Source organism: Citrus sinensis, chromosome 8 (genome assembly GCF_022201045.2).
Source record: "Citrus sinensis cultivar Valencia sweet orange chromosome 8, DVS_A1.0, whole genome shotgun sequence".
NCBI classification, from domain to species: domain Eukaryota; kingdom Viridiplantae; phylum Streptophyta; class Magnoliopsida; order Sapindales; family Rutaceae; genus Citrus; species Citrus sinensis.
Window position 1 is genome coordinate 1,828,871 of NC_068563.1, and position 123,320 is coordinate 1,952,190.

Sequence of the window (123,320 nt, forward strand, 5' to 3'; positions counted from 1 at the left end):
AATATTTCAAACTTCAAAGGAAGAACAGATGAAGAAAATATATTAAGTGGGTATTATAGTTGAATTGGTAATATCTCTTACATCGAAAATAAGAAGTATGCAGTTTGAAACCTGCTCACATGAATAGAAGAAGGGAATTGAGTTACCATTAGACTAAATAAGAAGTATAATTAAAATTGACTAATCTTACATATGACCTATCTTTTCAAATAGTTTAATTTCCAAGTACTTCGAGATACTATGATAATATTGATTCATATTCACTATTAATTAATTATATAGAATTCCTCTAAAGAAATTGGCTTCTTATTCTTGGATACAACAAATTAACCTTCAGAGCATCTTCCTGAAAGAACAAGGCTTGTTCTCCTCAATTCTCCCAATCTTTCCAACAGTAAAAATGTAATATGTAGCCATTCCATTCGGCTGTACTTCGCCCTCCATAATTTCCGTTGATGCTGCACATAAGAGCTGCCTCAGAACCTCATTATCACATCCTCTTATATAGTTGACACTACAACTCTTCAGGGAGCAGAAAGCTGGCGCAGCCAAATTCTCCATGCCCTTTAAGTAAAAATCTCTAGCTTTCCTTAGAACTTTAATGGGGGTTTTGAAAATTTTCCTCAACATGGTTTGCATTTTACCTTTGCATCTCATTTTGTATATATATATGTATATATGTCGCTGAAAGAGATTAATTGGATGATGAAATGAAGAAGGGAGTTAGATATAGATATATATATATATATATATAGGTGCTGTAAATTGATATTACTTAATTATTTTGATTAATTTATATCTAAGAATGTTTCTCCGAAGTTAGCTTCGGATGTGTTAATAAAAATCACAGCCTCTACTTCGTACATGCTGCATGCATATAATATGGATAATGACCGTTTGTTCTAAGAAATTACGTAATGAAATTTGTTTGTTATCCATATAGTTGAAAATTTACATCACCATAATTTAACAATTGTGTGACTTTTATACTTCTTTTTAATATAATCAATCATAATAAAACAATAATGCTAGACATTCCAAATTCTATCCTAATATTTTTTTCTCAAATAATGCAGCATGTGTTATGTGATGTGGCACTCATCTACTTTTGTTTATTTATTTTTTATTTAACTCACACATCCACTGAAACTCAAATTCAAGACCTAAGTTTTAGAAAGGCCTATTCCTTATTATTGGAATTAGATCCTGTTTTAATCATCATCCTTTTGATGACTGATCATATATCCCATCATTTAAGATAAAATTTTAAGTATTTTAAGTATTTGACATTACTGTAGAAGTAAGTGCTTGATAAGAATGCAATGGTGTTTGTTAAATGTATGAAAGAAGCTTTTGACACTAATAAAGTGGCAGTGAGCTAGAGTTACCAAACTGATATGGAGCATGAATCAGTATTGGCTCAAGAACAATCGAGAGTTAGTTAGAGGGGTCCGGCTATGGTGCAACGGTGGTACCGTGCCACCGTTGGATTCACTTGGATGGATGGATCCATTGGGATCCAACAGCTGGATGCAACAGTGGCACAATACCACCATTGCACCATAATTTTCTCCTAGTTAGAGATAAGATAAAAACAAAGAAAGAAGACAACGATCATGTGATATATGTATGGTACAATAGCACCCGCCATTAGATCAATTGATTTGCAACCATTAGATTAATGACAGCTGTAACTAGGGCAACATAGGCTTTCTATCAAGGTGTGCACTGATGTATAATTAGAAAAGAAAGTGAATGAAAACAACATGCTGTGTACCATCAATTATACCTCATGCATGTGCCATCTGTCATGACAACTTAAGATAGATAGAAATTTAACTATTGCTGGTGCTTCTGCTACTACTAATAATAATAATAAAGAAAATTTGAAACATGTGCTGCTACTAATAATAATAATAATAAAAATTTGAAATACGTGGTATGATTTTATTAGATGGTCTTATTGGGACCATTTTATTCAAACTTATTATTATTGGATGATCTTACGGGAACCATTCAATTGAAACATTTGTCATTTTGAAATTTTGAAAAATAAATAACACATTAGTTATTTATGACCAAAAGACCTTATGTGTTTTTAGAATAATTGACTTAAATTATAAAGATTAAATGAATATAGCCAAGTTGTTAATTTTGAAAGAAATTCAGATGGAACGGCAAGCAGCTTGGTTGCTAATTCTATGTAAAAAGGACACAGGTCAACACAATAGAACTCTTTAAACAAATGTTTTCTTTGAAAAAAAATATCTTTTAACAAATAAATTAGATTATTAAAATGAGAAAAAACTTCAAAATTGAGAGCATCGGTACTTACTTTCTCAGCCCTGGAGAGAAGATGCTTGTCATTTTGTATTGATCAATGTTAAGGAACTAAGAATCAAAACAAAATATTATTGTAAATTCATTTGAAACTTATGAATTTATTGTCAACTTGATGATTGAGACATTATTTGACATAAAATTTTAAGATACAATTTGAGATATTTAATATTATTCATAATAATAAAAATAAATTAAAAATTAAAACATCTAATATGATTTTATTATTAGATGTTTTAATTTTTCTTATTTTAGGAGAAGTTAGCCTGTGAAGCCAAGATTAGTTATAATCTGTTATGAACATGCTGAGGTGTCATATGTGCTGGCATAAGTGGGATTCAAGTCAAGAGTTGGTTAGTTAGTTAAATAACAGACTGACTCATTGCAAGTGAAAACACACGTGAGAAGCTTACTTATATAAGCTGTCTCTAAGCTAGAAAACATAGGGATTTTTACAGAGAGAAAAGATTCGATAGGTTTTAATCTGTAATCGGTGACTCATTTGTAAACGTTCTTCTTGTTGTTCAATAAAGCTTCTGCCCTTGCTGGTTTTACAGCCGTGGATGTAGGTTCCTTTGTGGAGCTGAACCACGTTAGATTCTTGGTGTGTTGAGTATCTTTGATTGCTTGTTACTTTGTTTGTTCATTTCTTAATCTTGTTTCTGTAAACTCTGGCTTAGTGGGTTGCTTAATTCTTGTCCAAGAAAGTGAATTAAACACGTTTGCCATAACAAACTGGTATCAGAGCCTGGTATCGATTGTGATCAGACTCAAAGATGGCAAGCACCAGAGTGGATCTTGAAAAATTCAATGGAGACAATGATTTCTATCTCTGAAGTTTGAAGATGAGAGCAATACTTATTCAACAAGGGCTTGACAGTGCCCTCGACGATGGAGAAGATCCGATGGCCAAGAAAGAGAAGGGAGAAGGCTCTTCAAGCTTTAGTGCAGATCAGAGGATCATAAACAATAAGGCCCATAGCACCATTATCTTGCACCTCTCTGATGAAGTCTTGAGAGAAGTATCAAAAGAAAGATCTGCAGCTGGTTTGTGGGCCAAGTTAGAAGAAATGTTTCTAAAGAAATCATTGGCAAAGAGACTGTATATGAAGAGGAGGTTATATGTTGAGTGTTAGAAAATGCATATTTATAAAGGAGAAAACCGTCATTTTACATTTCAAGTCTTACTAACAACCCTTACTTTTATGTATTTAACATTCTTATGATTTAATTACGTGTGTTTTATTTTAATTAAGTAATTTATGTATTTTAGGGGCATTATAGTCATTTCACAATAAAGGAGAGATCAGACGGCAAAACGGACATCACTTTTGAACTCAGGACAGTCGAAAACCTTAGGAGGAGCATAAAAGGAAAAATGGCACTATTCACATGTACGGTACTATTCACGTGTACGATACTGTATACGTTACTGTTCACGACACTGTTCACATAGACGGATGATGACGTGGCATTGACCGATGATGTGGCATTGACTGATGAGGTGTCACGATCCTGTTGGACTAAAATTCTTATGTACTGTTGATGGTGACGTGGCAGCATATCAGTGGACGAAAAATCTCGCGTACGGTGCATGCATCACACAGGATTATTTTCAACCAAACCGCGTTACTGTTCATCCGGGTCAAACCGCGTTACTGTTCAAAGTCGGGTCAAACCGTGTTACTGTTCATCCGCGTGGTCAAACCGTGGACTGTTGACTGATGACGTGGCGCAATCCTGAGCGTCCAAACTATTTTTAATCCGATGGCCATGATTTACTCCATGTATCTATAAAAAGGGGGCCTCCCCCCCTAATTTGGGATCTCTGAATCCATTTTTGGGATCCATTTTCTGTAATTCCTTCTCCATCTTGTATTTTCTTCGTATTTTAATAAATTCCCATTTTGCCCCTAGTTCAATTATGAGTGGCTAATTTTCTTTCAAGCTTGGGTTGAAGGTGAAGTCTCAACATGTGTCATGAGCTTAATTTGGTAAATTTACTTTCTCTTCCCCTCTAATTTTTGTGGATGTTTTGACTTCTCGTCGACAAATAATACTAATCTTGTCTAGTACCGCCTTGGTTACACCGGCTCTCTAGTATAAGGTTATTATTATTTGGCACGATAAGCCCTTAGCACCATATTGATTAGAGCGTGGTTCATGAGGTGTGGATTCCCCCCTCATGACTTAATTGGCATTAATACGGACTATTTAGCCCATGATGCATGTTGATACGGATCCAGATACCCAAGTACGTCATTTCAATAGAATTATCTTCAATTTATTCTCGCCATTTTAATTTAAGTTTTAGCATATACCAAATTATTTCCACCATAAATCCAACAACCCATTTACAACATTAATTCTACACAATTAAAATCCACCTCCTCGTGGGATCGACACTCGTCACCATAGATCTATACTACAATAGATTCGTGCGCTTGCGAGTACATTAAAATTTGCACAACATTATACACATTCTCGATGAAAGATGGAGTAACCATGAAAGATCATGTGGATGAGTTCAACAAACTCATTCTTGATCTCGAGAATGTCAACATAATTCTTGAAGATGAAGACAGGGCACTCATCCTCTTAAGTTCTCTTCCAGAATCTTATGAACATTTTGTAGATACCCTCCTCTATGGCAGACAAACCATCTCTTTGAAAGATGTCAAAGATGCTCTGGAATCCAAGGATTTGAAGAAAAGATCAGACATGAAAGATCAAAACAATGCAGAAGGTTTGGTTGTCAAAGGAAAGCCAGAAAAGAAACACAATAAGCAAACAAAGAACAACAGCAAGAAAGATAAAACTGAAAAGAAAAAGAAGAAGAGGAAGTGTTACTTCTGTTAGAAAGAGGGGCATTACATTAAAGATTGCTTCGAGAAAAGGAAATTAGAAGAACTGCAAAATAAATCAAATGGGAAGGCTGTTGTTGCCTCTGAAGATGAATGTGACTATGATGAAGCAGATGTCTTGGTGGCTGCAGAGAGGCACCCAACTGGTGAGTGGATTCTGGACTCTGGTTGCTCATTCCACATGTGTCCAAATAAAAAGTTCTTTAAGACCTTTGAAAGTATAAATGGTGGAAAGGTGTTGTTGGGAAATAACCTAGCTTGCAAGGTGGCTGGGATAGGAACCGTTAGCTTAAAATTGCATAATGGTATCACTAGAGACTTACACCAAGTGAGATTTGTCCCTGAACTGAAAAGAAACTTGATATCTCTAGGAATGGTTGACTAATCAGGGTGTACTATTAAAGCTGAAAAAGGAGAGATACAGGTCTTGGATCAGGGTAAAATTGTTATGAAAGGGGTTAGGAAAAATGGGCTGTACATACTAGTTGGATCCTCACCTGTGCAAGGGATCTCAGCAAGTGTGACCAGAGACAAAACCAAGCTCTGGCATATGAGACTAGCTCATATCAGTGAGAGAGGCCTCAAGGAGCTAAGCAATCAAGGTTTGCTTGGTGATGATAAAGTTACTTCCTTAGAATTCTGTGAGAAATGTGTGTTTGGGAAGGCCACAAGACTGAAATTCAGTTCAGGGAGAAAAGAAACCAAACAGACACTAGATTACATCCACTCAGACCTTTGGGGGCCATCACAAGTTCCATCTTTAGGTGGAGCTAGGTACTTTGTGTCCTTCATAGATGACTACTCTAGGAAGGTTTGGATCTATGTGTTGAAACACAAAAGTGAAGCACTAGGGAAGTTCAAAGAGTGGGATACTCTCATTGAAAACCAAACTGGTAAGAAAATAAAAAGGCTCAGAACAGACAATGGGCTAGAGTACTGCAGCAAAGAATTTGAAGATTTCTGCAAATATAAGGGCATTGCAAGGCATAGAACTGTCACCTACACTCCACAGCAAAATGGGCTGGCAGAAAGGATGAACAGAACCATAATAGAGAGGGTAAGATGCATGCTGCTGAATGCAAACCTATCCAAAGGTTTTTGGGCAGAAGTAGTCACCACAGCTGCTTACCTGATAAACAGAAGCCCATCCTCAGCTTTAGGTTTCAAGACACCTCAGGAGCTTTGGTCTGGAAAGCCACCAGACTTGAGAAATCTGAGGATCTTTGGGTGTCCAGCTTATACACACTTAAAGCAAGGTAAACTTGAACCAAGGGCTGTTAAAGGGTATTTCTTGGGCTATCCTGAGGGCATTAAGGGATACAAGATATGGACCCTTAATGGTAAACCATCTAGGATATTAATCAGCAGGGATGTCACCTTTGATGAAGAGCAAATGCTCCAGTCAAAGGTAGAAACTGAGATTGAAGCTGCTGAAACAAAGGAAGAAGAAAGTGCTGGACAGATGGTAAAGCATTCTGATAGTTATAAGCCTCCTGAACAACCATCAGACCAGACCAAGGAAAGAAAACAACCATCAGAACTGGAAACATATCAGCTTGCTAGGGACAGAGAGAGGAGAGCCATCAAAATGCCAAAGAAGTATGGCATAGCTGACCTCATTTTCTATGCAATGACAGTAGGTGATGAAGTAACTGGTGGAGAACCTTTGAGCTATAAAGAAGCTATGAGATGTGAGGATAAGCTGAAATGGTATGCTGCAATGCAGGATGAAATAGTCTCTTTAAAGAAAAATAATACTTGGATCTTAGTGGACAGACCATCTAACAAGAAACTAGTTGGTAGCAAGTGGATTTTCAAGTTGAAGGCTGGAGCTTCAGAAAATGAACCACCAAGACATAAAGCCAGACTTGTGGCAAAGGGATTCACACAGAGAGAGGGAGTTAACTTCAATGAAGTGTTCTCACCTGTAGTCAAATATAACTCAATTAGGTTGCTGTTGGCACTCTCAGCATATCATGATCTGGAGCTGGAACAGATGGATGTTAAAACTGCATTCCTACATGGCAGCCTTGATGAAGAAATTTTCATGGCACAGCCAGAAGGGTTCATTGAGAGAGGATCAGAAGACAAGGTGTGCTTATTGAAGAAGAGCTTGTATGGCCTCAAGCAATCTCCAAGGCAATGGTATTTAAAGTTTGATGAATTCATGCTAAGCCATGGATACTGTAGGAGCAGATTTGATAATTGTGTGTATTTTAAATTCCTGACAAATGGTAGTGGCATCTACTTACTTCTGTATGTGGATGACATGCTTATTGCATGTAAACAAAAGGAAGAAGTAAAGAAGCTTAAGGTGGAGCTCAGCACTGAATTTGAAATGAAGGATTTGGGTGCAGCTACAAAGATTCTGGGAATGCAAATAAAGAGAGATAGGGAGTCCAAAGTTTTGTATCTATCTCAGGAGGATTATGTGAAGATGGTGTTAACCAGGTTCAATATGGAAGATTCAAAGCCTGTTTCAACACCTCTGTCAGCTCACTTCCAGTTATCCAAGTCACTGGAATCTACCACTGATGATGATTTCAACTACATGAGGGAGATTCCTTACTTCAGTGCAGTTGGCAGCATCATGTATGCCATGGTGTGCACCAGACCTGACTTGGCTCATGGAGTTGGAGTCATCAGTAAGTTTATGGGGAATCCAGGGAAGGGTCACTGGAATGCAGTGAAATGGGTACTAAGGTATCTCAAAGGGTCTGCTGTCACTGCCATTATGTTTGGGAAATTAAGTGGAGCATCACCTGAAGTAGCTGGATTTGTGGACTCAAACTATGCAGCAGACAAAGATAGAAGAAGATCCATCACAGGTTTTGTGTTTACTATGTGTGGAGGTGCTATAAGTTGGAAGTCTTCCCTGCAATCAGTGGTTGCCCTCTCAACAACAGAAGCTGAATATATTGCACTTACAAAAGCTGTCAAAGAGGCAATATGGCTGAGAGGACTGGTCTCTGAGTTGGGGTTTAAACAAGAAGTTGTTGTAGTTGGCTGTGATAGCTTAAGTGCTATTCAACTAAGTAAAAATCCTAAGTATCATGAGAGAACTAAACATATTGATGTTAGAATGCACTTCATAAGGGATGAAATCAGCAAAGGAGTAGTAAATGTAGTTAAGGTGCCATCTGAGGTAAATCCAGCTAACATGTTAACCAAGCCTTTGCCATCAGTCAGGTTCAAGGGCTTACTGAGTCTGATTGGAAATGTTAGCTTGTGAAACAAGCTTTCTGATGCTGTGTTGCAGTGAAGGGAGAAGCATAATCAGATTAGAACTAAGGTGGAGATTTGTGAAGCCAAGATTAGTTATAATCTGTTATGAACATGCTGAGGTGTCATATGTGCTGGCATAAGTGGGATTCAAGTCAAGAGTTGGTTAGTTAGTTAAATAACAGACTGACTCATTGCAAGTGAAAACACACGTGAGAAGCTTACTTATATAAGCTGTCTCTAAGCTAGAAAACATAGGGATTTTTACAGAGAGAAAAGATTCGATAGGTTTTAATCTGTAATCGGTGACTCATTTGTAAACGTTCTTCTTGTTGTTCAATAAAGCTTCTGCCCTTGCTGGTTTTACAGCCGTGGATGTAGGTTCCTTTGTGGAGCTGAACCACGTTAGATTCTTGGTGTGTTGAGTATCTTTGATTGCTTGTTACTTTGTTTGTTCATTTCTTAATCTTGTTTCTGTAAACTCTGGCTTAGTGGGTTGCTTAATTCTTGTCCAAGAAAGTGAATTAAACACGTTTGCCATAACATAGCCAGTGATCATTAACTTTTTCAAGTCGAGGTTAAGTTAAGAAATTTAGTTCTCAAATAAAATTTCCTTAAATTAGTAAAAATTAGGCTACTTATCCTGTAGATGTGAACCCTCCTTATATTATAATATGGCTCTATAATTTTCAAATACAAGACAAGCATTTGGTCATCGGTCATCCCTGATCACGAAGAAACTCAACACACTATAAGCTCCAAAATTTCCTTTAGACTCCATTTTTTTTTTTTTTTTAGGTACAACTTTAGACTCCATTTTTAACACTTCATACTTCTTCTTTATATTAGTTATATATAAATACACCGTTCATCTCTCTTCAAATCAAAATTCAATTTGGAAGTTCTTGCATTCCCTATCTTTCCAACTAATTTGTGGTCTCTTTGGCAAAACAAAATAAATTTATAGGTGAAACCATGAGAAGCAAAGCAAACATGCAAAGCAAGTTCAAGCACTACATGGAAAAACCCGGAAAGATTTTACACAAGGCCAGAGACTTCTATGTGAAGAGCATGGAGGATTGTGCAAATATGATCAGTTACGGCGGCGTGATGGCCGGCCCCGGGATACAAGTATCGAATTTACAGAGGAGTTTTAGCGTCAATTACTCGAACTCAAGGAACAAGGAAACATTTAGAGAAGCTTCAGCTGCAGTGAATAATAAAATAAGAAATGATAAGGACTTGAATTATGTGAAGGAAAAAGAATTGGAACGGCAAAAGTTGGAGAATAGGTCAATGAAGAGAAGCTACACTAGTGCCGGATTGGGAAAAATTCGAACTATTGATGAGGACAAGCCTTGTTATTTTGAAGACGATATGATTTATGCTAGAAGCAGAAGTTGGGCTCTCAGGAGAAATTTTTAGTATTGCTGTCATACATTGGAAAATTGAGATTGATTGTGATTTTGAACAATATTTGAATGGATTCTCTAAATAAGAATTCATTAATTGGTTTAGTTACGTGTACAAGGTGTACGAGTGAATTTTAATTTTGAAGTCGAAGCCGAATTACGCAGTCCGATGAATTTTAATTCGCTTGTTATAGTGTAGCATTTGAGACCAAATTCTTAAGGCAAGGACCCAATAAGCCTCGACATATTTTGCCCCTGCTTCACATTTTGCTTTTGCTAACTACGAAAGGGAATATTGATAGCTACATTTCTAATGTATTAAAACATGGTTTTATTTGTCCCTATGATCAAACAAGTTAGCCCCCCTCTTCCCTATTAAATTGACCAACTTACCAATAGAGTATTGAATTTAAATTTTGATCATCACAATATATAGTAGAAAAATAGTATTTTGGTAATTTTTTTTTCAGTGTATTAAATAATTTGGTATCTGAAGACTACATTGGGTCTCAACTAATCCAGATTCGAGCCAAGTAGGACCACTAGGGCGGCAAAACTCTCCCAATAAATATTTAACGCAACTGCATTCCTAAGCCTCGAACCAAAGATCTTAATTAAGATAGAACAAACTCATGTCAGTTGATCTATGTGCTTGTTGGTAGTATTTCGGTAATTTAATATAGCAGTTGGAAGTCTATTTGATCAATCAAAAAATATATTCTTATATAATTACTTGAGAAATCATTATATATAAAAAAAAAACCCTCAATTAATTACAGTTCCAATGGACTAGTTGTTATGACAAAATATCCACCTCATTATCTATTATATCAAAAGCTCCTAAAAGTTAGTTAGATCGGTAGGAGTCGGGAACTGGCAATGAGACGGGATGAGGCAAACAGAGAATATCAAACAAAGATGAAAGATGAAGTCCAAAACACGAAGCTCCAAAGTTTCACTCATCGTAGCTTGAAAAAAATAAGTTAATAGTAATCCTCTCGTCGTCTCCTTGTTACCATCATAAGACCTGTTCAATGCTAACCATATGAAAACTAATAACTCTCATTTTCCTGGTGTCAGTTCTTTTGTTCTCGTGTTGTTTTTCATTTCTTAATTCAATTTTATAATGCTTTTAGACTTGTGTTCTTATAAGTTACTATAGCCTTCTTGCCGTCCAAAATTCCAGTCCAAATTTGCATTAGATGATACCGTTGCCCAAAATAAAATCAAAATAGAAGCCAGCGTATTATAAATTTACATAATCATTGATCTCGTAGGCCATGTATTGCTTCATACTTTTTAGAATCTAATTTCTTCAATCGTAAAATGTCCCAATTAATTAATTATTGACCATGAAAAGCAAGGAAGAAAAAAACCAAATTCATGCAAATCATGTCATCTCCTGTCATGCTTCTAAGCAATGCTAGGGATTCTTACGTCAACAGCTTCAATGGCGGTGCGGTGGTCTGTCCGCTTCGACATGTTACCCATGTGCCTAAGAATTTCAGTTATGGCAGCTCCAAGTCAAGGGATGATGAAAACTTAAAGAGATGTTAAAGTGTAAGCCTATTATTGGCCGAGAGGGGTGGCTGAATGTACGGCGCAGCCGGAGGTGATTGAGGCTGCTACTATGGGAAAGAGTTACAGTGTTGGCGCTGGGAAGATAAGGAGAATTGATGAAGATAAGCCTTGTTCCTTCGAGGAAAATTTGTTGTATCCAAGGAGCAAAAGCCATGCTGTTGGGAATATTTTGCGTCGTTATTAGTTAGTGAAACATCAGCTAGTACTACATTTAATATGCTAGTTAATACAATTGAGATTAAGGGTGAAATTGCTTCGTTGTTTGTGTATTAATAAATTATATATAAAAAGGTCACTCATTCGGTGATGCTCATAATGAATCTTTGACCTTTTCAATGTGAAAATAAGTTCCAAAATTCAGTGCGCTAACCTTATAAATCAACACAATTAGATCAATTGCCTCAATTGATTGTTGCAAATTTTATCAATCAATCGAGATTGGCAAATTTATGCTGATTGGACCATTTCTGTTTTATTTTCGATCACTTGATTAAATTAAGCCTTTCGATCATGGTGATCATCAACACTAGAAAACATAATATGTTATAGAATTCAAATATTTTCAACCCATAAGAACACTTGTGGAAGTTTATCAACTATTAATATTACTAACATTTAAATCAATTATTATTTAAAATTATTATCACTTATTATCGATGTTGATATATTATATAATAACTAATAGCACTCCCACAAATTAGTTTAGTCTCCCTTGTTATCATTTCTCGCAAACGTAGCATACTTTTCAATCATTTTAATGTACGTGGTAGATTTGGAGGCATGGATCACTCTTGTATGGCTCCATTCAAAAGGGTCCTGAAGTTAATTTTATTTCTTAAATTGTCACATACATACAATCTGAAATTTATTAGAAGCCTAAATATATATAATTTATAGTACAATTTAGAGGTTTGTCATAGTATTAGTTCAAAAATCTACTCCCGCAGATATAGTTGGAAATATGTACCCCAAATTTTAGAAAAATTAAGAGAAGTTCGAATCATATCCCTCAATAGTCAATATTGACTGATATGAGTTAACACCGGTCGCAAAAGCCTATTGGCCAAAAACAATTCGGGGGTTAATATATATTCTTTTTATCCAATCAATGTTATTAACGTGTGGGTTTTATTGTTGGAGAGAATCCTACTTAAGTGACTATTAAGCCTTCATGTAGTAGCATCTTTAAAAATGTTAAAATAAAATAAAAAAATCTCATTTAGGACTACTGCGTTGTACCTTGTTTGGCTGCCATAGCAGCAGTCCTAAACGGGCCAAAGAGGCTTGCATACAACTTGCCCATTTTGATCCTTGGATTCAGACAATCACGCTTTCATTATGAAATAGGTAAATTATCATTACACTACTTTTGTTTTACTTTATGTTCGTCAAATCACCACAAAATTCTAATATGTTCTCTACATTATATTTTTTTTTAAAATTTGTATCAATTAGTCACTTTTATACTAACACCGTTAAATAATTAAAACGAAATCATAATTTTACCACTAAATAAATTAAAAGCCTATTTTATTTTATAAAAACTTTAAAAAATAAAAAAAATAATTATAAAAATACCTCTAAATTTAATAAAAATAAATCCCAAAATTAGACTTTTTATTTTTTAATAAAAAATTATAATTATAAGAATAATTGCAAATTTTTGGGATTTATTTTTTTAATAAATAAATTCAGTTATTTTAATAAAATTTTGTAAAATTATAAATTTTTAATAAAAATAATTATTAAAATTTTGCAAAATCTAAATTTAATAAAAATCATCTAAGCACATCTATTTGTGATTTATTTTTTATTAAATTGAGGGGTATTTTTATAATTATAATTTTTTTAATTTTCAAAGCTTTTATAAGATAAAATAGTTTTTTAAATTTATTTATGGGTAAAATTGTCATTTTATTTAAATTATTTAACGATGTTAGTGCAAAAGTGGTTAATTGATACAAATTTAAAAAGAAATGTGTTGTAGAGAATATGTTAAAATTTTGTAGTGGTTGGATGAATATTATATAAAATAGAGATGGTGCAGTGATAATTTTCTTATGAAATATAATTACAAATCCAAACTTTCTTCGTTTATGGCTGTATACAGCCTATATTTAGCACTTTTTATTTTTATTTTCCTTCTTCAGCCTTCAACGACTACTTAATGGAGTGTACATATTAGCTCATCTCTAACTTTTTGAGATAATAAAATAATGGCTGATCGATGTTAACTCATCTCTTATCGTTCATGTTTCAAAACGCATCAAAATTTTTTACCTTAAAAGAAAATTATGTCGATTCCTGGCAACTACTTGCACAAGATCAGCAATAAATAATAAAAGAAAAAATGTTGAAAGTTAATAGTTTGGAACATTAGGGAAAATGATTAACACAAAGGGGTGAAATCATAGCCATTATAATAAATATAGCAAGAGATCAAGGTGTTAATTAATAACCCCCGAACATGTTACAAACAAACTCATATCATCGCTGATTAATCTTCGTTTGTAGAAAAGACATAGCAGATCTATCAATATTTCAAACTTCAAAGCAAGAATAAATGAAGAAAATTTATTAAGTGGACGTCATGGTTGGATTGGTAATATCTCTTATGTCAAAAATAAGAAGTATGCAGTTCGAAATCTACTCACATGAATGAGATAAGAGAATTGAGTTATTATTAGGCTAAACAAAAAATATATAACTGACTAATCTTACATATAACCTATCTTTTTAAATAGTTTAATTTTCACGTACTTCGAGATACGAAGATAATATGATTGCTATTTATTATTCATTAATTACATAGAATTCCTCTTAAGAAATCGGCTTCTTATTCCTGGATACAGGCAAATTAGCCTTCAGAGCAACTTCTGAAAGAACAAGGCTTGTCCTCCTCAATTCTCCCAATCTTTCCAACACTAAGACTGTAATTTGTAGCCATTCCATTCAGCTGCTCTTCGCCCTTCATAATTCTTGTTGATGCTGCACATAAGAGCTGCCTCAAATCCTCATTATCACATGCTCTGATAGAATTGACACTACAACTCTTCGGCAAGCAGAAAGCTGGTGCAGCCAAATTCTCCATGCCCTTTAAGTAAACCTCTCTAGCTTTCCTTAGAACTTTAATGGGGGCTTTGAAAATTTTCGTTAACATGGTTTGCATTTCAGATTTGCATCTCATTTTTGTATCTACATATGTATGTCGCTGAAAGAGAGATGTAGCGGTTTGGAAGAGAAACGGAACCAAACGATAAAAGACGTAATTGGATGATGAAATGAAGAAGGGAGTATACACACACATATACATATAAGAATGTTTCTCCAAAGTTAGCTTCGGATGTGTTTATAAAAATCACAGCCTCTACTTCTTACATGATGCATACATATAATATGGATAATGACGTCCGTTTGTTCTAAGAAATTATGTAATGAAATTTGTTTGTTATCTATATAGTTGAAAATTTACATCACCATAATTTAACAATTTTGCCGCTTATATACTTCTTTTTAAATTAATCAATGATAATAAAACAATAATGCTAGACATTCCAAATTCTATCCCAAAATTTCTTCTCAAATAATGTTGTATGCAACGTGTCATTCATCCAATTTCTTTTTTTATTAAATTTTTTTTTTTACTTACACATTCATTGAAACTCGAAGACGTGAGTCTTAGAAAGACGTATTTCTTACCACTAGAGCTAGACTTTCTTTTAGTCATTATCCTCTTGATGTTGATCACATATCATTTTGAGATATAGTTTTAGATATCTAACATTACTGTTGAAGTGCTCGATAAGGATGCAATGGTGTTTGTTAAAATGTCTAAGAGAACCTTATAACACTGATAAAGTGGCAGTGAACTAGAGTTACCAAACTGACATGGAGCATGAATCAGCATTGTCTCAAGAACAATCTAGAGTTAGCTAGAGATAAGGTAAAAGCAGAGGAAAAAGACCATAATCATGTGATATATGTACGGTACAATAGCACTAGCCGTTAGGTCAGTTGATTTACAACAATTAGATTAAGGTTCTATTTGTAATTGAGGTGCTTTACCTTTTAAATTATAATTATTATAGAAAAAAATCTATAACTATGAATTAAAAATTAATAATATATAGTAAATATAAATTTTAAATAATAATTTTGACAAAATTATTAAATATATAATAAATTTTCTATTATACAAATAAAAAATTATATTAACATATCTTTTAATGTACAACAGTTAGTGTTTACTAAACAATTTAAAATTGTAACTTTTAAACTATATCTGTTCAACCTCAATCTCAAATGCACTATAAATAACAGCTGTAACTAGGGCAACATAGGCTTGCTATCCAGGTATGCACTGACGTATAAATAAAAAAGAAAGTGAATGAAAACAACTTCTTGTGTTCAGTCAATTATTCTCCTTGCGTCTGCCATCTGTCATCACAACTTAAGCTAGTTAAAAATTTGACTATTACTCGTAGAAACAATAAAAATGATAAATTGATAATAATAGGGAAAATTTGAAACATGTGGTGTGATTTTATTGGATGATCTTGTTGGGACCATTCTATCGAAGCTTTTGACATTTTGAAAATTTTCATAATCAAGTTGTTGATTTTGAAAGAAATTCAAATGGAATGGCAAGCGGCTTGGGGATGGACACATGTCAACACAGTAGAACTTTTAATTAAAAAAAAAACGTTTTTTAACAAATAAATTAAAATGAGAAAAACTTCAAAATTGAGAGCATTGGTACTTAATTTCTTAGCCCAAGAGAGAAGATGCTTGTCATTTTGAGTTGGTCAAGGTTAGGGAACGGAGAATCAAAACAAAATACAATTGTAAATTCATCTGAAACTTGTGAATTTATTGTGAACTTGATGAGTTAGATATTAGTTTTAACTTTATTTGAGATAAAATTTAAAGATATTTAACATCACTCATAATGATAAAAATAAATTAATTAATTAAAACATCTAATATGATTTTATTGAATAATATAATTACAACCATTCTATCGAAAACTTTTCCATTTTGAAATTTTGAAAAAAAAAATAACACATTGAGTTAGCTACGAATCATTCGTAGCCAAAAGAATATTTGGTGCTTTTAGAAAGGTACCCCAAATAAATGGAGGTGTTGGCGTGTACCTCCAACCTAATAAAACATCAATTACTATATGGTAACGCCAAGAATGAGGTTTGACAAAATAGTACGGGTCAACCTAGCTGATCTAAGATCTAGCCCAGCCCCATGGACCTAGAATTTGAGTCTAAATTTTGTAGGTCAATCACAGACTGAGCGTAGGTTGGACTTAACCAATGAAGCCCAGGCTTAGGCCCAACCCACATATTATTATTTTTTAAATTTAAAATTAGATTAACATATTAAAACTTAAAAAATAAAAAATAAAAAAAATCTTAGCATTTGCGCATTGGTACTTGTGCATTGTGGTTTATCAGAACTTATGACGTTAGTATTTGCTAGTGTGTTATTGGAATATGATGTTAATTATATTGTTTCGGTAGCTTTTAGGAGCAGTGCTATGTTGAACATTAGAAATTGTATATTACACATGTAAGGTTTTCACATTTAATTTTTAAGGGAGGTTATATAATTTTTCTTCTAAAATAAATATTGAAATAATAAAACAATAAAAAATTTGAAAGCCCAACCCCTTCCAAGGTCTGACCCATTGGACAAGCCTATAGAGGATTAGACCTATACCATAAAACATGGGCTTGGCCGAGGCCCTTACCAAGCCTACCCATTTGCCAGTCTTACAAAGTAAAAAAACTGCATAGGACAAAATTTTTTTTTGGGTTGACGAAAAGGACCGCAGAGAAGATAGAAAATAGTATTATGAGCTCGTTTGGAATTATTTTTTAGAGGATTAAAAGTGATTTTAAAAAGATAAAAGTTAATTTTTGGTATTTGATAAATTTTTTTAGAAATTATTTTTTTGCAAAATCACCCCATCTTACAACAGATTTTAAAAGAATAAAAGGAGTAACTTTTCAAAATCCGTTTTTGAGAATTAATTTTATACTTAATACAATTTAATATATATCCTCTTACATATTATAAAATAAAAAATTATTCATATTAATTAGTAAATAAAATCATTAACTTTAAAGATAATATTTTTATTACCAATTATATTAAGATAACAAAATAAAAAATTAAATGAATAATATAAAAAATTATTTTTATTATCAATTATTATATATACACAATAAAAAAATATTTTATGTACATGTGTTATAAATGTGTAAATAAATTTTATTCAATTCTAATTAAGTCATTTATATTCATATAGCGGTTTAATAATAATATTTACCAAATACATGCTACTGCTTTTAAAACTTAACATTTTTAAGGACAAATTTTACCAAACATATAACTAAAGATGGCCAACTGGCCGTGCCGGCAAAACACGACCCATCAAGTTGGTGGGCCGTGCCGCGCCCAAATTTTTTTTATAAGGGTCTGGCACAACCAACGACACAAGCCCACTCGTGTGTGTGCTCGGGCCGTGTCCAAAAAAGGCCTATCAACATTTTCTTTTTTCCCCTCAAGCTCACATGCTCAACATGCTTAAAAAAGTCCACGTGCTTGTCTTGCGTTTTTAAGCTCGACTTTTTTAAGCTTATTAGCATAATAATAATAACAACAGCAACAATAATTTTTATTCAGAGAGCAATTAACATTTTATTATTAGTTTATCATAATTTCACAACTATATATTCAATTTCACTTTAATTTATCATAAAAATATATTTCGTTCATAAATTTATTTTTTTGTGTTCAAATATGAAAAATATTTTATTCACAAATGAAATATATCTTTATTAACTAAGTTATGATTTCACAAATGAAATATTAATGTCGTAAAATTTTTTTATTTATTATTTATAAAATCATGATATTTATAATTTTATTTATTAATATCATGATATTTATTTATTTAATAAATTATAAATATAAAACAATTAGAATATTTATTTAAACTAAGACTTAAATTAATTTTTAAAAGCTTGTGCTAAAAAAATTAAAAATTTTAATTTCAAGATATTTGTAAAATCAAAACATTTTATATTTATTTTTCACTAAAAAAAATTATTTTGATATATTTTGGCTCACATGCTATTGATGGCTCACGGGTCGCACTAGCCCACCAATGAAGTGTGTTTATTACGTGTGTGTTGTGCTTTGCCCCATCTTTAATCGTGTTGTGCTTTTAAGGCTCGCATGCCTAAAATTCTAAGCTCGGGCCACATGCGTGCCGCGTGCCCTACTGAAACGTGCTCGTGCCGTGCAGCATGCTGCCTGGCCCATTGGCTATTTTTATATCTAACTGGTTCTCTTCATAGTCAATTATCTCTATAGAACAGCTAACAATAATTGTTTTAAAAGGTACAACATTACTAAACTGGCCCTATACCTTAAGGTAAATATGTGATATTAATTAGAAGGAGCTCCTCATTAAATAATGTCAACTTTGTTTTTTGTTGTTTTTTTAATCTATATATGTTGCCAAAATTTGATAGGAAAAATATCTCACATAAGTTGAAATTAGTCAATGAACTAAGAATGTAAATGAGAGGTAGCCCTAATCAACTCTTGAGTTAGCTTTTAAATTAAGTAAACAAATAATAAAAATCTCTAAAAAGAATATTAAAAACTCTTTAAAAAAAGCAAAATAATAAAAGGAATTGGCAATTTGAATCATAATATTAATTATGTTTTGAGGATTTCTATTAGCTTTGCATCTAATGTTGTGTGTCTACACTCATATTAATAAAGAAAAACCTCTTTATTGCATTCTAATTTTATAATTTTTTTTAGTTTAATCTAGTTTAATATTTTTTTTTTCATTGGCTTGCTTAATAGTATTTTTCTTGTTTTAGGAGAAGCTGATCGGTGGTCATTAACTTTTGAACTCGAGATTAAGTTAAGCTACTTGTCCTCAAATAAAAATTCTCTAGAACAAGTAAAAATTAGGCTACTTATTCCTTAAATATAAATACTCCTTATATTAACCTTTATAATTTTGAAATATTTGCCAAGCAGCAGGTCACCGGCCATCTATGATCATCAAAAAAACTCAACACACTATCAGCTCCCAAATTTCCTTTAGACTCCATTTTTAACACTTCATACTTCTTCTTTCTATTTTTTTTTTTATTACATGAAACTATTGCTCAAGAGTACAATTCATATTACATGATATTACAACTGATATTTACTTCTTCTTTCTATTAGTTATATAAAAATACACCGTTCACCTCTCTTCTTCAACTCAAAATTCGAATTGCAAGTTCTTGCATTCCCTCTCTTCCGTTAATTTATAGTCTATTTGACAAAAAAAAATTAATTATAGGTGAAAATATGAGAAACAAAGCAAACATGCAAAGCAAGTTCAAGCACTACATGGAAAAACCCAGAAAGATTTTACACAAGGCCAGAGACTTCTTTGTGAAGAGCATGGAGGCTTCACATGGAGGATTGTGCAAATATAATCAGTTATAGTGGCGTGATGACCTGCCCCGGGGTACAAGTATCGAATTTACTGAGGAGTTTTATCGTCAATTAATCGAATTCAAGGAGCGAGGAAAAATTTAGAGAAGCTTCAGCCGCAGTCAATAATAAAATAAGAAATGAGGAGGACTTGAATTATGTGACGGAAAAAGAGTTGGAACGACAAAAGTTGGAGAATAGGTCAATGAAGAGAAGCTACAGCAGTGTTGAATTGGGAGAAATTGGAACTATTGATGAGGACAAGCCTTGTTATTTTGAAGACGATATGATTTATGCTGGAAGCAGAAGTTGTGCTCTCGGGAGAAATTTTTAGTATTGCTGTCATACATTGGTGAATTGAGATTGATTGTGATTTTGAGGAATATTTGAATTGATTCTCTAAATAAGAATCCATTAATTGGTTTAGTTACGTTTCTGATTGGAAATGAAATATAAGGTGTACGAATGAATTTTAATTTTGAATTGTAGAAGCCGAAATATGCAGTCCATGAATTTTAATTTGCTTTGTTAACGTGTAGCATTTGAGACCAAATTTTTTAGCAGAACTTTAATTCTTAGGGACCCAATAAGCCTCAACATATACTGCCCCCATGCTTCACTTGTTGCTTTTGGTAACTACGAAAGGGAATATTGATAGCTACATAATTTCTAATACATTAAGACATGGTTTTATTTGTCCTTGACCAAACAAGTTAGTCCCTGTCCCCTATTAAATTGACCAACCTACCAATAGAGTACTGAATCTAAATTTTGATCATCACAATATATAGTGAAAAAAGAATATTTCGGTAATTTACTATAGGAGTTGGGAGTCTATTTGATCAATCAAAAAACATTTTCTTAAATACTTGAGAAATCATTAGAAAAAAAAAGGCCCTAGTTATTTACAGTTTTCATGGACTAGTTGTTATGCCGAAATATCCACTCCATTATCTATTATATGAGAAGATTAACTTATAAAATGTATGTATTAGAAGCTCCCAAAACTTAATTAGCTCGGTCTCAGGAGTCGGGAACCGGCAATAAGACAGGCATGAGGCAAATAGCGAAGATCAAACAAAGATGAAGCCCAAAACACTAAGCTCCAAAGTTTCACTCATCGTAGCTTTAAAAAACAATGTTAATAATAATAATCCTCTCATCGTCTTCTTGTTACCATCATAAGACCTGTTCAATGCTAACCATATGAAAACTAATAACTCTCCTTTTCCTGGTGTCAGTTCTTTTATTCTCTTGTTCGTATTCATTTCTTAATTCAATTTTATAATGCTTTTAGACTTGTCTTCATGTAAGTTACCATAGCCTTCTTGCCGTCCAAAATTGCAGCCCAAATTTGCCTTAGATGCTACCGTTACCCAAAATGAAATCAAAATAGGAGCCAGCGCAGTATAAATTTACAGAATCATTGATTTCTTAAGCCATGTATTGCTTCACACTTTTTAGAATCCAATTTCTTCAATCTCAAATTGTCCCAGTTAATTAATTATTGACCATGAAAAGCAAGGAAAAAAAGAAAACCACATTCATGTAAATTATGTCATCACCTGTCTTGCTTCTAAGGAATGCTAGGGATTCTTACATCAACAGCTTCAATGGCTGTGCCAATGACGTTGGACGAGGCGGCGCGGTGGTCTGTCCGGTTCCACATGTTTCCCATGTGCCCAAGAATTTCAGTTATGGCAGCTCCAAGTCAAGGGATGACGAAAAGCTTAGAGAGATGTTAAGACAGGCGACGTGTAAGCGGATTATTGGCCGGGAGGTGGGGCTGAATCTACAGCGGCAAACGGAGGTGATTGAGGCTACTACTATGCGAAAGAGTTACAGTGTTGGCGTTGGAAAGATAGGGAGAATTGATGAAGATAAGCCTTGTTCCTTTGAGGAGAATTTGTTGTACCCAAGGAGCAAAAGCCATGCCATTGGAAATGTTCTGCATCGTTAATTAGTTAGTGAAATACTACTACATTTAATATGCTAGTTACAGTTGAGATTAAGGGTAAAATTGCTTCATTGTTTGTGTATTAATACATTAGATATAAAAATGTCACTCATTTGGTGATGTTCGTTATGAATCTTTGAACTTTTCAAAGTGAAACAAGTTCCAAAATTTAGGCCAATTCCCTTAATTGGTTATTGCAATTTTTACAATCAATCAAAATTATTAAATTTATGCTGATTGGATCATTTCTGTTTCATTTTCAATCACTTGTTTAAATTAAACCTTTCGATCGTGGTGGCCATCAAGGGTATAAAACGTAATATGTTGCAGAATCCAAATGTTTTCAATCCATAGAAACACTTGTGGAAGTTTATCAGACATTACTATTATTAACATTTAAATCACTTATTAGTTAAAACTATTAACAATTACGATCGATGTTGATATATTGTATAATAACTAATAGTAATCCCTCGAATTAGTTTAGTCTTCCTTGTTACCCTGCCTCTCAAACGTTGCATACTTGTTCAGTTATCTTAATGTACGTGGTAGATTTGGAGGCATGCATGGATCGCTTTTGGATGGCTCAATTCAAAAGAATCTTGAAGTTAATTTTATTTTTCAAAATTGTCACATACATACAATTTGAAACTTATTAAAAGCCTAAATACATATAATTTATGGTACAATTTAGAGGTTTGTCAAAGTATTAATTCAGTAATCTATACTCCCACAAAAATATAGTTGGAGATATATTTTGATAAAATCAATAGAAATTGGAATCCAAACTCTTATGGTGTGTTTACTTGAGGGTTTAGGGAATGAGAATGAAACTTATGTTTACTTGACAAAATGTAATTTGGGAATGAGAATAAAATATGTGGGTCCCACACAATTTGAGAATAATGAATGAGAATTTCATTCCTATGGGGGGTTGTGAATAAAAATGAGGGAATGAGAATGAAATTCATTTTTACTTTTGTATCTCTCTAATTTTTTCATATTTCCTGAATTATCCTCGTTCAAATCACAATTAATTTTATTATTTTAAATGTCATTATTATTATTAACTATATTATTTTAGTTATTATTATTATTTTTATTATTTTAGTTATTATTAATTATTGTTATTAAATTTATTAATATTATCATTATTAACATTTATTATTATTATTTTTATTAATATTATCATTATTAACATTTATTATTTTAATTAATATTATCATTATTAACATTTATTATTTTGATTAATATATTTTTTATAATAATATTTATACATGTATCTAGTTAATGAAAATTATATTATTTAATACTATAGATATTTTGGTAAATTAATTCTCATTTACATTCTTCATTCCCATTTATTTTGTAGGTAAATATATTAGTGACATTTCAGCATATTTCCATTCTCATTTATTTTTACCAAATAAATATTAAAATCTCATTTTCATTTTAATACATTTCCATTCTCGACTCATTCTATGAATTAAACGCCCCATTAATATTGAAGGACGTGTGTTACCGCCGGTCCAAAAGGCCTAATGGCCAATGATAGTTCGGGGGTATTTTGTGGTAAATAAAAACTAATAGAGGTCAAAATAAAAATTCGTTATCATTGAGTCTTGATGTGTGGTAAAAAAAAAGAAGTACAGCTTTGGGGCAGGGGGTAGGTAGCGTGTGTGATCCAAATCTTAGCAGGCACACTGGCACAGCCTTTCCATATTTTAAATGTATGTCTGAATAATGCCGTACCTTCCTGGTTCCTTTATCTATCGTCAAGACATTGTGTTATGGATCGCAATTCCATTAACACTGTTCTCCTCTCAATTATTGAGCGTAGCTAAACCTGAAAGTGGATCTTCAAATCATTGAGCATGGCAGCATTGCAATTATTTATTCTCTTTGTGGCCCTTAATGTGGTCCTCAGTTCATCACGGCAAATCATCACGACCCTGCCGGGCTTTGATGGTGATCTTCCCTTCAAACTCGAAACTGGGTATGTTCTATTTTGTTTTATTTTTCCTTTCTTGACATACTTATTAGCTGAATTAATTTCCCCAGAAAGAAAAAAAAACAAGTTATTAATTACTTTTAGGTATATTGGGGTGGGAGAGAATGATAATGTGCAGCTGTTTTACTACTTCATTGAATCCGAGCGGAGTCCTGAAGATGACCCTCTTGTGCTTTGGCTCTCCGGAGGCCCTGGTTGCTCTGGATTTTGGGCCCTTGCGTATCAACTTGGTATATTTTTTTATTCCTGAAATGAAATATATATATATATATATATATATATATATATATGCTTTTATTTTTTTGGTTTCCAATCTCCTTTTTTTCGTAGAGAGTGGGGTCCAAATCTTACGTTATATGCAACACCTCACGAGATTTAAGAGTAAAACCAAATAGCACCCACATCATATATATTTGTTGAAGTATGCATCGACGGCTCTTCCTCTAGACAACTTAGGCGATTGTTTAGAGCTCTACTATAGAGAATTGGCTGACGATTTAAAAAATATGGAGAGAGAGAGAGCCCAAATATGGTGATTAAAACGTCTACACAGTAGAGGCTAGTGGTAAAAATAGTGCATGAAAGTTATAACTAGATGTCATTCTTAGGTTAAAAAGAAGAAATATTTTTAAGGTTATGTATCATATTTAAGGAAAAAAGACAAAAATATTCCTTTTGTACTAGATTTATTATTTCTCATAAACACTTGATGTGTCCAACTTGACACTTGATTTCTAAACTCTTCTAATTTAGTAGATTATTCCAAATGGTGTCTTTATATTACATATGGCAAAAAAGCTCGGGCCGACCCTTCCCATTCCCATAAGCTTTGGCTTGGGCCTCTACATGAAGGGTCTAGACAAGGGCTTAAGGGAAAAATGCCTAAGCTAGGCCCAAACCCTCTATTTTTATAAAAAATAAATAAATAAGTTATATATTAGAATAATAAATTAAAAATTAAAAAATAATGAAAAAAAGCTTAAATCCCTAATTTATATATCAATAATGAATCAAAAAACCCAAATTATAAATTATACTATCTTTTGCGCTTAATTAATTAAAAGAGTGCTTAAATTAGAGAATCCAGTATTAAAAAAATTAAATCTCTAAATTTTTATTTGTTTTTTTCTTTATTTATTATTTTATTTTAAAATATTCATTTTCTATAATTCATTGTTGATTATAATAACTTGTTCATTATTAACTCATTTTCAAATTTACAACAGTTTAAAAAAAGTAAAAAAATAAGTGAAAGTCCAAGCCTAGCCCGAGCCTGGCCCTTAAACTTCCCCTCTAATAGGCTTAGGCCGGACTTTTTCGCCATCCATAGTTTATATTGCTCTTAAGTATTATACCAATTTTATTCTTTTAATTATCTACGTGTCCTTCATTTTTTGGTTCAAAAATATCGTATTAAATTTACCTTCAAACAGGAATCAATGGTTGTGGCACAAGGCATTAGTTATAGTAAATGATAGAGTTGGGCTACCGGAAGAAACAATGAATTAAAAAACAATAGCTATTGGTTGCAGATACTTAGTATAATAAGTTATAATAACACGTCAGTATTTTAATTTTTTTAATTAATAGAACAATATGTGAGTTGGTTGAAAACATTGATTATAAGTCTTACATCCAGGTTAAAATAGAAAAAAAGAAGTATTTAAGCACGTTGACATTTTTAATGAGACATTATTAGCGGGATATTAGGAACGTCATCGGGATTTTAATGGATTTTAAAATAGTAAATTACATGAGGAGTTTTATCATTATCCTTTCTTAATATTCTTGATGGTATGTCCTTTGTAGGTCCATTGTCATTTGACTACGAAAATTCTAGAGAAAATTCCCCAAAGTTGTTGTTGAATCCATACTCATGGACAAAGGTGAGACATTAATTAGAAAATTCTTTTACAAACTTTGTGTTTTAATAATAACAATAATAAATTTGGAATTGTATTAGAGATCTCATTGGGAGTTGCATGTAAATTATTATCCAGGTTGCCAGTATTATATTCATAGATGCACCAGCTGGCACCGGATTCTCATATGTCAAAAATTGGCAAGGATTCGTTATGAATGATACACTTTCAGCAGTGCAAACGTATTTTTTTCTAAGAAAGGTGAGTAAAAATTGAGGCAGTGTGCGTCTTACTGCATAATAAAATCACTAACAATTAATTTATTATAAGTTGATGACCATTTGTAAGAATATTAGCTTTAAACTAAAAGTTAATATTTTAGCTGTTGTGCTTTATTAATTAAGTGGAAGTCCAAGTAGTGCAAACATATATACCTTAAATCATGCATCAATTGAGTCTATTGGTTTTCAAAATTAATGCATTATGCATGCTAACCAATCTTTTTAATTTGTATATGAATGATGGATTAGTGGCTTATAGCTCATCCCAGTTTCCTCGCGAATCCACTCTATATTTTTGGCGAGTCCTATTCTGGCAAAGTCCTTCCAATCGTTGTTCAAAAAATTTCTGACGGTAATTTTTTTTTTCCCCTTCTTCCATCTTAGAATTTAGTTACTCTGCATGCAGTGAAACAGAATCAAACATTTGCCAAATTCACTTGCAGAATATAATGGCATTGATTATTACCATATTTATCACAATTATCATTATTTAGTGGCTGATACTTTGTTGCAGGTATTGATCTCGGAGATGAGCCTAGAATGAATCTCAAAGTAGGTCACCTAGAATCGGATATCACATAAATTTTGATTTATTTCATTCTCAGTTTTTTACATGACTATTGAATCTTAACAATTTTGATAATGGACACAGGGATATGTGCTTGGCAACCCAGTAACAGATGAGGCTTCAGACATGAATTTTAGACCACAATTCGCATATATGAAGGGACTCATCACCCATGAAATCTACGAGGTGACTTCTTTAATCGTATATATTTTTCAAATTAATATTTTGTGTCTAGATATAAAATCCTTTCTCTAATGTAGGTGTCTTCATTTTTTCCCATGCGGATATACTATTAAGTCATATACTTTAATAGAGTACTATTAATTTTTAAGTTAATAAGATAAATTTTTTTAAAGTTTATTATCTAATAAATTTATTAAATTATTAATTTTTCATTTGACCCAAGCCAAGACTAACAAAAACTATCTTTTAATTGAAATTATCAATTTATCAAGTATTAATTTAACCAGGTTCCATTGTATATGTAAAACATAGATTTAGCTAGTTACTAGTAACCAATTAGTGGCGAAGCCATGTTAGGACCTAGGGTTGGCAGAATTCCCTAAATCTATTTTGAGATTCGGGATCCAGGCCCATTTGAGACGAGATTCGAAATAAAATTTATCTTAGTTTACTATTCGGATCAGGATTGGGACTCAAATTTTTCCTAAATTATTGCTTGGTACGGGATTCAAGATGTTTGAAGATCCTGATCAGGATCTTAAACGTCTCGAAATCTCAGTTTCCACAGGTGCATGACAAATCAATTTGATGAATCACATATATATATAGAACATAACGGTCATATGTTTATAACAAATCATTTTAATAAATAAAATATATATGATATGTCGGTCATAATCGTATGACATGTCGTTTATGATAAAAACTGCAATGTGTGGTAGAAAACTCATGTTATTTGGAACAATTCAGGATTCCAATTGAGACGGATCAGGATCCATTTTTGTCCCAATTTACTACTTGATAAGGGATTTAGAACACATTTTTTGCCCGATTATCTATCAGGACAGGATCAGTATTGACAAATCCTAGCCCGTTCGGGATAAATTTTTAACCTTACCAGGGTTGAAGTTATGTAAAATCCTCAATATTTTAGGTTCAAATTATAAGGAGAAAAAAAATGGTGGGCCCTGTAGGTCTTATTCATCGATAAGTAGTTGACATCCACATTTATATAAAAATCAGACACCAAAATTAAAAGAAGGATATAAATATAACGTATGATATATGAATATGAACTGCCATGTATTAATTGCTTAAAATGTGTGAGATGCTTCTTTTATTTTCTGTTTACAGTCAGCCAAAAGAAATTGCAGGGGCGAGTACACGAATGCAGATCCAAGCAATGGCTTATGTAAAGCTGATCTTCAAAATATAACAGCGGTATATAGAACAAAACTCGTTGTCATTTTGTTCAATTAACTAGTATTATAAGTACAGGTAGCAAAATTAACTCACCCAATTGAATTTGTAGTGCATTGGAAAATTATCTATCCAGAACATATATGAACCTCAATGTAGTTTAGATATACTCAGAAGACCAGTGCAATTCATATGGGATCGCGCCATCATCGAAGAAGATTCTTTTGATTTTCTCTATTCGCCAGTTCAATCAGCTCCAAGCCATTGGTGTCGGGTAAAATTCTATACACACCTCCAAGGCATTGGTGTCGGGTAAAATTCTATACACACACACACAATAAATGTGCAATAACCCATCAATGTATATAGAATCAATCAATCAACTTTGATCAAGGTAACGTATTTCATATCCAATTTTGAACGTTAATGTCTCTTTCAGTCCTAGGGTCTGAGTTAATTACCCTATTAGTCCTTGAATCTATAAGTTATTTGTTTTTGTAAAATCAACTTAATTATACTTAACCTTTCATATGTTGCATGTCAAACCAAAAAAAAAAAAAAAAAAACCTTCGCTCGTAAAAAGTTAGATCTAACAGTTGTGGAAATAACACTAGAAACCAACTAATAACCAAAACTGAAAACTCAGTGGAATATATAAAGGGGAAATTACTCAATTTTAAACGTAAGCATATATAAGCAGCACTGCAGCGCACATCTGTTTCTAAGGTTTCTTTACTTTTATTATTATTGTTGTTATTATTGCTTTACTATGTACTCAACAATTATAGTATGAATTGCTGATGTTCCACTTTCATAGAAAGATAACTATTTCTACTCGTACAATTGGGCAAATAATAAAGCTGTGCAAAAGGCTCTGAGAGTTCGGGAGGTATGTTATGGTTGGTTAGAGCATAGTCGCAACCCAAATCATTAAATATTATTTTTACTAATACATTCCCATATGAGCAGGGGACAGTAGAATATTGGACGAGATGCAATAAAAGTTTGTCTTACACATCTGATGTCTCAAGTGGTGTTGATTATCACCGAAAGCTCACCAAGAAAGGCTATCAAGTTTTGGTTTACAGGTAATAATATATAGACAAGTTATTAGGAGCGTATGTTCCAATATTTTAGAATGCCAACATTTTGAAGGATGAATAAATTCATCAATGATCGGGAATGTTCAATGATCCGGAATATTTAACTAATGAAATGATAGTTTGGAATATGCCTGATTGCTTTTTATACATGAGACTTCTTCTCCTTCCTCGAATTTTTCCACAAACGTAATTCAAGCCTGTATCTAAAAAGACACTTTAATAACGCTCTGGTTAGCTCATATTTTATGACTTTTTGGTAAATCAAATTTAGTTTTGTCTTCTTCTAGTGCAGTCAATAGTCCCTTCTTGATTTTTTTGACCCATATTTGAGTCTTAAATTGAGTCTCAATATTATGTGTCACTCATTTACTAGATGATGGACGTGAAGGCTTTTAAAGTCACTTAACTAGCATCCAATAAATGAATGCTACAATAATTGAAACTTAAATTTTGAGATACCTAGTATTGCTCTTAAAAATTTATCACGGAGGTGCTATGATGGACTAAGTTTCTAGCTATCTCGTAGTCTACACATTGGACTAATTTTCTTTCACGAATACAGCGGAGATGTCGACATGGTAGTTCCATATATGGCTACTGAAGCATGGATAAAGTCATTAAATTTGACGATTGAAACTGGCTGGCAGCCGTGGTTGGTGGAAAGTCAAGTTGCAGGGTTGGTTTATTTTCATCTCAGCTTGTTTATCATATTTGGAATATTAACTTTAACATTATATGATATCTCACAGTTGTTTTAATTTCTACTATTGATTTCTGTAGATATTGGTACCGTTACAAGGGAAAGAACAATTATCATTTGACATTTGCCACAGTAAAGGCAAGAATAAATCATTTTCCCTGAAAACTATCTACCGTGATTAATTAGCTAATTAAGCAGCTAAATTATATAATTAATGACTACTAATTGTGTAATTAATATGGGTTGTGCAGGGAGCAGGTCATAATGGTCCAGAGTACAGGCCTAAGGAATGTCTTGCAATGATCGACAGGTGGTTCGCATCCTATCCTCTCTAGAGCCACGTTCATATAATTATTAAGTTTTGGAGATTGAAAAATAAATGTGGAGCTTAAGTGGCTGATGGCGTTGTAAACACCCATAAAATTATTTATGTTTGGCTTTACCAAACTTATGATCTGAAAAACTAGTATTGCAAGAGCCTTGATGCTCCTATTTGCTTTTTTAAAAACATCGCTCCAAACTCATTTGTGTACGGTTTTTTTTCATCTCAACTTGGTAATCATATTTGTCTTATGAAATAATTATAATTTATGAATCCTGTCACACGTCTGCCATATATAAAGCCTCGGGATCAAAAACTGTGACATGAGTAATCGTCAGAGCCGCTTTGCATTCAATAAAAGTGACACAAAAATTTAATGGGAATTCTATTGAAATTGATTGATTGGACAAAATGAGAGGAGGAAATACCTCCACGTCTACCCATTAATTATAATACAACACTGGTAGGTACTTTTTTTTTTTTTTTTTTTTTTTTTAGAATGGTAGGTACTAATTTCTGGTGTTCAATACCACCAAAAAAAAAATCGAAAAATTTACATCAATAGCCATAAAAATTTTGGCTTTTTTCATCTTAACTCCCCAAACAAACTTCTATCAACATTAGTCATAAAAGAGTCTTTGAGACCAAAATACCCTTCTCTCTCATCTCCATAATGTTGGTGAGCTTGCCTTGGCGCAACAACTCGCCGATTCTGTCAAGCCTTTAAATCAGCCATGTCGGCAGTAGAAACACGCTCCATTTCGGAAATGGCGTCGTCAGAGATTTTGGACTCGGTTTCACTGACCTCGTAATCTTCAAGACCAGAGAAGCTCGCTCTGTCTCGGACTTCCCTACGTGGGCTGCCGGAAGAGATGAAGGCGTTGGTGAATCTGAGATATTTGAATTTGGAGGAAACATCTAAAATGTCTAGGATTCCAAAGCAGTTGATATCCAGCATTTCGAAGTTACAGGTACTCAGGATGCTCAAATGCAGTGGAAGCGTTCTATCTGACGATGCAGAACCTTTGATGAAGGAACTGCTCTGTTTGGAACATTTGGATGTTATCAGCTTGACATTAGATTGTTCACGTGCCAATGTCATCCCAATTCTTTTCAAGTATCGAAAGCTGGTGAGCGTTACTCAATCTCTGGAGATTAGTTCCTTCTGGTTTAGTCCAAGGCTCAATGCCTCAGATCTAGCAAATCTGGCTAGCATGGAAAAGCTTGGGGAGTTGAATTTTATGTTGTGTAATTTTGAAGAGTTTAAGAGCACAGGAGATGTAGAGAAAGTTCTTCAAAGTCGTTTCCGCAGTCTTCGCAAAATTGTAATAAATGGGTGCGAAGTGAAGGACTTGACGTGGCTTGTTTTTGTTCCAAACCTCTAGCAGCTACATATAAGTTTGGTTTAGAAGAATTGAAGAGCATCTGTTGGAGCCCGTTGCCTGGAAGTGTTGGTGCGACAGGCGCCTGTCGCACCAAGGCCATTTGGTGACCACTTGGTGCGACATGCCGTTTCTTCTTCTTGCTTTCACCTTCTTGATTTCTCACCCTCGGAACAAAAGACACTAACGATATACTTTTAGTTAACACATTATTCTTGCGACTGCCAAACAACAAAGTTGACAAAGAATGCTTTCCCTGATGATCCGTAGTAGTAACGCGATACTTATTATACACTGGAGAAGAACAAGAAGAAGCCTCAGAAGAAAAATAGTAAGACGATAACGATGAGGAAGAAGAATAAGCAATTCTAAGAAAAAAAATTGGGGTGTAATCGTATGAGATATAAGCAGTGTGAAAACTATAATATGGACATTTAACGGCTTACATCACCTTTTACAATTTGTTAAAAAGATTGAATTCAGAACGCAAAAGCAACCCTGGTAAAAGCAATAATAATGACGATGATGGGAGTTTGTTCGATTTGGGAGAGATGTGAGAAAGAGAGTGTTGGGGGAGAGATGAGAAAGAGGGGTATTTTGGTCTCAAATGTTCTTTTATGGCTAATGTTGATAGAAATTTGTTTGGGGGGTTAAGATAGAAAAAGCTAAAATTTTTATGGCTATTGGTGTAAATTTCCCAAAAAAACCTCGGTTTCTAGGTGGAATAATTAATAACATAAGACTCTTTCACAAGATTATATAAGATATGAATTACCAAAAAGACAAATTCATATTTCACTTGTGATAAGTGTAATGAATGCCGTACCTTTCTCAGTCTTCATCAGTTCATTGAGCATTATGGCAGCATTGCAATTATTTTACCTTTTCGTTGTCTCTAGCGTTGTTGCATCACGCCAAATAATCAGAACCCTACCGGGCTTTGATGGTGATCTCGCATTCAAACTAGAAACTGGGTAAGAATTCCAGCTAGAGCATGTTGTTTAGCTCTAGCTAATTAATTTAACGCTGTATTAATTATTTGCAGGTATATTGGTGTGGGAGATAATGATGATGTGCAGCTGTTTTACTACTTTATTAAATCCGAGAGGAGTCCTGAAGATGACCCTCTTGTGCTTTGGCTCACCGGCGGCCCTGGCTGTTCTGGATTTTCTGGCCTTGTCTTTGACATTGGTATGAGAATAATATCCATTTATTCCGCTAATTATCGTTGTCTTTACTCTTTTAATAACATTTTTGAAGAGAATCTAATTTTATAAGTTTCCATTACCATTAAAAGATCATGGACGAAATGTTTCCTTTTTCATTTTTAAATCATACTATTCAATTAATGTAGGTCCATTGTCATTTGACTATGAAAATTCCAAGGTAAACTCACCCAAGTTTTTGTTGAACCCATACTCGTGGACAAAGGTACGACATAGTTTCTCTTTGTTCTTCTATTTTGTAAATGGTAAGTTTAATTAATAATTAGAACAGGGTTTGCATCAGAGATCTTTCTTAAAGCTGAAGTGAGCTTTGTTAGTGCCTCAGGGCTCCGGCTCGACATCATTCTATTCAAAGTATTTATATTTTGGCCCCTTACGATATATTATTTTATGTTTTGGCGATTTCAGTTTTACTTATTTGCAATGTGCCTCCCAATTTTAGATGTAAATTCTATTAGTTTGGCTACAATTATGTCTCTTTTTGTCACGGCTCCTCTCCCGACTGAGACTTGAGAGAGTTGTCAATTATTTTACAGGTTGCCAACGTTATATTCTTAGATGCACCTGTAGGTACAAGATTCTCATACGCCAATACTTAGGCAAGGATACATCATGAATGATGCACTTTCAGCAGCACAAAACTATTATTTTTTAAGAAAAGTGAGGACAAAAAATTGCTATTCGTACGGATTAACAAATATATATAATAACAAACGAACAAAGATTAAAAAATTAATAGATTTTAAATTTTTTTTTGAATTTTTATGATTTGTTGTGATTTTGTATTTGTGGTTTTGTTTGTTGCTTAAATGCTGTTGGAAACTTGGAATATTACCTAGTTCTAGATGACATTTTCAAAAAATTTAAGGCTTCATGAAACTCTTGGCACTCTATAATAAAACTTCTCTATAATTATACTCTATATAAAAATAATTCTCTATAGTTTGAAGAGGGATATTGCTAATTTTTTTTACTAAAATTAACTATACCATTTATCTCTTATTGCTTTCATAATAGCTAATAACCTTCCTAACAACATAATTTTATAGTATTATCATTATTTTCAAATACATTTTTAATTATATTTATTATAAGAAAGTGTTTATAAAATAACAAAAAGTACAAGAATCTTATTATTAATTTTTATTCACATCGAGACATATATTTGTTGTTTTTAGTACTTAAATAATTTTATTTTAATTTTTATTTATATGATTTATTTAATTTATAATAAATATAGATAAAAAGTGTATTTAAAAATAAGAGTTGGAAAATTGATAAGCCTTGTTATTTTGAAGGCCATATGATTTATGCCGGAAGCAGAAGAAGTGCTCTCGGGAGATATTTTTAGTATTGCTATCAGACATTGGAAAATTGATATTGATTGCGATTTTGAAGAATATTTGTATTGATTCTCTAAATAAGAATCCATTAATTGGTTTAGTTACGTTTCTGATTGGAAATGAAATATAAGGTGTACGAATGAATTTTAATTTTGAATTGTAGAAGCCGAAATATGCAGTCCATGAATTTTAATTTGCTTTGTTAAAGTGTAGCATTTGAGACCAAATTTTTTAGCAGAACTTTAATTCTTAGGGCCAAGGACCCAATAAGCCTCAACATATACTGCCCCCATGCTTCCCGTGTTGCTTTTGGTAACTACGAAAGGGAGTATTGATAGCTACATAATTTCTAATACATTAAGACATGGTTTTATTTGTCCTTGACCATACAAGTTAGTCCCTGTCCCCTATTAAATTGACCAACCTACCAATAGAGTACTGAATCTAAATTTTGATCATCACAATATATAGTGAAAAAAGAATATTTCGGTAATTTACTATAGGAGTTGGGAGTCTATTTGATCAATCAAAAAACATTTTCTTAAATACTTGATGCTACCGTCCAAAATTGCAGCCCAAATTTGCCTTAGATGCTACCGTTACCCAAAATAAAATCAAAATAGGAGCCAGCGCAGTATAAATTTACAGAATCATTGATTTCTTAAGCCATGTATTGCTTCACACTTTTTAGAATCCAATTTCTTCAATCTCAAATTGTCCCAGTTAATTAATTATTGACCATGAAAAGCAAGGAAAAAAAGAAAACCACATTCATGCAAATTATGTCATCACCTGTCTTGCTTCTAAGGAATGCTAGGGATTCTTACATCAACAGCTTCAATGGCTGTGCCAATGACGTTGGACGAGGCGGCGCGGTGGTCTGTCCGGTTCCACATGTGTTGAGTACATAAAAGCACCAGGTCGGCCATGCTACTATTTCCGCCCCGGCACGGATCGCTTCAGCCAAAGTGATATGAGCAGAACACGTGGGCTAACATGAGCCGACCAGAGATGAATACAACCAGGGAAAAATACCGACCAGAGGTATATACCGAGCGGGCACTCATCCCCAGAGAAGCGAGAACACGATCCCACAGAATCGTGGTAGTTGCGCTTTTCCCAAAACCGTTGAAGGACACGCGAGATCCACGTTTGCCCACAATGTAACAATTAGAGTCCCATGAGGGGCTGCCACTACCTGAAAAAGGTGGGATGAATGGCAAACGGAAACGTGGGGATAACGGCTATAAAAGAAGAAGAAATCGATGAAGAAAAGGAAGAAAAACTGAGAGAGGGAAAACGCTGCCAAATTGCAACCAGGCCATTTCCTTACAAATTTCTAACAAACTTCTTGAATCCAAATTACATTGTTTTCCCGTAAATACCTTGTGCTAACTTAGGCATCGGAGGGTTTACGCCGGCAAAACCACCGGCGTCTTTGACCCATTTTTGTGAACGCAGGTCTAGTGAGAGAAATGAGGGTGATACCAGCCTTAGTGGTTCGAACAAACAGTCGATAATACAAACGTTGGTGAAAGAATCTGGTCGGTCCAAGGGCGAGCAGATTTCAGCATCAACATTTTGGCGCCGTCTATGGGGAGCTGGATAAAAAGCTACCACCGAATCAGTAATTACCGGAGAAACAGCGAACGATTGTTATGGATGTGCCGAGAAAGGATGCTTTGAGGGAGGATAACGAAACTGTGGAGACAATTACTCTCCGGAAAATTACAAACGAAGCCCGGGAGAGGATGATGCAAGACCGATTGGAACGGATGGAGAAACAAATGGAGACTCTCGCGACCATACTGTATGAGCTGAGGGATGAGCGGAGAAAGGATTGTGAAACCCCCGTGGGGAGAGATGATGTTGGAGCAGAGCCCAGCTTCCGGAGGCGTAGAGTTGAGGAAATCCCTCCGCCGGTAGACCAACTTGATGGGGTGCATCCCCACAGAAGCACTAGTCGGGTTTTAGGAGAACGAGTAGATGAAAGAAGGGACCAACCTCGCCCCGGATGGGTACCGGAGATTGATGGCCGAGGGGCCAGTATTGATGAAGGAGAGCTCAGACAGCGGTTGCAAAACCCCGAGCAGGAACGAGCTCAGATAGCTGCGCGTGATCCTGACCGTGCTATAGAATTGGAGGAAGAAGTGTGCAAATTAGCGCAAGTGATAGAGGAGATACAGGGCAAGAAAAAGCCCCTGAGCTGGAGGATAATGCTAGATGAAGAATCTCCATTATCAGCTGTGATCATGGGTACCATAATCCCAAGAGATTTCCGCTTCCCCGACCTCAAATACTCCGGGCGAAGTGATCCACTGGTGCATATTGAACGTTTCAACGACGTGACGGGCGTGCAAGGGTTAACACCAGCCCAGAGATGTAGGGTGTTACCATTGACACTGGAAGGACGAGACCGAGAATGGTACCGCAAGCTGACACGAGGAAGTATCAGAGGGTACGAGTAGATGTGCCAAGAGTTGGCCGAACAGTTCCGAGGAGCAGTGGCCCCAGAGGATGATATGATGGAGCTAATAGGAATGAAGCAGGAGGAACAAGAATCCCTTCGGGATTTTGTAAAACGATATCACCGAGCCGTGCTTGATTTGGGAGCTTTCAATCACCCGCAGGCGTTGAGGGGATTAAAGGAGGGAGTGAGGATAGGCCGGCTATGGTATAACCTGAGAAGTCCCTTGGTACAGAATTACTCAGCGGGGTATGAGCAGGCAAAGAGAGACATTGAAATCGAAGAGGAAAAGTCGGCGATGATAAAAAGTGAACAGCTGAAGGAGCTGAGAAGAAAGGAAAGGAGAACCCCGAGTGGGAGCGGATCGGGAAAGCGAGTTGGGGAATCTTCAGCTAAGGGCGGAATATCAGCTCGGTCCCGCCCTTACCCTGTAGCTTTGAGACCGCAATAGTTCCAACACAGCCGAGCCCAACCTCCTCGTACTTCATTCCCGGAGCGGCAACGAGAATTCAGGCAAATGGCTGCCCGCCCTTATCACAACGCTCCCAGACCGTTACATACAAGTGGTTCCAGGGTAGGAAGACCAGACCAGCTAGCGACTATACCAGCCTGAGATGACATTCAGGATAGCCGAGCAGTTCAACTGATAGACCAGAGCTTGGCATATAGACAGTACACTCCATTGAAGATCTCCATGGAGGAATTGTATGAGAGGATCGAAGGACGAGGCCTGCTGTACCCTCCAGCCCCTATAACAAAACCGGCTCACCGACGGGATAATAACAGATTCTGCAAGTTCCACGACACTCATGGTCACACAATCGACCAATGTCGTGACCTGAAGATTCAGGTGGAGGACTTAGTACGGAACCGGTACTTGGATGAGTATGTAGAGGGGGTGTCCCTGATCATCGAATCACAGTATACACGGGATGAAGAAGTTCAGAGGGGTCTGGGAGGTGAACAGCCGACCATCCATGTGATAGCTGGGGGGCCAACATTGGCCGGGGATTCGAACAGGGCACGGAAGAACTATGAGAGATATGCCCTGACTAGCAAAGAAGTGCTTTTCAATTTGCCGGCAACCAAGAAGGCAAAAGTGCGGCAAGTTCCCATTATGTGGACAGATGACGATGAAGAGGGTATCTTATATCCGCATAAAGATGCACTGGTGATCAAGGCAATGGTGGCTGGTGCAGAATTGTGACGAGTACTAGTAGACACAGGCAGCTCGGTTGACATCCTGTTTAAGTCGGCTCTAGATGATATGGGGATTGCAGACTTGAAATTAGAGCGGACAAATACATCCTTAAAGGGATTTGGAGTGGGACGGTTAACTCCCATGGGGATCATCGAACTCCCAATTACTATGGGGACGAAGCCATTTGAAAGAACAATGATGTTGGATTTTGTCGTGGTAGAAGAAAGAAGCCCTTACCAGATGATACTGGGGAGACCATTCATGAGGATAAGTCAATGCGTTGTATCCACGCATTACTTGGCACTGAAATACAGAGTAAATAGGGTGGTTGGCGTTGTAAAAGGCGACCAGAGGATGACAATGAGTTGTTATGCTACAGCGGCCAAGGAGACACTGCAGGTTACTTCTCTAGATAATCGAGGAGAGTCCAAAAAGGGCCGCCAAGAGCCTGTTGAGAAACTGAAAGAAGTTGCGGTAAGCAAAAGCAACCCGAGCAGAATAGTGAAGATCGGGTCAGGATTGGTTGGGGCAGTAAAAAGCGAGCTGATAAATTGCCTACAGTCTCATGCGGATATATTCGCCTGGTCTCATGAAGATATGCCCGGAATTGATCGCGGGGTAGCTTGCCACAAGTTGGCAATCAAGAAGGGGGCAAGGCCGGTGAGACAGAAGATGAGATGCTTCAACTAGGAAAGGTACGAGGCCATAAATGCCGAGGTGGAAAAGCTGTTGAAAGTAGGGGTGGGCAAAAAAAGCTGATTAATTAAAAATCGAACCGAACCGATCGGTTCGGTTCAGTTTTTTTGCGGTTTTTTTATAACCAAAAAACCGAAATAGTAATATTAAAAAAATAGTAAAACCAATCGGTTCGGTTTTCGGTTTTAAAAGAAAAACCGCAAAACCGAACTGAAATCTCAAATAAACCGATTGTTTTGAAAGCTAAAGCTAAAACCCAAAAGCCTAAAATCTAAATCTAAACTTTTGACTTCTGTCTTCTTCGGTTCCCGACTTCCCGCTGGCCGCTGCTCGTCGTGACTTCTTCTGTTCCCGCTGGCCGTGCGGCATCCTTCGCTGTAATTTTTGTGATCGTGCGGCATCCCTCGCTGTAATTTTTGCTTCTGCTAACCTTGTTACTGTCTCAACTGCACTCTTTTCAACAGAGTTGAAATCATTCTGCTTTTTGGCCTCCGTTGTCTGCACCCAGACCTTTACAAATTGACCTTGTTGATTGATTGCTTTTGCTTGGGAAATCACAGAGAAGATGCAACACATCAGGTGGGATGCACTTTCCTTCTTGGGCATATTAAAAAATTAATTTTAACTTTTTTCTTTAAACCAAAAAAGAAAAAGAAAAATTATTATCCATATGTCATCATCATCAATTGGAATTGGTCATAATTTGGGACCACCATGTTTGTGCTGCCATGTCAAATTTTTCTGCAGTTCTCTTTTTCATTTTTTTATAATATATAATCTCGATTTTTGTAGATAGTTTATGTAATAATTAATATATATATTCTTGGTTGGCCAAAATGAATACAAATGCAATTAATGAATGAAGAAGTTATTCATAAAGCATCATTTATTTATTTGTTCATTGCGGTTAAGTTGTATGCGATCCATTTGGTTGTTGGTTACAACCAGTTAAATATTTATTTAAAAATAAAATATAACCTGTTAATTAAGATGAATGTTGTAATATGAAGTCTCTTAATTTTGTAAAATGTGCGTGGTTATTCAATAATTTTGTAAAATGGTAGATTTATTAATTTAAAGTTTTAAATTTAAAAAAGCCCAAAATAGGCCCAATAGGCCCATAATCGAAATAATCGAACCGAATCGAATCGAATTATTTCAATTAATCGAGTATTTGATTATTTCGGTAATTTGATTAATCGCGATTATGATTTTAAAATAATCGTAATCGAACGATTATGAAAAATTTAGTAAAAAACCGAACCGAACCGAACCGCGCCCACCTCTAGTTGAAAGCAGGATTTATAAGGGAAGCCAAGTACCCAGAATGGATTTCAAATGTAGTCCTGGTAAAAAAGGCCAACGGGAAGTGGAGAATGTGTGTGAACTTCACGGACCTCAATAAGGCATGCTCAAAGGACAACTTTCCCCTACCCAAAATAGATCAGCTGGTGGACTCAACAGCATGTCACAGTCTGCTCAGTTTCATGGATGCCTTTTCTGGATACAACCAGATACCCATGGACGAGCATGATGAGGAAAGCACTGCCTTTATAACTAACATGGGTTTGTTTTGCTACATGGTAATGCCTTTTGGCCTAAAAAATGCAGGAGCCACCTATCAAATGTTGGTAACCAATATCTTCAAACCGCTGATTGGACACACTATGGAGGTATATGTGGATGATATGATTACAAAGTCCAAAGAGCCGAGGGATCATGTGAAGCATCTAGAAGAGACCTTTGAATTACTGAGGAAGTATGAGATGAAACTAAACCCGGAGAAATGTGCATTTGGGGTTAGCTCGGGCAAATTTCTGGGATTCCTGGTAAGCCACCGAGGGATTGAGGCCAACCCCGAAAAAATACGAGCGGTTACAGATATGAGATCTCCACGGACAGTTAAAGAGGTGCAGAGCCTTACAGGGAAGTTGGCAGCATTGAACCGATTCATCTCGCGGGCCACAGATAAATGCCACACTTTCTTCCAAATCATAAAGAAAAGGAGAAAGATGGAATGGACATCAGAGTGCGAGGAAGCATTTGGGCAGCTGAAGGAATATCTGGCCCGTGCACCGTTACTATCAACTCCGAGAGAGGGTGACCAGCTGCTTTTGTACTTGGCAATCTCCAAGCGGGCTACCAGCTCGGTCTTAGTCAGGGAAGAAGAAGGGAAGCAACACCTGGTATACTACACGAGCAAGGCCCTGGTGAACGCAGAAATCAGATATCCACTAATGGAGAAGTGGGCGCTGGCTCTGATAACGGCAGCACGCAAACTCCGACCATATTTCCAAGCCCACCAGATCGTTGTGATGACTGACCAGCCCCTTCGGCAAGTGCTTCAAAAATCAGATGCGTCTGGTCGGTTAGTAAAATGGTCTGTGGAGCTGAGCGAATTTGACCTGTCCTACAGGCCCCAAGGAGCAATCAAGGCCCAAGCCCTAGTAGAATTTATGGTAGACCGAGCTGAACCAGTGGAAGGAGATCGGGAGGAGTAACAGTTAGAGCATGAGAAAACAAAGGGGATGTGGTTGGTAATGGTTGACGGATCATGTAGTGAGCAAGGATCCAGAGCAGGGGTTGTAATACGGAGCCCAGAAGGATCCGAAATAACGTATGCAGTGAAGTTCGAATTTCAGCTCACAAACAACCAAGCTGAATATGAAGCCTTTATCACCGGGCTCGGACTCGCACACGCCTTAAAAGCAGAGATGGTAGAAATCCGAACAGATTCCCAATTGGTATGTAATCAGCTCAATGATCAGTTCCAAGCAAGGGGAGAGAAGATGGGCCTTTATTTGAAGAAGGCGAAGTAGATGGTCGGACTTTTTCAAGAGGTGGAGGTAAAGTAGATATCCCGGAATGAGAATTACCGAGCGGATATGCTGGCTAGGATGGCTGCAATTGCAGACCCGAAATTACCTAAGTCGGTCCCACTAGAGGTAAGGAACTCGCCGAGCATAGGGGAGGAAGTGGAGGTGATGAGAGTAAGCACTGAAGAATCCTGAATGGACCCGATTCGCGCGTATGTCCGCGACGGAGTTTTGCCTGAGGACAAAAGGCAAGCGAGAAAGTTAAAATACCGAGCAACGAGGTACACGTTATTAGATGAAGTGCTGTATCGCCGAGGGTTCACCTTGCCCCTTTTGCGATGTGTGGATGATGAGGAGGCAGATTATATACTAAGGGAGATTCATGAAGGAATTTGCGGCAATCACTCGGGAGCAAGAACTTTAGCCTTTAAGGTACTCCGTCAAGGGTACTTCTGGCCAACCATGCACCAGGATGCAAAAAAGATGGCAAAAAACTGTAAAATGTGCCAAAGCTTCTCTGAGGTCCCCACACAACCCCCAGAAAAGCTAACCATTATGACATCCCCATGGCCTTTTGCACAATGGGGAATCGACCTGATTGGTCCGTTACCGAAAGGGCGAGGAGCGGCAACCCATGCAATTGTAGCAGTAGACTACTTCACCAAGTGGATAGAGATGGGGGTCCTTAGCCAAATCACAGAGAGAAAGACAACGGATTTTATCTGGAAGAATATCATCTGCAGATACAGAATTCCTTATACCATCATTACCGATAATGGGAAGCAGTTTGACAACAACAACTTCAGAGAGTTTTGCCGAAACCTAGGGGTGGATTTGAAGTTCTGCACCCCCGCACACCCCTAGGCAAACGGACAAGTGGAAGCAGCCAATAAAATGGTAAAGAAACTCCTGAAGACTAGACTGGGAGAGAAGAAAGGAGCTTGGGTTGACGAGCTACCAGGGGTATTGTGGGCTTACCGGACGACTCACAAAACCGCTACAGGGGAAACCCCGTTTGCCTTAGCTTTTGGTCATGAGGCGGTAGTCCCAGCAGAAATTGGAGTAGGAACACATCGGACGAAATACTTCAATGAGGAGCAAAATGGCGAGCAGATCTGCTTGAGCTTGGACCTGCTGGAGGAGAAAAGGGAAGGGGCTTCGCAGAAAATGGCCTAGTGTCAGCAAAGGGTCACGCGTTATTACAACAAGAACGTACGCGTGAGGCAGTTCCGAACAGAAGATTGGGTGCTCAGGAAGGTGAGCCAAAACACCAGGGATCCCAACCATGGAGCTCTTGGTCCGAAATGGGAAGGCCCGTACAGGGTGATACGAGCAACTGGACCAGGAGCCTACAAGCTGGCGTATCCAGACGGACGAAAGGTGAAGAGGTCGTGGAACGTGGAGCACTTGAAAAAGTACTTCCAGTAAGCAAAGTGCTCTACTAGTTTTCATTTTGATAAGTTATTTCTGTTATGAGCAATGTGATTTGTGACACACACATATATCCCATACTTCTGTAACGCATTCGAAATTCAATAAAGATGAATTCAGTATGGAACCCTTCTGCTAGTAAGCCCATTAAATGCTTACTAATGCAAGAAAGTGCATGTTTCTGCTCGGTCAACGAAAGACCAACAGCTAAAGCTTCGAAAAATCTATTAAGGCAACAAAGTGCCTGTTTCTGCTCGGTCAACGAAAGACCAGCAGCTAAGCTTTGAAAAATCTACTAAGGCAACAAAGTGCCTGTTTCTGCTCGGTCAACGAAAGACCAGCAGCTAAAGCTTCGAAAAGTCTACTAAGGCAACAAAGTGCCTGTTTCTGCTCGGTCAACGAAAGACCAGCAGCTAAAGCTTCGAAAAATCTACTAAGGCAACAAAGTGCCTACTTCTGCTCGGTCAACGAAAAACCAGCAGCTAAATTTACGAACTTTTACTAAGGCAAGTAAGTGTCTGCTCCTGCTCGGTCACCGAAGACCAGCAAGCGATTTTGCGAAAATTTTACTAAGGCAAACGGATGCCTATTCCTGTTCGATGCACTAAAGAACCAACAGGCAAAACCAGAAAAGAAAGCCAATAGAGAGCATTCAAATAATTTTTTATAAGCGTTCAAATGTTTACAAAGCAAGTGAAAAACTAGAGTCTTTACAAAAATAGACCTAAGGATTAGGAGGATCAACGACCTCAGCAGGTGAAGGGTCAGCTATTTCGGGAGGTGGAAGGTCAGCAATATCGGAGGGAGGAGGCACGGACCCCTGTCCCACTTCAAAAACACGCTGCCCAGCTTCTCCCTCATACACCCCATCCAAAGGAGCCTCTACCTGGTCCTGCTCACCCTGCTCCTTATCTGCTTGGTCGACATCTGCCATATACCGCTGCACTCCGGCCTCCAGCTTGCTCATGTCCAGCTCGGGATATTCTGTCTTAAGCACAGACATGATGCACTTGTAGGAGAAGGCAACCCCAGAATCATACTCGGCATCCAGCCGATCATCCACATCAGCAGATTTGCCTTTCTCCTCAGCCAGCTGCTCACCCAAGGATTTTATTTCCCCCTCAACGGCGGTCCTCAAAGTATCCCTTTCAGTTTGAGTAGCCTGAAGATCAGATCTCAGGTCACCCAACTCGCCCTCAAGTTTGGAGGAAGTGGATTCAGCAACCGCAACTTTCTCCTCTAGCTCCGTGATCTGCTTATTCAGCTCAGCCAGCTTCTCCTTGGAGCGATCAGCAGAGTCAGCTTTCTTCTTCAATTCCTGGTTGTCAGCCTGGAGCTTCCTCTCATGGCGCGCGGACCCAATCTTGTAGCACGAAACTATGGTTGCCAGCCTGAAGGACACTCTCTGAACAGAAGCAGCTAGCTCGGAGAGGTTCATACTCTCGATGTCCTTCACCATCTTGGGCCCCACCGATCTCTTGTAATCCTTTTGATACGAGCTCAGGTAGTCCGCTTGATCCCGAGATGGTAGAGGAGAAGATCGGTCCCCAGATGGGTAGCTGACCTCAGGACTTTTGTCAGAAGTTTTCTCCCCGCCACTCTTACGGGGTGGAGGAGGGGGCAGAGCAGGGACAGGAGCCTTGGAAGGGCCGACACTGGTTTTCTTTGGAGGAGGAGGGGGGTTGCTGGAGCTGCTTGGAGCCCGACCACGCTTCCTGCTCATCGCGCTGAGGATCGTGTTATCCATTCCAGCGGCTAGGTCTTCTAGGCCCGAACCGACCAGGCTTGTTGGTGACAGGAGGTCCTGGCAGGTAGACGCGTTCAACAGAGCAGTTTCCACCTGAAGCAAAGGTCGATCTTCAAGCCCCCCGATTAAACCCCACGACTCTGAAATAGCAAAAGAGGTTAAAGAACTCGATAAGTGACAATTTGAGTAAGAGCATAGGCAAAAATGAACGACCTGGGGTGACAAAATGTGTGGGAAGATAAATGTCCCCACCAAGCGATCGAACCGCTGGACACCAGTTCCCCCCGGCAAAGAAGAATTTGTTCTTCTAATTTTTACATGAAGAGGGAAACCCAGTGATCGGTTTCCTCTTTGCAGAACTGGACATAAAGTAGTACCAGCCCGCTTCCCTCGGGCTACTCCGTAGCTGGTACAGATGTTTCACTTCAACAAGGGAAGGCTCCTCCGACCCGCACCTCTCCCATAACACAAACATTGCCGAGAGAACCCTCCAGCCATTTGGGTGTAGTTGACTTGGGGCCAGGTGCATACCGCCCAGTATCTTGGCAAAATAACGTTGAAGGGGCAGCCGAACTCTTAGTCTGAAACTCTCCAAATGCATCGTCACATGCCCTTTCGGAGGCCGACTAGGGATATCACCTTTTCCAGGAACTACAAGAAGAACATCGTTGGGGATGTTGTAGAGGTTCCTAAGCTTAAATAGATCAGTGGGGGTGGTGGCACAAGCTATGAAATCAATAGGGTAGGAATCAGCCTCCACCCTATGGCCAAGATGCCTTTTCTTAGCAGGTCCGCTCGGTCCGGAACTGCTCCCCTCACCATCACCAGCTCCCTCAGGGATCCCAACCCCACTAAAGCTGTGGTTCTCACCAGAGCCCGACGCAGGTCCACCTCTATTCCCTACAAGCTCTAGTTCGGGGGAAGGAGAGACAACCAAGGGTCGTGGGTACTCGAGGGTACCCCTGCCATGGGAAGGACCTACGCTACTGGAGGGGCCTAAGAAATTTGTGGGTATTGACACGTTGAGGCCTGAATCCCCTGATTCTTCATCACTTTCATCAACAATTAACTTTCTTTTCCGGTTTGACATATCGGAATCCCAAAAGAAAACAAGGAAAACTCGAATATACGGATACAAAATGGGGCAACACGAAACCCAATCAACAACAACCAGAGAAGGGATTAAAAGCAGTACCTGAAATGAATTGGCCCTGATAGCGCTGCCGTGACAGAGAAAAAACCAGCAAGTAGAGACTCCGGACGCAGGGAATGTGAGTAAAGTTCAGAAAGGGGGGAGGTTAACGACGGAGAGACGAATAACACGGAGAGACGAATAACAAAACAATGACAATGTAAGTCTAGGGATTTGAAACGAAAAAGGGGAAATGAAAGCATTTAAGTGATGGGGATGCCAGCTCACTCACCAAATATCGAGGACAGATAGCCCGTCGTTTCAAATTTCAAATATAAAGAATCTGGAGGTGCCACATCACCAACCGTTACAAGGGGCCAAGATAGACGTAAGCCCAGATATGCAATAAACATGCTCATTTAGGCCCATACTCAGGTCGGAATCTCCCCAAAAGAAAAATGGTACCTCAGGTCCGCCCCAGCAAACAAAAGACCAGATTAGAAGCTCCCCGGGTTGGTGAGATTTGACCATTAGTTTCTACTCTTCACTCATTTCACTCGCCAGACCAGAAACTGGGGGACTGGTGTTGAGTACATAAAAGCACCAGGTCGGCCATGCTATTATTTCCGCCCCGGCACGGATCGCTTCAGCCAAAGTGATATGAGCAGAACACGTGGGCTAACATGAGCCGACCAGAGATGAATACAACCAGGGAAAAATACCGACCAGAGGTATATACCGAGCGGACACTCATCCCTAGAGAAGCGGGAACACGATCCCACAGAATTGCAGTAGTTGCGCTTTTCCCAGAACCGTTGAAGGACACGCGAGATCCACGTTTGCCCACAATGTAACAGTTAGAGTCCCATGAGAGGCTGCCACTACCCGAAAAAGGTGGGATGAATGGCAAACGGAAACGTGGGGACAGCGGCTATAAAAGAAGAAGAAATCGATGAAGAAAATGGGGAAAAACTTAGAGAGGGAAAACGCTGCCAAATTGCAACCAGGCCATTTCCTTACAAATTTCTAACAAACTTCTTGAATCCAAATTACATTGTTTTCCCGTAAATACCTTGTGCTAACTTAGGCATCGGAGGGTTTACGCCGGCAAAACCACCGGCGTCTTTGACCCATTTTTTTGAACGCAGGTCTAGTGAGAGAAAGGAGGGTGATACCAGCCTTAGTGGTTCGAACAAACAGTCGATAATACAAACGTTGGTGAAAGAATCTGGTCGGTCCAAGGGCGAGCAGATTTCAGCATCAACAATATGTTTCCCATGTGCCCAAGAATTTCAGTTATGGCAGCTCCAAGTCAAGGGATGACGAAAAGCTTAGAGATATGTTAAGACAGGCGACGTGTAAGCGGATTATTGGCCGGGAGGTGGGGCTGAATCTACAGCGCCAAACGGAGGTGATTGAGGCTACTACTATGCGAAAGAGTTACAGTGTTGGCGTTGGAAAGATAGGGAGAATTGATGAAGATAAGGCTTGTTCCTTTGAGGAGAATTTGTTGTACCCAAGGAGCAAAAGCCATGCCATTGGAAATGTTTGCATCGTTAATTAGTTAGTGAAATACTACTACATTTAATATGCTAGTTACAGTTGAGATTAAGGGTAAAATTGCTTCATTGTTTGTGTATTAATACATTATATATAAAATGGTCACTCATTTGGTGATGTTCGTTATGAATCTTTGAACTTTTCAAAGTGAAACAAGTTCCGAAATTTAGGCCAATTCCCTTAATTGGTTATTGCAATTTTTACAATCAATCAAAATTATTAAATTTATGCTGATTGGACCATTTCTGTTTCATTTTCAATCACTTGTTTAAATTAAATCTTTCGATCGTGGTGGCCATCAAGGGTATAAAACGTAATATGTTGCAGAATCCAAATGTTTTCAACCCATAGAAACACTTGTGGAAGTTTATCAGACATTACTATTATTAACATTTAAATCACTTATTAGTTAAAACTATTAACAATTACGATCGATGTTGATATATTGTATAATAACTAATAGTAATCCCTCGAATTAGTTTAGTCTTCCTTGTTACCCTGCCTCTCAAACATTGCATACTTGTTCAGTTATCTTAATGTACGTGGTAGATTTGGAGGCATGCATGGATCGCTTTTGGATGGCTCAATTCAAAAGAATCTTGAAGTTAATTTTATTTTTCAAAATTGTCACATACATACAATTTGAAACTTATTAAAAGCCTAAATACATATAATTTATGGTACAATTTAGAGGTTTGTCAAAGTATTAATTCAGTAATCTATACTCCCACAAAAATATAGTTGGAGATATATTTTGATAAAATCAATAGAAATTGGAATCCAAACTCTTATGGTGTGTTTACTTGAGGGTTTAGGGAATGAGAATGAAACCTATGTTTAATTGACAAAATGTAATTTGGGAATGAGAATAAAATATGTGGGTCCCACACAATTTGGGAATAATGAATGAGAATTTCATTCCTATGGGGGGTTGTGAATAAAAATGAGGGAATGAGAATGAAATTCATTTTTACTTTTGTATCCCTCTAATTTTTTCATATTTTCCGAATTATCCTCGTTCAAATCACAATTAATTTTATTATTTTAAATGTCATTATTATTATTTTTATTAAATTTTATTAACTTTATTATTTTAGTTATTATTAATTATTGTTATTAAATTTTATTAACTTTATTAATATTATCATTATTAACATTTCTTATGATTTTTATTAATATTAGCATTATTAACATTTATTATTTTAATTAATATTATCATTATTAACATTTATTATTTTAATTAATATATTTTTTATAATAATATTTATACATGTATCTAGTTAATGAAAATTATATTATTTAATACTATAGATATTTTGATAAATTAATTCTCATTTACATTCCTCATTCTCATTTGTTTTGTAGATAAATATATCAATGACATTTCAGCATATTTTCATTCTCATTTATTTTTACCAAATAAATATTGAAATCTCATTCTCATTTTAATACATTTTTATTCTCAACTCATTTTATGAATTAAACGCACCATTAATATTGAAGGACGTGTGTTACCGCCGGTCCAAAAGGCCAAATGGCCAATGATAGTTTGGGGGTATTTTGTGGTAAATAAAAACTAATAGAGGTCAAAATAAAAATTCGTTATCATTGAGTCTTGATGTGTGGTAAAAAAAAAGAAGTACAGCTTTGGGGCAGGGGGTTGGTAGCGTGTGTGATCCAAATCTTAGCAGGCACACTGGCACAACTTTTCCATATTTTAAAGGTCCGCCTAGTCTAATTTCATATAGTCCCCCTATATTCTATATTATTTATATTTTATTTATAAATATTATAAATTTTTTGAAATATAAAATTTCGTTTAAACCCCTTATACTCAATTTTATTTTATTAAAATCATAGAGTATGAATTCGCCCCCATAATTTTAAATTCTCAAAATAACCTCCATTTAATTAAAAATATAATTATTGTTAAATGAATTATAATTATAATTATAATTTTATTATAATCATAAATATTTTTTAATAGATTATTGTTATTATTAATAACGATAATAAAAAATATTATAATTAATTAATCTATTAACAATAATTAATAATATTTTTATTAAATTGTTAGTAATAATAATAATAATTAATGATAATCAACATATTTATGATTATAATAAAATGGAATAAACACTGAGTCTATATTTCTATAAGAGACTCTTTTATATTTCTATACATTTTAATTTCAAGTACTTTTAGGATTTTTTTGTTACCTTCATAAATAATGATTTTGTAGGCATCTCATTATTAAACGGTCATTTTTAAGTGCTTTTTGCTAAGTTGTTACACATTCGAGGATGTAAACACATTTTTCTTGCTTCTATTTTTTAAATATAAAATTATTTTTATTGGGTCAAGCTTAAAATTCTGACAGAAATTATCATTTATTGGTCTCTTGAAACCCGATAATGAGTATTTAAAGTCGAAGGTAGCATTAGCAATATATTTACTATTAGTTAGATAATCATTAATTATTATTATTATTATTAACAATTTATAATGCTTTTTATTCTTGTTATTAATAATAACAATAATCTATTAAAAAATATTTATGATTATAATAAAATTATAATTATAATTATAATTCATTTAAAAATAATTATATTTTTAATTAAATGGAGGTTATTTTGATAATTTAAAATTATGGGGGCGAATTTATACTCTATGGTTTTAATAAAATAAAATTGAGTAGAGGGTGCTAAACAAAATTTTATTTTAATAACAATAATCTATTAAAAAAATATTTATGATTATAATAAAATTATAATTATAATTATAATTCATTTAATAATAATTATATTTTTAATTAAATGGAGGTTATTTTGAGAATTTAAAATTATGGGGGCGAATTCATACTCTATGGTTTTAATAAAATAAAATTGAGTATAAGGGAGTTAAACAAAATTTTATATTTAAAAAATTTATAATATTTATAAATAAAATATAAATATTATAGAGTATAGGGAGACTATATAAAATTGGACGGGCTGAGCGTAACTTACGTTGAAAAGTAAGTTAGGCGGACCCTATTTTATTTTTTAAATGTATGTCTGAATAATGCCGTACCTTCCTGGTTCCTTTATCTATCGTCAAGACATTGTGTTATGGATCGCAATTCCATTAACACTGTTCTCCTCTCAATTATTCAGCGTAGCTAAACCTGAAAGTGGATCTTCAAATCATTGAGCATGGCAGCATTGCAATTATTTTTTCTCTTTGTGGCCCTTAATGTGGTCCTTGGTTCATCACGGCAAATCATCACGACCCTGCCGGGCTTTGATGGTGATCTTCCCTTCAAACTCGAAACTGGGTATGTTCTATTTTGTTTTATTTTTCCTTTCTTGACATACTTATTAGCTGAATTAATTTCCCCAGAAAGAAAAAAAAACAATTTATTAATTACTTTTAGGTATATTGGGGTGGGAGAGAATGATAATGCGCAGCTGTTTTACTACTTCATTGAATCCGAGCGGAGTCCTGAAGATGACCCTCTTCTGCTTTGGCTCTCCGGAGGCCCTGGTTGCTCTGGATTTTCGGCCCTTGCGTATCAACTTGGTATATTTTTTTATTCCTGAAATGAAATATATATATATATATATATATATGCTTTTATTTTTTTGGTTTCCAATCTCCTTTTTTTCGTAGAGAGTGGGGTCCAAATCTTACGTTATATGCAACACCTCACGAGATTTAAGAGTAAAACCAAATAGCACCCACATCATATATATTTGATCATATATATATTTGTTGAAGTATGCATCGACGACTCTTTCTCTAGACAACTTAGGCGATTGTTTAGAGCCCTACTATAGATGAAGGTTCCTAAATTTATTCTTAAATTATAATTATTAATTATTGATTTATGTTTATTATTATTTTATAATTATATTTTCCATAAACAAACTAGTAAATCCTTACAAAATCCCCTTTTAACATTATAATTAACAATTTTAATCTCATTTATTTCCTCCATATATTTAATCTAAAACTCTATAAAGGCCACATATTTTTTAAAATTATTGTCCATTAATATCTTTTTCCAATAAAAAAAAAATGTATGAAACCTTCATTGCTTTGGTGAAAAAACTACTTTCTCTATCCTACTTTTCACTTAAGAAAAAAAAATTCAATTGTTTTACTATTTATTGATCACTGCTGCTCAAAGGCTCTATACATCAAAGTTAAAGTTCTCAAATTTTTCAGGTTCTATTTTTCCATTCTCTTATTAATTAATTATGTTATTCAGTTGCTTTTGTTTCTTTTAAAAAATATTATTGTGTTCATAGATTGTTTTCTTGCAATTATCTAGCATAATTTTTTACTTAATTACTCTTGCTTCAATAGGAAAAAAATGTCTACTACAAAAATATGCATTAGGATACAAAAAACTTCAAAAATAAGAGAAGAATAGAAAAGTTAGTTTAATCTAAAAAAGGAGCCATTAGTAAAAACTTATTTAAGATCAACTATATCATAGGAATATTAAATAGGTTAACTATATTGTCTATTGAGAAAGATATATTAAGAAAATTAGAATATAAAAAATTGATTAATAATTATGCATCTCAAAAGCTAGAGAAACTGATTTTAAATAAATAAACTTTTAATCAAATTAATACCTACATTTTACCTTAAAGTTTTTAAAATGCCTAATTAAAACAATTTGCCTAAGGCCTAAAATATGATTGAGCCGCCCCTAGAAGTATGAATCAGAATTAGAATTCGAGAACAAACAACAACATCTGATCAGTCAGTGAGCGTTGGCCAACTGGCCGATTTGGGGTTGGATGACACGTCGGTTTAAAGCTTTGATCACACGTTTGAAATCTACTCATGTCATATGAGTGCAGTTAGTAAAAGATGTGCATTGCATGTGATTCGCTTGAACATTATAGGCTTTAAATGACAGTCTTGGATGTCATTTAGCTCACTTATGGATTCCACATGTCCTGGACATGGGAGAGGCAGTCAAAGGCAGTCAAAAGAAGCTAAAAAATTCTTGCTTTGTTGAAACAAACCCAGAATGCAAGTTGGCTTCTTAACCAACTTCCTTGATGCTTCTATAGTGATATATAAAGCTATTTAGGTTGTGCTTTGGTTCTTAGATTCATTGAAACTTTCCCTATAAACTTGTAATTTGATTTGCAACAGCGAAAGAAACCATAGCTTTGTTTCTCAAGAGGATGTAGGCCACCGGCCAAACCTCTATGGATCTTGTTTGTCTTGTTTCCTTTATCTTCTTCTGTGTTATTTGAGTTTAAATACAATTGATAAGCATTCTTGATGTAATATTCAATGTGTGGTGTATCATCTTGGGCTCAAGATTGGATTAACTTCTTATCTTTATTCCAACAATAATAAACTTAAGTCTTGATTGGTATTAAGGCATAATTGTAAAATAAAAGTTGACAGCATACGTTATAATTGTAATTTTTAAATTAATCTATCTTCCAAACCACAGCAATAAATGTTTACCAAACATTTTTTTTTTTACTATTATAGATGGGGATATGAACTCTCCAGAACTCCTTTTTATAGCTAGAAGCCTAGATTAGAGAATAATATTTTTAAAAAAATTAAAGTGATAATTCATATAAGGCCACAACTATTATAATAAGGTAGAATAAATTTATATTTGAGGGGAGTTTATGCTAAGTTTAGCTTAGGGTGTGTTTTTATGATGTTTGGGGTATCTAGTATCGCTGAGATACACCAACTAGGTGGTGAGCTATAATGATCTACATAGTGATCTAAGGTAGTCATATGGAAAACAATAAGGAGCTTAATAGTGCATGTAAGAATTAATCTGGGGAGTTGATACTTGATATTGAGAGCTGATGTGTGCTGAGGAGAGCAGCTCAGGTGAGCTTCAAAGATAGCTTAGGTGATCTCTCAAAATACTTAGTGTAATTAGAGTAGATCCAATAAGTTCATATGTGAAACAAAATCTCGATCTCATATTGAAAATATAGTAAAAAAGAATATAAATATAAAAAAATATACAATGCTTATATCAAGTATGTAAAATCACAAGATCAAGCAGCTGATATCTTCACTAAGCCACTCAAGCAAGAAGACTTTGTAAGATTCAGAAGTTTGCTTGGTGTCACAGGATCAAGTTTAAGGGGAGGTGTTGGATCATAAACTTGATCCAAGATGAATAAATCAAGCCCAACTCATGGAAGATTCCATGAGTAGGTATGGTTGGTGAGGTTTGAATTATTTGTGTTAGGTGTGTTAGTTGTGGTTGGTGAAGTAGGTGAGTGGTAGATTTTAATGGATGGTGAGGATTTGTTTATTAGTTGAATAAATGAATGGTTGTAATTAGTTTGTTTCATGTATAAATACCCCCTCTCCCATTTGGTTTAAACATCAAGTGAAGTAGCAAAATCTCTAAGGTGTAGAGTGAAAAAATAAGAGTTGTAATTGGTGAGGAGTGTTGTTGAAGAAATAAAATAGTGTTTTTGTGTGTTTTATTTATTAATTCTCCAACAAAGTGGTATCAGAGCTAGTGCTTGATGCTATATATAGTCACATAGCATATCAAATCGAAGATCTCGATGAGAGGAACGTGACGCCGCAAAAATCATCCCGATCCGAGATGGGACGCGCCCACACTTGCCGCCGGAAGTTTTCTGTCCTGAAGTTGAGCCGAACTGAACCAAGCCGAGCCGAGCTGAACCGAATCAAGTCGAACCGAGCCAACTCGAGCTGAACCAATCCGGACCGAACCAAGACTACCAAGCTGGTGTTGACCGTTGACCGACGTTGACCGTTGACTAGCGTTGACCATTGACCGTTGACCGAAAGTTGACTCGAATCCTTCCCAAGGTTTTTCGACGTGCCGGATCCATCTGTGCTTTCAGAATCTCCAAATTCTCACTCAATTTGTGAGTTATGGCAAACAGTGGTATGATGTCATTTCAAGTTCCACAATTAAAGGGAAGTAAGTTTGACAATTGGAGTATTAAAATGAAGGCTCTATTGGGCGCACATGATGTATGGGATGTTGTGGAGAAAGGCTTTATTGTGCCGGAAAATGAAGCCACTTTAACTGCGGCGCAGAAAGAGAATTTAAAAGACTTGAAAAAGAAAGAGAATAAAGCAAAGTATCTCATCTTTCAATCATTAGATTAAGATACTTTTGAAAAGATTGCTGATACAACCTCCTCAAAAGAAGCATGGGAGAAACTAGAGACTTCTTACAAAGGAGCGGAGCAAGTTAAGAAGGTTCGTCTCCAAACATTACGAGGAGAATTTGAGTCCTTACACATGAAGGCGTCGGAGTCAATTTCTGACTACTTTACTCGGGTTGTGACCGTTTCCAATGAATTAAAAAAAAATGGCGAGGAGTTAAAAGAGGTAAGGATCATTGAAAAGATACTTCGATCAGTAAACTTGAAGTTTGACCATATTATTGTGACAATTGAAGAAACAAGAGATCTGGAGGATATGACGATCGAGCAACTTCAAGGAAGGTTGCAAGCCTATGAAGAAAAACAAAAAAAGAAGCAAGGAATCAAAGAACAACTTCTTAAGATGGAAGTCAATTCAAAGAAAAGAGAAGAAAGCTCCGACAACGAGAGAATGCACTATGTCGGAGGTAGAGGTCTTGGTCATGGATGAGGTTGGAATTTCAACAACAACAACTCCAATTATGTCAAAGGAGAAAGTTCAACTAGAGGACGAGGCAGAGGCAATCCAAGATCGAGGTATGTCAAATCCCAAGTACAATGCTATAATTCTCAAAAGTTTGGGCATTATGCTTCAGAATGCAGAGCTCCAAGCACCAGAATTGAAGAGAGAGTGAACTATGTTGAAGAGAAAAATGGTGAAGATGGCACACTTTTACTAGCACACAATGACACAAGTGGAGGTCAAGAAAATACATAGTATCTTGACACAGGTGCTAGCAATCATATAAGTGGAAACGGAAGCATGTTCGTGCAACTAAGTGAATCTGTGAATGGCAGTGTCGCTTTTGGAGATGATTCAAAAGTACCAGTGAAGGGTAGAAGTAACATTTTTTTTTGGTGCAAAAGATGGTAGCCACCAAATAATTTCAAATGTTTACTATGTGCCCAATATGAAAAGCAACATTCTTAGTTTAGGTCAACTTTTAGAAAAAAGCTATGATATTCACTTAAAAGATTATAATATTTTCCTAAGAGATGACAAAGGAAATCTAATTACAAAGCTGGAAATGTCGAAGAATAGAATGTTTCCATTAAATATTCAAAATGATGTTGCAAAATGTCTCAAAGCCTGTCACAAAGATCAATCCTGGACTTGACATCTTCGATATGGGCATCTCAACTTTGGAGGACTGGAGCTACTATCTAAGAAGAACATGGTGAAAGGCTTACCATACATCAATCACCCTGATCAATTTTGTGAAGGATGTTTACTTGGCAAGCAGTTCAGAAAGAGCTTTCCAAAGGAGTCAAACTCAAGAGCTCAGAAGCCACTCGAGCTCATTCAGACTGATGTGTGCGGTCCATTCAAGCCAAACTCTCTTGGTAAAAGTAACTATTTCCTTCTCTTCATAGACGATTTTTTAAGAAAATTGGGTGTATTTTTTGAAGCAAAAATTAGAAGTCTTTGAAGCTTTCAAGAAGTTTAAAGCTGCAGTTGAAAAAGAAAGTGGATACCAGATTAAATCCATGAGATCTGATCGAGGTGGAGAGTTCACTTCCAAAGAATTTTTTGAGTTTTGTGAAGCAAATGGAATTCGACGCCCTTTGACAGTTCCAAGATCCCCCCAACAAAATGGTGTTGCAGAAAGGAAGAACAGAACCATCCTCGACATGGCAAGAAGCATGCTTAAGAGTAAGAGGCTACCTAAAAAATTTTGGGCTGAAGTTGTTGCATGTGCAGTCTACTTATCCAATCGATCTCCATCAAGAAGCGTGTGGGGCAGGACGCCACAAGAAGCTTGGAGTGGAAGAAAACCTGGCATCACCCATCTAAGAGTTTTCGGAAGCATTGCCCATGTACATGTACCAGACGAAAGTAGAGCCAAGCTGGATGACAAAAGTGAGAAGTTCATCTTCATCGGCTACGACAACAACTCCAAATGATACAAGCTTTACAATCCAAACAACGGGAAGATCGTGATCAGTCGAGATGTAATTTTTGATGAAGAAGGAGAATGGGATTTTGGCTCTGGTGTGGATGACTTCAACTTCTTTCCCATTAAAGAAGATGATCATACACAGATAAAACAAGTAGACGAACAACAAGAGCCTGTCACTCCACCTATCTCACCAGCATCAACCACATGCGGAGATTCACCGTCGTCTTTCTTAAATGAAAGAACCGAAGAACGTACAAGGAGTCTTCAAGATCTCTATGAGGTAACTGAGAGACATAATAATCTCACTCTCTTTTGCCTCTTTGCTGATTGTGAGCCAGTCAACTTCCAAGAAGCTGCACTAGATGAGAAGTGGAGAATTGCAATGGATGAAGAAATCAAAGCCATTGTGAAGAATGATACTTGGGAGCTTACTACTCTTCCAAAAGGTCACAAGGCGATCGGTGTCAAATGGGTGTATAAAACAAAAAGAAATGCGAATGGAGAAATTGAAAGGCACAAGGCGAGGCTAGTTGCAAAAGGCTATAGTCAAAAGGCTGGCATAGACTATGACGAGGTATTTGCTCCTGTAGCTCGACTTGAAACTATTAGACTTATTATTTCTTTGGCTGCTCAGAACAAATGGAAGATTTTTCAAATGGATGTGAAGTCTGTTTTCTTGAATAGATTCCTTGAAGAAGAAGTTTACATTGAACAACCATTAGGCTATGTGGTGAAAGGACACGAGGACAAAGTTTTGAGATTGAAGAAAGCTCTTTACGGGTTAAAGCAAGCACCAAGGGCATGGAATAGCAGAATTGACAAGTATTTTCAAGAGAAAGGCTTCACCAAATGCCCATATGAACATGCTCTCTACATCAAAGAAAAAGATGAAGATATTTTGATTGTGTGCCTGTATGTGGATGATCTCATCTTCACTGGAAGTAATCCAAGCTTGTTTGAAGAGTTTAAGAGAGTGATGATCAAAGAGTTCGAAAGGGCTAACATCGGACTGATGGCATATTACCTCGGCATTGAAGTCAAGCAAAAGGAAGAAGGCATATTTATCTCCCAAGAAAGCTATGCAAAGGAGATTCTCAAGAAGTTCAAGATGAATGATTGTAAGCCTATAAGCACGCCAGTGGAATGCGAAGTCAAGTTATCCAAATATGATGAAGGCGAAGATATAGATCCAACATTCTTTAAAAGTTTGGTTGGAAGCCTACGTTATTTGACATGCACAAGACCAGATATCCTTTATGCTGTTGGACTTGTGAGTCGATACATGGAGAATCCAAAGATCACCCATTTTAAAGCTACAAAAAGAATCATTCGCTACATTAAAGGTACAATTAATTTCGGCTTGTTATACTCATTTTCTAATGACTACAAGCTTATTAGATATAGCGATAGCGATTGGGGTGGAGATGTAGATGATCGAAAGAGCACAACAGGATTTGTGTTCTTCATGGGAGATACTGCTTTCACATGGATGTCAAAGAAGCAACCAATTGTCACGCTATCCACCTGTGAAGCTGAATATGTAGCCGCCACATCAAGTGTTTGTCATGCAATTTGGCTCAGAAATTTGCTGAAGGAGTTGAGTTTGGCACAAGAAGAGCCAACCGAGATTTGTGTTGATAACAAATCAGCAATTGCCCTATCCAAGAATCCAGTCTTTCATGATCGAAGTAAACACATAGACACTCGCTATCATTTCATAAGAGAGTGTATTGCGAGAAAAGAAGTGCAAATCAAGTATGTAAAATCATAAGATCAAGCAGCTGATATCTTCACTAAGCCACTCAAGCAAGAAGACTTTGTAAGATTCAGAAGTTTGCTTGGTGTCACAGGATCAAGTTTAAGGGAAGGTGTTGGATCATAAACTTGATCCAAGATAAATAAATCAAGCCCAACTCATGGAAGGTTCCATGAATAGGTATGGTTGGTGAGGTTTGAATTAGTTGTGTTAGGTGTGTTAGGTGTGGTTGGTGAAGTAGGTGAGTGGTAGGTTTTAATGGATGGTGAGGATTTGTTTATTAGTTGAATAAATGAATGGTTGTAATTAGTTTGTTTCATGTATAAATACCCCCTCTCCCCTTTGGTTTAAATATCAAGTGAAGTAGCAAAATCTCTAAGGTGTAGAGAGTGAAAAAATAAGAGTTGTAATTGGTGAGGAGTATTGTTGAAGAAATAAAATAGTGTGTTTTATTTATTAATTCTCCAACACAAACCCTCTATTTTTATAAAAAATAAATAAATAAGTTATATATTAGAATAATAAATTAAAAATTAAAAAATAATGAAAAAAAGCTTAAATCCCTAATTTATATATCAATAATGAATCAAAAAACCCAAATTATAAATTATACTATCTTTTACGTTTAATTAATTAAAAGAGTGCTTGAATTAGAGAATCCAGTATTAAAAAAATTAAATCTCTAAATTTTTATTTGTTTTTTTCTTTCTTTATTATTTTATTTTAAAATATTCATTTTCTATAATTCATTGTTGATTATAATAACTTGTTCATTATTAACTCATTTTCAAATTTACAACAATTTAAAAAAAGTAAAAAAATAAGTGAAAGTCCAAGCTTAGCCCGAGCCTGGCCCTTAAACTTCCCCTCTAATAGGCTTAAGCCGGACTTTTTCACCATCCATAATTTATATTGCTCTTAAGTATTATACCAATTTTATTCTTTTAATTATCTACGTGTCCTTCATTTTTTAGTTCAAAAATATCTTATTAAATTTACCTTCAAACAGGAATCAATGGTTGTGGCACAAGGCATTAGTTATAGTAAATGATAGAGTTGGGCTACCGGAAGAAACAATGAATTAAAAAACAATAGCTATTGGTTGCAGATACGTAGTATAATAAGTTATAATAACACGTCAGTATTTTAATTTTTTTAATTAATAGAACAATATGTGAGTTGGTTGAAAACATTTATTATAAGTCTTACATCCGGGTTAAAATAGAAAAAAAGAAGTATTTAAGCACGTTGACATTTTTAATAAGACATTATTAGCGGGATATTAGGAACGTCATCGGAATTTTAATGGATTTTAAAATAGTAAATTACATGAGGAGTTTTATCATTATCCTTTCTTAATATATCTTGATGGTATGTCCTTTGTAGGTCCATTGTCATTTGACTACGAAAATTCTAGAGAAAACTCCTCAAAGTTGTTGTTGAATCCATACTCATGGACAAAGGTGAGACATTAATTAGAAAATTCTTTTACAAACTTTGTGTTTTAATAATAATAATAATAAATTTGGAATTGTATTAGAGATCTCATTGGGAGTTGCATGTAAATTATTATTCAGGTTGCCAGTATTATATTCATAGATGCACCAGCTGGCACCGGATTCTCATATGTCAAAAATTGGCAAGGATTCGTTATGAATGATACACTTTCAGCAGTGCAAACGTATTTTTTTCTAAGAAAGGTGAGTAAAAATTGAGGTGGTGTGCGTCTTACTGCATAATAAAATCACTAACAATTAATTTATTATAAGTTGATGACCATTTGTAAGAATATTAGCTTAGCTTTAAACTAAAAGTTAATATTTTAGCTGTTGTGCTTTATTAATTAAGTGGAAGTCCAAGTAGTGCAAACATATATACCTTAAATCATGCATCAATTGAGTCTATTGGTTTTCAAAATTAATGCATTATGCATGCTAACCAATCTTTTTAATTTGTATATGAATGATGGATTAGTGGCTTATAGCTCATCCCAGTTTCCTCGCGAATCCACTCTATATTTTTGGCGATTCCTATTCTGGCAAAGTTCTTCCAATCGTTGTTCAAAAAATTTCTGACGGTAATTTTTTTTTTCCCCTTCTTCCATCTTAGAATTTAGTTACTCTGCATGCTGTGAAACAGAATCAAACATTTGCCAAATTCACTTGCAGAATATAATGGCATTGATTATTACCGTATTTATCACAATTATCATTATTTAGTTGCTGATACTTTGTTGCAGGTATTGATCTCGGAGATGAGCCCAGAATGAATCTCAAAGTAGGTCACCTAGAATCGGATATCACATAAATTTTGATTTATTTCATTCTCAGTTTTTTACAGGACTATTGAATCTTAACAATTTTGATAATGGACACAGGGATATTTGCTTGGCAACCCAGTAACAGATGAGGCTTTAGACACCAATTTTAGACCACAATTCGCATATATGAAGGGACTCATCACCCATGAAATCTACGAGGTGACTTCTTTAATCGTATATAATTTTCAAATTAATATTTTTTGTGTCTAAATATAAAATCCTTTCTCTAATGTAAGTGTCTTCATTTTTTTCCCATGCAGATATTTTATTAAGTCATATAGTTTAATAGAGTACTATTAATTTTTAAGTTAATAAGATAAGATTTTTTTAAAGTTTATTATCTAATAAATTTATTGAATTATTAATTTGTCATTTGACCCAAGCCAAGACTAACAAAAACTATCTTTTAATTGAAATTATCAAATTTATCAAGTATTAATTTAACCAGGTTCCGTTGTATATGTAAAACATAGATTTAGCTAGTTACTGGTAACCAATTAGTGGCGAAGCCATGTTAGGACCTAGGGTTGGCAGAATTCCCTAAATCTCTTTTGAGATTCGGGATCCAGGCCCATTTGAGACGAGATTCGAAATCAAATTTATCTTAGTTTACTATTCGGATCAGGATTGGGACTCAAATTTTTCCTAAATTATTGCTTGGTACAGGATTCAAGATGTTTGAAGATCCTGATCAGGATCTTAAACGTCTCGAAATCTCAGTTTCCACAGGTGCATGACAAATTAATTTGATGAATCAGTATCACATATATATATATAGAATATATCAGTCATATGTTTATAACACATCATTTTAATAAATAAAATATATATGATATGTCGGTCATAATCGTATGACATGTCGTTTATGATAAAAACTGCAATGTGTGATAGAAAACTCATGTTATTCGGAACAATTCAAGATCCCAATTGAGACGGATCAGGATCCATTTTTGTCCCAATTTACTACTTGATAAGGGATTTAGAACACATTTTTTGCCCGATTATCTATCAGGACAGGATCAGTATTGACAAATCCTAGCCCGTTCGGGATAAATTTTTAACCTTACCAGGGTTGAAGTTATGTAAAATCCTCAATATTTTAGGTTCAAATTATAAGGAGAAAAAAAATGGTGGGTCCTGTAGGTCTTATTCATCGATAAGTAGTTGACATCCACATTTATATAAAAATCAGACACCAAAATTAAAAGAAGGATATAAATACAAGGTATGATATATGAATATGAACTGCCATGTATTAATTGCTTAAAATGTGTGAGATGCTTCTTTTATTTTCTGTTTACAGTCAGCCAAAAGAAATTGCAGGGGCGAGTACACGAATGCAGATCCAAGCAATGGCTTATGTAAAGCTGATCTTCAAAATATAACAGCGGTATATAGAACAAAACTCGTTGTCATTTTGTTCAATTAACTAGTATTATAAGTACAGGTAGCAAAATTAACTCACCCAATTGCATTTGTAGTGCATTGGAAAATTATGTATCCAGAACATATATGAACCTCAATGTAGTTTAGATATACTCAGAAGACCAGTGCAATTCATGTGGGATCGCGCCATCATCGAAGAAGATTCTTTTGATTTTCTCTATTCGCCAGTTCAATCAGCCCCAAGGCATTGGTGTCGGGTAAAATTCTATACACACACACAATAAATGTGCAATAACCCATCAATGTGTATAGAATCAATCAATCAACTTTGATCAAGGTAACGTATTTCATATCCAATTAATTTTGAACGTTAATGTCTCTTTCAGTCCTAGGGTCTGATTTAATTACCCTATTAGTCCTTGAATCTATAAGTTATTTGTTTTTGTAAAATCAACTTAATTATACTTAACTTTTCATATGTTGCATGTCAGACCAAAAAAAAAAAAAAAAACCTTCGCTCGTAAAAAGTTAGATCTAACAGTTGTGGAAATAACACTAGAAACCAACTAATAACCAAAACTGAAAACTCAATGGAATATATATAGGGGAATTTACTCAATTTTAAACGTAAACATATATAAGCAGCACTGCAGCGCACATCTGTTTCTAAGGTTTCTTTACTTTTATTATTATTGTTGTTATTATTGCATATTTGCTATGTAATCAACAATTATAGTATGAGCTGCTGATGTTCCACTTTCATAGAAAGATAACTATTTCTACTCGTACAATTGGGCAAATAATAAAGCTGTGCAAAAGGCTCTGAGAGTTCGGGAGGTATGTTATGGTTGGTTAGAGCATAGTCGCAACCCAAATCATTAAATATTATTTTTACTAATGCATTCCCATATGAGCAGGGGACAGTAGAATATTGGACGAGATGCAATAAAAGTTTGTCTTACACATATGATGTCTCAAGTGGTGTTGATTATCACCGAAAGCTCACCAAGAAAGGCTATCAAGTTTTGGTTTACAGGTAATAATATATAGAAAAGTTATTAGGAGCGTATGTTCCAATATTTTAGAATGCCAACATTTTGAAGGATGAATAAATTCATCAATGATCGGGAATGTTCAATGATCCTGAATATGTAACTAATGAAATGATAGTTTGGAATATGCCTGATTGCTTTTTATACATGAGACTTCTTCTCCTTCTTCGAATTTTTTCACAAACGTAATTCAAGCTTGTATCTAAAAAGACACTATAACGCTCTTGTTAGCTCATATTTTATGAATTTTCAGTAAATCAAATTTAGTTTTGTCTTCTTCTAGTGCGGTTAATAGTCCCTTCTCGATTTTTTTGACCCATATTTGAGTCTTAAATTGAGTCTCAATATTATGTGTCACTCATTTACTAGATGATAGATTTCATGGCTTTTAAAGTCACTTAACCAGCATCCAATAGACGAATGCTACAATAATTGAAACTTAAATTTTGGGATACCTAGTATTGCTCTTAAAACTTTATCATGGACTTGCTATGATGGACTAGGTTTCTAGCTATCTCGTAGTCTACACATTGGACTAATTTTCTTTCACGAATACAGCGGAGATGTCGACATGGTAGTTCCATATATGGCTACTGAAGCATGGATAAAGTCATTAAATTTGACGATTGAAACTGGCTGGCAGCCGTGGTTGGTGGAAAGTCAAGTTGCAGGGTTGGTTTATTTTCATCTCAGCTTGTTTATCATATTTGGAATATTAACTTTAACATTATATGATATCTCACAGTTGTTTCAATTTCTACTATTGATTTCTGTAGATATTGGTACCGTTACAAGGGAAAGAACAATTATCATTTGACATTTGCCACAGTAAAGGCAAGAATAAATCATTTTCCCTGAAAACTATCTACCGTGATTAATTAGCTAATTAAGCAGCTATATTATATAATTAATGACTACTAATTGTGTAATTAATATGGGTTGTGCAGGGAGCAGGTCATACAGGTCCAGAGTACAAGCCTAAGGAATGTCTTGCAATGATCGACAGGTGGTTCGCATCCTATCCTCTCTAGAGCCACGTTCATATAATTATTAAGTTTTCGAGATTGAAAAATAAATGTGGAAGTTAAGTGGCTGATGGCGTTGTAAACACCGATGAAATTATTTATGTTTGGCTTTACCAAACTTATGATCTGAAAAACTAGTATTGCAAGAGCCTTGATGCTCCTATTTGCTTTTTTAAAAATGTCGCTCCAAACTCATTTGTGTACGGTTTTTTTTTCATCTTAACTTGGTTATCATATTTGTCTTATGAAATAATTATAATTGTCACACGTCTGCCATATATAAGCCTCGGGATCAAAAACTGTGACATGAGTAATCGTCAGAGCCGCTTTGCATTCAATAAGGGACTTAAGTGACACAAAAATTTAATGGGAATTCTATTGAAATTGATTGATTGGACAAAATGAGAGGAGGAAACACCTCCACGTCTACCCATTAATTATAAGACAACACTGGTAGGTACTAATTTCTGGTGTTCAATACTAACTTTCTGAGCTTAATTCCCTCAACCACCAAACAAAAACCTCGGCTTCTAGGTGGACTAACTGATAATATAAGACTCTTTTACAAGATTATATAAGACATGAATTACCTAAAAAACAAATTCATATTTCACTTGTGATAAGTATAATAAATGCCGTACCTTTCTCGGTCTTCATCAGTTCATTGAGCACTAGAAGATTAACGTATAAAATGTATGTATTAGAAGCTCCCGAAACTTAATTAGATCGGTCTCAGGAGTCGGAAACCGGCAATAAGACGGCATGAGGCAAATAGCGAAGATCAAACAAAGATGAAGCCCAAAACACTAAGCTCCAAAGTTTCACTCATCGTAGCTTTAAAAAACAATGTTAATAATAATAATCCTCTCATCGTCTTCTTGTTTCCATCATAAGACCTGTTCAATGCTAACCATATGAAAACTAATAACTCTCCTTTTCCTGGTGTCAGTTCTTTTATTCTCTTGTTCGTATTCATTTCTTAATTCAATTTTATAATGCTTTTAGACTTGCCTTCTTATAAGTTACCATAGCCTTCTTGCCGTCCAAAATTGCAGTCCAAATTTGCATTAGATGCTACCGTTACCCAAAATAAAATCAAAATAGGAGCCAGCGCAGTATAAATTTACATAATCATTGATTTCTTAAGCCATGTATTGCTTCACACTTTTTAGAATCCAATTTCTTCAATCTCAAATTGTCCCAGTTAATCAATTATTGACCATGAAAAGCAAGGAAAAAAAGAAAACCAAATTCATGCAAATTATGTCATCACCTGTCTTGCTTCTAAGGAATGCTAGGGATTCTTACATCAACAGCTTCAATGGCTGTGCCAATGACGTTGGACGAGGCGGCGCGGTGGTCTGTCCGGTTCCACATGTTTCCCATGTGCCCAAGAATTTCAGTTATGGCAGCTCCAAGTCAAGGGATGACGAAAAGCTTAGAGAGATGTTAAGACAGGCGACGTGTAAGCGGATTATTGGCCGGGAGGTGGGGCTGAATCTACAGCGGCAAACGGAGGTGATTGAGGCTACTACTATGCGAAAGAGTTACAGTGTTGGCGTTGGAAAGATAGGGAGAATTGATGAAGATAAGGCTTGTTCCTTTGAGGAGAATTTGTTGTACCCAAGGAGCAAAAGCCATGCCATTGGAAATGTTTTGCATCGTTAATTAGTTAGTGAAATACTACTACATTTAATATGCTAGTTACAGTTGAGATTAAGGGTAAAATTGCTTCATTGTTTGTGTATTAATACATTATATATAAAAAGGTCACTCATTTGGTGATGTTCGTTATGAATCTTTGAACTTCTCAAAGTGAAACAAGTTCCGAAATTTAGGTCAATTCCCTTAATTGGTTATTTCAATTTTTACAATCAATCAAAATTATTAAATTTATGCTGATTGGACCATTTCTGTTTCATTTTCAATCACTTGTTTAAATTAAACCTTTCGATCGTGGTGGCCATCAATGGTATAAAACATAATATGTTGCAGAATCCAAATGTTTTCAACCCATAGAAATACTTGTGGAAGTTTATCAAATATTAATATTATTAACATTTAAATCACTTATTTGTTAAAACTATTATCACTTATGATCGATGTTGATATATCGTATAATAACCAATAGTAATCCCACAAATTTGTTTAGTCTCCCTTGTTATCATTTCTCTCAAACATAGCATACTTTTTCAATCATTTTAATGTATGTGGTAGATTTGCAGGCGTGGATCACTTTTGTATGGCTCCATTCAAAAGGGTCTTAAAGTTAATTTTATTTTTTAAATTATCAGGTATGTACAATCCCAAATTTATTAGAAGCCTAAATATATATAATTTATAGTACAATTTAGAGGTTTGTCAAAGTATTAGTTCATAAATCTACTTCCACAAATATAGTTGGAGATATTTACCCTAAATTTTAGGAAAATCAAGAGAAGTTTGGATCCTATCCCTCAATAGTCAATATTGACTGACGTGTGTTACCAGTCAAAAAGGCCTACTGGCCAGTGGCTGAAGACAATTCGGGGGTATTTTGTAATAAATAAAAACTAAAAGAGGTCAAAATACAAAACTCATTATTATTAAGCTTTGTTTTGTGAAAAAAAAAAGTACAGCATTGGTGTCGGGGGTAGGTAGCATGTGTGTTCCAAATCTTAGCAGGCACGGCCTTCCAAATTTCAAAATGTATGTCTAAATAATGCCGTACCTTCCTGGTTCCTTATCTATCGTGAAGACATTGTGTTGTGGATAACAATTCAATAAACACTGTTCTCCTCTCAACTACTGAGCGTAGCTAAAACTGAAAGTGGATCTTCAGATCGTTGAGCATGGCAGCATTGCAATTATTTATTCTCTGCGTGGTCCTTAATATGGTCCTCAGTTCATCACAGCAAATCATCACAACCCTGCCGGGCTTTGATGGTGATCTTCCCTTCAAACTCGAAACTGGGTATGTTCTATTTTGTTTTATTTTTCCTTTCTTGACATACTTATTAGCTGAATTAATTTCCCCAGAAAAAAATAATACTGTGTTAATTATTTGCAGGTACATTGGGGTGGGACAGAATGATGATGTGCAGCTGTTTTACTACTTCATTGAATCCGAGCGGAGTCCTGAAGATGACCCTCTTGTGCTTTGGCTCTCCGGAGGCCCTGGCTGTTCTGGGTTTTCTGGCCTTGTCTTTGAAATTGGTATGAGAATATTATCCATTTATTCCGCTTATTATCTTTGTCTTTATTCATTTTAATAACATTTTTGAAGAGAATCTAATTTTATAAGGTTCCATTACTATTAAAAGATCATGGACGAAATGTTTCCCTTCTTTGTTTATATTTAAATCATGCTTTTCACTAATTCAATTATTGTAGGTCCATTGTCATTTGACTATGAAAAGTCCAAGGTAAACTTACCTAAGTTTTTGTTGAACCCATACTCGTGGACAAAGGTACGACATCGTTTCTCTTCGTTCTTCGATTTTATAAATTGTAAATTTAATTAATAATTACAACCAGATTTTTATCAGATATTTTCTTAAAGCAGGGCGCGGCGCAGAGATGAGCTCTGCTAGTGCCCTAGGGGCTCAGGCTACGCATAATTCTATTCAAAGACGTGAATAACTATTTATATTTTGGCCCCTTATGATATATATTATTTTACGTTTTGGCACCTTTAGTTTTACTTATTTATAATGTGGCTCCAAATTTTAGGGACCATTATCTTCTTCTGATCTGTGCACTCCTGATCTTTTACAGATCTTGTACCACTTGTATTTTAATATTGATGGATGATTATAATTTAATTATTTTTTTTAATTTATTAACCACTAATCATATTAACAGAATTTACTCAGACGAAGATCATATAAAGAGAGGATTCTGATTTAAATTTTAGATGTAAATTCTATTAGTTGGCTTCAATTATGTCTCTTTTTGTCATGGCTACCCTCCTGACCAAGACCTGAGAGAGTTGTCAATTATTTTACAGGTTGCCAACATTATATTCTTAGATGCACCTGTAGGTACAGGATTCTCATACGCCAATACTTGGCAAGGATACATCATGAATGATACCCTTTCAGCGGCACAAAACTATTATTTTTTAAGAAAGGTGAGGACAAAAAATTGCTATAGGTACGGATTAGCAAATATATATAATAACAAACGAACAAAGATTAAAAAATTAATAGATTTTAATTTTTTTTAAATTTTTTAAATTTTTATGATTTGTTATGATTTTGTATTTGTGGTTTTGTTTGTTGCTTAAATGTTGTTGGAATATTACCTAGTTCTAGATGACGTTTTCAAAAAATTTTAGGCTTCATAAAAATATAAAAATAATTCTTTATAGTTAGAAGAGGGATATTGCTAATTTTTTGCTACTGAAATTAATATATGTTATTTATCCCTTACTCCTTTTATAATAGCTAATAACCTTCTTGATAACATATTTATAATAGTATTACCATTATTTTCAAATATATTTTTAATCATATTTATTATAAGAAAACATTTATAAAATAACAAAAAGTACAAAAATCTTATTATTAATTTTTATTCACATCGGACATATATTTGTTATTTTTAGTACTTAAATCATTTTATTTTAATTTTTATTTATATGATTTATTTAATTTATAATGAATATGGATAAAAAGTGTATTTGAAAATAAGATTAATACTGTAAAATTATATTGTTAGGGGAATTATTGACTGTTATGAAAATAATGAGAGAGTAAGTGCTATATATTAATTTCAGTAGAGGAAAATTGATAATCTCCCAAGAAAATAGTCCTAATATAGTTTAATTATTAATAAGAATAAGCTCCACATTATAATAAGTTATATTTTTTTAGATCTCATTCTAAGGAACTTATCTGCATTTAATAATAGTTATTTATGTTTTACAAAAAATATATGTTATATTATGTTAAAGTAACATGCCTTTACATAATAATGAAAAAAAAAAACATTAAAGGGAATGCAAACGTTTAGAGACTTTTAAGAAGACTTTGTATATTCCTAACAATATATGAATATATATAATAGTTTTTTTAAAACTATATTTATTTCTTTTATCAATGTCTATGAATTGAATTTAATATACTCTATTAATTAATTATTGATGTGACGGATACCTTACCTCAATATTATTTACACTAAGGATAATAAAGTCAAAAACAACAAATTCTAAAATTGTACTTCTATTAAGTTATAACATCCTCATAATAATAAAATTAGTTTGGTCCCAACATTATAACTATAGATAAATTTTATTGTATATATTATTAATCAATAAAAAATTTTAAGGGTAAAATAGTAAAAAAAATTGAAAGGTCACTATTTTTTAATAGCTAAACGTATTTCGATAGTCTTTAAAAAATGAAAGGAGAAATAATATTTTCAACAAAAAATTTCATTTAATTTTGTCCAAAAATTAGTAAATTACAGCAAACTGATGCTTTTTTTTTCCCGTCAATTTGTATATGAATCGTAATATCTTTCAGTGGCTTATAGCTCATCCCAGCTTCCTCGCAAATCCACTCTACATTGGTGGTGATTCTTACTCAGGAATAATTGTTCCAATGATCGTTCAGCATATATCTGACGGTAATTAACTCAATAACTATATATGAGCTAAAGGCCTCTATTAAACAAACATTTATTATGATCGTTGGGGAAAAATTGTTGATTTATTGCAGGTATTGATGTCGGACACCGGCCAAGAATGAATCTCAAAGTAAGTCACATAATTAACATATGGGAAATTCAAAAGAAAATTTGGTTTCATTTATTTGATTTACTTATTTTTCAGTAACAGTTCATAGCTTCAGGCACCGAGTTTTGTTGTTTCTATTGAATCTTGATGATATTGATAACAATGGACGCAGGGATATTTGCTTGGGAACCCTCTAACAGATTCCACTGAAAATCAAAACTCAGTGCCACACTTTGCTTACCTGAATGCACTTATCAGCCATGAAATCTACGAGGTGAATTCTCTTTTCATATCTACTTTTCAAAGTAATCGTATGTGTTTATAAAGTCATATCCAATTGTGGATGTCTGCAACTTGTAAAATTAAAATAGCTCCTGGTAACTAGCTACAAGAAATGAAGATGCGAAAGTATGAATCTCAATGTAGTGTTCGCGTCTTTATAGTGCATTAAGGTTCATAAACTTTTTTTTTAATCTTTTTATGGCTAATTAATTAGATATACCTACGTCCCTGTGTTGAATTGTGTCTTCAGTTTGACTAGTAAATAGGAGTCAAGTAGGCTTATAAGTAAAATAAATCTTATCACCTCCAATAATCTTTTTTATTTTTTGACTGGATACTTAGATATCATGGATATAGTACTCTTGTTGAGGATATCATCCCACATTTATTGAGAATCATTAACAAATTTCAACTCTTGAGTTGACTTTTGAATATGAATTAAGCCCAAGAGTTATTATAAGTGCTCTCAGCAAGCTTAAATGGAATGATTTAGTTAACAAATTTGTCCACAAAAAATGGTAATCGGTGAGTGATACATTAAATTCTTTTAACAGATTTCATTTCATTTTATTCTTTCCAGTCAGCCAAAAGAAATTGCCAGGGCGAGTATGTGAATGTAGATCCAAGCAATGGCTTATGTATAGCCGATCTTGAAAATATTACGGAGGTGAGTAGATAATAACGCTTACCCGTCAATTAGTATTAATTACAAGCAGCAACAAAATTAACACATTAATTGAATTTACAGTGCATTAGCAGAGTAAACCACGCGCAGATATATGAACCTTCTTGTAGAGGTCCGTTTATATCCCCTAGACGCAAGCTTTTCAACTGGAATCGCAGCATCATCGAAGAAGATTCTTTAGATTTTCTCTCTTCGCCAACTCAACCGGCAGCTTCAGGAACTTGGTGTCGGGTAAACTCTACAAATGCACATACAATTAGAATAAGCTTAAAATAAATAAATTATGAGTTGAAACCCATAAATCCATATCAAATCCATCAACTTTGATAAATTTCGAATAAAGAGTACACCCCATCTTATCCTATTCAACATTCCATTGATTAAGGATTCAATTTCGGCTGTATTTTTCAGATACGAAAATTCATATGTAATTGGCTGTAGCCACTAGTTAGTTGGTTGGCTCTTGCAGTGAAAGCAAGAGGAAAATGGTTTAAATTCAGGCATACATTTAATTCAATAGGTCGAATTGGATTAGATTAAAACTTTTACAAACCGAACGATTCTTGATTAAACACTAACTTGAATGTTTTCTTTTTTCCTTTTTCCATAAACTCATCAAAGTTTAAATCATAGGCAGCATACAAATATTTCTAACATCTGTGTGTGTGTATACATATTAGGTATTTATGTTATTATCCGATCAATAAATTATATAAGCTAATGATCTTTCCTCCTTGTACAGTTCCACAACTATGTCTACTCATACATTTGGGCAAACGACAAAACCGTTCAAAGGGCTATTGGAGTCCAAGAGGTATGTTAAGCTTAATCCTAAGAATTGTAGCACCCAAATTATTAATTAATTTTGCTCAAACATTTGCACTGACAAGCAGGGGACAGTAAAATATTGGGTGAGATGCAATCAAAGTTTATCGTACACAAAAGATGTCTCAAGTAGTCTTGCTTACCACCGAAACCTCATCAAGAAAGGCTATCAAGTTTTGATTTACAGGTAGCAACTTAGGAAAGAAAAAAATTATTAGACGTGGATGTTCACGTATTTTAGAATACAGATGTCTTAAATCTTTATACGAAAAATTAATACAAGGCATATCAATATATATAAATTGATTGTATATTTAATTTTTAATTAGTCTTTCAATTTTCATATTTCAAGCTGCTGATGCATGCTTTTTCCAAAACATGATAAAAAATTTTGGGATGTCTGCATTTTAAGAAAGTAAGACCCAGGAGTTACATCAAAAAATTCCTTCATCATTAAAATAATTTTAAGATTTTAAATTTTTCAAAACCACCTATTGTTTTATAACTGATAAAAACCTGGCAATGTTTTGAACTGGCTTCGGTCTAAATTTCCAGGGCTTACGGATAATTTTGTTCTGTAAATTCAGTGGTGATGTCGACATGAAGGTTCCATACGTAGCCACTGAAGCATGGATAAAGTCATTAAATTTGACGATTGAAACTGGCTGGCAGCCGTGGTTCGTGGAAGGTCAAGTTGCCGGGTTGGTTTATTTTCATCTCAACTTGTTTATCATATGTGGTATATTAACTGAACATTATATTTCACAGTTGTTTTGATTTATACTATTGATTTCCGTAGATATTGGTACCGGTACAAGGAAAAGAACAATTATCATTTGACATTTGCCACAGTAAAGGCAAGAATAAATCATTTTCCCTGAAAATTATCTACCATGATTTATTAGCTAATTGGTAACTAAGCAGGTATATTATATAGTTAATGACCACTAATTGCGTAATTAATTATGGGTTGTACAGGGAGCAGGTCATACAGCTCCAGAGTACAAACCTAAGGAGTGTCTTGGAATGATTGACAGGTGGTTCGCATGCCACCCTCTCTAGAGCCATGTTCATATAATTAATAAGCTTTCGAGATAGAAAAATAAATGTGGAAATTAAGTGGCTGATGAAGCTGTAAACGTCGATAAAATTACTTATGTTTAGCCAGAGTCCGAGGGCCGGGAGTGTCTTGCAATGACCTACAGGTGGCTTGCCTGTCAATTGTCATTGGCTGAAAAAAAAAAAGTAATTGACGTATTAATTTATTAAGATATTACGATATATATATATATTTTTTTTTTATATTAGTCTCATATTATCTTTTGAATAAAGTAATGCAAACAAAGGCACAAACACTTGCATAACCCCAAGATAATACAAATTAATGAAGGCTTCAAAGCCTATGTTCGGATAAAAGGAGATGCTTCTACATATATACTTATAGAGAGACCTTCAAGTACATAAATTTTTCCTGAGGTTCTTTTAGATTTCCTTTATTATAATTTTGAATCATTTGAAATTCTGATTGGTTTTGTTGGGAAATTCTCCAACCTTTTTTTCTTTTTATTTTTTTTATATAAACCTTGACGGAACGATGAGAAATGATTAACGAAAAAAATTACACCTACATGATCAAGAGAAAAGTATAAGCCTCACTAACACGTAACCATGTTACGTGAAGAATTAAGAAGATTAATAATTCACATGGAAAGAGACAAATACCCAACGCATCCATAACATTAGTAATCTCTTTAAAGACAAAAGGCAATGTCGTTCTTATCCCCTTAGAAGTCAAAAAAAAATTAACGAATAAACGTGCCGATGAAAGTTGGGCTGCCACGTATTCAATCATTGACTCTGAGAGGACGCTGTCGGTGAGACGAGATCCAACCTACGGTACGCTACAATTAGGTGCGTCACTGTACTCGTGTCGACTTTCTATTAGAAAGAGCCACAGCAAAGCTCTCGAGCTTCACACGTAACTGTCGAATCAGATCTCCCATCACCATAATCTTTGATGATGAAAGAATTCATTTATGAAGTAATTAATCTCAATCTCACCATATATATGTGTGTGTTTAAATTCAAGATTTTAGATTTGTTAAAGATCAAATTTAAAATCTGAAAAATTTATTAAATTACATAAAATAGTTTATACTCCTATAACTAAAAGAAAAAACAATTTAAAAATCTGTCGAAAAACGCCGTCTGTGGGGATCGAACCCACGACCACGTGGTTAAAAGCCACGCGCTCTACCACTGAGCTAAGACGGCGGTGCATGCTTTTTGGCAACATAATATTTTATTCAACAAAATTGAAAATAAGCCCGGTCTAAAATTCAGGTACGTACCACGTGCAATTTCGATGGGTATATAAAAACTAATAAAAATGGCAGAGTTTTTACACCCATACAGCGATTTTAACCGACGTTAGTGACGATCTTTAACCGTAAATTTTGGCCGCTTCATAAGTTACTATTGGGGTAATTTAGCGTCAGCGCCCACTACAATGTGCATCAGGCGCCTTAGGGATGGCAAAAATTTTCACGGGAACAGATATTTTTGGAGATTTTTTCTATTCGGAGAGGGTATGGGGATAATTTTATACCCAATTTCTTATTCGGGGAGAGGACGGAGAAATTTTTTTATCCAATTTCTTATTCGGGGAGGGGACGAGGATGAGGTGGAATCCCCATCCCCTATCCATTTCCCCATTTTAATTTTTAATTTTATTTTAATTTTTTAAAATTACTAGTAAATAAATAATAAAATTTAAATTATAAAATTATAAATATTGGTAAAAATAAAAAATATCAAAATATTTATATTATTAAACTTTTAGGCCTAATTAACTAATTAAAGTCCTAAATTTTTATATAAGACATTAAAAAGACCGAGTATATTCTATTAGCCAAATATTTTTTTTTAATTTTAATATTCTTTAAATATTTTAAACTTAAATCTATTTTTTATTTATTTTTAGATGTTATAATTGCCCACAGCGAATCACAATTTTAATATATAATCTAATCTAATATTTACTTTTGATTTGCTCCGATTTAACTATTGTGTTGTAAAGGGAATAATCCACATTTATAAAGAGCCCACGCCATCATTGAAAAAGTTAATTTTGAATCTAAATTCAATTTTATTTGTAACAATTTTGTATTAAACTATTAATTTGTTCATGATAGTTTGTAAAAGAAGTTTGTATTCATTTCATGTTGCGTTACTTACTAATTTAATGTATGTGACTTTTGTAATAGATATTAATGTAAGATATATTTCGAACTTTACTTTTATTTGAATTTTTTATTTTAATATGATTAACTCAAAATTGAAAAAAAAATGTATTAGTTATTCGGGGATCGGGGACCCTCGGGGATCCCCTGTTATTATTCGGGGAGGAGATTGGGATTCTCTTAAGTAATTCTGACGGGGACGGGGAGGGAACGGGGACATACGCAAAATATCGGGGATGGGTACGGGAAGATCGGTCCCCTCCCCTCCCCTCCCCTCCCCTCCCCATTGCCATCCCTAAGGCGCCTACACGGCTACGTCTTTCCATCATGACTGTGCCGTCAATTTGGTAGTTAAATACTTAAATCTAACGATACAATGATAAATTCGTAGTTCGTTCTTTCGTTAATTGATTTGAAAAAAAAAAAAAACTCACTTTCTCTCTCTTTTTTTTTAATTTTGAGTTAAGTACTCATTTAAAAAAATACATCAAGACACTATTATTATTAAATTTATTACAATCCTACTCTAATTTTTTCTTTCTTTTTATAATAATGCCGTTATCAATATGCTTAGGGATATTAATGAAAAAGAAAAATGATAATTTATCAAATTAATTTTAAGTGTAGCATAAAAATATTTACAAAATAATATTATTATTTAGTGTTAGGATTAACTTGGTAAATTAATTTTGTTATAAAATAATTATTAGTAAGATTGTTGTTCAAGTACAAAAAATATTAATTTTTTCACATTGATAATTAAAGGTTAATTTGCTAATTAACCTTTTATGGGCAGTGGCGGTGCCAGAAATTATTTTTAGTAGGGGCTAAATTCAAATAGTAATTTAATTCAAGAAAGTAGTCAATGAATAACATATATCAAAATAAAAATTCATTAAAGTATTTAATTCAATACACTTATAACTGTCTTTGACGAGGTTTCATGTGATGAAAATATTGAAGAATAACATCATTGTCTAGACTACAAAATATATTCTTTTCTAGTATACAACAAGACTATCATTCAACCATTGATCTCCCATTCAATTTAGCTGACGATTTTTCACAAAATTCATAGCTGAAAATGCCTTTTCAACTGTAGTTGTGGCAACTAGTAAAATCAATGCTAATGTCACCAATAAATAAACTATTGAATATAATTATATTTCTTAGTCTCAACCAATTTTCTTGCTAGCGTACCAATCCCTTTCAATCATGAAAATTTGTTGTCAGAACTCACATTCATAATATAAACATCAAGTTGAGTTTCAAGTGCCACAAGATCCATTGGAGAAAAATCATTTGGATAAAACTCAGCAAGGCGAAGTAGTTTATGTTTATCCAAGAATTTTTTTTATTAACAAGAAGTTAAACTCAAAATCAAATGATTGTATGCACTTCAATAACATTGTAGCTTGAAATATTTGTTCAAAATTTCCCTCATTTGACATTATCTCAAGCACGTCAACAATAGATGGAAACATGGTGATTATGCTCAATAGTGTACCATAATGTGAGCCCCAACGTGTATCAACAGATCGCTTTAAAGTAATCTCTTGATTTAAACCTCGTCCACTTGAAAGTTCACCATTATCGAGTGCATTAATAACTACTTGAGCATGTTTCTCTTGAAGAATATCACGACGTTTTGCTGAAGTACCAACAACATTGACTAACATTGCAACTAAATTGAAAAGAGAATTAACATCTTCATGCTTCTTAGCCATAGAAATTAGAGCCAACTGAAATTGATGTGCAAAATAATGAATAAAATAAGCACATTTGTTGTCCTTTAAAATCAGTGTTTTAAGACCATTAAACTCACCTTGCATATTACTAGCTCCATCATATCTTTGTCCACGCAATCTAGACATACTCAAACCAGGTCTGGAAAATAGCTTGTCAAATGCCTCTTTAAGTGAAATAGATGTAGTACTAATAACATGTTCAATCCCAATAAAACTCTCAACCACATAGCCATTTTTATCCACATAATATAAAACAACAACCATTTGCTCCTTTGTAGAAATATCGCGAGATTCATCAATAACGATAGAAAATAAAACATCACCCATCTCTTTAATAATCATGTTGGTAGTTTCAACTGCACCACAACTTACAATGTCTTTTTTAATATCATTTGATGTCATTTGAAGATTTCTAGGAGCATTATCAAAAGTAACAGCATTAATGTCTTCTTTATGATCAGTAAGAAAGCGTAACAACATTAATGTCTTCCTTATAATTAGTAAGAAAGCATAGAAGCTCAAGAAAATTCCCTCGATTGCCTGAATCTCTAGACTCATCATGCCCACGAAATGCAAGCCCTTGTTTTAATAAAAACCGAATGCAATCAATAGTAGCTATCATGTGAGCTCGATAATCGCTTCTATGCTTGTCAGAATGTCTTGTGTAAGCTGTTCGAATGTGTTAATTTTGATTTATCAACATTTCACATTTCTCTCTAGCTTTGTTATTGGCACTATCAACATCTCCTATATGTTCAACAAATTTTTTAGGTTTCCTACATTTTCTAAAACCTTTTACCAACGAATGAATCACCACCCCCTTTATTACCAATCTCTACTTTAAAAAGATAACAAAAGAGACAAAATGCTGCATCTTTTTATATGCTATATTCCAACTAAGGTCCAAATTTCCCAAACCAATTACTACCAAACCGCCTTTTTTGGTTTACAAAATCTGAAAGTTTGAAGTTGTGATTTTTAGGTTGAACATGACCCCTCTGTAAGTATGCTCTTCGGACTTGATCTTGAATATTAAGACTATAACAAAATATTGGAATTCGTAAACCAGTTTATGTAGGAAGATCTTGTAAATTGAATTCTATATTTTGATTTGAGCTGTATTTTGCTTTCTTTGGAGAAGGTTGTGACAAAGGCTTTCTTGAGTAATATTTCTTCATAACTGTGACAATTAAACACAATTAATTGTGAGAATTTAAAGAGAAACCAAAGGCAATTTCCATGTCAAAATCTAAAAAAAAATTGAAAAAATTACAAAATATTAACTTAATAAACCAACTATCCAACTAAATTCTCAACCACTAAGTTACTAACCCAGCACAACGTGCATCACTAATGGCATTGTTATTCTATTATTTATAATCAATAAAGTTAAAAGCAGTGCCACTTTATCAACCCACAAAGCATCGCCACAATAATTGAAAGCTAATAATACTATTCTATTCAAAAAAGCATAAACTAATTCAATTCAAAAAGGCATAAACAATTCAAGAATTAGAATATTAAATCATAAAGTGGCATATGTGTTCAATTATCAAAATAATGTAATCAATTCTTAATAATTAATATAAAAAGCTGCAAAGGTGCGACAGCAGTACTAACAAATTGCAAAGATGCGGACCATGTGGTGGTGCAAGGCTCCGAGTGCCAACAGCAAGCTATAGCGTCTATGGCATAAAAATAAAGAGGTGTGATGACATGGGAGTTGGACAGAGATAGACGACATGCTGATCATTGATGGTAGCCGATTGAGGTTTTCTTTGGCGATGGTGGTGGTTACATATTTGATTTTGAGTTTTTTTTTTGGATTTCTAATCGTTGTTTTAAATATTGGTCTTTTAGTTATTTTAAAAATTTACCAAGCGTTGTATTGTAAATCCACTAAAAAATAAGATGAATTTATTTATTTTTAAATCTAACAGGGCTGAAGCCCCTGCTAGCTCTCAAGTGGCGCCGCCACTATTTATGGGTACAATAATTAATGTCAAGAAAATTGTTGGAAGAGTATTATTATAAAAGTAAGGGTAGGAATGTACCATATATTACTACAAGGGTGTTTACAAGTATTTTTTAAAATATAAAGATTAAATGAGTATTTACTTTGTTTTGCAACTATTATTGGTAATTAATTTGAGTTTAGAATTTTGTTTTAAAAAGGATTTTGGGTAAAATTTTTAAGCAAATGGTTAACGAGACGACACGTATACATTGTAATTAAATTGTATTTTGAGGCATTAAAGTAATTGTAATGAATGAACTCTCCAAAAGATGACAACAATACCGCGGAAATAAATTGTATTTTAAGGTCATTAACATAATTGTAATGTGTGTGATCTGGATTTTTTTTTTTAAATTTAACTAATTCAAATTCAAATAATGGGCAAATTGATCAATTCCTCAAATATTAGACGGAGCAATTAGATTTAACTAGCAAATCGGCGGCGATAGGAGGCTTAGTGCACAAGGTCGAAAGATGTGGACGCCCGGTCCGCATTGTCGAAACAACAAGGGGCTGACGCTAAATTACCCTCGATTGTTATCTCATTGATAATACTATTTTTGTTATCTCTTGGACCAACTTCATGGCTTTCTGTCATCCACTGCTTTTACTTAAAATTCCCAAAGCCACATGACGTGGTACAGATGTTGTTGGTTTTGTTTGTCTTTTTTGGGCTTGATATTTTTTGTTCGGAATATCGTAGGAGAAGCTCATTAAAATTTCCTAAAATAGTGAGCAGCGCCAGTGATCAGACGTGGCACTGACGGTGGCGGCTTCAGTTTTATTATTTGCTTAATTTTGTGTATTTGACAAATCAAAGCACAAATGGCAGCACCCTATTTGCTGTTATCGTCTGCATTTCTTCTTTTGCTTCTCTCTAGTAACTTCTCTGCACTCCGTTCTCACCAAACCGTCGCAACCCTGCCTGGCTTTGATGGTCATCTCCCGTTCAAACTCGAAACTGGGTCGGTTTTTTTTTTTCTTTTCTTTTCTTTTCTTATTTTAATTCAATTTTTATTATGTATACATAATTAAGCAGATTTCAATTTAAAGCTAGCCAGCTAGAGCTTTCTATTAGTTTAGCTTTAACTAATAATTAATTTAACGCTTTATAAATTACTTTTAGGTATATTGGGGTAGGAGATGATGATGATGTGCAGCTGTTTTACTACTTTATTGAATCCGAGCGGAGTCCTGAAGATGACCCACTTGTGCTCTGGCTCACCGGAGGCCCTGGCTGTTCTGGATTTTCTGGCCTTGTCTTTGAAATTGGTAAATTCATTTTCTTTATGCTTCATTGATCACTACTGTTTCCCTTCTGTATACACACACACACACACACACACACATACGCAATTAGACTTTCGTTATTTATCTTGAATTTCCTGAAATCTTTCTACTGCTATTGATGTTTAGTTAAAGACCCAAAAAAAAAAAAAAAAAATCAAAACCCAGTTTAATTTCAATTAATAGTTTGAGATTTGAAAATAAATAATTGAGTTTTTCTTTCAAAATGTTTAAAAAAAAAAATTATTCAATTTGACTAAGAGTCCATTGGTATAATTTTTTAAATAGAATTTGTTTAATTAGAGATTTTACTAGCAAAGTTTTTATAAGTAGAGTTTTTATAAAAAAAATTAAGTGTTTAGTTGTCAATGAAAATTTTTATTAAAAATTATAAAATTACTTCAATAGTTTAAGTTTTTGTTATGAAAAGTATGAAACAATGTGGTAAAATAATATTTTATATATTTTTTAATTTTTACTTTAAAAAGCGTAAAATTTAATTTTTTTTAATAGAGACAAGATATTTTATTTAAATTTCTAAAAATCTGCTCAAAAAATAATTAAACAACAAGGGAAAAAAAATTAAAAAGATCTTATAGAATAAAATAAGTACTTATAATCATTTGATAAATTAAAATTAAACCAAATAGACATTAAGCTTAAGATATCTATCTAGTTTGTCTTCTAGTAAATGCCAAGAGCTGAGTGGTGGTGGGCTGTTGTAGTCCCCTACTGGAGACTCCGTACTTCCTTACTCATTACACATTGGGTGGAGAGGGAGACATGTCACCCCGCCAATATGGTTAAAGTGAATATTAATATTAATGAGAGTATTAGGATAGTTCGAGCGAATATCTAATTGTGAATATTAGTATTTTTGTGATGGTAATATTACATATTTATGTTTAAAAAATGAAAAAAACAATTCTTATATAACCTAAGAATCAATAATGGAACTTAAACCCATTTTGATTAAATATTTAATATAAATTATCAACAGACACGGACATATTAACAAATTAGGATTTTGGTATTATAAAATTGACGGGGCCAAAAAATAAATTTAACATAAAAACGAAGGCTAAATTTCATTGAGACTTTTTACATTTTTGAAATTTTTATGGAATTGGAGGCTTTAGTTCTACTCTTATACAATTTGTATACTAATTAGTGGTGGAACCAAGAACTTGATTCAACAAGGTCTATGATAGAGAAAACGTAAAAGCTAAAGTAGGCTATAGCATTATATCACTAACATTGAAGATTCTAACAGCGGATGCTATATTGCAAAAAAAAAAATCACAGAATGTAGTAGTTTGCAACTCTGTCAAGCTGAGGTGTCGTGTAAAATTTACATAGATATGGTGAAATTTTAATTTAGACTTCTATTTTTTCCTGTGATTTAAGGCCCTTTTTAGTAGGCCCAGGTCCTTGAGAGTCCAGGTGCCACTATACGAGGGCCGGTTTAGGCAGACCCACCATGGACTCCGTCCGGGCTGTGCTTGAACTTGAGCCCAAATTAATTAGAAGGGCCATGTGCCAGGCCTGTGCTTTTTATAAGGATAGGCCTAACCGCGTACATGAACGGGCCTTATTTCTAGGTCCTAACCACAGAGGATGAGCTAAAGTCCTCCAAGCCTGGATTGAGTTGGGCTAGGCCGCTCTCAGTCTTTTTGCCATCTCTGCAAAAAAAGCCCTAAACTTGCACATAGTGGTATGTCATTAATTAGAGCTTACATATTACATTACTCATTAATTAAGAGGCGCATAGATCACGGCCACATATTCGCATGTTTAGGTGGGAAATCAAAGTTTGTAATAAAATTAATAATAGCTCCAAATTGTTCAGTTCACCTAACAATCAAATAGTCTTTTCAAAATTATTATCTTCATTTGTTTTACACGGATTAATAAAATACAATACAATATTATTTGTATTATTTGGTTTAATTCCTGAAATGATCACTTTGAAAAGTTCGGTTCCCCAGAATTTTACTAGTGAGACTAAGATTGTGTTTCTTTTTAATGCTGTAGTTTCCTTACAATTGGATTTATACTTAAGTGATCAAAATCTCATTATTATTTATTATTATATATGACTTTATACCAAATATTCTTCATGGTCCTTAGGTCCATTGGTGTTTGACTACGAGAGTTCCAGGCCAAGTTTACCAAGGTTTTCCTTGAACCAGTACTCGTGGACAAAGGTGCCTTGCATGTCCATTCTCCCACTGCTCTGGTTTTATGTATAAATTTGTGTGTTTGAGTACTGAATTAATTTATAATTAGAATTCATTCTATCGATTATCTTACTAAGAAGTTGTGAACATTTTTCCAGGTTGCCAACGTTATTTTTTTAGATGCTCCTGTAGGCACCGGATTCTCATACGCCAATAGTTGGCAAGGATACATCATGAATGATACTCTTTCAGCAACACAAATTTATCACTTTTTAAGAAAGGTGAAGATAAGAGAGGAAAAAAAAATTACGCTCCAAATTTCATTATTAGAGTAAATTTTCGTTGGCCTTGCATATAGGCTTTTGCTGAATTTCCATATCAGCGGCCTTGTATTTGCTCAGAATTATAGATCATTAATTTAACATACTGATTGTTATTATTATTATTATTTGTTCTAATCAGTGGCTTGTAGTTCATTCTGACTTCCTCGCAAATCCTCTCTATATTGCTGGTGATTCTTATTCAGGCAAAATTGTTCCAATTGTTGTTCAGGAAATATCTGACGGTAACTTGTATACGTGAATACTTGTTTATGCATCGATTTTGGTTCATTTTATGCTTATCAGATCTTAATTTCTCAAGTAGTCTAGTTGTTGTTGCAGGTATTGATGCTGGACACAAGCCAAGAATGAATCTGAAAGTAGGTGACCTATCATCAGAAATGAAGTATACTTTGATTTCATTTGTTTGATTTACATTTAGTTAGTAACTGTTCTTAGATGCATTATCAATTGAAGTATTTAACGTTAACTATTTTGATAATGGACTCAGGGATATATGCTTGGCAACCCAGTTACGGATGACAAAATAGACCAAAATTCAAAAATACAGTTTGCTTACCTGAAGGCACTTATCACCTATGAAATCTATGAGGTGAATTTTCCACCTATGCGTTGATTCTAAATAGGACTAGGATCTATTTCTCATGAGCGGAGCTATCACAAACAAAATACAAGTCGGTATGATGGGTGCTTATTATATATGAATAATGTGGATTTATAACTCTATTATTAGATAGATAGCAATAGTGTAATTATCATGTTAAATTGTTAATGGTAAAATAATAAAGCTAATTTGTATTTGACATACAAAGCATTAATTGATAAATGGCTGCACGTTAGTTGGAATGCAAATTTTGTATCTCACCTTGTAACCATATAACATTTTTAATTAAAATATATGGACATGAATGAATGTTCCATTTTATAATTTTATTTGCATTATCGCCAGTTTTTTTTTTTTTTTGGGCTTGTTTTCTGAAGACAAGTGTTAAGAATATCCACTTAATAACTTCTGGTTGTATAACAATTTCTCATACTAGCTACTTTCATAAGTTAATCTAGTATAAATGGCAAATCGTTCTATATTTTTATTTTATTTTTTTCTTTTTTCTGGCTAGTTTTACTTGCTTTACTAAAATATTATTCTAAATTGTGCGCTGCCTTTTTTTTTCTATATTACTTTTTACCCAGTCAGCCAAGAAGAATTGCAAGGGTGATTACGTAAATGTAGACCCAGGAAATTATTTATGCAAAGCCGATCTTCAAAATATCTCAGTGGTGCGTAAAGGAGCAACTATCATTTTGTTTATGTGTTTATTATCTATTAGTACTATAAGTCGGACGCCAAATTATCTCACTGATAGTTGAATTTATAGTGCACTGGAAATGTAAATGGAGTGAACATATATGAGCCTAGATGTAGTTTTGTATCCCCAAAATCAACACGATTGAGCCCCGGAGATGCTAGCGTCATGGAAGATGAAGAAGATTCTTTAGATTTGCTCTTTTTGCCAGCTCAGCCAGCTCCAAAACTTTGGTGTCGGGTAAATTTCTGCTCATGCCTGCAATATATTTGTTGATCCGTGTTGTTAATACTTTCCCCTAATGCTAAGTTTTTTGTTGAACTGTTTAATTTTTCGTTGAACTGTTTAATTAATACAATATTAGAGCAAATGTCTCAAGATCAATTCTTTTAGCCAACAGTTTGAAAGATAGTCGAAAGATATTAGGGATAAATAAAAATTAATCCTAAAAGGAATCAATTAAATTTAGAATTCCTCTTTTATATTTACATGAGCTTATTGAATATTGGTGCTGTATTTAAGCTGTCATAATACTTTTCATTTTTGTCATCTGTATATTTTAATCATAACAATCTTATGATCTTATTAAACTCTTAATTGCTGTGATACTCGTCAATTATAAGCTAATATGATCTTGCTCTTTTAAAGAATCAAAACTATTTCTACGCTCCAACATGGGCAAATGACAAAACTGTTCAAAGGGCTCTTGGAATTCAGGAGGTATGGCAAAGCTTAACCATAACGTTAGTGGCATAAAAATTTGAAAATTAATTTTACCAAATACACGTCTTTCCCAATGACGAGCAGGGGATGGTAAAAGAATGGAGGAGATGCAATAAAAGTTTATCTTACACAACAAATGTCCTGAGTAGTGTTGATTATCATCGCAACTTCATCAAGAAGGGCTACCAAGTTTTGATTTACAGGTAAAGGTAATTATATTCTTTATATATATATATATATATATAATTTTTATCAAATTTATCCCTAACTCTTGTAGGAATGCTTCAATGACCAGGTTATATAGAATTTTGAATATTTGACAGTCCCAATGCAAGAACAAGAAACTTAATACTGAAGTTGATTATGTCATTTGCAAATGAATTAGGGATGTTAAACTCTATTTTTTTTATCTAATAATATTATACTGATTCGGTTGGAATATTTAATTTTTATTTCGATTGATAAATTACCAATTATTTATTGTCATGTATTACCAATCATGGATTTTATTACTAACTATGTTTACGTATATATGTTTGCTTGAGTATGGTTTTTAAATCTTTGCAGCTTTCTTGATGCAACTAATATTTTCTTCTCTTACCACAGTGGCGATGTGGACATGGGAACTTCATATGTAGGCACAGAAACATGGATTAAGTCATTAAATTTGACGATTGATAGTGGCTGGCAGCCGTGGCTTGTGGACGGCCAAGTTGCAGGGTTGGTTTTATTTTTTTTTGTTTGATCGAGTTAATTTCTCTTTATTCCTTAATTAGGGTTAGACATTATTTTCTAATTGGCCCTTAATTTTTATTAGATGATACGAAACATTTTTTTATTAATAAAAAAAAAACGCTGCAAAGGAACATTTGACATTAACAAAAGTAACAACTTAGATGTTTTGCAGATTTTGGATGCGGTATGCTGAAAAGAACCTTTACCGTTTGACATTTGCCACAGTAAAGGCAAGACTAATTTTCTGGCAAATTATGTTTAGACTGACATTAACTAATTAAATACTGTGATTTAATTAGCAAAGCAGCTACATGATTAAATTATTTTGTAATTGCGGGTTGTGTAGGGAGCAGGTCATACGGCTCCAGAGTACAAGCCTAAGGAATGCCTCGAAATGATTAACAGGTGGTTTGCCATGTATCCTCTTTGAAGCCATGTTCAGTACTTTGAGAATGGAAATGTATTGGATTATGTTGTATTGCATTAACATTATATTACAATAATGTTGTACGGTGTTTAGCGCTGCACTGTACTGTATTAATTTCATATAATATTACATTAATGTTATTTAAATGTATTAGTAGATAATTAATTTTATATTAATTATTAATATATAAATATAATATTATTAAATAAATTAATGAACTGGGATTAACTATAATATAATTAATTTTATATTAATTTCATGATTAATGTATTATTTTGTAAGTTTAGCTTAATTATACAGATTGCTGATTTCAACAATTTAAAAATATCAACAATCAAAACCTGACACCATAAAATTAATGAACTGGGATTAACAACAAAAGAAATCTTATGTTTTGACAAAATCACAAGTAAAGACGGTTTGCCGTTGTCGTGCATGCGTCTATAAACTATGAATTCTGAAATAAATAAGTGCTAGAATAAGCGATTGATTTATTGAAATGTATTTAGCAAAATTCGATGGTCACAATAGTAGGTAATTAACTGGGTACCACTGTTGGGTAGTGGCAATTTTTGACATGATTTATCAATGCAAGGAACATAAAAAAAGGTTACCAAAATCTGGGTCCTAAATGTTACGTTTCATATTTATAACCATATTATATTTTATAGTGCTTTTAAAATTGTTTGATTATATTTACAGAGAACCTATCAGTGTAAGGAGAACAAATTTATGAATGATATCCTTTATTGCAGTTTTATTAAGCTTTAGGAATTCTAATGGTATTGACACTTCCATAGATTAACATGACTTTACTACAATCATTAGAGAGGCATATACGATGAGAAACTACCGGCTGGCCTTCTTATGTGTGTGACATACAACTGCTGTAAATCGAACTGTTTTCAGATGTAGCAAGAGAAACATCCAGACAAAATTTCTGTGGCCTAATATTATCTCAGTTGAGGCGATTTTAAGTCTCATCAAACAATTATGTCATATGTGTATGTGTAATTATTTCATAAATGTAATAATGATTTTCCCATTTAAACATCACCACATCACAAGCTGCTTTTACTGATAAGAGTTTTAGATTTTCAACCGATCGATATTTGCTTCATATATATTTAGAACCAGTAATGTTGAATGAGGAGGGAATATCAATCTTCCTTATAATTTCACTAATTTTGTGCTTCTCAAAATCTTCCAAGACCATGATGATGAGTTTGTTATTCACGATATCAATTTCACCAAACCCTAATTTAGGGTCCCAAGAAATAGCTCTTACCTTGTTCAAATCTGAGAAACAAACTTGAGGCAAAGTATTGATTGTAGCACACTCAATTCTTTAAGTTAATAGAAACTGCTTCAACAACATCTGATCTGTTTCTGTGAAACCCCACGCAATGGCAAAGCATATATATGTTGAATCATACTTCACAGTTAAATTTGTGTCAAGATTATTTTAAGTAAGGGATATCCACATGTCCCCAAGTATATATATGTTGAAAATGTAGAAATGAGAATGAAACATATATTTACTTTTCTATTCTTCTAATTTTTTCATATTTCTTAAATTATCCTTATTCAAATCACAAATAATAAAGTTAATACTGATAATAATAATAATAATAAATGTTAATAATGATAATATTAATAAAAATAATAATAACAATAATTAATTATTAAATTTTATTACCTTTATTATTTTAGTTATTGTTAATATTATTTTTATTAATAATAAAAAAATAATAATAGCAAAAATAATAATGATAATATTATTAATAATGATAAATTAATTATTTTTATTAATTATTAATACTATGGGTATTTTGGTAAATTGATTCTCATTCTCATTCTCATTCCTTTTCCTCATTTCTATTTATTTTGTCAAGTAAACACATCAGACATTCCAGCACATTTCCATTCCCATTTATTTTTGTCAAGTAAACATTGAAATCTCATTCTCATTCCAACCAATTCTTATTCTCGGCTCATTCCATTCCACCCCATTCTCATTCCCAAAACAACTCATTCTTATTCTCAGCTCATTCCATTCCACCCCATTCTCATTCCCACGAAATAAACGCACCATTAATGGTATATTGTAGTGACTTGTTCTTCAATGTTATATTGCAGCCAATTGCTTGAAACAATGCATATTAATGAAGTGGGGATCTTGAACTAATGCAGACCACTGCTTGCAAACACACTTGAACCTTATAACCAACTAAGGATCCCAGTAACGTTCTCGATCAATACGGGAGGTTTTTGATTTGGAATCGAAGTCGAATAATTATTTGTTTTCTTCCTTTGTGGCTCATGATGCCGAAATCTGCAAATGATTCCCATGGTTGGCACCGCCTGATTATGACAATAGTATCAAAAACAAGTATTTAAATTTATTAGTGGGCGAACTTCATAATGTCAACATACAAACATTTCTCTAGCAAACGTTAACTAGTTATTAAATGTAGAAGGATGCTAAACAACATATTTTAAGACTTAGAGAAGTAATCAATTATTAAGGTTCGGTTTGACATTGAGGTACTATAACTTTTAAGTTGTAGTTGTAAAACAAAAATTAATAATATGTAATAAATATAAATTTTATCAAAATTATTAAAAATATAATAATTTTTTTATTATACAAGTAAAAAATCATACCAATATAATTTCTAAATTAAAGCAACTAGTGTTTATGAAACACTTTAATACTATAACTTTTAAGTTACAACTGTCCAACCTCAATTCCAAACACACTCTAAGTTGGAGGGAACAATGTCCGAATTTAAAGCTCGAATATCCGCCACCCACCAGCCTATTTCATTCAAGTAGAACCTAACTTAATTTTTCTTATGCATTATTACTTATACATGCTCCAATTAATGTTGGAAGTAGGAAAGTAGCCATGGTAATAAAAACATTTGAGGAAGTTGTAATTTTAGTTATTTATTTATTTATTATATGTACATAGTGATGGTCACACTAATTAGTGGATACTGGCAATTTGTCACATGATCTAACAATGCAACAAATATTACATGGGTTAGCAAGTTTGGATCCTAAAATATTACCTCTTGTGTCCGGTTTCAATTTTTATTTTTTATTTTTCTAGATGAAGTCTGATTTCAGCTTAAAACTTATGACAATGAATTTATTTATAGTACGATTAACTTATTAATTAAATTATACCCGTAGACTTTATTATTTAATTTGATATAACTATATTATATCTATCGTATTTTTAAAATTATTTAGTTAAATTTAATTCAAACTTATTTGTGTGAGGAGAACAAATTTATAAATGATATCTTTACTGTAGTTTCATTAAACTTTAGGGGCTCTAATGTTATTGCCACATCCATAAATTACCATGACTTCTCTACGGCCATTAGAGAGGCAGCGCGATGAGGAATCACCACCCTTCTCTATCCAAACCCGATGACGACCCGGACCCGATTCGGCCACCCACGGCCAATTTAACCCTCTCCGCCGGCGCCGGCCTCCGAAAGAAAGCAGCCGGGGTACGCCCATGGCTCCTTCTCGACTCAACCGGCCAGGCCCAGGTGGTGGAGGCCGGCAAGCACGCCATCATGCGGCGAACGGGTCTCCCGGCCCGAGACCTTCGGATCCTGGATCCGCTTCTCTCGTACCCGTCAACCGTACTGGGTCGAGAACGGGCCATAGTCATCAACTTGGAGCACATCAAAGCCATTATCACCGCCCAGGAAGTGTTGTTGATGAATTCAAGAGACCCTTCTGTTGTTCCCTTTGTTGAGGAATTGCAAAGTAGGATTTTGTGTCACTATCAAGCCACTAAAGCTCAGGTTTTTTTTTTCGATAGAAGTTTTTTTTTCCTTTTTTTTTTCAAGTACCCAGTTCATTTTTTATACTGAGGATAAACGGTCGTGTTGGATTATTTGTGATGATAACAATTAGTAATTGAGGTCGTAAATTTGGAATTTATTATATGAGGAGGCATCAGAATTGCTTGTTGGAGGTGATGTTAATTTCTTATATAGAAGTTTAATTAGAGTTAAGTATTCTATAGCCAATTTTGGATTCTATATTGTGATGTGGTTTGATTATTTTAATAAGGAAGTTGATTAGAAAAGAAATTGTTAGACTTTTAGTTGAACTTCATAATGGGGAAATTGACAAAATGGGCATGGTAGTTGACATTCTGTAATGGGAATAAACGTAATTCTATTGAGCCAAATGATGATGCTCGTTGATGTCTACTCCGTTTAATGGGAATACAGTAGTGTGAGGTCAGCCTTTTTGATCTTTAACCTTTTTGGTCTTTTCATGAGCAGTTGGCCATTCTTTAATCATGCAGATAATCAAAGTTGGTAGTTTTAATGCAGGCCTCCAACTTAAACTCTCTCAAATCAATTTATGTATAATATTTTCTTTTTTAACTTTTATTCGTCTGCTTCCTCTTCTTATCTGTGTTTTTTGTGTAGGAGATCAATGGTGAGGATTCAAATTGGACAAATTTGTACGATTTGGAAGCACCACAGTCAAGGACTTCCAGTCCCAGAAATTTTTCTGGTGGCTTTCCACAGTTTGAAGATGAAACCGAGGAAAGAAAGGAAGGTGGGAAACAAAGTCTTGAGAATCGAGATGGATCAAAGGTTCTTCCATTTGAGTTTGTTGCTCTGGAAGCATGTCTTGAAGCTGCTTGCAGTTGCTTGGAAAATGAAGTATTTACTCTTACTTTCTACTTTGAATCTTTGTCTTTCCCTTTCTTTCATCATGTTGCTTTCTTTTCTCGTCTTCTATCACGGTTTTCATGTGTTTTCTGCTTCTAAATCAGGCCAAAACATTAGAGCAAGAAGCTCATCCAGCCTTAGATAAGCTGACATCAAAGATTAGTACTCTCAATTTAGAACGTGTCCGCCAAATTAAGAGTCGCTTGGTTGCTATAACTGGACGTGTTCAGAAGGTTGAGTAATTCAGATTTTTGAAGTATAAATGCTAGTATTGTTTCCATGTGGAGAGTTTGATTAACCAAAGTACTCATGTTCATCTGCAGGTGCGGGATGAATTAGAACACTTATTAGATGATGATGAAGATATGGCTGAGATGTATCTGACTGAGAAGTTGATGCAACAACTTGAGAACTCTTCAACTTCCTCTATAAATGAGAGAGATGATATGGATGATGAAGTTCTTCAATCAAATATGAATAACAGGCACCTAAAATTTTGCTTTTTCTTTGTTAACTGTCTTTTCATTTTTTTCCCTTCCATGCGTCTAAATTTATTGTCCTGTTTCAGGACTACTGCTGAAATCTCATTAGAAGCAACTGGGGGATCAACTAGCTATGAAGCAGATTTTCAGAACACAGAGAACATTCACGACAATCTGTTTACTCAAAATATACATAGCCGGGCCAGCCATGGGACACGCACTAGTACCACTCACAGTGCTATTAGCAAGCACCTCGATGTTGAAGAGCTAGAAATGCTCCTGGAGGCATACTTTGTGCAAATTGATGGTACACTGAACAAGCTATCTACGGTAAGGAACTCAATTTCACCACTCAATTTCGGCCTGCTCCCATTGCTAGAGCAGTTGATATGGTAATTGATTAATTCAGCAGTGTAATAAGGTAAAACAATGATTAATGATTTTGTCTTCTGACCAAAGCAGTTTCATGCCAAAGTCATCGGCTACTGCAGTTTCATCTGATATTGCTATTATATGAGGCTTCATGGTCTAAACTGGTTTCTGTTGTAATAAAATTCTAGCATTTAAATACATATGTATAAGTATACATATTACAAGAATATGGCACAATAACAGAGTTGTAATTCTCCTGGATTTTCATCTTGCTTTCTAGACTAATTCAGATCATTAAGCTTATGTCCCTGTGCATGCACACTTTCTTTCTCAAAGCATGCTTCCGCACAGTTCTTATCGAACTGAGAAGAAATGCTCTGACACACTGAATTCTCTAACTGCAATGTTCTCATTCGACCGATCATTTGGAAATTCATGGTCCACACAACTGAAAAGTTATATTCTTTATTTATGCATTTTCTTAGATCTTGTAATGTGTATTTCATAAAATGTGACACCACAGAGGGTGTATATTCTTTGTCTACTTGTTTTTCTGGTCCCGTACTCCATCGTTTTATACTTAATATAGGTATACATTTCAGTGTTGATATTTGACTTTAGTTTATAAATCAATTCCTTTTGTTAGGTTATGCATTGATGCTCTTCATGAATTTATTTCTTACCATTTGCTTTTGTTTGTTGGAAGCTGAGGGAGTACGTTGATGATACAGAGGACTACATTAACATAATGCTGGATGACAAACAGAATCATCTTCTGCAAATGGGGGTCATGCTAACGACAGCAACCCTTGTGGTGAGTGCATTTGTTGTTGTGGCTGGTATTTTCGGGATGAATATCAACATCGAGCTGTTCGATGAGCATAAATCAGGGATGCAAGAGTTTCTCTGGACTGTTGGTGGCGGCGCCACTGGCAGCATATTCCTATATGTTGTTGCCATTGCCTGGTGCAAGCACAAACGTTTGCTGGAGTAATATAATCCTGCTGTGTATCAGTAAAGAAGCAATTGATTTCAGGAGCTGTTGTGTCGATGGATTTGCTATGTACAAACATAAACGCACCCTTTGATAAGCTGGAGCATGCATCCTGTTTTTTGTGAATACTATGAGATATGCTTCGAGTGCACGGAACATTAATATTTAATATTTAATACACTTTCTACGTGCCTGAAGATTCGTAATTGATAATGTAATGTGATCACTATCAACTATTCTAATGAGCAACGTAGCAGTTGACGGAAACGTATTTTTAATAAATATCATTAGTTCGCTTCCAAAAGTTTTCGTTTCGACTCTTGTCAATGATGCTGCCACTCGATTAATTAATTAAAATTTTCAGATATCTTGCAATTAAACAAATTTATCATGTTCGTGCAATTTAAGTTGATTAAAAATCTGCAGTCAGCGTACTACAAACGGATCAAACAGCATTGACCATGAGAATCCACCCGCCACGATCTAGACCTGAACATGAAAACAACCCTGATCCGACGCAACAGCCGACCACTAACCTGGCAGTCACCTCGGTTGGGGGGGTCCGGAAGAAGGTAGCCGGAGTTCGACCCTGGTTGGTTTTAGATTCAACCGGGCAGACGCAGGTGGTGGAAGCCGGAAAGCACGCCATCATGAGGCGGACGGGGCTGCCAGCCCGGGACCTTCGGATCCTTGATCCGATGCTCTCATACCCATCAACTATACTGGGTCGAGAAAGTGCCATAGTCATCAATTTGGAGCAGATCAAGGCCATCATCACTGCACAGGAAGTCCTTTTGCTGAACTCTAGAGACCCTTCTGTTGCTCCCTTTGTTGAAGAGTTGAAAAGGAGGATTTTGTGTCACTATCAGGCCACTAAAGCTCAGGTTTTTTATTTGGCTTCTTGAGTTTCTTTGTTCCTTTTCAGTTTTTTTTTTTTTTTAAGTACCCAATAATGATTGTTATTTTTACATTGTTCTTGTTATAACGCTTTGTTGTGCATAGGAAGGCGATGGTGATATTTCAAACTGGAAGAATTTGTATGATTCAGGGACACCAGAATCAAGAGCTTCCAGTCCTCCAGATTTTGCCGGAACCGGCATTTCAGAGTCTGAGGAAATAACCGAGGAAAGGAAGGAAGATGGGAAACAGGGTCTTGAGAATCGAGATGGACCGAAGGTTCTTCCGTTTGAATTTGTTGCACTAGAAGCATGCCTTGAATCTGCTTGCAGTTGCTTGGAAAATGAAGTAATGTATACAACTTTCTGCAAAGATAGATTTACCTTTACATTTTTGGCCTCCTTGTTATGCTGTTTCATTGTCTATACTTCAACTCATTTTTGGTTTCTAAGTTAGGCAACAACATTAGAGCAAGAGGCTCATCCAGCCTTGGATACGCTTACGTCAAAGATCAGCACTCTTAATTTAGAACGTGTCCGCCAAATTAAGAGTCGTTTGGTTGCAATAAGCGGACGTGTTCAGAAGGTTGAGTGGTTTCAAGCTTTTAAATCATTCATTTGATTTTCTGTCATAGTGTGCTGTATATGCTGCTATTACTTGCAGTGATGGAAATATGCTTCTAGTCCTTTGGTTGGTGATACATGCATGTTCATGTCCAGGTACGAGATGAATTAGAGCACTTGCTAGATGATGATGAAGATATGGCTGAGATGTATCTAACTGAAAAGTTGCAACAGCAACTGAAGAGCTCTTCAACTTCCTCTATGCGTGAGCGAGATGATGACATGGATGTCGATGACAGGCACCTAAATATCTTGATAGCACTCTGTAAACTAACTTTTTTACCCCACGTTGCATCATGCCTAAAATTTATTTTACCGTTTCAGAACAAATGAAATCTCATTTAATGCTACCGGGGGATTGACTAGTTATGAAGTGGTTCAGGAGAACACAGACAACACCCGTGATAGTTTGTTTACTCGTCATAATGTACTTAGCAATGACAGCCATGGGACGCATACTAGTACAGTTCACAGCACAATAAGCAATCACCTTGACGTGGAGGAGCTAGAGATGCTCCTGGAAGCGTACTTTGTGCAAGTTGATGGTATAGTGAACAAGCTATCTACGGTATGAATCTCAACACGACACATAAGTCTGCTTATAATAATTTGGTTGCATATGCTATTGGATTTTTATTTTTATTGTTCTATTTTTGTTGCATCAAAGCTGAGGGAGTATGTAGACGATACAGAGGACTACATTAACATAATGCTGGATGACAAACAGAACAATCTTTTGCAAATGGGGGTCATGATGACGACTGCAACTCTTGTGATTAGTGCCTTCATTGCCTTGGTTGGTGTTTTTGGGATGAATATAACCATTGAGCTTTTTGATCATACCAAAGCAAGGATGCCAGAGTTTCTCTGGACGGTTGCTGGTGGTACCATTGGCACCATATTTCTATATGCTGCTGCTATTGCTTGGTATAAGTACAAGCGTTTGCTGGAGTCATAAATGCCGACTGTCTGTGGTTGAAGAAGCCATTGATTTGAATTTTGTTGTAAGTTAATGTAACTTCATATACTTGAACATTAATGTTTGTATTTGCGAATATTATTAATATTTTTGCCAATTCCACCGAAAATGAAGTTTATTTCTTGCATCTCCAAGTATATGGGGGCCTGCTGGTTCTTTAGGTCCGTGTCTGGAATACTGTTTTCTTCGCATTGCTCTGTATCTGAAAAATATTACAATTTTCCTATAACGGTTTGCTGGTTGCAAGATCGTGTTGTATTATTACCTAAGGTATCGCTTTTGTTCTGTCGGTATTACTGTGTTATGGTGTTTCACAAGTTGCGTTCTGCAAACAAACAAGAGTATTAAATTCAATTTCGAATTATCCCCCTCTTGGAACAGAGAGATTGCAGAGTCCTACTGTGGAACATTCAGTTAATATTTATATATGAGATGTGGGTTTTCCTTTTGAAAAATCATATATAATTAGTAGCACTATTTAATTCATGCACGCATGTCAAAGTGGATTTAGAATAATATAAGTATTCTAAAATCTCTCCCTAAAATGACAATATTCAAAATATCTTCGAAACTATGGTAAACATCAGTTTATCTCCCATTTTCTTTAAGAAGATTAAAAAAAAAAAGAAACAACCCCATTTTCCCTTTTTATCTTTGAATAATTAGGATAAATTGAGATTTATAATAATTTATGGGTATTTTAAAGATTATTATTTCACAAAAAAGGTAATTCTTTTCTATGTTAATTAATATCTCAAAAACACATGCGTTGACTTTTTTTTAATATTACATTACAATTTTTTTAATTAGATATTTATAAAAATCTCTTCAATTAAATATATGATGGCACAATTTGAATACCTCAGTTAAGAATAACCTGATCTTCTTTTAAATATTTAGAAAAAAAATTCAATCTCTGCTAAAGTTTATAAGGAACTTTGATACTTACAAATAAAAATCTGTCAAAAACTCTTAAATCAATTCTATAATAGTATAATTTGAATATTGGTGCTTAAAACAAGCCATATCTCTTTCCAAAATACATATAGTAGAAAATATTTAAAAAAAATTAACTCCAACAAAAGCACATACGAATGACAAATACAATCACAAATCAATATGAACATCCAACATTAATTTTGTAATGGTTTATTCCAAATATCAAACCTCGAACAAGCCTATTTATGTTTGGAAAACTAAGTTTACGGAATGAACGATATAATCTTTTTTGGCACTTCTGAATTTGTGAAATAAAAATACAGAATTGAAAAATGATAGCAAAAAGTATATTGGCTATGTTATTGAGTTCGTAGTGGATAATATGCAATTCAAAGACATAGCAAGGACTATTTTGTAATTTAAGCCACACTGCTAAGAGTTTATCCATTATCATCTATAACATGCTCAAAAAACTAGTGGCTCTGGCCATTTCCAAGGAGGAGAAGCGCATGTAATGTTGTTTATTGAAAATGAGTTCAATAGACCAAAGTATATTGATGGCGTTAACTGTTACAGTGAACAAATATGCTTCATTAAATGTACAAGCAGTTCACAGAAGAGAAGCAAAAACCCCAAAAACAACAGGAGCAAAAGCAAAAGCAGCGGCCGCATTCCATGACATAGGAAGAAGAGGGCTGCTTCTGTCCTCTGTTGTTGCAGCTCCACAAGTCAACAATGATGATTCCAAGACCCAGCTTCTTCAAAGTATTGTTTAAAATTATACAATCTCTAGTTAATTCATTTAACTTTGTGTGTTATTTAGCTTCCTTAATTTGTGTTGTTATGAATTATCTTACCAGAATATCTTAAGAAATCAGAGGAAAACAAGGCAAAAAATGACAAGGAGGTAAAGATGTTGAACTTATGATTAGCTACTTGTTACTCCATTTTTCTCTGGTAATGAAGCTAGATTATATTAAATGCGTCTAATTATATCTTTATCTTCACCATTTCCCCCCCCCCCCCCTCTCCTCTGGTGATATTGTGACACATGTTGAAATCAAATAACTTAATATCTCACATGCAGAGAATGGATAGCTATTACAAGAGGAACTACAAGGATTACTTTGACTTTATAGAGGGATCTTTGAAAGGGAAGAGTGAGCAGGAACTCTCTGAATCTGAAAAGGGTATCCTTGAATGGCTTAAGACTAACAAATAATCCCGTTTTCAATACATTTTCTAGTTGCTATCACTTTATTTCTTTGCACTGGGAAATTTCTCTAGGATGCAATTAGTTAAATAGATGTCTAAATTGCTGATGATGGATGTTACTTATTTTTAAAAAATATTGGAAAAACAATTGAACCTTCTGATGAAGTATCCCTTAAGCATCCGATAGTTTAAACTCTCTCCTCGTAAACATTAGTAGATTTTTTTGGTTTCAAATACTTGAAAATAAATCTGGCCATTCTTCATTTTTATTTTTGCTGCCAAGTTTTGAACTCGGGTTACTTGGATCTTAGTTGCCAACGCTACAGCAGATATAGTAATTTATTTTCCAACATAATATCTCACAAAACTATTTATAAATGTAAATGTCTGTAGCATGCAGGGAAGTTATATAAGCTTAATTCTTACAATCATTTTAAAAGAAACTTGTATCAATATATTTGAAAATATAAGTAAGTCTTGTGTTATGTCCTTATCCATGCTAGGGGCTAGCCCCTGAAGATGTAAATGTCAACAGTAAAATTCAGGCAAGGAGGCTGAATGAACACCATAATAATTTATCTATTGCAGGCAATGAAGCTTATAAGTTAATTCTTAGAATCATTCTAAAAGAAATTTGTATCAATATATTTGAAAATATAATTAAATCTTATGCAATATTACATTATAAATTAAAAGAAAAAAATTTCCGTTGCCAAAATTTGATCTTAGATTACTAGGATCGTAATTGTCAATGCTACAGCGGATGTAGTAATCTATTTCTTAAACGATATCTCACAAATTTTTTAATGAATGTTATACCTATTGCGGGCGTTCTTGGAATCAATTAAAAAAAAAAAAAAGAATTAAGGAAGTAGAAGGGGAGTTATTACAGGGTTAGTCCATGTATGATCAAGAGAGCTGATATTTAAACAGACAAAATAAATAGAAGGAAGATAAAATTTATTATAATACCATATGGTGTAAATGGAAAAAGATTAAAAAAAAAATAGTATTATGGTTCATTTTTAAAAAATAAATGATATCTTATTTTCCTTGAAATCATATGCAAGTCAACATGATGGATGACATGTCGTTGTAAATCAAAATAAAAAAGTATGTCACATCATTCCGAAGTCTATACTTAAACGAGTGTCATTTTGCCCCACAATTCAAATAACAGATCATCAATAGTATGTGATGATGCTACTATTTACCCTTTTGTCATTCAAAATGACTCGGATGTCATGTCATTTCTATGTAATTTGAAAGAACATGTTATTTGACCATACAATGACAAACGACCAGCCATTTTCAGTAGGGGAGGACACTATTTAGTTTGGTTCCATTCAGCCCTAAAACTGAACCAAACTAAAACAAAATGACTCATGAATTTATGAACCAAATGCAAACCAAATTATCAAATTGAACTGAACAGTTCAATTCTATAATTTGGTTCGATTTGGCTTTATCCTATATATTCATTATTTAATAAAAAATATGATAATACACTATGAATACAACAATAATATTGAGTCTATAAATTAACAAACAATAAATAACATAATAAAATCTAACAATAGGATATTAACATAATAAATTCCATAAATAATCTAGAAATCCATAAATAATAACCAACATAATAAAATCTAATAATAATAAAGTTCAACAATAATCTAGAAATCGACTACACATTAGAAAATAAACTTTAAACTTTCATTGCCAACGAGTACTCTCTCAATCACCACTTTTTTATCCTTTAACTTCCACATTCACAATGCTTACATTATCTCTCAAAGTTAAAGCAAGCCATTAGCAAAGGATTAACAATTAAATAAAATAAAATAAAGTGTATGCTATGACATAAATAATCACATGTATTAACTAACAAAAAAAATGATAAATTCTGAACCATTTTTTATTTTAATTTTAATTTTTTTTAACCATTTGGTTTTTATGCTCCGAACCAAACTGCCATAATATTGTTCAATTCGGTTTGGTTCAGATCGAACCGAACCAAATGTCCACCCCTAATTTTCAGTATACTTACAAATTAAAATTTAAAATATTAGATGTAATATTATTAAAAAATAGACTATTCATCATTTCTAAATTGAAATTTTAAAATAATCATTTTTTATTAAAAAATAGAAAAGCAATGTTGATATGTTTTTTGTTTGGCATAGTGCAAATATTTTTTTTACATTGCAATTTGGGACAAATGTGCTACCTTTGATTTTATTTTGACTTAGCTAATGATTTTTTTAATTTTAAATTTTATAAATGGCCCCTCTATCCATATATATTAATGTTTTGAAAAAAAATATTTCAAATAAAACATATTACATATAATATATACAATTTTTACATTATTGAGCCAAATTTAGAATGAGCCCAATGAAAGAGATTATTTTCCTACGTAAGACCCAAAATATATGTGTATGTGTGTGTATAAACAACAAAAGTATATATTCATACTTAAGTGTGATCTTCAAATTAAAGTCTTTCCCATATATACAAATAACTTTTTCAATGTTGGAGAAAACAAACACGCAAAAATACATGAATAATTAAAATAGTTTATTATTTTATTTAATTATTAAAAAACAAATGATCTCTTACTTTTGTTGAAATCATGTGGAATTCTACTTAGTGGATGACATGTTGTTGTCAAACAAAATAAACGTATGTCATGCCGTCCCTAAGTCCACTAAATGACTTGTTATTTTTTTCAAAAATCAAACGACAGATTGTAAATAATATGCACCAGCTTATTCAATTTACACTTTGTCGTTCGTAATAGCAACCTGGATGTCTTGTAGTTTAATTGTAATTCAAGGAAATGGATTGTCATTTTGTCATAAATTGACAAACAAACAGTCATGAAATTATGACTACGAGACTTGAGAATGAGCGATTGAGATAGAGAGAGTGAAGATGATAGGAAGCATTGGAGGTGGAGGCAGTTGTGAGTGTTAGACAATTAGGTTTTTGTGTTTTTGTTTTTATAATAAGAAGTATGCTATTGTGTATGAAAGTGTACCTTTCTTTTGTTAATAATCCATTAATGAATTGACACATCACATGTCTTAAAGCTATTAAAATTTTCTGGATTTGATCGGTTTGAATCGATTTAGAATCCTTCTAAACCGAAATCCAAACCAAGTGATGTCGGTTTGCAATCCAATAAACCAAAACCAGATTTTTACTAATGAAACCGATCCAAATTGTCGGTTTGAATTGATTCAGTTAAAATATGTCCACACCTAATAAAGCCCAAAGAGTGTGTGTGTGTGTGTAAAATTTAAGCGTGATTTTCAAATTAAAGTCTTTTCCTTAGTTTTACCCAAGTATACAAATAACTTACTTTCAGTATTAGAGAAAATAAACAAGCAATAATATATGAATAATTGAAATAATTTATTATTTTATTTAATTGTTAAGAAATAAAAAATCTCTTACTTTCATCAAAATCACATGGAATTCAACTTGATGGATTACGTGTTGTTGTCATTTGTCAAGCAAAATAAAAATATATGCCATGCCATCAAGAAATCTATCCATTAAATAACTCTTGTCATTTTGTCTCAGAATTCAAATAACAGGTCACAAATAGTATGCGCTGGCACTATTATTCACACTTTGTTGCTCGTGAATATAATCTAAATATCATTTCATTTTTATGTAACTTGAGTTGTTTGACCATATAACGAAAAGCGACCCATCATCTTCAACATGCTTGCAAATTAGAATTTAAAATATTAGATGCAGTGTAGTTGAAAAATAGATGACTCGTCATGTCTAAAGTGAAATTTTAAAATATTCATTTTTATTAAAGAAAAATATAAATTCAATGTTGATGGTGTGTTTCTTTTGTTTTTTTTTTCAATTTTTTGTGAAGTGCAAATCTTTTATTTTTTATTTTAATAAAAATACAATTCATGAAAAATAGGCTACCTTTGATTTTATTTTGGCTTAGCTAATGATCTTTCAATTTTTGATTTTATAAATGATATCTTTATCCACACATATTAATATTATGAAAAAAAATAAATATTTCAAATAAAATGTATTACATATAACATGTATAGTTTTTACATTACTAGGCCAAATTTGGAATAAGCCCAATGAGAGGCCGAGAGATCAAATTCTTATATAAGGCCCAAAGTATGAGTATACACATATAAACAAAAAAGTATATATTTGTAATTAAGCATGATTTTCAAATTAATGTCTTTTCCTTTGTTCTATCCAAATATAAAAATAGCTTATTTTCAATGTTAGAGAAAACAAACATGCAAAAATATAAGAATGATTCAAATAGTTTGTTATTTTATTTAATTGTTAAAAAACAAATGATCTCTTACTTTTATTGAAGTTATGTTGAATTTAACATAGTGGATGACATGTCGTTGTTAAGCAAAAATAAATGTATATCATGTCTTCCCAAGGTATATTATATAAGACTATACCTGATGTGTCATTTTTTTATTTTTCCAAAATTCAAACGACATATCATAAATAGTATGCATTGGTGCATACTACTTATACTTTATCGTTCGTAAAAGTAATATGGATGTCATGTTATCTATTGTTAATTTAAAAGAACATCATACCATTTTGTCATAAAACGACAAACGACCCAATTATTTTTTGCATGCTCGTAAATTAAATTTTAAAATATTTGATATAATGTCATTGAAAAATAGACAACTCGTCATGTCTAAGGTGAAATTTTAAAATAGTCATTTTTTATTAAAGAAAAATAGAAAATCAATGTTCATGATTTTATTTTTTTACAAAGTGTAAATTTTTTTTATTTTTTTTTAAAAGTGCAATTTGGGACAAACAGACTACCTTTAATTTTTTTTTTGATTTAACTAACGATCTTTCGATTTTATAAATGGTGTCTCTATCTATATATATTAATCTTATGAAAAATAAATGTTTCAAAATAAAATAGATTTCATATATTTTGTCTTCTTTCTGTCATCTTTTAGTATTTTTCTTATATCAATGATTACTAAAAACATTTATGTTTGGGTGAATAAAAGAGCACCACCCACACGTGCTTTCATTCGGTTGAGGTGGAATCTCCTCTGCTCTGTGAATAATGAGCAGTGTTATGGCACTAGATCCCTTTTCGGTGTACAGCTATAGGTTGACCAGAGAACCACTACTTAAAAATCGGGCACAAGGGAAGGCCGCCTATGAAACCCCGAAAAACGACAGAAAAAAGGGAGAAAAAACAGAAAAAGAAGGGGAAACTCTACCATTTTGAATTCAAAACTCATTTTCATAAACTTTTAAAAAAACCTTTTCTTCATCTGACAATTGTTAGCTTGCATAGATCTATAGTCCAACGTTTTCTCGAAATCATACATGCTGACTTAAGCATCAGAGGGTTATCACCGGAAAAACCACTGGCGCCCCTGATCCCCTTTTGTGAGTGCAGGTCAAAAGGAAAGGAACGAGGTTGGTTAAGGTTACAAAATCCAATCAATTGAGAAAGGAACGAATAGCGTAACGCCCCAACCAGAGCAAACTTGAGCGTTGACGAGACAATCTAGTCAACTCTACAAGACCAGGTTTCTGCATCAACAATATCATCATCAACCCTTTTGTTTTCGAGAGAGAAAAAAAATGACATACTTAGAAGGAGAATTGTTTTATTTAATTGGTGTGGTAATATTTAATTCCCTCAATTTATTTCATCAGTTCTCATTTCTCAATTTATGCCCGGACAAAGTTTTAGAATAGTTTTTTTCTCACAATATCATACACATAATTCTTAATACACCTTCATTACTAGTTTTATCAATTTTCTCACTTCCTCTTTTAAATTATCAATTAAATATTTCATGCGCACGTTAAGCATGTCGGTTGCCGTCTAATCAAACAATCCCCCCCACACAAAAAAAAAGACATATAAAGATTGGGTTAAATGTAGAGTTGGAAGGAATTGAAAATTGAAGACACAACAGGAATACAGTTCTAACTTCCAAGCATTCAATAACTGGGTTGTTGACTCAGATCTGTAATTTTTCAAACGGGTTGTAACGATTGAATCAAAACCTTATAACAAAAGCCAATTTGATGACTAACCCAACCAGCATACCAGCCACTGCCAATTGATGCAGCTTCAATTTGTGGCAGTGGCAACAAACTTTTCGATATCCTTTCTAGTAATTTCGTACAAAGGTAAAATGAAAATTAGTATCAAGGGCTTATGAGATAGATTGAAGAGAGGGTTAGATATCACCATACATGCATTTATCTTTTGCCTAGTGTTAATATGGGCGTCTAGATGGATTAATGATGTGCCTACAATTATGATGAGCTAAAGTATTTCTTGGATCAAAAAGATGCACTAGAATTCAAGAACAGTTGATTAATTATTGGTTATTATATTAGTTTCGCGTGAGATTATTTACTAATTTTGTTCATAATTAACTGAAACTGGATGGCAACGTTTAATTCTTAGAATTACCATATGTTTAGCTAAACAGCAAATTTGAAACAGGCCCGGGAATAGACTCAGGTTAAGTCCAGATAATTACTGATGACAAAATTATGTATACGTTCATGACTTGATATGAACCTCTATAGCAATTCCTAGTGGACACAAGTAAAAAAATCCCAAAAATTAAAAGAAAAAATTTAAAAGTTCCACTGCGACGATTTGAACCCAAAATCAAACAATTGAATTTGCCAAAGTGATAAATCGATTAATTGTTCAATAATGGAACTCTATTTCCTTAATTATGAGATTATGAGCAATTGAATTTTTAGTTTTGATTTGATGAATAATTAATCCTATTTTGTTTGTGCACGACGTCCCCCCCCCCCCCCACACCAAAATCCAATTACTGATGATTTGTGATTTTGTACACAAATATTCAACTAAAAATAAATAAATAACATGTTTATCCCTTCTCTTCATTTTCTGAAACGTTTTAATTAGAGAATTAATCATGGGCCATGGCATACGAAATCAACCATTTAATTAAAAAATTGATTAAATAAAATAAAAGTAGGATATGTTAAGCCTTTAGGAATATATATATATATATATATATATATATGCTGCCAAACTCCATTACATATAGTTTGGTCCTCCAAAACCACCTTTTCCCAACATCTTTTAATTGCTTGTTGGCCAACTTTCTACTCAAAAGAGACACACTTGCTGCTCCCTCTCTGGCGAAATTTAATACCTATGGTATTAAAATGAGGAAGCAAATTAATTGTTGTATGCGGTGACTGCTACAAGAAACGGTTGTTAGTAATTTCATCAATTATGCATGTATTATATGCATAATTTATAATTATTACACTCGATTATATACAACGAGACACGCAAGATTCCTGCAATACAGAACTAGTAAAAATAAAAATCTTAATAATGTCATTAAATTCGATATGGATACAAGAGTGATATGAATAATCAGCCGGGAAAAATTATGTTGTCGCTAACTTTTCTCTTTTTGGATAATAAATGTTTCACTTGATTTGAATGAGAGAAAGATTGAATGTAGAAATCGGTAGGGTGGCAGTGGTACCCGATTGCACAAGTCGTAGATACTCGACTTCAAGGAGATTTTGCTGGAGTCACTAGTTGATCAAAGGGTTAATGTGAGTGATTAAGGGCTTCATTCGACAAAAATGTCTTGTGATAGAAACAATTTTTTTTTTTTTATAATCCACCCAAATTTGTTTATTGTGATATTATTGTAAATCCTTTTAAAAAAAATATATATGAAAAACCTTTTCCATTGCTTAAGTAAGAAGTTTGAAAAACCTTTGTAGCCGTGGCACATGGCTAAGGGATAAGCTCTCGCTTTTCTTTTTTTTTTTTGACCCCCCTCCAGTTATTGAAACAATAAAAATTTGGAAATTAAATAGAAACCATCATGCAGTCGTATGGTAAAATACTTTGCCTTTTGTCTTCGATATTTATGTATATCTGTAAAATGTGAATATTTAGAAGTAGATTTAGTTCATTCTAAATTTAAATATTTCACTTCATCATGAGTTTAGATGTTTAAACCAAGTCATCAAAAGCTTGATCCGTTAAATTTCTTAACTCGAAATAGTTTTAATCTTGATTACACAAAGTCTAGAACAATCCAAAACCAGATTCAATTCATTGCAGCTGGGATTAGACTAATCGTGTATGCATGAGTGGCATCAATGAAGACGATAAGGGACAAGAGAATTTTGTCATGCAAATCGGAAACACTTGGAGTTAAAACAGCATTGGGAGACAGGAATTGAAATTAGCTTTAAGAATAGAAAAAAAAACAAAGCCACTCCTTTCCCCCTCTGTAAGTTACAGAAAATTGAAGTTTCTGTTCTGGTGGTGGTTGAAACAACATAGATGTTTTTCCCATACTTCAATTATATCCTTATCCAATTTGATGCAAAGCTTCAAATTTATATATATTTTATTCTTTGTCTTTTGGATTCTCTCTCCTTCCTCTCTTTGTAATTTTTTGACTCTGAACTTTGACATCCTAAAATTCCCAAGGTGGTTTGCATATATATTTATATTTCTTTTCTTTATCTTTAACAACCTTCTCAATGGAGATCTAATTATTATAATGTTAATGAGAATTAAGAAATGTCACAGCTTCTTTATTTTAATCAAATTATTTCAATGAAGACATATAATTGTGCATGACACCAAGTCCAATGACAGCTTCAAAGCAGACAGGGTTGGGGGGAGCAAAAAATTGCATAAAGAAACATTTATTATAAAATCTGATTATAGAAAACTAAGATCCTTCCAAATGAGATAAAGAGCAAAATATTAATTAAATTTTGTAGGCATGTTCCATTGGGTCAGGAAGATCACAGGCAGGATCTCCTGGGCTTCAAAAAAGGGTTATGGAGATTGCATACGAAATATTCCAACATTTAGTTTTGTCATTTCCTTCATCATCTCTGAAACTGTGATCTCACTGCCCTTCACCCTTCAAACTTCCCATCATCCTGTCTCATTTATTTTCATGGGAAATGCTTCACTACATCTGCGATGACAACAATTTTAGCGGTCTAATCAAAATTTGACATATATAAACAATTTAAAAAAGGGAAACAGTAGGGTTGTTTGTCGGTTGTTTGTTTTTACATTTGAAATCTTAATTAGTTTAATTTAAGATGTTTTAATATTTTTACTTGTTTGTTTTTTTTGTATTCGAAGGCTTATTATAAGACATTTTTATTTGAATGGAAAAAATATAACCTCTTAACTTTTATCTGAATGATAAAATATTTGAATAGAAAATTAATTTTTTTCTCAAAGATAACCTCATTAAATATAATTTTTTTCCTACCTACCTATTAGATGTCATATTACAATTATCCTTGATCTTAAATCTTACTTTGTATTAAGTACTTAACATACGTTCAATTTGAATTTAAAAAAAAGGTTTTTTATTAATAGATAACAAATTTTTAATGTATAAATATTATGTTAAATTATAAAAAATAATATTATTAAAATTATTTTTCATAAATTATATACCAAATACTTACCTTATAAATATTTATAACATATAAATACTATTATACTGAAAAACACTATAAGCACATACCTATTTAAACTTCAAGCATATCTAACATTTTCAAGATCATAAGTATAAAAATATTAGATTTAAGATATTTTGAATTTATAAAAATAAAAACTTACCAATTATATTTAGACATAAAAAAATATTATTTTGACATATGTATTCATACGCAATCAGACTTCAATAAAATTTATATCCATTGAAATTTTGGATAAAAAAATAAATGCTCCCTAAGTAACTGATAATGCATGTACTCTAATAATACTACAATATGTCTCATTTGATAATAAAAAAATTTTGATGTAATGAAAAAATTATAATTCGTAATGACACGGAATATGATATAATATAGTTGACGGCAGCTGTACCCTAGCTCTTCCCCCATTTTAATGTGAATTTTAGGCTTGTCTTGAGACTTAGACATTGAGGCCTTGTCCTCATTACCGTGCAAAAGTTTTTTTTCAAGATTTGGTGAAATCCCACCTAATCAAATATTGTTTGGATGAGAAATGTAATCCAGTGAATGGCCACCAAACAAGTGGTTATTACATGATGGTACTTGCATTTGTCCTGTTTTATGTGAATTATTAAAGTTATGGGTTAAATAATTGCCAAAAGAATCTCGGTACTATTCATTTAAAATAATTATGACTCAATGGTGACATTGCATTGGGACCTAGGTTGCTTAATTATCGGTCAAAGATTTGATATCTTGAATAATTGTTTATTCAAGTGGGTAATTTATTTGGGATTTGTCTGAAATAATGGGATTCTTTACGTACCTAATCTCACACGCAAACAATTATATGTGACAAACAATCAAATACGTTGAGAATTTAGTTCTGATCAAAACTGAGAATGGTGGCAACAAATGGAAACAGAATCTGTCAAACTATATCCAGAATGCAAATAAGGATATTAATTAATTAATTAATTTATTTATTTATTCGAGTTTTGAACTTAGCAGATAAAAGTAAGAGCTAGCAAGTCGTTCTGATAATATTAAGAGAGCATGGGGCTCCATCAGATTAATTGAAATTTTGAAAACAAGAAATTTATTTCCCTCATTATGCTCTCAGGTTGTTTCCTCCTGACAGGTAAAAAGAAAAAACTAAAAAGAAAAGAAAAAGCAACAAGATCCTCTTTGAGAGATCTGGAGCTTTCTTTTTTACATTGAAGCCATTTCTTTAACCGCAACTTTCATACACCAACAACATTGCAGTGGGCGGCAGCAGCAGCAGGAAACTAACGATGAAAATCACCTTATCATGATATCCTTTGTTTATGACCTTAACACCACCTGTAATAATTGAAACTTTCAATGAGCTTGGAGCTTGATGCATTTTATCAGAATATATACAAGAAAAAAATAAATGAAAATTATTACTCAACTGGTTATTTTGAAGATGGTTTCCTGAAAGCGAAGGTTGTAAGAAACCAAAACGATCTTGGAATATTGCAGATCTACCCTGCAAGTTATACACATGCATGCTTCATTTGGTTCAAAATAATTGGACCAGAATTAAAAATGTTCAAACTGAGTATTAGCTAGGTACCTGAAAATGAGTTGCAGAAAATGCTTGAGAATAATCTAACATACTCTCCATTGAAGCCTGATTAGTATTGGTGAGAGCAAAATCGTTCTGCAAAATTATTGTTAATACAACTCATTTAACATATAAGAAGGTATCACATATCATGCCAAGAAAAAACAAATATTATTTTTGGTCTTGCATTGTTCTAAACATGGCTGATTAATTAGTAATTACCTTGGAGGAGAAGTTGATGACTGGGGAGCTTGCAGTATCATCAAGAAAACAAGGAAGTTTTTCCTTTTCGCGACATCGTTGTTCTTTGTTTTTCAGCCTCTTGCCACCATTATTAGGCAGTTTAGTAGTAGCTTTAACATCATTGAAGTAGCCAACTTCTTCATCTTCATTAAAATGTGGAGGCCCTGAAGATGCATCAGAAACCATTGACAAATCCTCTTCATCATCATCAACGACATGTTCATTATGCTTAACACTATATTTTTTCTCTTCATAGTAATTTTCATGACAAAAGCCACCACTACGGCCACTAGCATTTCTATGTGAAGAATGCTCCAAGTACAGAGTCCATCCGGATTCACAGCCACTACTGCATTCTGAAGCCAACGCATTCATTTTTTTCTTCTTTTAAATTCCTTCTAGCTTTGTTGATTCTCTCAAATGGGTAGAGTAAGCTAAGATGAGAAAAACATATGTACATATAAATATGTACAATGTAACTTTTGAGACAAAACTTGGAACACCTATATAGAGCGGAGTACTAGTAATAGGTGTGGAAAAAACCAAAGGGAAAATCAAAGTAGAATCCTAGAGTTTGTTTTGTCTCGACACAAAGAGTTATAGCGTTCAGCTCTCAATGTGAATGAATCAAAAGTGCCAGTTGGGTGGGGGGTTGAGGTTATACTGGTGGATGCATGTAAGAGAGAGAAGAGGCCAAGCAAGCAAGCCACAACTATTTCACATGCAAGACAGCGAGGCAACTGTGTACCCTCTTAACAAAACTGGCTACGCGTCCATTTTCTCTTCCTCAGTATATGGACACATATCCTCTTGCGCGCAGTTGCGCCCATTTATCTCTTTCTCCCATGCTTTTCTTAGGGTGACATGCATTTCTTTGTTTGATTAATATGGTTGTTTTTAGTTGGAGGAATTAATTATACGTGGTCCTCACTTATTAATCGTGTCGTAATCCACCTATCTTCCCACCTCTAGCTAATGCTAAACCAATATTTTTCTTCTACTTATTTAGAGACAAACCAGATTCCTCCTCGATCTAAATATTTAGATTACATCATAATAGAGCTATTTATACTATCAAAACCTTTTGTATTTAATAAAAATTGTTACTCTAATTATTTTTTTGAATCTAAATCTCAAATACCTTTATATAAATTTCAATGAATGTGGTCCTCTAAATAATTATTGTTATTTCTACTTTTTTTTTTTTTTTACAAACATATAAAAAATGTAAGGCTATTTATTGTGTAGACAAACTTTAGTGCTTGGTGCTTCCCATCTCGCTCATATTTCTATCATTTCCCACTTCAATTTTAGCATGTGTTGTGTTTAGACAATTTTAGATATCAAAGCACGGCTTTTTCATTAAGAAAAAGTAGTTATTAACTATCTAGGGTTGTCAATAGGACCACAGCTACCACTTGCGTGCCACGTTGCGAATGAAATCTCAGCACCAATTAGCAGTATTATTAAAGGCTATTACAAAATCTAAGTACCAATTAGCAGTATTGTGACATGCCATTATACCCACCATACAACGACTGTATTTGTAAGATAATTTTACCCAGTCTACAAATTTGGCAGAAGCAGAAAATAAATAATTGAAGAAGTTTATTGGGGGGAAAACAGAAGAAGTTGACTGGGTTTTTATGAATCCACATGCCATCACATTTTCACTGCTCTGCTTTTAAAAAAAAATCTGGCACACATGTGGGCACGTGTGCATAGATAGATGCATGTAAAAAATTAAAATTGTATCTACCCACCACTGCGGCCTTCCACATTTTCACACACATGTTTGCACGTGCGCACGCATTTCAACCTAAATTCTCTTTTAATCCTCATTTTTAATCAATTCTCACTTGTGATCTTTGGTACCATTTCCAATGTCTATTTTTCTACTTCTTTTTTCTCCCTTTTTTTTTTACAATTTAAATCGATCTATCCCCCTTGATAAAATTAAAGTGGACGAGGGATGTATAAATATGTATATCATCTCATTGAATTTAAATGACACCACCCTCTGAAATAAAAAAGTGAAGTTACATATATTATGTTATGTTAATTTGCATATGCATGTGACTAAGTAATTATTTTACGTGAAAAATATATTTAAATAATTGAAATATAAATATAAATATATTTCTCTTTCAAAAAGTACTTCTTATTACTTTTTTTTAAAAGTATTTAGCATTAAGTAACTACTTTTAGGTTTCCTGTAACTATCCATTTTAAACCCTTTCTTAAAAGATAATTTTATTGATTATAAGAATGATTGAAGATGCCAAATGATACATATTTTCTCATCAAATAATTTTACTTGAAAACATAATTGATCAAACACATTTGCGGATATACTATATATAGTTTCTTTTTCTTTTTTTCAAAGACGATTTACTCATCATAGTGATATATCCATGGAAACATTATTGTTTGAGCGTAAATTGAAAAACAAGTGGATAGGTACCTACCACATGATCCATAAACAGGAAGGTGATGAAATATTTTTCTTCATAAATATGAACGAAGCTTCTCAATGTCATGATTGAAGACAGTAATATGTTTCAAAGTATTACAACCTCTTATCCATGATCCATCAAATACCCAGAATGAATGATTTTTTAAAAGAAATATTTTAAAATTAATTTATTAATATTTACAATAAAAAATTTATGAAGGCCTTACTTAGAATAAGTTTATTATGACACGATTCAACCTTTTTTTTTTCAATCAATTACCTATTAATAAAAGAATTTAAAGTAGAATAAGACCTAGGAAAAGAAAGAAACGCTAGTACCAAGTCAAAGAGACCACATCCACAAGAATGAAGATTAATTAAAACATTATTTTGAAACGCATGTGCAAAAACTTCCTTCCAATCGACAATTGTTATGGTAAAAATGGACATGCAATGAAGATAATTAAATAAGCAAATTCCCTATTTCCATTCCATGTGTTACCCTTAAAAGCAAGCTCTCTCTCTCCAGTCTCCACTAATTGAAGCATTGAAAGGAACCTTCGTCCTGTTGCAGCACATATGGTCCATTAATTTCATAATTACTTTCTTTGTGCTAATTCCTTTTTTTTTTTTTTCTTTTTCAGTCTTTCACCCTGAGTGCCATGCAAATTTGATTGTTATTATGTTTATTCTACCAAAACACATTTTCTAGACTTCAACAAAATTTATACTTTTTTTTCCATTATGTTATTTGATTTTTTTTTTTAAATTCTTGAAGACATCTCAAATTATGCCATACACTAATTCATTTTTTAATTTGCCAAATTAATTCATGTTCTTGATCATGAACCATCCCCCCCCCCCCCCCGGTGTAAGAAGTGATTTGAATTACTCTATGTGTATTAATGGGAAAAAAATTCTTTCACATATTTAAAAATTAAAATTTGATTGTTATATTTTGTCGTGTCCGGATTGATATAAGAGGTTATGACAAAATTCTAATTATAAGTATGTGATTTGTAAATTATAAATCCAATTAGCTTATATTAATACAGCAGTGATTTAAAAAAAAAACAAAAAAAAGGGAAAAGAAAGCGCTTTTATTAATAGAGTAAAATATCCTTACAAAATTTAAAAGACTTATCTGAATTAATGCGAAATAAAAATGCAATCTAAGATTACGATCTTATCCTATGACAGCAGCGAAAGCCACGTGTGAAGTGGTATATAACGAAGTGGGACCTAGAGTTAAAAACTATCGATTATGTAAAGTACTGGGTACGGACGAGCGTACTGGAGTGCCACGGCAGCACCGACCATGCGGAGCACCAACACCGCTGCCACATGCATGCTTAGCCAAATGCCTGCCAATCGTATTGCACAACGTAAGCCTCCACCGATTCTGCACCCTTTGCAGTAGTATCGGGACAAGGATTGGCCTTCGTGTTTGTGTAATCAATTTTATTTTGAAAGTAAATATATATAAAAACAAGAAAGAAAGAAAGAACTAAAATAAAAATGGGGTCCAGCTACCGTCCACCTAGTGCATGGTATCCCGTATTTTGTCCATATATGACTTAGTCTTTAAATTTAATACGGAACTTGTTTCAATGACAGGGATGTATTATCTTTGGTTATTAACATTGACATCTCTATTATTTTTTAAAAAAGTAAAATAGTCAAAGGTGTGACACATAATTTTAGATTATTTTTAAATTTTATATTTTGATCAATTAATCTACTTTATCATTAAAATTAATGACAGTATAAGAGCAATAACTTAAAAAAACTTTTTAATACATAAAATATTTTTTATTTTTTGAAAATAATATAATATCAATTTAGTCTATAGTAAATAATTTGAATATATAAAAAAAATATTAATTTATCAATAATAATATGAACAAATGACAATGCTAAATTTTTTTGTAATAATCAACTATGGTTTAATATTCAAATATAAATAATAAAAATATACTCTAAGTGTAAATAGTAGAAATATATTAGACTTATATGTTAAAATTTCAAAATTTCTAATTTTTTCACTTTTCAGTAAACAAGAGGGAGTGCAAAGTAATTATTTGATAACAATGAAATATTATCCACAGTGAAATTTAAAGTGATTATCAACACATTCTATATTATTATAATTTGTTAAAATTCTTTTTAAAAAGTGAGTAAATATTTGATTTCCAATTATTTTATGTTTTAAAAATATGGTTATTTGTAAGTACTTTGACAACATTTTCAAAATTACCTTTTTGGGACAGGCCCAGTTCTTTGATGGTCCAAACCCTGTGAAAACATGTCTCTAAGCTATTTCTTTATATGAGAATAATTTTAGAGTATGGCTATTTGAACTCATTAAATTTATTTTAAAAAATAATTTTTAATTATTAAAATACTCCTAAATTAAATTATAATTATGGATACTAAAATATAGAAAAAATAATAATATTTTTACTAAAAAAATAGAATTTTTACTTAAAAATTCATAAAAACTGTATAACTGTTAGCAGAATTTTTATTGGAAAATTCAAACAAAAAAAAAGGCATAGCCATTTTTCTTTATAGATTAAAATTTTCAATGAGTAAAAACACTAATTTTATACAAATTAGTAATGATGAGTTCTATATGCGAAGATAACAAAAAGCACTAATTTTGTGTGGCAATATATTATTGTGGCTTATTTTTGTTTCCTCCTATAATTATCTACTTCCTCAATTTCTAGAACTCACCGTTTTATTAAGTTCGTTAAAAAATTATGAAACAATTAACAAAAATTAAACTAGATCATAATTTAAATTTAAATTAAATTGAAAAAAATATTTTTTCAAAGAAAATTATAAGAGTTTAGGTTTATTGAAATAGAAATTATATAATAAAAAATAATAGAAGATTTCAAGATTTGTATGAATTTAAAAATTAAAGAAGTACTTTTTAAGGGCGAAGTTTATGAAAATATTGTTAATTTTAGGATAAAATTGTGGTGCAACTGTGGTACCGTGTCACAGTTGCACCCAATCGTTGGATTCCCACTTATTCAAGTGGACCCCACTCATTTGAGTGGATCCAACAACTGGTGCAACTGTGCCACGGTACCACAGTTGCACTGTAGCCTGACCCTTAATTTTAATATATAAATTCATGTTTTTATAAATTAAACTGTAGTATTTTAGAAATTAAAAATCAAAAGAGCTGTTATAAAGATTTTAGGGCGGTATTAAAAGCTGCACTCGTATGGATATGGGAGAGCTTCGAAATAAGCAAAATGGGCTCACTGGCAGAAAGCCCAGCCCGTGAACTTTTGTTTTCTCGATTAGACTTCGGCCCCTGAATTTGTTTGTTTTCTGAAAAAATAAAATAAAAACAATATCACCTCTCAAAGCATATGTGTGTTACGAACTTCTGCACCACAACTTAAAAGAGATATTATTTTATAATTAGGAAGGACTCAAGCTCCCGCTGGCAAATAAAATTATTGCAAAAATAAAAGAGAAATATTTTTTGGATTTTTAATCTGTAAAAGCTCACCCTTTAATTAAAAATAATATTGTTAAACATCTTTATAAGAATAATTTTCATATAGTTCTAAAAATTTTAATCTCAGTTTGAGCTAGTTTTAAATACGAATAAACTCTACACTATAATAAGTTATAATTTTCTAGATTCTGCATCAAAAAACTTGCATTTACATAATAATAATTATTTGCTTGTTGTAAAAAATATATATATGCTACATTATATTAAACGTTTAAGATAGAATAAATATTTTTTAAAAGTTATTTTGGACAATGATTCATTATTTAGAGTTTTTACCAAATCATAATATAGTATTTGTAGAATTTACATTAAGAAAAAAAAATTAAAGACAATGCAAACATTTAAACTTTTAGAATGACTTTACATATTCCTAACACCGCATAAATAAATGTGCTAGTTTCTTAAAATATTTCTTTTATCAATATCTATTATTTAATTATTAGTGAAGTGTATACTTTACCCTATATCACTTGCACTATGAATAAATAGATGAAAACAATAATTTTGTAACAATATTTCTATTAAGTTGCAACATTCTCATAATAATAAATTTAGTTTGAACCGAACATTATGATTATGAAAATGTTTCGCTATAATAACTCCAGCACAAAATATTATGAAAATGTTTATATTATTTTTTTCTTTCCATTTTTGCTATTATCTAATTTAGTCGACGCTGAATCATTTTTTTTTTCCTGAATATGTCCCTGTATACAGGAAGTAAATTAAATGAAAATAAATAATTATAAAGTAAATAAGAGAAATAAAGGAGGCGATATGAAATAGTGCAAGCAATCGAATGGTCATTTCACATGCCAAAGCCATATAATTAGATTAGATAACGTCACAAATTAATACAAAGCCTAGTTGATTTCCACCGACCGTCTGAATGGTTTACACGTGTTGTTGCAGAATTACGGTAATCCATTTTGAATGGTGTCCACCGTCTAGCCTAGGCACCACATCTACAAACAAATTAATTGAAATCATTTTAATTAAAAACATACATACCCCGTATACAAATAATTATTCATTATAATAAGATGGAGAAATATAACGACGGTGGCTGCTGCCATCACGTCACCTTCATAGACCAAGATGGTCACCGGAAAACCTCAACAGTGCCGGTGGTCCAAGAACTTGCCCGCCAAGGGCTAACCCAATTGCCGGAGAGGTTCATACGTGCCCCCTCTAAGAAGAACCCAATTGACGATGACTCCCACAGTTCAGGCGTCTCACCAAAGGCACTTCCTGTGATAAACGTGGCTAAATTAAGGGCAAAATCGTCAGATCCCGAGGGTCGAGCTGAAGAGCTAGCCAAGCTAGCCGGTGGTGTTAGAGACTGGGGCTTGTGTTTGATTACGGAACATGGCATAAGCTCTTGTGTTTTGCATGGAGTTAAGGACGTTGTGAAATCATTTTTTGGATTGTCTTTTGAAGAGAAAAAACAGACCGTTGGATCGTATGGGAAGATTGATAATATGGGATATGGCCGGAATTTTGTGAAGTCGGAAGATCAGCCGTTGGATTGGATTGATCGTTTGACCATGAAGGCAGCTCCTGTGGGAGGAGATGAAGGGCTCAATGTTTGGCCTCAGAAACCAGAGAATTTTAGGTACGTTAACTAAACGCCTACTTAATTATTTTTTTGCTGTTTGTTTTCAATTAATTTTGTGATGAACAAACAAACTCATCATTAAGAAATTCAATCGAACCATTTTGCTGTCTTAAGCTCATCGTAAAGAGCAATTTCAGGGGAAAAAAATAAAAAATAACAAATAGAAAACTAAATCGTCGAGGACAAATTTGACATAAATATTTACATTTTCAAGAGTCATTTTCTAACCTTGGATTTGGCATTATTATCACAAGTCAACTTTTAATTTTAGCATCGGGAGACGAAACAAGTCTAAAATGGCTAACGATTTTGACATCAAAGCGCTAGTGGAAGATTACTTTTTCCTATCTTGTCAAATTATATTAAACTCTCTTAATTAAAATAATTGAACCACCTTTATGGCTTGGCTCATTGCTCAACCACATTATGTGGATGAGTGAATGTACGCCAACTGATGCAGATTTATGGAAAAAAAATAAACTAAAATAACATCAACACAAGGATAGTCAATTCCACACAAGGTTACTTACGTATAGAACTCCGATTTTGTTATTTGTTTATATATACGCGCGCATATATATATATATGGATGTTTTTATTTTTTTATACGAATATACTTTATATTATAGGGTTTTAAAAAGTTAATTTTTAGCACATTTAAACTCTATAGTTGAAGAGCGTGTTTATATTAAAAAAATACAGGTATCACACTTGAATATAATAATAATAATAATTCTTTGGTAAAGATATTCTCATTTTAACAAAATAAGGATACTACTAACAATTAAAAAATATATTTTTTAATATATTAATAGATAAAAAAGTACAATCTTCAATATATTAAAATTTATTTTAACGTGTATCTTTATTTTAACAAAACGAGGATGGCCTCAGTGTGTGTGTGTGTGTGTGTCATTTTCAGGTGTGAACACCTGCATTATTTTTAATGCAGACATACTTTTAAACCATGCAGTTTAAAAAAGTCAATTATTAAATTAATTATAAAATCACGTGGTTTTAAATAATTAAAAACTAGTGTTTTTAAGCTCCGCAATTTTAAAATGTGTCCGAATAAAAAATAAATACAGACGTCCGCACTAGAAAAGGCGAGTGTATATATATACACACACATACACACATCGTGCATGCATGAGAATTTGTAAATATAATTTTTATATGCACGCAATTGTCATCTTATCCAGTGATGGAATTAGCATTGGGCATGTAGGGGCAGCTGCCCGTTTAATTAAAAAATCTTCTAAATTATATCTATTATTTAAGTCCTTGCTCCCGTAAAAATAATTAAATTTTCCAATAATAGTTGAAAAAATTAAACCCCTGCTCCTTGTGAAATTAATTTAAATGGCTTATGAATTGAAGAAGTGATCACTTACATTGAATTCATTATTAAATTATCTCGAGCGAACTAAATTTCTGGCTCCGTCGCTAGCTACTCTTATTACCAGGAGCATTCAGTAGTTGAACAGTAAATTATGTTTCTTTGTGTGCGTGGCAGCGTGGGTAGGTTTGAGTCTTCCCAGTTCATCACTATGATAGTATTGAATATTAATTTAAGTTGCTTAAATTTTATTTAAATGTAGTAATAGCTTTCTAATGACCTAAGTCTTTCGTGTGAACTATCATGGAGGTTCTGTAAATCTATAATTGCAAAAATTAATGGATATTTATAATGCAACAGAAGCGTAACTTTGTCTCAGAATTGCAATGCGAAAGCACAAGAGAGGACTCATCATTTATTACTGAATCAATCTTTAAATTGTTAAACTTCTTACGTCCAAAATCTAAATGCTTTGTGATAAGTCAACATATTATCAACATATACTATCATTGCAGGCAAGTGACAGAAAGGTACGTCTTGGAAGCAAGAAAAGTGTTGGACGAGTTGCTGCAAGCCCTGGCAGAGGCATTATCGCTGGAAAGAAATGTTTTTGTAAAATACTTTGATCCCACTAATAGTGAGATTAATGTGAGAGTAAATTACTACCCTCCATGTCCGAGGCCTGACCTAGCACAAGGCATTACGCCTCACTCAGACGCCAGTGCGTTGACTCTCTTGATGCAATTTGACGCCACCGGTGGGCTTCAAGTGCTAAGAGATCAGAAATGGCTAACACTGCCGTGGCCAACCGATGCATTGCTAGTGAACGTGGGAGATTTTCTTGAAATTATGAGCAATGGGTGGTTGAAGAGCCCATGGCATAGAGTTGTGACACAAATGGAAGTGGAAAGATTCTCGGTGGCTTTGTTCTATAACCCGCCATCATGGACCGAGATCGTGCCGGAGCCGGTAGACGATTCTGCTGGACAAGATGGTGGTGGTGGTTTCAGGAAAGTGGTAGTTGGTGATTATTTGAAGCATTTTTATGAAATTAGTCCCACTGAGGATAAGCAAGCCATCATGTATGCTAGGGTTTAAAGAAATCGTTAATTTTGAATTTATGCAAGATTTTCAGTGTTGTGGTTATTCTTTCCTGGCAATTAGATCTTATATTTTGAACCTTTTATAATTAACTAAAATTTGGCTACAAATAATTTATGTGCCTAATTAATTGTACGAGACCGAAGCCCAAATTGTAGCAGCACGCAAATAACATCGGAAGTTATTATAATATTACATTACAAATCTATGTATCGGTGATGATACAATTTAAATATTTGTCCCTGAGTAGATTGGAATAAGGGTAATTTTTAGGAACCTCCCCTGAAGTTAGGTGTATTAACACCTAGATAAAATATAGTGATGTAATTATATATACCTCCCCTATAGTTAATATAAAAATACGTATAGCGTTAGATAGAAGGGTAAATGTGTAAAAATATATTTAAAATTAAAAATATTTATTTTTACCAAATCATTAAAAATTTGACCCACTTGCTCGTTGTTGGCCCAAACTTGACCAATCAGTCATGGCTCCACCGGCAGCTACTGGTGGTGCTTTGCCATTGCCGTAGTCCTCTCCTCACACTGGCGACCAACCCCATTCATGGCAACCTTTGAATCAACTGTGTCCACCAACACACATTAACCCAAGTACACGGCTTTTTGAAGTGTCTCTTTTGCTTTGTGTTTTCTCTTCACTGAGAAGATTCGTCAGCTAATATAATAAGCTTTGTTGCCTTAGATTTGAGATTACAGAGACTTGAGCAGATGTGGTTGTGATGTGGGCTTTATTGTATTTGACTAATAGGCAAAACACATTTTATTGGCCTACAAGGATGGTGCCTTTTTCTTCTTGTTGGGGAACTTCGTGAAGAATCCAGCTTGCTTCTTTCTTCCTTATCTTTCTTCATTTTAATTCATTTTTTGTAATTTATAATAACTTTTTGAGATTGAATTATTGGCTTCACGTGTAAATGAATGGTATTTGGTATGTCACAAGTGCATAGTTATTCTTTTTTTTTTTAATTTATTTTTTCTGATGTTTTTGTTGTTGGAATTAATTTCTCAAGGGCACCACTCCCCATTGGATTTGCTGTGTTCATGGTACACTTGGCCACAATCCCAATCACCCGCACTAGAATTAACCTAGCAAGGAGTCTCGAGGTTGCTGTTATTTACAACAAGGACAAGGCCTGGGATGACCAACGGCTCTTCTGGGTGGTGGTGCTTTGCCACTACCGGAGTCCTCTCCTAACACCGGCGACCAACCCCATTCACGACAGCCTTTGAATCAACAGCGTCCACCAACACACACTAACCCAAGTAGGCTTTTGTCTCATCACAACCCCCACACCCCCGCCACCCCTTTGGCCATTGCTGACGCCACCCAACAGTCGCTAACATCACCATTAAAATGGGTTCAATGGAATTCTCACTGCCAGCGGAATTCTCAAAATTATATCTAATAATTTATTATTTCAGCAGGAAGGATATTTTAGTAATTTTAAATATTTACTAACGGTCAACTTAATTAGTAACTTACGGCAAGGAGGTATGTGTAATTACATGGATACATTCCATCTAGATATTAATACACCAAACCTCAGGGGAGGTCCCTAAAAATTACCCATTGGAATAATGGAAATGAAAAATATTTGTTTATCGAATAGACGCCTTACAATACTTAGGTTTAATGTTCGTTTAGTTTTTATATTTTAAGTTAATTGTCAATTTAATCTTTATATTTTGAAAAATATCTCAAGATATCCATACTGTTAAAATATGTGATATTATTGCCATTATTTTTCTTTGTTGTTACAATAATAATACCCTTACTACAATCTTGAGAGCATTAGCTAATTACCCATAAAAAATTTAATTAGCAAATTGATCAATAATTATTAATCTAAAAGAAATAGTATTTTTCATACTATTACAACAATCTTTTTAATAACTATTTATAAATAAATGAATATCAACCAACTTAAATTTACATGTAATATCTTACTGTCATGCTAACGATTACCTATAAAAAAATTTTAAGTTACCAGATTAACTCCAAAAGTAAAATAATAAAAAAATAATTTTATTTTAGTGTTAAATAATAATAATAAATTTACTTTAATTTTTATTTTAACTTTAGTGTTAATTTGATAAATAAACATTTCTTCTTTTCATTAATGTCAATAGGAATATTATAGCAAGGATATTATTGTAAAAGAAAAAAGAAATTAAGGGAAAGAACGACACATGTTTTCTTAAGGTATTTTTTAGAGTGTAAAAACTAAACAGACATTTAACTCAAAATATAATTAAAACTAAATGAACATTTGTCCCAATACTCATTAAAATTAACAAGCATTCAATTTTCTTCTAGCAACTTTCTTTTAGAGTAGAATTACTATTCTAATTACTATATTCTAACTCATTATAATAATGACTTATTATCATTAAATTTGAAAATTTAGAATTATATTATTGTGCAGTTGATTACTGTTTTTATTACAAATCAACACTATTTTATATATTTCAATATGAAAAAGAACAGAACGTTTAGATTCATTTCAACTTTTGAAAGAAAATCAACGGCACCAACCCTTTTCACTAAAATATCATGACTAAATTCTGGAAATTACAAGTTATTAATAATAAGTACATATAATTGTTATTGCCATATACGAGAAGAGAAATTTATTCAACTTTGTTTATGTACATGTCCTTCATGTTCTGTTCATGAACTTCTACTCGGATGAATCAATATAAACTGCTCAGTGCAATCATGAATTGTGTGTCGGTACCTAGAACGTGAATATGCAATATTGTTGCATTGAAATGTTCCATAAAATGGTCAATCTTCTCGCCCGCTTGTCTTTTTTGTTTGCACCAAAGCGTTATTGTTGAAGATGGTACTTATATGAATAATTTTACTTCTACTACTCACAGTCTCACATGGTAAGTTTGATTTCATGAAAGAGACATTTTCTCAAAGGATGAAAATAATAGTGACTTTGTTACCACGTACCTATGATTTAAGAAGACTGGGCATTTCCTTTTCATTTTTCATTTTTCCTTTCAATTTGTATACCATCGTGAGTGATAGGCTTTTTATGGAATTTATATTTCCCGCACCTTTAGAAGATCCTAGTCCAAAGACGCATTTATCATAATATGTACACATATAAGCTAATTAACTTATATTTTTATTTAATAACCACTCGTCACAACCTTATATTTTACTAGGCATGAGATGAAATTAGCATCAAACCCATGGGATGTCCATTTTTATGAATCAGTAGTATAAAAAAGAAACGATAAGTCAAGAAGAAAAGTCAGCCTTCGTGCACAATTTCATCAAAGCATAATTAATTTTCTAGCCACCCAACTGTCGTAGAAAATCTGGTCAAAGAAGTTGGAATTGCACCCCTATTCCCCTGCTCTGAGGGAGTCTTTACTCACTCTCACCTATTTGTTTCACGACAGATAATCAACACTAGAATGAACAACTAATACGTGGTCCACTGACAAGCTAGGAAGTTTTGAAAGCAATCTAACCCTACTTATTATTATTATTAAGATATCTATTTTTATATCACCCACTGTGATTTTTGTAATCTTCAATATCATTTTCAATATTCAAATATTGTCTAAATCCACTCTCTAGCCACGTAGTAAATAATTTATTTTCCAGGGTAGAGGATAAAGCCTCGGATAAAGATCCTCTCTTAATCTGAATTCTTGTGAGTTTTTAAAAATCTTATGCTATGTGTTTTTAAGTAATAGTATATGAGTATAATTTAACTTTTTTATTTTCTTTATCTATTATCACTTACATGTATTTTTACTCAGAAAGAGATCAGATCAGAATTGAATCCTGATCCTAAAGCCTCTAGTGAGAGTTTGGCAAATTTTAAGCATTAATATTTGGATGGTGTCAAAGTAGAAAAAGTTAGATATAGAGAGAAAAAAAGGAGGGAAAAAAAAAAAGAAAAAAAGACACCCTTGCAAGTCTCCTGTTTATCAGGTGTATGTACGGTTAGCGTAGACGTACATACAATGGTATGCTATTAGATATGGGATGGCATTAGCGCAAGCCTCCAAAGAAGACCCAAAAACCCCTCCAAAATAACATTGATGGGAGGACATGCAGGCCAGCAGGCATGCATGTGGATGTGGATCATCAAAAGACAGAGATGCCAATGAGGCAACTGCAGGCTCTACAGTTTCATTGATAGAATTAAACAAGTGAGTGAGTGAATGACTGTGTGTGTGCTTTCGAGGGATGGTGGGGGTGGGTGGGTGGGTGGTGTTCTGATCTGTGGAAGGGTTGATTAATGCTTCTTTGTCTCATCCATTGGCACTTTGCTTTCACTCCTTTGTGCCTTAAAAAGGCCATACTCTTCTCTCATTAAAGATTTCGTTGCCATCCAAACTGTTACTTTTATAAAGTAATAATTTAGTAGACGGCATTGCTAGTATTATCATGTGACGTTGTTTAGTTGATTCATAAGTTTAATATTATTTATAAACAATTATAAAATTGAGTCAAGAGTACAGTTGCTTAATATATAACAAGTGATGTTAGTCATCGAGATATGTATGTATTTACTATAACTCAGCAGGCCGTTGGAGGCCAAATTTGGCTGTCCCTAGTCTAGGTTTCACATGTATATGTATACATATACTTTCTTTGACATGCTGTAATGCTGTTCCAGCAGTGCAGGAAATTTGGTGAAGAAGACAACGGACCCCTACAGAAACCTTTTTGTATACAGCCTGGATTGGGTCCCAAAATTGACCAATTTTTTTTTTTTTTTTTTTTTATAGAAAATCCCAGCCACAAATTTGTAGGGCCTCGTGTTATCGATATTGGAGGCATTGTGACAATAAACCGTAGCTTTGGGAGAGGGTTGTAGCTGAAGAAAAATGAAAGTTCCGTGGAGGGATTTAAGAATGCGAGAAATTTAGAGGTAAACACAAAAAAAGAGGCGAAATTCCGTTCAAAAGTTGAAAAGGAGGCGAAATAATATTTGATGTAACCCGTATACTTCTATCATGCAAGAGGAGGAATTTCTCGAGAGTGATAGAGTGAAAGAGAGAGCACCGGACGAATTGTGGAAAAACGAATACATTGGTCGATGGTCACTTAGGAAAGCTGCAATGAAGTGCCACGTTGATGATAAAAGGACCAAAAAGCCTTGTCGGGAAAATAAGGCCAAAAAAAAAAAAAATTAGAAGCTCAATAATGAGACTAACATTTTCAATAATAAAACAAATAGTTGGTGAAACAATGAAACTACTTTGCATGCAAGGGTCACTAATTTCTTCATTACATTTATGAATATAAGTCATAGCTAAAGATGTGGAAGCACTGACCACCAAGCTTGGGAAAGTGAAATAAATCTATTTTATTGACAAACAAGTTCTTATTCAAAGTAGAGCTACAATACTTGTGGTT

General features: G+C 33.8%; 13 protein-coding genes, 1 long non-coding RNA gene, 1 other non-coding gene and 1 pseudogene across 17 annotated transcripts; 11 read left to right on the plus strand and 5 right to left on the minus strand.

Annotated features, from left to right (window-relative positions):
- Positions 1-23,627: 23,627 nt before the first annotated feature.
- On the plus strand, positions 23,628-30,398 carry LOC127899134 (serine carboxypeptidase-like 17). Its single transcript, XM_052432110.1, has 14 exons — positions 23,628-23,895; positions 23,995-24,140; positions 25,720-25,796; positions 25,911-26,033; positions 26,303-26,405; positions 26,568-26,605; positions 26,706-26,807; positions 27,939-28,025; positions 28,117-28,278; positions 28,822-28,893; positions 28,974-29,092; positions 29,670-29,783; positions 29,888-29,945; positions 30,059-30,398. Exons 1-14 carry the CDS (start codon positions 23,774-23,776, stop codon positions 30,140-30,142), a joined length of 1,407 nt encoding a protein of 468 aa, XP_052288070.1. The 5' UTR covers positions 23,628-23,773; the 3' UTR covers positions 30,143-30,398.
- A 603-nt stretch (positions 30,399-31,001) lies between these two features.
- Positions 31,002-31,514, plus strand: LOC107178576 (probable disease resistance protein At1g61300). The gene has a single exon (XM_015533927.2). The coding sequence runs from the start codon at positions 31,002-31,004 to the stop codon at positions 31,512-31,514; it is 513 nt and encodes a 170-aa protein (XP_015389413.2).
- Positions 31,515-32,336: 822 nt separating this feature from the next.
- Positions 32,337-34,179, plus strand: LOC127899135 (serine carboxypeptidase-like 12). Its single transcript, XM_052432111.1, has 4 exons — positions 32,337-32,485; positions 32,557-32,702; positions 32,866-32,942; positions 34,036-34,179. Exons 1-4 carry the CDS (start codon positions 32,370-32,372, stop codon positions 34,042-34,044), a joined length of 348 nt encoding a protein of 115 aa, XP_052288071.1. The 5' UTR covers positions 32,337-32,369; the 3' UTR covers positions 34,045-34,179.
- A 3,062-nt stretch (positions 34,180-37,241) lies between these two features.
- LOC127899107 (uncharacterized) lies at positions 37,242-37,754 on the plus strand. The gene has a single exon (XM_052432072.1). The coding sequence runs from the start codon at positions 37,242-37,244 to the stop codon at positions 37,752-37,754; it is 513 nt and encodes a 170-aa protein (XP_052288032.1).
- A 5,661-nt stretch (positions 37,755-43,415) lies between these two features.
- LOC107175067 (uncharacterized) lies at positions 43,416-45,528 on the minus strand (annotated as a pseudogene).
- A 4,661-nt stretch (positions 45,529-50,189) lies between these two features.
- LOC102625945 (serine carboxypeptidase-like 17) lies at positions 50,190-63,946 on the plus strand. Its single transcript, XM_006486834.4, has 14 exons — positions 50,190-50,446; positions 50,546-50,691; positions 59,355-59,431; positions 59,546-59,668; positions 59,943-60,045; positions 60,208-60,245; positions 60,346-60,447; positions 61,592-61,678; positions 61,770-61,931; positions 62,440-62,511; positions 62,592-62,710; positions 63,285-63,398; positions 63,503-63,560; positions 63,674-63,946. Exons 1-14 carry the CDS (start codon positions 50,325-50,327, stop codon positions 63,755-63,757), a joined length of 1,407 nt encoding a protein of 468 aa, XP_006486897.2. The 5' UTR covers positions 50,190-50,324; the 3' UTR covers positions 63,758-63,946.
- Positions 63,947-66,404: 2,458 nt separating this feature from the next.
- On the plus strand, positions 66,405-72,564 carry LOC102625654 (serine carboxypeptidase-like 18). The gene is made up of 14 exons (XM_006486833.4): positions 66,405-66,704; positions 66,801-66,946; positions 67,124-67,200; positions 67,740-67,862; positions 69,259-69,361; positions 69,454-69,491; positions 69,643-69,744; positions 70,333-70,419; positions 70,501-70,668; positions 71,180-71,251; positions 71,331-71,449; positions 71,850-71,963; positions 72,062-72,119; positions 72,241-72,564. Exons 1-14 carry the CDS (start codon positions 66,583-66,585, stop codon positions 72,322-72,324), a joined length of 1,413 nt encoding a protein of 470 aa, XP_006486896.2. The 5' UTR covers positions 66,405-66,582; the 3' UTR covers positions 72,325-72,564.
- A 900-nt stretch (positions 72,565-73,464) lies between these two features.
- TRNAK-UUU (transfer RNA lysine (anticodon UUU)) lies at positions 73,465-73,536 on the minus strand. Its single transcript has one exon. It is a non-coding gene; the product is annotated as a tRNA-Lys (tRNA).
- Positions 73,537-75,547: 2,011 nt separating this feature from the next.
- LOC107178067 (uncharacterized) lies at positions 75,548-76,732 on the minus strand. Its single transcript, XM_015532833.2, has 2 exons — positions 76,012-76,732; positions 75,548-75,630 (listed from the first exon to the last, which is right to left on the minus strand). The coding sequence occupies exons 1-2, from the start codon at positions 76,730-76,732 to the stop codon at positions 75,548-75,550; spliced, it is 804 nt and encodes a 267-aa protein (XP_015388319.2).
- A 2,153-nt stretch (positions 76,733-78,885) lies between these two features.
- On the plus strand, positions 78,886-85,406 carry LOC102625382 (serine carboxypeptidase-like 2). Of its 3 annotated transcripts, none has more exons than XM_025102135.2 (14): positions 78,898-79,234; positions 79,396-79,541; positions 81,687-81,802; positions 81,895-82,017; positions 82,199-82,301; positions 82,399-82,436; positions 82,568-82,669; positions 83,269-83,355; positions 83,454-83,621; positions 84,030-84,101; positions 84,189-84,307; positions 84,711-84,824; positions 85,012-85,069; positions 85,186-85,406. In XM_025102135.2, the coding sequence occupies exons 1-14, from the start codon at positions 79,095-79,097 to the stop codon at positions 85,267-85,269; spliced, it is 1,470 nt and encodes a 489-aa protein (XP_024957903.2). In that variant the 5' UTR covers positions 78,898-79,094; the 3' UTR covers positions 85,270-85,406. The 3 variants fall into 3 exon arrangements, 2 of the variants coding, with proteins under 2 accessions (XP_024957903.2, XP_006486895.2); XM_006486832.4 differs by having other exon boundaries at positions 78,902-79,234; positions 81,687-81,763; XR_008050958.1 differs by lacking the exon at positions 85,186-85,406 and having other exon boundaries at positions 78,886-79,234; positions 84,189-84,313; positions 85,012-85,030.
- Positions 85,407-88,648: 3,242 nt separating this feature from the next.
- LOC102626525 (magnesium transporter MRS2-3-like) lies at positions 88,649-92,029 on the plus strand. The gene is made up of 6 exons (XM_006486836.3): positions 88,649-89,096; positions 89,736-89,975; positions 90,089-90,217; positions 90,308-90,468; positions 90,553-90,796; positions 91,545-92,029. Exons 1-6 carry the CDS (start codon positions 88,677-88,679, stop codon positions 91,830-91,832), a joined length of 1,482 nt encoding a protein of 493 aa, XP_006486899.2. The 5' UTR covers positions 88,649-88,676; the 3' UTR covers positions 91,833-92,029.
- A 153-nt stretch (positions 92,030-92,182) lies between these two features.
- On the plus strand, positions 92,183-94,468 carry LOC102626233 (magnesium transporter MRS2-3-like). Its single transcript, XM_006486835.3, has 6 exons — positions 92,183-92,716; positions 92,835-93,077; positions 93,186-93,314; positions 93,449-93,591; positions 93,677-93,920; positions 94,020-94,468. The coding sequence occupies exons 1-6, from the start codon at positions 92,294-92,296 to the stop codon at positions 94,308-94,310; spliced, it is 1,473 nt and encodes a 490-aa protein (XP_006486898.2). The 5' UTR covers positions 92,183-92,293; the 3' UTR covers positions 94,311-94,468.
- A 1,272-nt stretch (positions 94,469-95,740) lies between these two features.
- Positions 95,741-96,679, plus strand: LOC102627099 (uncharacterized). The gene is made up of 3 exons (XM_006486838.4): positions 95,741-96,035; positions 96,131-96,177; positions 96,358-96,679. Exons 1-3 carry the CDS (start codon positions 95,801-95,803, stop codon positions 96,490-96,492), a joined length of 417 nt encoding a protein of 138 aa, XP_006486901.2. The 5' UTR covers positions 95,741-95,800; the 3' UTR covers positions 96,493-96,679.
- Positions 96,680-107,054: 10,375 nt separating this feature from the next.
- Positions 107,055-108,676, minus strand: LOC102627392 (hypothetical protein). Its single transcript, XM_006486839.4, has 4 exons — positions 107,827-108,676; positions 107,614-107,700; positions 107,450-107,526; positions 107,055-107,357 (listed from the first exon to the last, which is right to left on the minus strand). Exons 1-4 carry the CDS (start codon positions 108,220-108,222, stop codon positions 107,348-107,350), a joined length of 570 nt encoding a protein of 189 aa, XP_006486902.2. The 5' UTR covers positions 108,223-108,676; the 3' UTR covers positions 107,055-107,347.
- A 5,953-nt stretch (positions 108,677-114,629) lies between these two features.
- Positions 114,630-115,078, minus strand: LOC112499214 (uncharacterized). The gene is made up of 2 exons (XR_003066696.2): positions 114,931-115,078; positions 114,630-114,811 (listed from the first exon to the last, which is right to left on the minus strand). It is a non-coding gene; the product is annotated as an uncharacterized LOC112499214 (long non-coding RNA).
- LOC102627695 (protein SRG1-like) lies at positions 114,760-117,949 on the plus strand. The gene is made up of 2 exons (XM_006486840.4): positions 114,760-115,461; positions 117,319-117,949. Exons 1-2 carry the CDS (start codon positions 114,890-114,892, stop codon positions 117,899-117,901), a joined length of 1,155 nt encoding a protein of 384 aa, XP_006486903.2. The 5' UTR covers positions 114,760-114,889; the 3' UTR covers positions 117,902-117,949.
- The last annotated feature ends 5,371 nt before the right edge of the window (positions 117,950-123,320 follow it).

Bases quoted from the DNA above. Each gene is read 5' to 3' on its own strand.
- LOC102625654 (XM_006486833.4), top strand. From the start codon at position 66,583: ATGGCAGCATTGCAATTATTTATTCTCTGCGTGGTCCTTAATATGGTC. The intron at 69,362-69,453 runs GTAATTAACTCA...GATTTATTGCAG, and splicing joins CGTTCAGCATATATCTGACG to GTATTGATGTCGGACACCGG. The intron at 70,420-70,500 runs GTGAGTAGATAA...TTGAATTTACAG, and splicing joins ATCTTGAAAATATTACGGAG to TGCATTAGCAGAGTAAACCA.
- LOC102627695 (XM_006486840.4), top strand. From the start codon at position 114,890: ATGGAGAAATATAACGACGGTGGCTGCTGCCATCACGTCACCTTCATA. The intron at 115,462-117,318 runs GTACGTTAACTA...CTATCATTGCAG, and splicing joins CAGAAACCAGAGAATTTTAG to GCAAGTGACAGAAAGGTACG.
- LOC102625382 (XM_025102135.2), top strand. From the start codon at position 79,095: ATGGCAGCACCCTATTTGCTGTTATCGTCTGCATTTCTTCTTTTGCTT. The intron at 82,670-83,268 runs GTGAATTTTCCA...CTTTTTACCCAG, and splicing joins TCACCTATGAAATCTATGAG to TCAGCCAAGAAGAATTGCAA. The intron at 85,070-85,185 runs GCAAGACTAATT...CGGGTTGTGTAG, and splicing joins TGACATTTGCCACAGTAAAG to GGAGCAGGTCATACGGCTCC.
- LOC102625945 (XM_006486834.4), top strand. From the start codon at position 50,325: ATGGCAGCATTGCAATTATTTTTTCTCTTTGTGGCCCTTAATGTGGTC. The intron at 61,679-61,769 runs GTATATAGAACA...TTGCATTTGTAG, and splicing joins ATCTTCAAAATATAACAGCG to TGCATTGGAAAATTATGTAT. The intron at 61,932-62,439 runs GTAAAATTCTAT...CCACTTTCATAG, and splicing joins CCCCAAGGCATTGGTGTCGG to AAAGATAACTATTTCTACTC.
- LOC102627099 (XM_006486838.4), top strand. From the start codon at position 95,801: ATGAGTTCAATAGACCAAAGTATATTGATGGCGTTAACTGTTACAGTG. The intron at 96,036-96,130 runs GTATTGTTTAAA...TTATCTTACCAG, and splicing joins CAAGACCCAGCTTCTTCAAA to AATATCTTAAGAAATCAGAG. The intron at 96,178-96,357 runs GTAAAGATGTTG...TCTCACATGCAG, and splicing joins AGGCAAAAAATGACAAGGAG to AGAATGGATAGCTATTACAA.
- LOC107178576 (XM_015533927.2), top strand. From the start codon at position 31,002: ATGAAGGCGTTGGTGAATCTGAGATATTTGAATTTGGAGGAAACATCT.
- LOC127899107 (XM_052432072.1), top strand. From the start codon at position 37,242: ATGGAGGAATTGTATGAGAGGATCGAAGGACGAGGCCTGCTGTACCCT.
- LOC102626525 (XM_006486836.3), top strand. From the start codon at position 88,677: ATGAGGAATCACCACCCTTCTCTATCCAAACCCGATGACGACCCGGAC. The intron at 89,976-90,088 runs GTATTTACTCTT...CTTCTAAATCAG, and splicing joins GCAGTTGCTTGGAAAATGAA to GCCAAAACATTAGAGCAAGA. The intron at 90,797-91,544 runs GTAAGGAACTCA...GTTTGTTGGAAG, and splicing joins CACTGAACAAGCTATCTACG to CTGAGGGAGTACGTTGATGA.
- LOC102627392 (XM_006486839.4), bottom strand. From the start codon at position 108,222: ATGAATGCGTTGGCTTCAGAATGCAGTAGTGGCTGTGAATCCGGATGG. The intron at 107,701-107,826 runs GTAATTACTAAT...ATAATTTTGCAG, and splicing joins TCATCAACTTCTCCTCCAAG to AACGATTTTGCTCTCACCAA. The intron at 107,527-107,613 runs GTACCTAGCTAA...TATAACTTGCAG, and splicing joins TTTCTGCAACTCATTTTCAG to GGTAGATCTGCAATATTCCA.
- LOC102626233 (XM_006486835.3), top strand. From the start codon at position 92,294: ATGAGAATCCACCCGCCACGATCTAGACCTGAACATGAAAACAACCCT. The intron at 93,315-93,448 runs GTTGAGTGGTTT...GTTCATGTCCAG, and splicing joins TAAGCGGACGTGTTCAGAAG to GTACGAGATGAATTAGAGCA. The intron at 93,592-93,676 runs GCACCTAAATAT...TTACCGTTTCAG, and splicing joins GACATGGATGTCGATGACAG to AACAAATGAAATCTCATTTA.
- LOC127899135 (XM_052432111.1), top strand. From the start codon at position 32,370: ATGGCAGCATTGCAATTATTTTACCTTTTCGTTGTCTCTAGCGTTGTT. The intron at 32,486-32,556 runs GTAAGAATTCCA...AATTATTTGCAG, and splicing joins GCATTCAAACTAGAAACTGG to GTATATTGGTGTGGGAGATA. The intron at 32,703-32,865 runs GTATGAGAATAA...CAATTAATGTAG, and splicing joins TGGCCTTGTCTTTGACATTG to GTCCATTGTCATTTGACTAT.
- LOC107178067 (XM_015532833.2), bottom strand. From the start codon at position 76,732: ATGTTGTTACGCTTTCTTACTGATCATAAAGAAGACATTAATGCTGTT. The intron at 75,631-76,011 runs GTACACTATTGA...TGGTGACATTAG, and splicing joins ACGTTGGGGCTCACATTATG to CATTGATTTTACTAGTTGCC.
- LOC127899134 (XM_052432110.1), top strand. From the start codon at position 23,774: ATGGCAGCATTGCAATTATTTATTCTCTTTGTGGCCCTTAATGTGGTC. The intron at 23,896-23,994 runs GTATGTTCTATT...AATTACTTTTAG, and splicing joins CCCTTCAAACTCGAAACTGG to GTATATTGGGGTGGGAGAGA. The intron at 29,093-29,669 runs GTAATAATATAT...TCACGAATACAG, and splicing joins TATCAAGTTTTGGTTTACAG to CGGAGATGTCGACATGGTAG.